The 144179-nt window shown below is 49.3% G+C and overlaps 1 protein-coding gene across 2 annotated transcripts; it reads left to right on the forward strand.

The window, feature by feature from the left end:
* Positions 1–39201: 39201 nt before the first annotated feature.
* Positions 39202–91083, forward strand: epsti1 (epithelial stromal interaction 1). 2 transcript variants are annotated; one of them, XM_041210802.1, is made up of 10 exons: positions 39202–39447; positions 55397–55455; positions 55921–56004; positions 59661–59734; positions 61646–61803; positions 63290–63383; positions 73187–73270; positions 84343–84416; positions 84557–84771; positions 85940–91083. In XM_041210802.1, exons 1-10 carry the CDS (start codon positions 39257–39259, stop codon positions 86065–86067), a joined length of 1161 nt encoding a protein of 386 aa, XP_041066736.1. In that variant the 5' UTR covers positions 39202–39256; the 3' UTR covers positions 86068–91083. The 2 variants fall into 2 exon arrangements, with proteins under 2 accessions (XP_041066736.1, XP_041066737.1); XM_041210803.1 differs by lacking the exon at positions 73187–73270.
* The last annotated feature ends 53096 nt before the right edge of the window (positions 91084–144179 follow it).

Below are 144179 nucleotides of genomic sequence, written 5' to 3' on the forward strand. Positions count from 1 at the left end.
AGGGTCAATGCGTGACAAGGGTCCGTGTCAGTGGGTGACGAGGGACAGTGTCAGTGGGTAACATGGAACAGGTTCAGAGCCATTGGGTGACAAGGTGCCAGGTCAGTGGGTGACAAGGTGCCAGGTCAGTGGGTGACACAGGGCAGGGTCAGTGGGTGAAAAGGGGCAGGGAAAGGGCGTGACATTGGGCAGGGTCAGTGTGTGACATTGGGCAGGGTCAGTGGGGGACAGGAGGCAGGGTCAGTGGGTGACACAGGGCAGGGTCAGTGGGTGACATTTGGTAGGGTCATTGGGTGCAATTGGGCATGGTCAGTGGGTGACAGGGGGCAGGGTCAGTGGGTGACAATGGGCAGGGTAAGTGGGTGACACTGGGCAGGGTCAGTGGGTGACAAGGGGCAGGGTCAGTGGGTTACACGGGGCAGGGTCAGTGGGTGACATGGGGCAGGGTAAGTGGGTAACACGCGGCAGTGTCAGTGGGTGACATGGGGCAGGGTCAGTGGGTGACACTGGGCAGGGACAGTGGGTGACAAGGTGCAGGGTCAGTGGGTGACAAGGGGCAGGGTCAGTGGGTTACACGGGGAAGGGTCAGTGGGTGACATGGGGCAGGGTCAGTGGGTGACACGTGGCAGCGCCAGTGGGTTACACGGGGCAGGGTCAATGGGTGACATGGGGCAGCGTCAGTGGGTGGCACGGGGCAGGGTCAATGGTTGACATGGGGCAACGTCAGTGGGCATCTCAGGGCAGGGTCAGTGGGTGACACGGGGCAGGATCCATAGGTTACACGGAACAGGTCAATGGTTTGCATGGGGCAGGGTCAGTGAGTGAAATGGGGCTGGGTCAGTGGGTGACATTGGGCAGAGAAAGTGGGTGACAAGCGGCAGGGACAGTGGGTGACATGCGACAGGCTCAGTGTCTGTGGGTGACAAGGTGCCAGGTCAGTGGGTGACAAAGTGCCAGGTCAGTGGGTGACACAGGGCAGGGTCAGTGTGTGACATAAGGCAGGGACAGCGGGTGACATGGGACAGGCTCAGTGTCTGTGGGTGACAAGGTGCCAGGTCAGTGGGTGACAAGGTGCAAGGTCGGTGGGTGACACAGTGCAGGGTCATTGGGTGACATGGGGCAAGGTCAGTGGGTGACACGGGGCAGGGTGAGTGAGCAACATGGGGCTGGATCATTTGGTGACACGGGGTAGGGTCAGTGGGTGACACCGGGCAGGGTCAGTGGGTGACAAGAGGACAGGGTTATTTGGTGACACGGGGCAGCATCTGAGGATGACACGGGGCAGGGTCAGTTTGTGACACGGTTCGGCGTCAGTGGGTGACATGGGGCAGGGTCAGTGGGTGACACGGGGCAGATGCAGTGGGAGACAGGGGGCAGGGTCAGTGGGTGACACGATGCAGATGCTGTGGGTGATACGGAGCAGGGTCAGTGGGTGACACAGGTCAGCATCAGTGGGTGACAATGGGCAGGGTAAGAAGGTGACATGGGGCAGCGTCAGTGGATGACATGAGGCAGCATCAGTGGATGACAATGGGCAGGGTCAGTGGGTGAAACGCGGAAGCGCCAGTGAGTGACATGGAGCAGGGTCAGTGGGTGACACTGACAGGGACAGTGGCTGACAAGGTGCAGGGTCAGTGGGTGACAAGGGGCAGGGTCAGTGGGTGACACGGGACAGGGTCAGTGGGTGACACGGGGCTGATGCTGTGGGTGATATGGAGCAAATGCAGTGGTTGACACGGGGCAGGGTCAGTTGGTGACATGGGCCAGGGTCAGTCGGTGAAACGGGGCAGCGTCGATGGGTGGCATGGGACAGGGTCAGAGTCAGTGGGAGACATGGGGCAGATTCAGTGGGTGCCACGGGGCAGGGTCAGTGGGTGGCACGCGTCAGGGTCTGTACGTGACAGTCAATGGGTTTCATGGGGCAGGGTCTTTGAATGAAATGGGACTGGGTCAGTTGGTGACATCGGGCAGGGTCAATGCGTGACAAGGGTCCGTGTCAGTGGGTGACGAGGGACAGTGTCAGTGGGTGACATGGAACAGGTTCAGAGCCATTGGGTGACAAGGTGCCAGGTCAGTGGGTGACACAGGGCAGGGTCAGTGGGTGACAAGGGGCAGGGAAAGGGCGTGACATTGGGCAGGGTCAGTGTGTGACATTGGGCAGGGTCAGTGGGGGACAAGAGGACAGGGTCAGTGGGTGACATGGGGAAGCATCAGTGGGTGACGCGGGGCAGGGTCAGTTTGTGACACGGGTCAGTGTCAGTGGGTGATACGGGGCAGGGTCAGTGGGTGACACGGGGCAGGGTCAGTTTGTGACACGGTTCAGCGTCAGTGGGTGATACGGGGCAGGGTCAGTGGGTGACACGGGTCAGATGCTGTGGGTGATACGGAGCAGGGTCAGTGGGTGACACATGTCAGAGTCAGTGGGTGACTAGCGGCAGGGTAAGAAGGTGACACGGGGCAGCGTCAGTGGATGACATGAGGCAGCATCAGTGGGTGACAATGGGCAGGGTCAGTGGGTGAAACGCGGCCAGTTCAGTGGGTGACACGGGGAAAGGTAAGTGGGTGACATGGGTCAGGATCAGTGGGTGACACGGGGCAGGATCAATGGGTGACATGGGGCAGGGTCAGTGAGTGACACGGGGCAGGGTCAGTGGGTGACACGGGGCAGATGCAGTGGGTGATACGAGGCAGGGTCAGTGGGTGACATGGGGCAGCATCAGTGGGTGACAAGGGACAGGGTCAGAGTCAGTGGGAGACATGGGGCATGATCACTGGGTGACAAGGGGCAGATTCAGTGGGTGCCACGGGGCAGGTTCAGTGGGTGCCATGGGGCAGTTTCAGTGGGTGCCACGGTGCAGGGCACAAGGTGGCACGGGGTAGGATCCATATGTGATATGCAGCAGGTCAATGGGTTGCATGGGGCAGGGTCAGTGAATGAAATGGGACTGGGTCAGTGGGTGACATCGGGCAGGGTCAGTTGGTGACAGGGGGCAGGGTCAGTGGGTAACAAGGGGCAGTGTCAGTGGGTTACACGGGGCAGGGTCAGTGGGTTACACAGGGCAGGGTCAGTGGGTTACACGGGGCAGGGTCAGTGGGTGACATGGGGCAGGGTCAGTGGGTAACACGTGGCAGTGCCAGTGGGTGACATGGGGCAGGGTCAGTGGGTGACACTGGGCAGGGAAAGTGGGTGACAAGGTGCAGGGTCAGTGGGTGACAAGGGGCAGGGTCAGTGGGTCACAAGGGGCAGGGTCAGTGGGTGACACTGGGCAGGGACAGTGGGTGACAAGGTGCAGGGTCAGTGGGTGACAAGGGGCAGGGTCAGTGGGTTACACGGGGAAGGGTCAGTGGGTGACATGGGGCAGGGTCAGTGGGTGACACGTGGCAGCGCCAGTGGGTTACACGGGGCAGGGTCAATGGGTGACATGGGGCAGCGTCAGTGGGTGACACGGCGCAGGGTCAGTGGTTGACATGGGGCAACGTCAGTGGGCATCACAGGGCAGGGTCAGTGTGTGACACGGGGCAGGATCCGTAGGTTACATGGAACAGGTCAATGGTTTGCATGGGGCAGGGTCAGTGAGTGAAATGTGGCTGGGTCAGTGGGTGACATTGGACAGAGAATGTGGGTGACAAGCGGCAGGGACAGTGGGTGACATGCGACAGGCTCAGTGTCTGTGGGTGACAAGGTGCCAGGTCAGTGGGTGACAAAGTGCCAGGTCAGTGGGTGACACAGGGCAGGGTCAGTGTGTGACATAAGGCAGGGACAGCGGGTGACATGGGACAGGCTCAGTGTCTGTGGGTGACAAGGTGCCAGGTCAGTGGGTGACAAGGTGCAAGGTCGGTGGGTGACACAGTGCAGGGTCATTGGGTGACATGGGGCAAGGTCAGTGGGTGACAGGGGGCAGGGTGAGTGAGCAACATGGGGCTGGATCATTTGGTGACACGGGGTAGGGTCAGTGGGTGACACCGGGCAGGGTCAGTGGGTGACAAGAGGACAGGGTTATTTGGTGACACGGGGCAGCATCAGAGGATGTCACGGGGCAGGGTCAGTTTGTGACACGGTTCGGCGTCAGTGGGTGACATGGGGCAGGGTCAGTGGGTGACACGGGGCAGATGCAGTGGGTGACAGGGGGCAGGGTCAGTGGGTGACACGGGGCAGATGCTGTGGGTGATACGGAGCAGGGTCAGTGGGTGACACAGGTCAGCATCAGTGGGTGACAATGGGCAGGGTAAGAAGGTGACATGGGGCAGCGTCAGTGGATGACATGAGGCAGAATCAGTGGGTGACAATGGGCAGGGTCAGTGGGTGAAACGCGGCAGCGCCAGTGGGTGACATGGAGCAGGGTCAGTGGGTGACACTGGTCAGGGACAGTGGGGGACAATGTGAAGGGTCAGTGGGTGACAAGAGGCAGGGTCAGTGGGTTACACGGGGAAGGGTCAGTGGGTGACATGGGGCAGGGTCAGTGGGTTACACGTGGCAGCGCCAGTGGGTTACACGTGGCAGGGTCAATGGGTGACATGGGGCAGTGTCAGTGGGTGACACGGGGCAGGGTCAGTGGGTGACATGGGGCAACGTCAGTGGGTGTCACAGGGCAGGGTCAGTGGGTGACAAGGGGCAGGGTCAGTTGGTGACAAGGGCAGGGTCAGTGGGTTACATGGAACAGGTCAATGGTTTGCATGGGGCAGGGTCAGTGAGTGAAATGTGGCTGGGTCAGTGGGTGTCACAGGGCAGGGACAGTGGGTGACATGGGACAGGCTCAGAGTCAGTGGCTGACAAGGTGCCAGGTCAGTGGGTGACAATGTGCAAGGTCAGCGGGTGACAAGGCGCAAGTTCGGTGGCTGACACAGTGCAGGGTCATTGGGTGACATGGGCAGGGTCAGTGGCTGACACGGGGCAGCGTGAGTGAGCAACACGGGGCTGGATCATTTGGTGACACGGGGTAGGGTCAGTGGGTGACACCGGGCAGGGTCAGTGTGTGACAAGAGGACAGGGTCAGTGGGTGACATGGGGCAGCATCAGTGGGTGACGCGGGGCAGGGTCAGTTTGTGACACGGGTCAGCGTCAGTGGGAGATACAGGGCAGGGTCAGTGGGTGACACGGGGCAGGGTCAGTTTGTGACACGGGTCAGTGTCAGTGGGTGATACTGGACAGGGTCAGTGGGTGACATGGGTCAGATGCTGTGGGTGATACGGAGCAGGGTCAGTGGGTGACTCAGGTCAGAGTCAGTGGGTGACTAGCGGCAGGGTAAGAAGGTGACACGGGGCAGCGTCAGTGGATGACATGAGGCAGCATCAGTGGGTGACAATGGGCAGGGTCAGTGGGTGAAACACGGCCAGTTCAGTGGGTGACACGGGGCAAGGTAAGTGGGTGACATGGGTCAGGATCAGTGGGTGACACGGGGCAGGATCAATGGGTGACACGGGGCAGGGTCAGTGGGTGACACGGGGCAGGGTCAGTGGGTGACATGGGGCAGATGCAGTGGGTGATACGAGGCAGGGTCAGTGGGTGATTTGGGGCAGCGTCAGTGGGTGACAAGGGACAGGGTCAGAGTCAGTGGGAGACATGGGGCATGATCACTGGGTGACAAGGGGCAAATTCGTTGGGCGCCACGGTGCAGGGCACACGGTGGCACGGGGCAGGATCCATATGTGATACGCAGCAGGTCAATGGGTTGCATGGGGCAGTGTCAGTGAATGAAATGGGACTGGGTCAGTGGGTGACATCGGGCAGGGTCAGTGGGTGCCAAGGGACAATGTCAGTGGGTGACAATGGGCAGGGTCAGTGGGTGACAATGGGCAGGGTCAGTGGGTGACACGGGGCAGCTTCAGTGTGTGACACAGGGCAGAGTAAGTGAGTGACATGGGATAGGCTCAGAGTCAGTGGGTGACAAGGTGCCAGGTCAGTGGTTGAAAAAGCACCAGGTCAGTGGGTGACACAGGGCAGGGTCAGTGTGTGACACAGGGCAGGGTCAGTGTGTGACACGGGGCAGGGTCAGTGGGTGACAGGGGGCAGGGTCAGTGGGTGACAAGGGGCAGGGTCATTGGCTGACATTAGGTAGGGTCAGTGGGTGACATTGGGAAGGATCAGTGGGTGACATGGTGCAGGGTCAGTGGGTGACAGGGGGCAGGGTCAGTGGGTGACACAGGGCAGGGTCAATGGGTGACAATGGGCATGGACAGTGGGTGACATTGGGCAGGTTCAGTGGGTGACATTTGGCAGGGTCAGTGGGTGACATGGGCAGGGTAAGTGGGTGACATGTGTCAGGGTCAGTGGGTGGCAATGGGCAGGGTCATTGTGTGACATGGGGCAGGGACAGTGGGTGAATAGCGGCAGGGTCAGTGGGTGACATGGGGCATGATCCGTAGGTGACATGGAGCAGGTCAATGGGTTGCACGAGGCAGGTGAGTGAAATGGGGCTGGGTCAGTGGGTGGCACCGGGCAGGGTCAGTTTGTGACAAGACGACAGGGTCAGTGGGTGACAAGGGGCAGGTACAGTGCTTGACATTGGGCAGGGTCAGTGGGGGACAGGAGGCAGGGTCTGTGGGTGACACAGGGCAGGGTTAGTGGGTGACAAGGGGCAGGGTCAGTGGGTGACAAGGGGCAAGGACAGTGGGTGATATTGGGCATGGTCTGTGGATGACAGGGGGCAGGGTCCGTGGGTGACAAGGGGCAGGGTAAGTGGGTGACATTGGGAAGGGTCAGAGGGTGACATTTGGCAGGGGAAGTGGGTGACAAGGGGCAGCATTAGTGGGTGACACTGGGCAAGGTCAGTGGGTGACAATGGGCAGAGTCAGAGAGTGACAATGGGCAGGGTCAGTCGTGAAAATGGGCAGGGTCAGTGGGTGACACGGGGCAGCTTCCGTGTGTGACACAAGGCAGGGTCAGTGAGTGACATGGGACTAGCTCAGAGTCAGTGGGTGACAAGGTGCCAGGACAGTGGTTGACAAAGTGCCAGGTCAGTGGGTGACACAGGGCAGGGTCAATGTGTGACACAAGGCAGGGTCAGTGGGTGACACGGGGCAGGGTCAGTGGGTGACATTGGGCAGGGTCAGTGGGTGACATGGTGCAGGGTCAGTGGCTGACAGGGACCGGGTCAGTGGGTGACACAGGGCAGGGTCACTGGGTGAGATTGGGCATGGACAGTGTGTGACATTGGGCAGGGTCAGTGGGTGACATTTGGCAGGGTCAATGGTTGACACTGAGCAGTGTCAGTGGGTGACATGGGTCAGGATACGTAGGTGACATGGAGCAGGTCAATGGGTTGCACGAGGCAGGGTCAGTGAGTGAAATGGGGCTGGGTCAGTGGGTCGCGCTGGGCAGGGTCAGTGTGTGACAAGAGGACAGGGTCAGTGGGTGACACGGGGCAGCATCAGAGGGTGACACGGGGCAAGGTAAGTGGGTGACACGGTTCAGCGTGAGTGGGTGACAATAGGCAGGTTCAGTGGGTGACACGGGGCAAGGTAAGTGGTCGACACGGGTTAGGATAATTTGGTGACACGGTTCAGGATCAACGGGTGACACGGGCCAGGGTCGGTGGGTGACACGGGGCAGAGCCAGTGGGTGAAATGGGGCAGATGCAGTGGGTGACACGGGGCAGCGTCAGTGGGAGACAAAGGGCAGGGACAGTCGATGACACCGGGCAGCGTCAGTGGGTGGCATGGGACAGGGTCAGATTCAGTGGAAGACATGGGGCAGATTCAGTGGGTGCCATGGGGCAGGTTCAGTGGGTGCCACGGGGCAGGGTCAGTGGGTGGCACGCATCAGGGTCCTTACGTGACATGGAGCAGGTCAATGGGTTGCATGGGGATGGGTCAGTGAATGAAATGGGACTGGGTCATTGGGTGACATCGGGCAGGGTCATTGGGTGACAAGGGACAGTGTCAGTGTGTGAAAAGGGGCAGGGTCAGTGGGTGACATTGGGCAGGGTAAGTGGGTGACACTGGGCAGGGTCAGTGGGTGACAAGGGGCAGGGTCAGTGGGTGACAAGGGGCAGGGTCAGTGGGTTACACGGGGCAGGGTCAGTGGGTGACATGCAGCAGGGTCAGTGGGTGACACGTGGCAGTGCCAGTGGGTGACATGGGGCAGGGTCAGTGGGTGACAGAGGGCAGGGTCAGTGGGTGACAATGGGCATGGACAGTGGGTGACATTGGGCAGGGTCAGTGGGTGACATTTGGCAGGGTCAATGGTTGACACTGGGCAGGGTCAGTGGGTGACATGGGTCAGGGTCAGTGGGTGACATAGGTCAGGGTCAGTGGGTGGCAATGGGCAGGGTCATTGTGTGACATGTGGCAGGGCCAGTGGGTGAATAGCGGCAGGGTCAGTGGGTGACACGGTGCAGTGTCAGTGGGTGACACGGGCATGATCCGTAGGTGACATGGAGCAGGTCAATGTGTTCCATGGGGCAGTGTCAGTGAGTCAAATGGGGCTGGGTCAGTGGGTGACATCGGGCAGGGTCAGTGGGTGACACTGGGCAGGGTCAGTGGGTTATACGGGGAAGGGTCAGTGGGTGACACCGTGCAGAGGCAGTGGGTGATATGGGGCAGATGCAGTGGGTGACACGGGGCAGTGTCAGTGGGAGACATAGGGCAGGGACAGTCGGTGACACCGGGCAGCGTCAGTGGGTGGCATGGGACAGGGTCAGAGTCAGTGGAAGACATGGGGCAGATTCAGTGGGTGCCAAGGGGCAGGTTCAGTCGGTGCCACTGGGCAGGGTCAGTGGGTGGCACGTGTCAGGGTCCTTACGTGACACGGAGCAGGTCAATGGGTTGCATGGGGATGGGTCAGTGAATGAAATGGGACTGGGTCATTGTGTGACATCGGGAAGGGTCAGTGGTTGACAAGGGACAGTGTCAGTGGGTGACAAGGGGCAAGGTTAGTGGGTGACAATGGGCAGGGTAAGTGGGTGACACTGGGCAGGGTCAGTGGGTGACAAGCGGCAGGGTAAGTGGGTGACACTGGGCAGGGTCAGTGGGTGACATGGGGCAGGGTCAGTGGGTGACAAGGGTCCGTGTCAGTGGGTGACGAGGGGCAGTGTCATTGGGTGACATGGAACAGGCTCAGAGTCATTGGGTGACAAGTTGCCAGGTCAGTGGGTGACAAGGTGCCATGTCATTGCGTAACACAGGGCAGGGTCAGTGGTTGACAAGGGGCAGGGACAGTGCGTGACATTGGGCAGGGTCAGTGCGTGACATTGGGCAGGGTCAGTGGGGGACAGGAGGCAGGGTCAGTGGGTGAAGCAGGGCAGGGTCAGTGGGTGACATTGGGTAGGGTCTTTGGGTGACATTGGGCATGGTCAGTGGGTGACAGGGGGCAGGGTCAGTGGGTGACAATGGGCAGGGTAAGTGGGTGACACTGGGCAGGGTCAGTGGGTGACAAGGGGCAAGGTCAGTGGGTTACACGGGGCAGGGTCAGTGGGTGACATGGGGCAGGGACAGTGGGTAACACGCAGCAGTGCCAGTGGGTAACATGGGGCAGGGTCAGTGGGTGACACTGGGCAGGGTCAGTTTGTGACATGGTTCAGCATCAGTGGCTGACACGGGGCAGTGTCAGTGGGTGACACGGGGCAGATGCAGTGGGTGACAGGGGGCAGGGTCTTTGGGTGACACGGGGCAGATGCTGTGGGTGAAACGGAGCAAATGCAATGGTTGACAAGGGGCAGGGTCAGATGGTGACATGGGGCAGGGTCAGTCGGTGAAACGGGGCAGCGTCGGTGGGTGGTATGGGACAGGGTCAGAGTCAGTGGGAGACATGGGGCAGATTCAGTGGGTGCCACGGGGCAGGTTCAGTGGGTGGCAAGCGTCAGGGTCCATACATGACAGTCAATGGGTTTCATGGGGCAGGGTCTTTGAATGAAATGGGACTGGGTCAGTTGGTGAAATCGGGCAGGATCAATGGGTGACAAGTGTCAGTGTCAGTGGGAGACAAGGGGCAGTGTCAGTGGGTGACATGGAAAAGTTTCAGCGTAAGTGGGTGACACGGGGCAGCGTCAGTGGGTGACACGGGGCAGATGCATTGGGTGACAAGGGGCAAGGTCTTTGGGTGACACGGGGCAGATGCTGTGGGTGATACGGAGCAAATGCAGTGGTTGACAAGGGGCAGGGTCAGTTGGTGACGTGGGGCAGGTCCAGTCGGTGAAACAAGGCAGGGTTAGTGCGTGACAAGGGGCAGGGTCAGTGGGTGACAAGGGGCAAGGACAGTGGGTGATATTGGGCATTGTCCCCGGGTGACAGGGGGCAAGGTCCATGGGTGACACGGGGCAGGGTAAGTTGGTGACATTGGGCGGCGTCAGTGGGTGACACGGGGCAGATGCAATGGGTGACAGGGGGCAGGGTCTTTGGGTGACACGGGGCACATGCTGTGGGTGATACGGAGCAAATGCAGTGTTTGACACGGGGCAGGGTCAGTTGGTGACATGGGGCAGGGTCAGTCGGTGAAACGGGGCAGGGTCGGTGGGTGACAGGGCGCAGAGTCAGTTGGTGTCACGGGGCAGGATCCGTAGGTTGCACGGAACAGGTCAATGGTTTGCATGGGGCAGGGTCAGTGAGTGAAATGGGGCAGGGTCAGTGGGTGACAATGGGCAGAGTCAGAGATTGACAATGGGCAGGGTCAGTCGGTGAAAATGGGCAGGGTCAGCGGGTGACACAGGGCAGCTTCCGTGTGTGACACAAGGCAGGGTCAGTGAGTGACATGGGACAGGCTCAGAGTCAGAGGGTGACAAGGTGCCAGGTCAGTGGTTGACAAAGTGCCAGGTCAGTGGGTGACACAGGGCAGGGTCAATGTGTGACACAAGGCAGGGTCAGTGGGTGACACGGGGCAGGGTCAGTGGGTGACATGGGGCAGGGTCAGTGGGTGACATTGGGCAGGGTCAGTGGGTGACATTGGGCAGGATCAGTGGGTGACAAGGTGCAGGGTCAGTGGGTGACAGGGGCAGCGTCAGTGGGTGACACGGGGCAGCGTCAGTGGGTGACACGGGGCATATGCAGTGGGTGACAGGGGGCAGGGTGTTTGGGTGACACGGGACAGATGCTGTGGGTGATACGGAGCAAATGCAGTGGTTGACATGGGGCAGTGTCAGTTGGTGACATGGGGCAGGGTCAGTTGGTGAAACGGGGAAGCGTCGGTGGGTGGCATGGGACAGGGTCAGAGTCAGTGGGAGACATGGGGCAACATCAGTGGGTGTCACAGGGCAGGGTCAGTGGGTGACAGGGCGCAGGGTCAATGGGTGACACGGGGCAGGATCCGGAGGTTACACGGAATAGGTCAATGGTTTGCATGGGGCAGGGTCAGTGAGTGAAATGGGACAGTATCAGTGGGTGACAAGGGGCAGTGTCAGTGGGTGACATGGAACAGGTACATTGGGTGACAGGTGCCAGGTCAGTGGGTGATACAGGGCAGAGTCAGTATGTGACAAGGGGCAGGGTCAGTGGGTGACAAGGGGCAGGTACAGTGCTTGACATTGGGCAGGGTCAGTTGGGGACAGGAGGCAGGGTCAGTGGGTGACACAGGGCAGGGTCAGTTGGTGACAATGGGCAGGGTCAGTGGGTGACATTGGGCATGGTCAGTGGGTGATATTGGAAAGGGTCAGTGGGTTACATGGGACAGGCTCAGAGTCATTGGGTGAAAAGGTGCCAGGTCAGTGGGTAACAAGGTGCCAGGTCAGTGGGTGACACAGGGCAGGGTTAGTGGGTGACAAGGGGCAGGGTCAGTGGGTGACAAGGGGCAAGGACAGTGGGTGATATTGGGCATGGTCCGTGGGTGACAGGGGGCAGGGTCCGTGGGTGACACGGGGCAGGGTAAGTGGGTGACATTGGGCAGAGTCGGAGAGTGACAATGGGCAGGGTCAGTCGGTGAAAATGGGCAGGGTCAGTGGGTGACACGGGGCAGCTTCCGTGTGTGACACAAGGCAGGGTCAGTGAGTGACATGGGACAGGCTCAGAGTCAGTGAGTGACAAGGTGCCAGGTCAGTGGTTGACAAAGTGCCAGGTCAGTGGGTGACACAGGGCAGGGTCAATGTGTGACACAAGGCAGGGTCAGTGGGTGACATGGGGAAGGGTCAGTGGGTGACTTTGGGCTGGGTCAGTGGGTGACAAGGTGCAGGGTCAGTGGGTGACACAGGGCAGGGTCAGTGGGTGACACAGGGCAGGGTCACTGGGTGAGATTGGGCATGGACAGTGTGTGACATTGGGCAGGGTCAGTGGGTGACATTTGGCAGGGTCAATGGTTGACACTGAGCAGTGTCAGTGGGTGACATGGCTCAGGGTCAGTGGGTGACAAGAGTCAGGGTCAGTGTGTGGCAATGGGCAGGGTCAGTGTGTGACATGGGGCCGGGCTGGTGGGTGAATAGCGGCAGGGTCAGTGTGTGACCTGGTGCATGATCCGTAGGTGACATGGAGCAGGTCAATGGGTTGCACGAGGCAGGGTCAGTGAGTGAAAGGGCTGGGTCAGTGGGTGGCGCTGGGCAGGGTCAGTGTGTGACAAGAGGACAGGGTCAGTGGGTGACAATAGGCAGGTTCAGTGGGAGACACGGGGCAAGGTAAGTGGTCGACACGGGTTAGGATAATTTGGTGACACGGTTCAGGATCAATGGGTGACACGGGCCAGGGTCGGTGGGTGACACAGGGCAGAGGCAGTGGGTGAAATGGGGCAGATGCAGTGGGTGACACGGGGCAGTTGGTGACATTGGGCATGATCCGTAGGTGACATGGAGCAGGTCAATGGGTTGCACGAGGCAGGGTCAGTGAGTGAAATGGGGCTGGGTCAGTGGGTGGCACCGGGCAGGGTCAGCTTGTGACAAGAGGACAGGGTCAGTTGGTGACACGGGGCAACATCAGTGGGTGACACGGGGCAAGGTAAGTGGATGACACGGTTCAACGTCAGTGAGTGACAAAAGGCAGGTTCAGTGGGCGACATGGGGCAAGGTAATTGGTTGACACGGGTTAGAATCAGTTGGTGACATGGTGCAGGATCAATGGCAGACACGGGGCAAGGTCAGTGGGTGACACGGGGCAGAGGCAGTGGGTGAAATGGGGCAAATGCAGTGGTTGACATGGGGCAGTGTCAGTTGGTGACATGGGGCAGGGTCAGTCGGTGAAACGGGGCAGCGTCGGTGGGTGGCATGGGACAGGGTCAGAGTCAGTGGGAGACATGGGGCAATGTCAGTGGGTGTCACAGGGCAGGGTCAGTGGGTGACAGGGCGCAGGGTCAATGGGTGACACGGGGCAGGATCCGGAGGTTACACGGAACAGGTCAATGGTTTGCATGGGGCAGGGTCAGTGAGTGAAATGGGGCTGGGTCAGTGGGTGACATTGGGCGGAGATAGTGGGTGAAAAGGGGCAGGGACAGTGGGTGACATGGGACAGTATCAGTGGGTGACAAGGGGCAGTGTCAGTGGGTGACATGGAACAGGCTCAGAGTCATTGGGTGACAGGGGCCAGGTCAGTAGGCGACAAGGTGCCAAGTCAGTGGGTGATACAGGGCAGAGTCAGTATGTGACAAGGGGCAGGGTCAGTGGGTGACAAGGGGCAGGTACAGTGCTTGACATTGGGCAGGGTCAGTTGGGGACAGGAGGCAGGGTCAGTGGGTGACACAGGGCAGGGTCAGTTGGTGACAATGGGCAGGGTCAGTGGGTGACATTGGGCATGGTCAGTGGGTGATATTGGAAAGGGTCAGTGGGTTACATGGGACAGGCTCAGAGTCATTGGGTGAAAAGGTGCCAGGTCAGTGGGTAACAAGGTGCCAGGTCAGTGGGTGACACAGGGCAGGGTTAGTGGGTGACAAGGGGCAGGGTCAGTGGGTGACAAGGGGCAAGGACAGTGGGTGATATTGGGCATGGTCCGTGGGTGACAGGGGGCAGGGTCCGTGGGTGACACGGGGCAGGGTAAGTGGGTGACATTGGGCAGAGTCGGAGAGTGACAATGGGCAGGGTCAGTCGGTGAAAATGGGCAGGGTCAGTGGGTGACACGGGGCAGCTTCCGTGTGTGACACAAGGCAGGGTCAGTGAGTGACATGGGACAGGCTCAGAGTCAGTGGGTGACAAGGTGCCAGGTCAGTGGTTGACAAAGTGCCAGGTCAGTGGGTGACACAGGGCAGGGTCAATGTGTGACACAAGGCAGGGTCAGTGGGTGACACGGGGCAGGGTCAGTGGGTGACTTTGGGCTGGGTCAGTGGGTGACAAGGTGCAGGGTCAGTGGGTGACAGGGGCAGGGTCAGTGGGTGACACAGGGCAGGGTCACTGGGTGAGATTGGGCATGGACAGTGTGTGACATTGGGCAGGGTCAGTGGGTGACATTTGGCAGGGTCAATGGTTGACACTGAGCAGTGTCAGTGGGTGACATGGCTCAGGGTCAGTGGGTGACAAGAGTCAGGGTCAGTGTGTGGCAATGGGCAGGGTCAGTGTGTGACATGGGGCCGGGCCGGTGGGTGAATAGCGGCAGGGTCAGTGTGTGACCTGGTGCATGATCTGTAGGTGACATGGAGCAGGTCAATGGGTTGCACGAGGCAGGGTCAGTGAGTGAAAGGGCTGGGTCAATGGGTGGCGCTGGGCAGGGTCAGTGTGTGACAAGAGGACAGGGTCAGTGGGTGACACGGGGCAGCATCAGAGGGTGACACGGGGCAAGGTAAGTGGGTGACACGGTTTAGCGTGAGTGGGTGACAATAGGCAGGTTCAGTGGGAGACACGGGGCAAGGTAAGTGGTCGACACGGGTTAGGATAATTTGGTGACACGGTTCAGGATCAATGGGTGACACGGGCCAGGGTCGGTGGGTGACACAGGGCAGAGGCAGTGGGTGAAATGGGGCAGATGCAGTGGGTGACACGGGGCAGTTGGTGACATTGGGCATGATCCGTAGGTGACATGGAGCAGGTCAATGGGTTGCACGAGGCAGGGTCAGTGAGTGAAATGGGGCTGGGTCAGTGGGTGGCACCGGGCAGGGTCAGTGTGTGACAAGAGGACAGGGTCAGTTGGTGACACGGGGCAGCATCAGTGGGTGACACGGGGCAAGGTAAGTGGATGACACGGTTCAACGTCAGTGGGTGACAAAAGGCAGGTTCAGTGGGTGACACGGGGCAAGGTAATTGGTTGACACGGGTTAGAATCAGTTGGTGACATGGTGCAGGATCAATGGCTGACACGGGGCAGGGTCAGTGGGTGACACGGGGCAGAGGCAGTGGGTGAAATGGGGCAGATGCAGTGGGTGACACGGGGCAGTGTCAGTGGGAGACATAGGGCAGGGACAGTCGGTGACACCGGGCAGCGTCAGTGGGTGGCATGGGACAGGGTCAGAGTCAGTGGAAGACATGGGGCAGATTCAGTGGGTGTCACGGGGCAGGTTCAGTGGGTGCCAAAGGCAGGGTCAGTAGGTGGCATGTGTCAGGGTCCTTACGTGACACGGAGCAGGTCAATGGGTTGCATGGGGATGGGTCAGTGAAGGAAATGAGACTGGGTCATGGGGTGACATCGGGCAGGGTCAGTGGGTGACAAGGGACAGTGTCAGTGGGTGACAAGGGGCAGGGTCAGTGGGTGACAATGGGCAGGGTCAGTGGGTGACAAGGGGCAGGGTCAGTGGGTGACAAGGGGCAGGGTCAGTGGGTGACAAGGTGCAGGGTCTTTGGGTGACAGTGGCAGGGTCAGTGGGTGACACAGGGCAGGGTCAGTGGGTGACATTTGGCAGGGTCAATGGTTGACACTGGGCAGGGTCAGTGGGTGAGATGTGTCAGGGTCAGTGGGTGACAAGGGTCAGGGTCAGTGGGTGGCAATGGGCAGGGTCAGTGTGTGACATGGGGCAGGGCCAGTGGGTGAATAGCGGCAGGGTAAGTTGGTGACATTGGGCATGATCCGTAGGTGACATGGAGCAGGTCAATGGGTTGCACGAGGCAGGGTCAGTGAGTGAAATGGGGCTGGGTCAGTGGGTGGCACCGGGCAGGGTCAGTGTGTGACAAGAGGACAGGGTCAGTGGGTGACACGGGGCAGCATCAGTGGGTGACACGGGGCAAGGTAAGTGGATGACACGGTTCAACGTCAGTGGGTGACAAAAGGCAGGTTCAGTGGGTGACACGGGGCAAGGTAATTGGTTGACACGGGTTAGAATCAGTTGGTGACATGGTGTAGGATCAATGGCTGACACGGGGCAGGGTCAGTGGGTGACACGGGGCAGAGGCAGTGGGTGAAATGGGGCAGATGCAGTGGGTGACACGGGGCAGTGTCAGTGGGAGACATAGGGCAGGGACAGTCGGTGACACCGGGCAGCATCAGTGGGTGGCATGGGACAGGGTCAGAGTCAGTGGAAGACATGGGGCAGATTCAGTGGGTGCCACAGGGCAGGTACAGTGGGTGCCACGGGGCAGGGTCAGTGGGTGGCATGTGTCAGGGTCCTTACGTGACACGGAGCAGGTCAATGGGTTGCATGGGGATGGGTCCGTGAAGGAAATGGGACAGGGTCATTGGGTGACATCGGGCAGGATCAGTGGGTGACAAGGGGCAGGGTCAGTGGGGTACACGGGGCAGGGTCAGTGGGTGACATGGGGCAGGGTCAGTGGGTGACACACGGCAGCGCCAGTGGGTGACATGGGGCAGGTTCAGTGGGTGACACTGGGCAGGGACAGTGGGTGACAAGCTGCAGGGTCAGTGGGTGACAAGTGGCATGGTCAGTGGGTTACACGGGGAACGGTCAGTGAGTGACATGGGGCAGGGTCAGTGGGCGATACGTGGCAGTGCCAGTGGGTTACACGGGGCAGGGTCAATGGGTGTCATGGGGCAGCGTCAGTGAATGACACGGGGCAGTGTCAGTGGGTGACATGTGGCAACGTCAGTGGGTGTCACAGGGCAGGGTCAGTGGGTGACAGGGGGCAGGGTCAGGGGTGACAGAGGGCAGGGTCAGTGGGTGACACGGGGCAGATGCTGTGGATGTTACGGAACAAATGCAGTGGTTGACACGGGGCAGGGTCAGTTGGTGACATGGGGCAGGGTCAGTCGGTGAAACGGGGCAGCGTCGATGGGTGGTATGGGACAGGGTCAGAGTCAGTGGGAGACATGGTTCAGATTCAGTGGGTGCCACGGGGCAGGGTCAGTGGGTGGCACGCGTCAGGGTCCGTACGTGACAGTCAATGGGTTTCATGGGGCAGGGTCTTTGAATGAAATGGGACTGGGTCAGTGGGTGACAAGGGGCAGTGTCAGTGGGTGACATGGAACAGGCTCAGAGTCATTGGGTGACAGGTGCCAGGTCAGTGGGTGACAAGGTGCCAGGTCAGTGGGTGACACAGGGCAGCATCAGTGGGTGACAAGTGGCAGGGTCAGTGGGTGACAAGGGGCAGGGACAGTGCGTGACATTGGGCAGGGTCAGTGGGGGACAGGAGGCATGGTCAGTGGGTGACACTGGGCAGGGTCAGTGGGTGACATTGGGTAGGGTCAGTGGGTGACATTGGGCATGGTCAGTGGTTGACAGGGGGCAGGGTCAGTGGGTGACAGGAGTCAGGGTCAGTGGGTGACACATGGCAGGGTCACTGGGTGACATTGGGCATTGAAAATGGGTGACATTGGGCAGGGTCAGTGGGTGACATTTGGCAGGGTCAATTGTTGACACTGGGCAGGGTCAGTGGGTGACATAGGTCAGGGTCAGTGGGTGACAAGGGTCAGGATCAGTGGGTGACATGGGGCAGGGTCAGTGTGTGACATGGGGTAGGGCCAGTGGGTGAATAGCGGCAGGCTCAGTGGGTGACACGGTTCAGGGTCAGTGGGTGACACGGGGAATGATCCGTAGGTGACATGGAGCAAGTTAATGGTTTGCATGGTCCAGTGTCAGTGAGTGAAATGGGGCAGGGTCAGTGGGTGACATCGGGCAGGGTCAGTGGGTGACATGGGACAGGCTCAGTGTCTGTGGTTGACAAGGTGCCAGGTCAGTGGGTGACAAGGAGCAAGGTCAACGGGTGACAAGGCGCAAGGTCGGTGGGTGACACAGTGCATGATCATTGGGTGACATAGGGCATGGTCAGTGGGTGACACGGGGCTGGGTGAGTGGGCGACACTGGGCTGGATCATTTGGTGACACGGGGTTGGGTCAGTGGGTGACATCGGGCAGGGTCAGTGGGTGACATGGGACAGGCTCAGTGTCTGTGGTTGACAAGGTGCCAGGTCAGTGGGTGACAAGGAGCAAGGTCAACGGGTGACAAGGCGCAAGGTTGGTGTGTGACACAGTGCATGATCATTGGGTGACATGGGGCAGGGTCAGTAGGTGACACTGGGCAGGGTGAGTGGGCGACACAGGGCTGGATCATTTGGTGACACGGGGTAGGGTCAGTGGGTGACACCAGACAGGGTCAGTGTGTGACAACAGGACAGGGTCAGTGGGTAACACGGGGCAGCATCAGTGGGTGACACAGGGGAGGGTCAGTTTGTGACACGGGTCAGCGTCAGTGGGTGACACGGGACAGGGTCAGTGGGTGACACGGGGCAGATGCAGTGGGTGACAGGGGGCAGGGTCAGTGGGTGACAGAGGCAGATGCTGTGGGTGATACAGAGCAGATGCAGTGGTTGACACGGGGCAGGGTCAGTTGGTGACATGGGGCAGGGTCAGTCGGTGAAACGGGGCAGCGTCGATGCGTGGCATAGGACAGGGTCAGAGTCAGTGGGAGACATGGGGCAGGTTCAGTGGGTGCCATGGGGCAGGGTCAGTGGGTGGCACACATCAGGGTCCGTACATGACAGTCAATGGGTTCATGGGGCAGGGACTTTTAATGAAATGGGACTGGGTCAGTCGGTGACATTGGGCAGGGTCAGTGGGTGACAAGTGTCAGTGTCAGTGGGTGACAAGGGGCAGTGTCAGTGGGTGACATGGAACAGGCTCAGAGTCATTGGGTTACAGGTGCCAGGTCAGTGGGTGACAAGGTGCCAGGTCAGTGGGTGACACAGGGCAGCGTCAGTGGGTGACAAGGGGCAGGGACAATGGGTGACAAGGGGCAGGGACAGTGCATGACATTGGGCAGGGTCAGTGGCGGACAGGAGGCAGGGTCAGTGGGTGACACAGGGCAGGGTCAGTGGGTGACATTGGGCAGGGTCAGTGGGTGACATTGGGTATGGTCAGTGGGTGATATTGGGCAGGGTGAATGGGTTACATAGGGCAGTGTCAGTGGGTGTAAATGGGCAGAGTCAGTGGGTGACAATGGGCAGGAACTGTGGGTGACAAAGGGCAGGGACAGTGTGTGACACGGGGCAGCGGCAGTGGGTGATAAGGCACTGGGTCAGTGGGTAACCGGGGCAGGTTCAGTGGGTACACGGGGCACGGTCAGTGGGTGACATGGTGCAGGGTCAGTGGGTGACAATGGGGAAGATCAGTGGGTGACACCGGTCAGCGTTAGTAGGTGACATGGGGCAGGGTCAGTGGGTGACAAGGGGCATGGTCAGTGGGTGACAAGGGGCAGGGTCAGTGGATTACACGGGGCAGGGGCAGTGGGTGACATGGGGCAGGGTCTGTGGGTGACGCTGTGCATGGTCAGTGGGTGACAATGTGCAGGGTCAGTGGGTGACAAGGGGCAGGGTCAGTGGGTTACACAGGGAAGGGTCAGTGGGTGACATGGGGCAGGTTCAGTGTGTGACACGTGGCAGCCCCAGTGGGTTACACGGGGCAGGGTCAATGGGTGACATGGGGCAGCGTCAGTGGGTGCTACGGGGCAGAGTCAGTGCGTGATATGGGCCAATGTCAGTGGGTGTCACAGGGCAGGATCCATAGGTTACACGGAACTGGTCAATGGTTTGCATGGGTCAGGGTCAGTGAGTGACATCAGGCAGAGAATTTGGGTGACAAGGGGTAGGGTCAGAGGGTGACATGGGACAGGCTCAGAGTCAGTGGGTGACAAGGTGCAAGGTCAGTGGGTGACAAGATGCCAGGTAAGTGGGTGACACAGGGCAGGGTCAGTGGGTGACAAGGGGCAGGGTCAGTGGGTGACACGGGGAAGGCTCAGTGGGTGACAGGGCAGCGTCAGTGGGTGACATTAGGTAGGGTCAGTGGGTGACATTGGGCATGGTCAGTGGGTGACAGGGGGCAGGGTCAGTTGATGACGGGGGCAGGGTCAGTGGCTGGCACATGGCAGGGTCACTGGGTGACATTGGGCATGGACAGTGGGTGACATTGGGCAGGGTCAGTGGGTGACATTTGGCAGGGTCAATGGTTGTCACTGGGCAGGGTCAGTGAGTGACATGGGTCAGGGTCAGTAGGTGACATGGGGCAGGGTCAGTGTGTGACATGGGGCAGGGCCAGTGGGTGAATAGCGGCAGGGTCAGTGGGTGACACGGTGCAGTGTCAGTGGGTGACACGGGCATGATCCGTAGGTTCCATGTACCAGGTCAATGGCTTGCATGGGCCAGGGTCAGTGAGTGAAATGGTGCTGGGTCAGTGGGTGTCATTGGGCAGGGAAATTGGGTGACACGTGGCATGGTCAGTGGGTGACATGGGACAGGCTCAGTGTCAGTGGGTGACAAGGTGCCAGGTCAGTGGGTGGCAAGCTGCAAGGTCATTGGGTGACAAGGCGCAAGGTCGGTGGGTGACACAGGGCAGGGTCATTGGGTGACATGGGGCAGGGGCAGTGGGTGACATGGGGCTGGGTCAGTCGGTGAAACGGGGCATCGTTAGTGGGTGACATGGGACTGGTCAGAGAATGTGGGAGAAATGGGGCAGGGTCACTGGTTACAAGGGGCAGATTCAGTGGGTGCCACGGGACAGGTTCAGTGGGTTACACGGGGCAGGGTCAGTGGGTGACATGGGGCAGGGTCAGTGGGTGACATGGGGCAGGGTCAGTGAGTGATACGTGGCAGGTTCAGTGGGTGACACGGGGCAGGGTCAATCGGTGACATGGGGCAGGTGCAGTGGGTGACATGGGGCAGATGCAGTGGGTGATACGGGGCAGGGTCAGTGGGTGACTTGGGGCAGGGTCAATCGGTGACACAGGGCAGGGTCAGTGGGTGACATGGGGCAGATGCAGTGGGTGATACGGGGCAGGGTCAGTGGGTGACTTGGGGCAGGGTCAATCGGTGACACGGGGCAGCGTCAGTGGGTGACATGGGGCAGATGCAGTGGGTGATATGGGGCAGGGTCAGTGGATGACACTGGGCAGGGTCAGTGGGTGACAGGGGGCAGGGTCAGTGGGTGACAGGGGGCAGGGTCAGTTGGTGACAGGGGGCAGGGTCAGTTGGTGACGGGGGCAGGGTCAATGGGTGACATTGGGCATGGACAGGGGTGACATTGGGCAGGGTCAGTGGGTGACATTTGGCAGGGTCAATGGTTGACACTGGGCAGGGTCAGTGGGTGACAGGGGGCAGAGTCACTAGTTGACATGGGGCAGGATCCGTAGGTTACACGGAACAGGTCAATGGGTTGCATGGGGCAGGGTCAGTGGGTGAAATCGAGCTGGGTCAGTGGGTGACATTGGGCAGGGAAAGTGCATGACAAGAGGCAGGGTCAGTGGTTGACATGGGACAGGCTCAGAGTCAGAAGGGTGACAAGGTGCCAGGTCAGTGGGTGACAAGGTGCCAGGGCAGTGGGCGACACAGGGCAGGGTCAGTGTGTGACACTAGGCAGGGTCATTGGGTGACAGGGGGCAGGGTCAGTGGGTGACATTGGGTAGGGTCAGTGGGTGACACTGTGCAGGGTCAGTGGGTGACAGGGGGCAGGGTCAGTGGGTGACAGGGGGCAGGGACAGTGGGTGACAGGGGGCAGGGTCAATGGGTGACATTGGGCATGGACAGTGGGTGACATTGGGCAGGGTCAGTGGGTGACACGGGGTAGGGTCAGTGGGTGACAGGGGGCAGGGTCAGTGGGTGACATTGGGTAGGGTCAGTGGGTGACACTGTGCAGGGACAGTGGGTGACAGGGGGCAGGGTCAATGGGTGACATTGGGCATGGACAGTGGGTGACATTGGGCAGGGTCAGTGGGTGACATTTGGCAGGGTCAATGGTTGACACTGGGCAGGGTCAGTGGGTGACATGGGTCAGGGTCAGTGGGTGACATGGGGCAGGGTCAGTGGGTGACATGGGGCAGGGTCAGTGGGTGACATGGGGCAGGGCAAGTGGGTGAACAGTGGCAGGGTCAGTGGGTGACACGGTGCAGGGTCAGTGGGTGACACAGGGCAGGATCAGTGGGTGACACGGGGCAGATGCATTGGGTGATACGGGGCAGGGTCAGTGGGTGACATGGGGCTGGGTCAGTCAGTGACACGGGGCATCGTCAGTGTGTGACATGGGACTGGTCAGAGTAGGTGGGAGAAATGGGGCAGAGTCACTGGGTGACAAGGGGCAGATTCAGTGGGTGCCACGGGACAGGTTCAGTGGGTTACACGGGGCAGGGTCAGTGGGTGACATGGGGCAGGGTCAGTGGGTGACATGGGGCAGGGTCAGTGGGTGACACGGGGCAGCGTCAGTGGGTGACATGGGGCAGATGCAGTGGGTGATACGGGGCAGGGTCATTCTGTGACAAGGGGCAGATTCAGTGGGTGCCATGGGGCAGGTTCAGTGGGTTACATGGGGCAGGGTCAGTGGCTGACATTTGGCAGCGTCACTGGGTGACATGGGGCAGCGTCAGTGAGTGTCACAGAGCAGGGTCAGTGGGTGACAGGGGGCAGCATCAGTGGGTGACATGGGGCAGGGTCAGTTGGTGACAATGGGACAGGGTCAGTCAGTGGGAGACACGGGGCAGGGTCACTGGGTGACAAGGGGCAGATTCAGTGGGTGGCACGGGGCAGGTTCAGTGGGTTACATGGGGCAGGGTCAGTGGCTGACATCTGGCAGCGTCACTGGGTGACATGGGGCAGCGTCAGTGGGTGTCACAGGGCGGGTCAGTGGGTGACAGGGGGCAGCGACAGTGGGTGACATGGGGCAGGGTCAGTGGGTGACAATGGGCAGGGTCAGTGGGTGAAACGCAGCAGGTTCAGTGGGTGACACGGGGCAAGGTAAGTGGGTGACACGGGTCAGGATCAGCGGGTGACACGGGGCAGGATCAATGGGCAACACGGGGCAGGGTCAGTGGGTGACACGGGGCATGGTCAGTGGGTGACACGGGGCAGATTCATTGGAAAACATGGGACTGGTCAAAGTACGTGGGAGAAATGGGGCAGGGTCACTGGGTGACAACGGGCAGATTCAGTGGGTGCCACGGGACAGGTTCAGTGGGTTACACGGAGCAAGGTCAATGGGTGACACAGTGCAGCGTCAGTGGGTGACATGGGGCAGCGTCACTGGGTGACATGGGGCAGCGTCAGTGGGTGTCACAGGGATGGGTCACTGGTTGACAGGGGCAGACTCAATGGTTGACATGGGGCAGGATCCGTAGGTTACACGGAACAGGTCAATGGGTTGCATGGGGCAGGGTCAGTGAGTGAAATGGAGCTTGGTCAGTGGCTGACATTGGGCAGGAAAGTGGGTGACAAGAGGCAGGGTCAGTGGGTGACATGGGGCAGGGTCAGTGGGTGACACGGGGCAGGGTCATTGGGCGAAATGGGGCAGGGTCAGTGGGTGACACAGGGCAGGGTCAGTGGGTGACACCGGGCAGGGTCAGTGTGTGACAAGAGGACAGGGTCTATGGGTGACATGGGGCAGCGTCAGTGGGTGACACGGGGCAGGGTCATTGGGCGAAATGGGGCAGGGTCAGTGGGTGACAATGGGCAGGGTCAGTGGGTGAAACGCAGCAGGTTCAGTGGGTGACACGGGGCAAGGTAAGTGAGTTACACGGGTCAGGATTAGTGGGTGACATGGGGCAGGATCAATGGGCGACACGGGGCTGGATTAGTGGGTGACATGGGGCAGGGTCAGTTGGTGAAACCGGTCAGCGTCAGTGGGTGATAAGGGACAGGGTCAGAGTCACTGGGAGACATGGGGAAGGGTCATTGGGTGACAAGGGGCAGATTCAGTGGGTGCCACAGGGCAGGTTCAGTGGGTTCCACGGGGCAGGTTCAGTGGGTTCCACGGGGCAGGGTCAGTGGGTGACACGCGGCAGGATCCGTATGTGATACGTAGCAGGTCAATGGTTTACATGGGGCAGGGTCAGTGAATGAAATGAGACTGGGTCAGTTGGTGCCATCGGGCAGGGTCCATGGGTGACAAGGGACTGTGTCAGTGGGTGACAAGGTGCATGGTCATTGGGTGACAAGGGACAGGCTCGGAGTCATTGGCTGACAAGTTGCCAGGTCAGTGGATGACATTGGGCTGGGTCAGTGGGAGACACAGGGCAGGTTTCAGTGGGTGATATTGGGCTGGGTCAGTGGGTGACATTCGGCGGGGTCAGAGGGTGACAATGGGCAGGGTAAGTGGGTGACATGGGGCAGCATTAGTGCGTGACACTGGGCAGGGTCAGTGGGTTACACGGGTCAGGGACAATGGGTGACACAGTGCATCGTCAGTGGGTGATATGGGGCAGCGTCAGTGGGTGACATGAGGCAGCGTCAGTGGGTGTCACAGGGCAGAGTCAGTGGGTCACAGGGGGCAGCGTCAGTGGGTGACAAGGGGCAGATTCAGTGGGTGCCACGGGGCAGGTTCAGTGGGTCCCACTGGGCAGGGTCAGTGGGTGGCATGCGGCAGGATCCGTATGTGATACGCAGCAGGTCAATAGGTTACATGGGCCAGGGTCAGGGAATGAAATGGGACTGGGTCAGTGGGTGACATCGGACAGGGTCAGTGGGTGACAAGGGACAGTGTCAGAGTCTGTGGGTGACAAGGTGCCAGGTCAGTGGTTGACACGGTGCAAGGTTAGTGGGTCACAAGGCGCAAGGTCGGTGGGTGACACAGGGCAGGGTGGGTCGGTGACACAGTGCAGGGTCAGTCGGCGACATGGGGCAGCGTCAGTGGTTGATAAGGGACAGGGTCAGAGTCAGTGGGAGACATGGGGCAGGGTCACTGGGTGACAAGGGGCAGATTCAGTGGGGGCCACGGGGCAGTGTCAGTGGGTGGCACGCGGCAGGATCCGTATGTGATACGCAGCAGGTCAATGGGTTACATGGGGCAGGGTCATTAAATGAAATGGGACTGTGTCAGTGGGTGACATCGGACAGGGTCAGTGGGTGACAAGGGACAGTGTCAGTGGGTGACAAGGGGCAGGGTCATTTGGTGACATCGGGCAGGGTTAGTGGGTGACATCGGGCAGGGTCAGTGGGTGACAAGGGGCAGGGTCAGTGGGTGACAAGGGGCACGGTCAGAGTCATTGGGTGACAAGGTGCCAGGTCAGTGGGTGACAAGGTGCCAGGTCAGTGGGAGACAAAGTGCAGGGTCAGTGGGTGACATGGGGCATGATCCGTAGGTGACACGGATCAGGTCAATGGGTTGCATGGGGCAGGGTCATTGAGTGAAATGGGGCTGGGTCAGTGGGTGACATCGGGCAGGACCAGTGGGTGACAAGGGGTGCTTTGGGTAACAAAGTGCAGGGTCAGTCGATGACATGGGACAGGCTCAGAGTCAGTGGGTGACAAGGTGCCAGGTCAGTGGGTGACAAGGTGCAAAGTCAGTGGGTGACAAGGTGCAAGGTCGGTGGGTGACACAGGGCAGGGTGGGTCGGTGACACAGTGCAGGGTCAGTGGGTGACATGGGGCAGGGTCAGTGAGTGACATGGGACAAGCTCAGAGTCAGTGGGTGACAAGGTGCCAGGTCAGTGGGTGACAAGGTGCAAAGTCAGTGGGTGACAAGGTGCAAGGTCAGTGGGTGACACAGGGCAGGGTGGGTCGGTGACACAGTGCAGGGTCAGTGGGTGACATGGGGCAGGGTCAGTGGGTGACACGGGTCAGGGTCATTGGGTGAAATGGCGCAGGGTCAGTGGGTGACACAGGGCAGGGTCAGTGGGTGACACCGCGCAGCGTCAGTGTGTGACAAGAGGACAGGGTCTCTGGTGACACGGGGCAGCATCAGTGGGTGACATGGGGCAGGGTCAGTGGCTGACACGGGTCAGCGTCAGTGGGTGACAATGGGTAGGGTAAGTAGGTGACACGGGGCAGCGTCAGTGGGTGACATGGGGCAGCGTCAGTGGGTGACAATGGGCAGGGTCAGTGGGTAACAATGGGCAGGGTCAGTGGGTGAAACACGGCAGGTTCAGTGGGTGACACGGGGCAAGGTAAGTGAGTGACACGTGTCAGGATAAGTGGGTGACATGGGGCAGGATCAATGGGCGACACAGAGCTGGATCAGTGGGTGACATGGGGCAGGGTCAGTTGGTGAAACCGGTCAGCGTCAGTGGGTGATAAGGGACAGGGTCAGAGTCACTGGGAGACATGGGGAAGGGTCATTGGGTGACAAGGGGCAGATTCAGTGGGTGCCACAGGGCAGGTTCAGTGGGTTCCACGGGGCAGGTTCAGTGGGTTCCACGGGGCAGGGTCAGTGGGTGGCATGCGGCAGGATCCGTATGTGATACATAGCAGGTCAATGGGTTACATGGGGCAGGGTCAGTGAATGAAATGGGACTGGGTCAGTTGGTGACATCGGGCAGGGTCCGTGGGTGACAAGGTGCATGGTCATTGGGTGACAAGGGACAGGCTCGGAGTCATTGGCTGACAAGTTGCCAGGTCAGTGGGTGACAAAGTGCCGGGTCAGTGGGAGACACAGGGCAGGTTTCAGTGGGTGACATTTGGCTGGGTCAGTGGGTGACATTCGGCGGGGTCAGAGGGTGACAATGGGCAGGGTAAGTGGGTGACATGGGGCAGCATTAGTGCGTGACACAGGGCAGGGTCAGTGGTTTACACGGGTCAGGGACAATGGGTGACAGGGTGCATCGTCAGTGAGTGATATGGGGCAGCGTCAGTGGGTGTCACAGGGCAGGGTCAGTGGGTCACAGGGGGCAGGGTCAGTGGGTGACATGGGGCAGGATCCGTAGGTTACATGGAACAGGTCAATGGGTTGCATGGGGCAGGGTCAGTGAGTGAATTTTGGCTGGGTCAGTGGGTGACATTGGGCAGGGAACGTGAGTGACAAGGGGCATGGTCAGTGGGTGACATGGGACAGGCTCAGAGTCAAAGGGTGACAAGGTGCCAGGTCAGTGGGTGACACAAGGCAGGGTCAGTGGGTGACATGCGGCAGGGTCAGTGGGTGATAGGGGGCAGGGTCAGTGCGTGACAGGGGGCAGGGTCAGTGGGTGACATTGTGTAGGGTCAGTGAGTGAAATTGGGCAGGGTCAGTGGTTTACATTGGGCAGGGTCAGTGGGTGACATTGGGCAGGGTCAGTGGGTGACAGGAGGTAGGGTCAATGGTTGACATGGGGCAGCGTCAGTGGGTGAGATGGGGCAGCGTCAGTGGGTGACATGGGGCAGCATCAGTGGGTTTCACAGGGCAGTGTCAGTGGGTCACAGGGGGCAGGGTCAGTGGGTGACACGGGGTAGGATCCGTAGGTTACATGGAACAGGTCAATGGGTTGCATGGGGCAGGGTCAGTGATTAAAATGGGGCTGGGTCAGTGGGTGACATTGGGCAGGGAAAGTGGGTGACAAGGTGCAGGTTCAGTGGGTGACATGGGACAGGCTCAGAGTCAGTGGGTGACACAGGGCGGGGTCAGTGTGTGACACAAGCCAGGGTCAGTGGGTGACACGGGGCAGGGTCAGTGGGTGACGGGGGCAGGGTCAGTGGGTGACATTGGGTAGGGTCAGTGGTTGACAGGGTCAGGGTCAGTGGGTGACAAAGGGCAGGGTCACTGGCTGACATTGGGCATGGACAGTGGGTTACACTGGGCAGCGTCAGTGGGTGACATGGGTTAAGATCAGTGGGTGAAATGGGGCAGGGTCAGTGTGTGACATGGGGCAGGACCAGTGGGTGACTAGCGGCAGGGTCAGTGGGTGACATGGAGAAGGTCAATGGGTTGCATGGGGCAGGGTCAGTGAGTGAAATGGGGCTGGGTCAGTGGGTAACATCGGGCAGGGTCAGCGGGTGACAAGGGGCAGGGGCAGTGGGTGACAAGGGGCAGGTTCAGTGGGTGACATGGGACAGGCTCAGTGTCTGTGGGTGACAAGGTGCCAGGCCAGTGGGTGACAAGGTGTAAGGTCAGTGGGTGACAAGGCGCAAGGTTGGTGGGTGACAAGGCGCAAGGTCGGTGGGTGACAAGGCGCAAGGTTGGTGGGTGACAAAAGGCAGGGTGGGTCAGTGACACAGTGCAGGGTCAGTGGATGACATGGGGCAGGTTCAGTGGTTGACACGGGGCAGGGTCAGTGGGCGACACGGGGCAGGGTTTTTGGGGACACGGGGCATGGTCAGTGGGTGACAAGAGGACATGGTCAGTGGGTGACATGGTGCAGCATCAGTGGGTGACACAGGGCAGGGTCAGTGGGTGACACGGGTCAGCGTCAGTGGTTGACAATAGGCATGTTCAGTGGGTGACACAGGGCAAGGGAAGTGGGTGGCATGGGTCAGGATCAGTGGGTGACACGGGGCAGGATCAATGGGTGACACGGGGCAGGGTCAGTGGGTGACACGGGTCAGCGTCAGTGGGTGACAATGGGCAGGGTAAGTAGGTGACATGGGGCAGCGTCAGTGGGTGAAATGGGGCAGCGTCAGTGGGTGACAATGGGCAGGGTCGGTGGGTGACACGGGGCAGGGTCGGTGGGAGCCACGGGGCAGAGTCCGTGGGTGACAAGCGGCAGGGTCCGTGGGTGACAAGCGGCATGGTCCGTGGGTGACACGGGGCAGGGTCAGTGGGTGACGCGGGGCAGGGTCAGTGGGTGACATGGGGCATGAGTCATTGGGTGACATGGGGCAGGGGTCAGTGGGTGACATGGAGCAGGGTTAATTGGTGACATGGGACATGGTCAGAGTCAGTGGGTGGCAAGGGGCAGTGTCTGTGGGTGACATGGTGCTGGGTCAGTGGGTGGCAAGGTGCAGGGTCAGTGGGTGACATGGTGCTGTGTCAGTGGGTGACATGGGCAGAGTCAGTTGGTGAAATGGGGCAGGGTCAGGGTCAATGGGTGACACAGGACAGGGTCAGTGGGTGACACGGGGCAGGGTCAGTGGGTGACACGGGGCAGGGTCAGTGGGTGACACGGGGCAGGGTCAGTGGGTGACACAGGGCAGGGTCAGTGGGTGACACGGGGCAGCGTCAGTGGGTGACACAGGGCCGCGTCAGTGGGTGACAATGGGCAGTGTCAGTGGGTGACAATGGGCAGCGTCAGTGGGTGACAATGGGCAGTGTCAGTGGGTGAAACGGGGCAGCGTCAGTGGGTGACATGGGGCAGCATCAGTGGGTGACAATGAGTAGGGTCAGTGGATGACATGGGGCAGGGTCAGTGGGTGACATGGAACAGGGTCAGAGTCAGTGGCTGAAATGGGGCAGAGTCAATGGGTGACGAGGGGCAGAGTCAGTGGGTGACAAGGACAGGGTTAGTGGGTGACAAGCGGCAGCATCAGTGGGTGACAAGGTGCCAGGTCTGTCGGTGACATAGGACAGGTTCAGCGAGTGACAAGGGTCAGGGTCAGGGTCAATGGGTGATACGGGTCAGGGTCAATGGGTGATACGGGGCAGGGTCAATGGGTGATACGGGGCAGGTTCAATGGGTGATACGGGGCAGGTTCAATGGGTGACATGGAGCAGATCAGTGGGTGACATGGGGCAGGGTCAGTGAGTGACACGGAGCAGGTTCAATGGATGACACGGGACAGGTTCAGAGACAGTGGGTTGCAAGGGGCAGGGTCAGTGGGTGAAATGGGGCAGAGTCAGAGTCAGTGGGTTGCAAGGGTCAGGGTCAGTGGGTGACATGGGGCAGGGTCAGAGTCAGTGGGTTGCAAGGGGCAGGGTCAGTGGGTGACATGGTTCTGGGTCAGTGGGTGTGCAAGGTGCAAAGTCAGTGGGTGACATGGTGCAGGATCAGTTGGTGAAATGGGGCAGGGTCAGGGTCAATGGGTGACATTGGGCTGGATCAGTGGGCGTCACAGAGCCGGGTCAATGGGTGACATGGGACAGGTTTAGAGTCAGTGGGTGACATGTTGCAGGGTCAGTGGGTGACATTGGGCAGGGTCAGTGGGTGACATGGGGCTGGGTCAGTGGGTGGCATGGGGCAGGATCAGTGGGTGACATGGGGCTGGGTCAGTGGGTGACATCGGGCAGGGTCAGTGGGTGACATCGGGCAGAGTCTTTGGGTGACATGGGGCAGGTTCAGCGAGTGATACCGGGCAGGGTCAGTGGGTGATACGGGGCAGGGTCAGCGAGTGACATTGGGCAGCTTCAGTGGGTGACCCAGTGTTGGGTCGGTGGGTGACATGGGGTGAGTTCAGTGGGTGACAACAGGATATAGATCAGCTGGAGACTTGGGCGGAGAAATGGCAGATGGAGTTTAATCCAGACAAATGCGAGGTAATGCATTTTGGAAGGTCTAATACAGGTAGGAATATATACAGTAAATGGCAGAACCCCTAAGTGTATCGACGGGCAGAGGGATCTGGGTGTACAGGTCCACAGATCACTGAAAGTGGCAATGCAGATGGATAAGGTAGTCAGGAAGGCATATGGCATGCTTGCCTTCATCGGCAGGGGTATTGAGTATAAAAGCTGGGAAGTCATGCTGCAGGTGTATAGAACCTTGGTTAGGTTACACTTGGAATATTGCGTGCAATTCTGGTCGCCACATTACCAGAAGGATATGGAGGTGTTGGAGAGGGTGCAGAGGAGGTTTACCAGGATGCTGCCTGGTTTGGAGGTTATTAGCTATGAGGAGAGGTTGGAGAAACTCGGATTGTTCTCACTAGAGCACCAGAGGTTGAGGGACGACTTGATAGAAGTTTACAAAATTATGAACGGCATGGACAGAGTAGATAGTCAGAAGCTTTTTCCCAGGGTGGAAGAGTCAGTTACTAGGGGGCATAGATTTAAGGTGAGAGGAGAAAACTTTAGAGGAGATGTGCAGGGCAAGTTTTTTATGCAGATGGTAGTGAGTGTCTGAAATTCGCTGCTAGAGGAGGTGGTGGATGCAGGTACGATAGTGGTGTTTAAGAGGCAGCTTGACAAATACATGAATAGGATGGGAATAGAGGGATACAGACCCTGGAAGTGCAAAATGTTTTAGTTGACGGGCAATATGATCGGCGCAGGCTTGGAGGGCCGAAGGGCCTGTTCCTGTGCTGTACTTTTCTTTGTTCTTTGTTCTTTTCAGCCCTTCTGACTCTTTGCTTTAGTTTCTTCCTACTTTCTTTAGATTTTCCACAGGCTTCATCTGTTTCCAGCCTTCTAGCCCTTACAAATGCTTCCCTTTTCTTTTTGACTAATCTCACAATATCCTTCGTTATCCAAGGTTCCTGAAACCTGCCATACTTATCCTTCATCCTAGCAGGAACATGCTGGTCCTGAATTCTTATCAACTGATGTTTGAAAGCCCCCCGACATGTCAGTTGTTGATTTGCCCTCAAACATCTGCCTCCAGTCTAGATTCCTCAGTTCCTGTCTAATATTGTTATAATTAGCAATCTTCCAATTAAGCACCTTAACCTGAGGACTGCTGTTATCCTCATCCACCAGTACCTTGAAACTTACTGAATTATGGTCACTTTTCCCGAAATGCTCCCCTACAGAAACTTTGACCACCTGGCCGGGTTCATTCCCTAATACCAGGTCCAGTATTGCCCCTTCCCTAGTTGGACTATCTACATATTGTCTCAGGAAGCACTCCTGGATGCACCTTACAAATTCTCCACCATCCAAACTAAGTGATTTCCAGTCAATATAGGGAAAGTTAAAATCCCCACCACAACAACCCTATTGCTTTTACATCTTTCCAAAATCTGACTACATAACTGTTCCTCAATCTCTCGCCGGCAATTGGGAGGCCTATAATAAACCCCCAACAATGTGACTGCACCCATCCTATTCAGGAGCTCTACCCATATTGCCTCGCTGCATGAGCCCACCGAGGTGTCCTCCTGTCGTACAGCTGTGATATTCCCCTTAACCAGCAGTGCAAATCCCCCACCTCTTCTACATCCCTTTCTATCCTGCCTGAAGCATCTAAATCCTGGAACGTTTATCTGCCAATCCTGTCCATCCTTCAACCAAGTCTCTGTAATAACAATAACATCATAGTCCCAAGTACTAATCCAAGCTCTAAGCTCATCTGCCTCGCATTGAAACAAATGCATTTCAGACCCCCAGAACCACTGTGTTCAGTAATTTCTCCCTGCCTGCTGTTCCTCTTGGTGATGGGCTTTGAAGTCCCCCACCCAGAGTAAATTCTGCAGCCTTTGCACCCTCAGTGCTCCCTCCAAGTGGTGTTCAACATGGAGGGGCACTGATTCAACAGCTGAGGGAGGGCGGTACATGGTAATCAGCAGGAGGTTTCCTTGCCCATGTTTGACCTGATGCCATGAGACTTCATGGGGGTCCAGAGTCGATGTTAAGGACTTCCAAGGAAACTCCCTCCCGACTGTATACCACTGTGCCACCAACGCTGCTGGGTCCATCCTGCCGGTGGGATAGGACATACCCAGGGATGGTGATGGTGGAGTCTGGGGTATGATTTCATGAGGATGACTATGGAGTCATATGTAAACCCAGTGAGGACAGCAGGTTTCTTTTCCTAAAGGGCATTCATGAACCAGGTGGGTTTTTCTGACAATAGGTTTCATGGCTCAAGATTTTTGTTGAATTGAAATTCCACCATCTGCTGTGGTGGGATTCAAACTCTGGTCCCCAGGGTATTACTCTGGCTCACTGGATTACAACTGCACCCTCGCCTCCCCATTGGGAGGTAGTGACAGATGTGATGAACCCAAACAAAACAGAAAGAAGAAACTTAAACTTATCTTTTAAAATGTAGACTGTGCCTCGGAATTTGGGAACTACGGTTCCCATTGGACCCAGCGGTCTCTGTGCATGTACCGGCTGGAGAACAGCCGCAAGTGTGCAGTTGGTGCATGTGTATGTCTTCAGACTAGTAAACAGCCCTGCGCACACGCACAGTTTGTTTCCTTTAGCTGAAAGATGTTCCTGTGTGCCTGTGCAGAAGGAAAACAGGGAAGAAAGTGAAACAGCAGGAAAAGAGAAACAGAATTACCTGGAAAAACTCAGCAGGTCTGGCAGCATCGGCGGAGAAGAAAAGAGTTGACGTTTCGAGTCCTCATGACCCTTCAACAGAACTGATTGAATATTAGAAGAGGGGTGAAATATAAGCTGGTTTAAGGTGGTGGTGGGGGGGTGGCGGGGGGGGGGGATGGGGGGGCGGTGGCTGGTGTGGTTGTAGGGACAAGCAAGCAGTGATAGGAGCAGATAATCAAAAGATGTCACAGACAAAGGAACAAAGAAGTAATTAAGGTGGTGATATTATCTAAAATAATGTGCTAATTAAGAATGGATGGCAGGACACTCAAGGTACAGCTCTAGTTGGGGTGGGGTGGAAAGACCAGCAGGGCATACAAGATTTAAAAATAATGGAAATAGGTGGGAAAAGAAAAATCTATATAAATTATTGGAAAAAACAAAAGGAAGGGGGAAGAAACAGAAAGGGGGTGGGGATGGAGGAGGGAGTTCAAGACCTAAAGTTGTTGAATTCAATATTCAGTCTGGAAGGCTGTAAAGTGCCTAGTTGGAAGATGAGGTGCTGTTCCTCCAGTTTGCGTTGGGCTTCACTGGAACAATGCAGCAAGTCAAGGACAGACATGTGGGCAAGAGAGCAGGATGTAGTGTTAAAATGGCAAGCAACAGGGAGGTTTGGGTCTTTCTTGTGGACAGACCGCAGGTGTTCTGCAAAGTGGTCGCCCAGTTTACGTTTGGTCTCTCCAATGTAGAGGAGACCACATTGGGAGCAACGAATGCAGTAGACTAAGTTGGGGGAAATGCAAGTGAAATGCTGCTTCACTTGAAAGGAATGTTTGAGCCCTTGGACGGTGAGGAGAGAGGAAGTGAAGGGGCAGGTGTTGCATCTTTTGTGTGGGCAAGGAGAGGTGCCATAGGTAGGGGGTTGAGGTGTAGGGGGTGATGGAGGAGTGGACCAGGGTGTCCCGGAGGGAATGATCCCTATGGAATGCCGCCAGGGGGGTGAAGGGAAGATGTGCTTGGTGGTGGCATCATGCTGGAGTTGGCGGAAATGGCGGAGGATGATCCTTTGAATGCAGAGGCGGGTGGGGTGATAAGTGAGGACAAGGGGGACCCTATCATGTTTCTGGGAGGGAGGAGAAGTCGTGAGGGCAGATGCGCGGGAGATGGGCCGGACACGGTTGAGGACCCTGTCAACGACCGTGGGTGGAAAACCTCGGTTAAGGAAGGAGGAGGACATGTCAGAGGAACTGTTTTTGAAGGTAGCAACATCAGAACAGATGTGACGGAGGCGAAGGAACTGAGAGAATGGGATGGAGTCCTTACAGGAAGCAGGGTGTGAGGAGCTGTAGACGAGGTAGCTGTGGGAGTCGGTAGGCTTGTAATGGATATTGGTGGACAGTCTATCACCAGAAATTGAGACAGAGAGATCAAGGAAGGGAAGGGAAGTGTCAGAGATGGGACCATGTGAAAATGGTGGAGGGGTGGAGATTGGAAGCAAAATTAATAAATTTTTCCAAGTCCCAATGAGAGCATGAAGCAGCACCAAAGTAATCATCGATGTACCGGAGAAAGAGTTGTGGGAGGGGGCTGGAGTAGGACTGGAACAAGGAATGTTCCACATGCCCCATAAGGAGACAGGCATAGCTGGGGCCCATGTGGGTACCCATAGCCACTCCTTTTATTTGGAGGAAGTGAGAGGAGTTAAAGGAGAAATTGTTCAGTGTGAGAACAAGTTCAGCCACATGGAGGAGAGTAGGGGTGGATGGGGATTGTTCAGGCTCTGTTCGAGGAAGAAACTAAGGGCCCTCAGACCATCCTGGTGGGGGATGGAGGTGTAGAGGGATTGAACGTCCATGGTGAAGAGGAAGTGGTTGGGGCCAGGGAACTGGAAATTGTTGATGTGACGTAAGGTGTCAGAGGAATCATGGATGTAGGTGGGAAGGGACTGGACAAGGGGAGAGAGAAGGGAATCAAGATCACGAGAAATGAGTTCTATGGGGCAGGAACAGGCTGACATGATCGGTCTACCGGGACAGTTCTGTTTGTGGATTTTGGGTTTTGAGATAGAAGCGGGCTGTCCGAGGTTGGGCGACTATCGGGTTGGAAGCTGTGGGAGGAAGATCTCCAGAGGAGATGAGGTCAGTGACAGTCCTGGAAATAATGGATTGATGTTCAGTGGTGGGGTCATGGTCCAGGGAGAGGTAGGAGGAAGTGTCAGCAAGTTGACGCTCAGCCTTCGCGAGGTAGAGGTCAGTGCGCCAGACAACAACAGCACCACCCTTGTCAGCGGGTTTGATGACAATGTTGGGGTTGGACCTGAGAGAACGGAGTGCTGTAAGTTCAGAGAGAGACAGATTAGAATGGGTGGGAGGAGCAGAGAAAAGAGGGTCAGGTGACCTGGAAGAAGAAAGCCCCAAAAACTAGGGGGTAGGACAGGAAGAGGTTGCAAGCAAGACAGTCAAATTAAGAGACAAGGACAGGAATCTGAAACAGATCCTATTAAGTGAAGGTAAGAGTGAGGAACAGAGGAAAAAGCAGTGAATTAAAGCGACAAGGCTGTGGGGAGCAGGCTTGGAATGAGGTGGGCTTGAGAGAAGCCCAAAGATCCAAGGAGATAGCCAAAGATTGGTGACTCCTTACTACGGGCTTTTGGAGCAGTGGTGCTCTGCTTGGCATGGCTGAATATCTGAGTGTTTGCATGGAAAGTGAAGCTTGAATTCACGAAGGGATCCAGGGGAAGGAACATTGGAAGGAGAGCTTGAAACCCTGGAGGTGGATCCTTTGAACACGTCCGAGAGAAACTGTTACTTGGGAGAGAATCCCAAAGCGAGTACTTTGAATGTGGAGCTTGGAAGCCCTCGAGGGAAGGACAGAGTTTCAGTGAGACCAGTTGGCTCACAGTGTGACAAACATCTGGGTGTTGATGAAAAATCCATAGAAATTTAGTTTTGGAGTGTGTCATGTCTGACTGCAGTTCACCTATTGGTTTACATGGACTGTGTACTTACTGTGAACATTAGAGTATAAGATAGATTTTGTAACTTGTTTTATCCTTAGGAATTTGCATATATCTGTAAAGTATAGTTGGGGTGAAGCAGTATTGTAATATAGTTCATCTTTTCTTGTTTAATAAATTTTTATTCTTTTATTAAAAATTCATCAGCTGACTCTGTGACTCTGTTCAGTAGCCACTCTCCACATTTTTAACCAAAAAATAAAAGTTATGTTCTATGAAGCCAGGTTCCACTGTGGGATTGGAATTGTCCAGTAGTAATATCAGCTGGGATATAACACAAAAAATAACAATACAGAACTCTTTTGAGGCCCTATAATTGGAATGAGTACACTTTAAATCCTTTAATGAGGATCTATTGGAGGGCAAGTCAGGAGCCAGCAGCTGCAGTAATTCTTGCTCCAAAAGTGTATATTAAAGCTGCTGCAGTTAGAAAGCTGGGAGCTGGATCTTGAGATCGAGCTGGTGGTCCACCACAAGGTGAGCCAGTGCCTCTCAGCGCTCCCTTGATGCAGTTACACCAGGAATGAAAGTGTGTGGAGAAAAACCATGCAAGTACTGAGCATCCTCAGGAACTCGACAACTGAAGTTTGCTCTGTCATATCCATTTAAATGGAGGGCCTTCAGTGTAAATAAACAGCTACGTGGTTAAAAATCCCGAGTGGAAAGTTCGAATGCAGCGTGCTTTTTGTGTGCATGTGCGTGTGTCGGGACTTCCGCGGGGTCTTCCAGGTCACAAGTTATGGGGAAATTAAGGCCCTATATGTTTTTGAAAAGCAGCAAAAATGAGTAAGTATTTTTTATTCAATTTAGCTCTCTTTGGACACTGTTCAGCTTCTTATGTGTTATGCAATGTAGTTCACTGGAAGGATAGACATGACCTCCTCTAAGGGTAGCTTCTCTTCTTTTTATATTCGTGCACAAGTTGTGAACATCGCTGGCTAGGCCAGCATTTATTGCCCATCCCTAATTGCCCTTCAGAAGGTAGTAGTGAGCCTCCTTCTTGAACCACTGCAGTCCCTGTGGTATCTGTAGAAACCTGAAGCTTGTTAGGCCATTTCAGAGGGCAGTTAAGAGGCAGCCACGTTGTCGTGGGTCTGTAGGCCAGACCGGGTAAGGACAGCAGATTTCCTTCCCTAAAAATCCCAAGATATTCTAGAAGTAAATCAATGGGAAGAGGATAACTAGGGAAAGAGTAGGGCCCATAAGGGACCAAGGGGGCAATCTATGGGTGGGGCCAGAGGACATCGCTAGAGTGTTGAATGAATACTTCACATCCGTCTTCACCCAAGAGAATGAGGATGAAGGTATCGAACACGGGGAGAGAGACTGTGAGGTTCTTAAGCAAATTGATGTAGGGAGTGACAAGGTATTGGAGGTGTTGGCAGGCTTAAAAGTGGACAAATCTCCAGGTCCGGTTGATTTGTGTCCTAAACTGCTGAGGGAGGCAAGGGAGGAGATCGCAGGGGCTCTGAACAAAATTTTTAATTCCTCTCTGGCCACGGGGTAGGTGCTGTGGGACTGGAGAACAGTTAATGTGGTTCCGCTATTCAAGAAGGGATATAGAGATAAGCCAGGGAACTACAGGCCAGTGAGTCTCATGTCAGTGGTAGGGAAACTATTGGAGAAAGTTCGGAAGAAGAGTATCTATCTCTACTTGGAGAGGCAAGGTCTGATCAGGGATAGTCAGCATGGCTTTGTCAGAGGGAGGTCATGACTAACAAATTTAATTGAATTTTTTGAGGAGGTGACCAGGTGTGTAGATGAGGCTAGTGCAGCTGATGTAGTTTATATGGATTTCAGCAAAGCCTTTGACAAGGTTCCACATGGGAGACTTATAAAGAAGGCAAATGCACATGGGATTGAGGGTAATTTGATAAGGTGGATTCAAAATTGGCTTAGTTGTAGGAGGCAGAGGGTGATGACAGAAGGATGCTTTAGTGACTGGAAGCCTTGTGGCATACCACAAGGATCTGTGCTCAGCCCCCTATTATTTGTCATTTATATAAATGACATAGATGACTATGTGGGGGTAGGATTAGTAAGCCTGTGGATGACACAAAGATTGGCTGGGTAATCAACAGTGAGGTTGAGCGTCTTGGGCTACAGGAGGATATAGACGGGATGGTCAAATGGGCAGATAAGTGACAGATGGAATTTAACACTGAAAAGTGTGAGGTGATACACTTTGGAAGGAGTAATTTGACAAGGAACTATTCAATGAATGGCATGGCACTAGGAAGTTCTGAGGAACAAAGGGACATTGGCATGTGTGTCCATAGATCTCTGAAGGCGGAGGGGCGTGTTAGTGGGGTGGTGAAAAAGGCAGATGGGACACTTGCCTTTATAAAATCGAGGCTTAGATTACAAAAATAGGGAGGTCATGTTGGAGTTGTATCGAACCTTGGTGAGGCCACAGCTGGAGTACTGTGTGCAGTTCTGGTCGCCACATTATGGGAAGGATATGATTGCACTGGAGGAGGTGCAGAGGAGATTCACCAGGATGTTGCCTGGGATGAAACATTTAAATTATGAAGAGAGGTTGGATAGACTTGGGTTGTTTTCATTGGAGCAGAGAAGACTGAGGGGCGACCTGATCGAGGTGTACAAGATTATGAGGGGCATGGACAGGGCGGATAGGGAGCAGCTGTTCCCCTTAGTTGAAGGGTCAGTCACAAGGGGCATTAGTTCAAGGTGAGGGGCAGGAGGTTTAGGGGGGATGTGAGGAAAAACTTTTTTATCCAGAGGGTGGTGATGGTCTGGAATGCGCTGCCTGGGAGGGTGGTGGAGGCGGGTTGCCTCACATCCTTTAAGAAGTACCTGGATGAGCACTTGGCATGTCATAACATTCAAGGCTATGGACCAAGTGCTGGTAAATGGGATTAGGTGGGTAGGTCAGGTATTTCTCACGTGTCTGTGCAGATTTGATGGGCCAAAGGGCCTCTTCTGCACTGTGATTCTGTGATTGGGCATTTGTGAACCAGATAGGTTTGCACAATTGTTGATAGTTTCATGGTCACCATTACTAAGACAAGACTTATATACCTGATTTATTAATTTGAATTTAAATTCCACCAGCTGCCATGGTGGGATTTGAACCCATGTTCCCATTAGCCTGGGCCCTCTGGGTTACTAGCCCAGTGACAATACAAACTCCCGCTGTTACATTCGCATCACGAGATTATGTTACAATAACTGGCAGCCGTCCAAACCATAATGTTACCGGGTGGCCGCCTCCCAAGGCTCCTCCTCCAGCAGGCAGGCACTGACTGAGGACACACACACCGAACATGTCCCACACCAGGAAAATTTATCAGGGTCAACTGGGACGGGCTACTGGGGTCAGCTCGTCCGCGGGACGGGACGATGTCACCAGCCCGATGAGTGAGGCGAGAGCCGGAGAGGAAACAAGGCTGGAAGAGCAAGTGCCTGGAGCACATCAGAGCCCAACAGAACCAGCAGCAACGGGAGAGCCTCAATAGTAAGAACATCAGCAACTTGGTATCTGGGAAAGTGAGACAGAGCCTATTTCACACTGTGAGACAGGCAAAGATCTCGGGATTATATGTGTGTTTTGTTTTTCCTTCTCATGTTGCAATTGCAGTGAATTTATAACATACTGTCAAAATCTGAAATATACAACCAGTAGATAGTAGTTGTGCAGAGAGAAAACTTTTCGATTAAGGATTGCCTTCACTTGTATCGTTGCTCCGACCTGGATTTATGCAATCTGAATACACAGCGTAAGATCGAAACATCCGACTAAAATAAGTACATAGCAGTGCTCAGTTTCAGTTTCGTTTCCTGGCGGCTCTGTTCCTCGGCCTCAAATTGAAAGGGCTGAGTCAATGCTGGCTGTAGTGTGTGTGCGTGCCGTGGTTACTGGTGCTGGGTCCGCTTTCGAAGCTGAAAGGCCAGGGTGGGCTGGGGGCAGGATAAACCCTTGTGAAAGAGAAAGCTGAGCAGAAAGAAACTCCCAGTCACCTGGAACAAGCCAAACAGCTCTCCAAATGAGAAATGCAGCAACATTGCTGTAGCACCACTAACATAGATAACACCCCTGTGAGGCTTTACTAACAAATGGTGGCATTCAGCCACAATAAGGTGTAAGGATCAAAGACCTAAAGCTTTGTCAATTTAGTCCGTTTTAAGGAGCGTCTTAGAGGAGGGGAGAGAGGCTGAGTGGGGTAGGGAGTGAGGGAATTTCAGAGGGTAGGGCCTTGCCACCAATGATGGAGTGATGGGAATTGGAAAAGAAAGAATTTGCATTTCTATAGCACCTTTCACGGCCTCAGGACATCCCAAAGTGCTTCACACCCAGTTTAAGTAGAATTTTGAAGTGAAATCATTATTATAATGTAGAGAATACTGCACAGCAAGCTCCCAGGCATAAAATGACCAGGCATTCTGTTTTGGTAATGTTAGTGTAGCGATGAATATTCAATAAGACAATATTGGGGAGAACTCTCCTGCTCTTCTTCAAAATAATGTCATCTAATCTTTAACCCCCACCTGAGGGGCCAGATGGAGCCTTCATCTGAAAACCCATCTGAAAGACAGCCCCATTGACAGTGCAGTGTCTCCTCAGAACTGCACTGGAGCACCAACCTGGATTATGTGCTCAAGGTGCACTGCAGAATTTCACCAAGGCTCCTTCAACAGCACCTTCTAAACCCATGACCACTACCATCTAGAAGGACAAGGGCAGCAGATAAATGGGAACACCACCACCTGGAAGTTCCCCTCCAAGTCACTCATCATCCTGACTTGGAAATATATCACCGTTCCTTCACTGTCACTGGGTCAAAATCCTGGGACTCCTTCCCTAACAGCACTGTGGGTGTCCCTACACCACATGGACTGCAGCGGTTCAAGAAGGCAGCTCACCACCACCTTCTCAAGGGCAATTAGAGATGGGCAATAAATGCTGGCCTAGCCAGTGATGCCCACATCCCGTGAATGAATTTAAAAAAAATGTCTAGAGTGGGACTTGAACCTGCTAACTCAAAGGTAAGAGGTAGCAGAAGTATAACTTGAAGAAGAATAATAAGTACAAATGGAAAGAGACCATGGGATTGGCACTGACATTAATTTGTGTGTATACTAGAAAATGTTCAGTCTGGTCACGGGATGCTTTGTGTTCCCTCCTGCTATCAGTTTCTGGGGAAGATTACGAGCAGTTGGAATTTCCTGCATATTTTCACCAAGAGACACGTGCAGTCAAGGCACAAATCAAATATATGGCCTAAAGGATCACAAAGGTCTGGGCATTAAGTGAGTTACACACCTAAGAGCAATCCATCCAAATCTCTGATTTATTTTATGGCTGTCTCCCAATCCTTCTACTCAAATGCATGTCTGTCCATAAATCTGGCCCTACCCCCAAATTATCATCTCATACATCAGCTTCCTGCTGACAATCTTCAAATTATCACCAGATTTTCAGGAATAGCAGGAGACATTTTTCTGGTGTTTGGCTACTCACATTTTGAACATTTTTTAAAAGAATATATATATCTTTGCTGTATTCTCTATTTGTTTAAATGCTTTTTATTGCCCAAATATTTTAGGTTTGAAAATTGAAAAGTTTGCAGGTCCCTGGACAAACTGTGCCTAATGTGCATGAGGGATGGTTAAGTGAAGACTTAAGTAATGTGTAATGTGAGATCAGGGGGCTGTTTACATTGAGTTATATCCATTTTATGTTGATCATATTTGAATGAAATTCACAGGAAATTTGAGCATAGTTTGGCATCAGCAGAATGGGCACAGAAATGGGCATATTTCTGGGTTTAAGTTCCCAGGTGTGATCATGGATGAAACTCCGGGCCAGCCAGTGAGTTTGAGGAATGCACTGTTTTGGTAACAGTAAGGAAGTTTGCAGTAACTGAATAAATAACACTATCACTCCAAGGTATTTTGGGGTTAGTCTCCATCAATCTTCCATCAGAAAGTGTCAATCTGAGTCATCACGTTCTTGTCAAGTATCACAGCTCTCCTTTTGTGGGATGTAGGTATCACTGGTAAGTCCAACAATTGTTGCCCATCCCTAATTGCCCTTAAATCTTAGGCCCTTTCAGACAGTAACTACATTGTTGTGAGTCTAGGGTCATGTCTAGGCCAGACAGGTGAGGATGGCAGTCTTCCTTCCCTAAAGGGAGATTCCGTGGTTTTTAACAACATTGATGACCTGTTTTATATTCCAGCTTCATTCATTAAATTTAAATTCCACGAGCTGCTGTGGTGGGATTTGAACCCATGGCCCCAAACCATTTGCCTGGGCTTCTGGATTACTAGACCAATGACAGTACCACTACACCAGCATCTGCCTCCTTGTGAATTGCTCCTGGGCCTGGATGAGTTGGCCATTAACAGGTCCAAGCAGCGGGTGATCAAGGGGTTGTCCAGCCCAACTGTCTGCCCCCCTTCCGTAGCTATGTTTACAGCCTGGTGTCCCTGGAGAGGGAGCACATGGTGTCTGCCAGCCCCGTCAAGGACTTCCATGCTCAGTGTGCACCATGGAGACTGGGGTGCTTTATCAACCCCTCCACTCTCTCAGTGTCTGAATAGTGTATGAACCATTCAGGCCAATGCCCCAATATCCTAAGAGCTGCCATGATATCTTCACTTTGTGGTGATCCACTGTGCCAACTGGATTTGAGACGGCTTTGATCACATTTCAGTTTAATGTTTGTAAGTTTCCATTAAATGTTGTCTTTTCTTTTTTCAGTTTCCCTTTAGGGGACTGCCTTTTACATTGTCCCTGGTTTTGTTAATTTAGTTTAATTGTTTTGTAACAAAAGAGCTACACCACCACCTTCCCTGTTCCTCCAGAGTAGTCTAGGCAATGGATGTGTTGTTTCAGACCATTGGTCAGCAATATCCCATTTCATTGTATGCTTGCTGCACAGAGTCATCATCCATGTGGTCACTGGTTACGGCTTGTTGCCCATTTGCTCTCCTTTAGTTTCCCAAGTTGTCTCAAATCCAGTCAGCACAGTGGATCGCCGCAGGGTGAAAATATCATGGCAGCTCTCAGGATATTGGGGCATTGGCCTGAATGGTTTGCACACTATTCGGACATTGAGTGAGTAGAGGCTCTTTCGCAGTATGGGGCAAAGTTGGCCCATAGTGTCCACAAACAAAAGTGCATGCAGTCAGTGACATTCTGCACCATGGGGAAGCCTGCAACCATAGTATCACTGCATGCTCGATCTACCTGTCACTCCCTGGCAAGGGAGAATGAAAAGCATTAAAAATTCACTAACATTTTCTGGTGTGTTTAGTGGGTTAAGCACAGCAACTTTACACCATTTTAGGTCTTTCAGCGTGGAATCTGTCGGCAAGTTTCTGCGATGGTGCATCTGGTGGAAAGGGGGCAGTGCTGTAGATCTCGAATCTGACAGCGCTGGGAAAGTGGGGAGAGAGGGTAGTGCTGGATCCTGCTAAACCATTAATTTCTGTGATTCAAAGAGTGAGGGAATTAAAAGACATTAGGGGGACATTGAGAATTTGGTGGAATGGGCAGATGAGTGTGAAATGCAATTTAATGTAGGTTTTGATCATTTTCTTTACACAGAGTGTTCTTGAACTATGAATGCTTTGTGATATTTTAAGGAAAGAAGCAGCTAAACATTTCAAGTGGAGGAATCAAGCTGTAGCTGGTGAATTGTGCACAGATTGTGACATTGTTTAATAAAAAAGGCATAAATGGAAAAGGAAGAGCATTCTGTTCGGCCACGTTAGTACAACCTGCACGTGAGCAAGATCTATTTGAATGGTGGAACAGATTCAAGTGGCTGAATGGTTCAAAGTACCTGTGATAAAGGAAAGGAGTGAGTCAAGAATTTAGGATTACTTGCTCGTGTTAGGGTTGTACCGACATGGCCGAGCTGAATGGCCTCGTTCTGTAATGTTACTTCTGTGTATCTCTGTAGGGATTGGTTCCACTGATTGATGAGATGGTAATGGAAAGAGGTACATTTAAAATAAAGGACTAGCCAGGAAAATAGTCTTTCCAGAGAGGGTGGTTACAATAGACAGTTCTCCACTACAAATACACAGCATCCAATCAAATTAGATAGTTCTTGAAAAAGAGGAGATGGGAAGCAAGTTGGAGACTGGGATTAGACTGGCTGATTCATGTGAGGAAAACATCCTTGAGAGTTCATGGGCATTTATGTTCCTGATCCATTTCTAATCCACTGAGTTTTTCACTGTCTTTATGTTTTCCAAGGTGTTCCAGAAACTCTAGGGGTGGGTGGGATGTGCAGTGAGCCTGGAACTCCCTCCCTAACACCACAGGGACTGCAGCGGTTCAAGAAGGCAGCTCATCACCCCCTTCTCAAGGACAATTAGGGATGGGCAACAAAAACTGGCCTAGCCAACGACACCTACATCCCATGAATGAATTGTAAAAGAGGAGCCAGACTGGCTCACACAAACGAAGAGCGGAGGCCTTGTCCAGCTCCCCCCACATCTTAAAGAATGATACATTGCAGAAGGAGGCCATTCAGTCCAAGGTACCTGTACTGGTTCCTTGAAAGAGCAATCAGTTTAATCTCACATCTTTGATCTTTCCTCCATAGCCCAAAGATTCCTTCTCTTCAGGTATATATCCAATGCCCTTTTGAAAGTTATTATTAAATATGCTTGCAACACCCATTCAGGCAGCACATTGTCGATCATCTTAACTCATCGTGTTAATAAAAATCTCCTTATCTCTGCCTGACTTTTCTGTCAATTAGTTTAAATCTGTCACCTCTGGCAAATGACCCTCATGCCAGTGGAAAGTCTTTTCTCCATTGTCTATCAAAGCCCTCATAATTTTGATCATCTCTGTAAAATTTCCTCTTAACCTTCTTTATTCTAAGGAGAATGATTTCAGCTACTCCAGTCTCTTCACAGTAACAACTCCTTCATCCCTGGTCCCATTTTGGTAAATCTCCTCCACACCCTCTCCAAGGCCTTGACATCCTTCATAAAGTGCAGTACCCAGAATTGGACACAATACTCTAGCTGAGATCTAACTAGTGATTTATAAAAGGTTAGCATAACTTCCTTGTTTTTACAGCCTTGAGTTGGTTTTTTTTTAAGCATATTTTTCAACTTGCCCTGCCACCTTCAAACTTGGTGTACGTCTGAGCCTAGGTGTCTCTGTTCCTGTATCCGTTTAAAATTGGAGCATTTAGTTTAAACCAGCTCTCCTCATTCTTCCTTCCAAAATGCACCAGTTTCTTTCTCATCAGAAGAAACCTGAAGAAATGGAGAAGAATCCCTCCAACCTAAAGCTGTACAACACTTCTCTCCCAGCACTACGTCCTGTTTCCATGCTGGTCTGCAATGGTGCTGTCCCTGAGCGTGTTGCCTGGAATTGATAACAATTTACAGTGCAGAAGAGGCCATTTGGTCCCATTATTCTGGTGTTTATGGTCGACAAAAGCTTCCTCCCACCTTACTTTATCTCACCCTATCAGTAAAATACTTCTATCCCTTTCAATCCTATACACTTATCTAGCTTCCCCTTAAATGCATCGGTGCTATTCGTCTTAACCACTCCTTGTGGTCATGAGTTCTCAAAGAAATTTCTCCTGAATTCCTGATTGGATTTCTTTGTGATCGCCTTATTTTTATGGCCCCTAAGTATAGCCTCCGCCACAAGCCATACCGTCTCTATCACCTCTTTCAAACCCCTTTATAATTTTAAAAGATTCTATTGGATCAGTCCTCAATCTTTCCTTTTCTCGAGAAAAGAGCCTTTGCATGTTCAGTCTTTCCCACTAATTATAATCTTGCAGTTCTGGTATCACCTTTGTAATTGTTTTGCACCTTCTTGAGTGTTCTATACCCTTTTTGTTATAGCTCAGTCTATGCACTGTACTCCAAGGATGATATAAGAACATAAGAAATAGGAGCAGGAGTGGCCCATTCAACCCTTCGAGCCCACTCCGCCATTCAATGAGATATGGTTTATCAGCTACTTCAACACCATTTTCCTGCACCATCCCCATATCCCTTGATGTTTTTAATAGATGGAAATCTATCAATCCCTGTTTTGAACATACTCAATGACTCAGCCTCCACAGCCCTCTGGGGTAGAGAATTCCAAAGATTTACCATCCTCTGAGTGAAGAAATTCCTCCTTATCTCAGTCCTAAATGGCCTGTTCCTTATTCTGAGACTGTCTCCTGGTTCTAGGCCCCTCCCCCCTCCCGCCGCCCCCAAGCCAGGGGAAACTTCCTTCCTGTATCTATTCTGTCAAGCCCTGTTAGAATTTTGTATGTTTGAGTGAGATCACCCTTCATTCTTCTAAACTCCAGAGAATACAGGCCCAGTTTATTTAAACTTTCCTCAAAGGACAATCCCTCCATCCCAGGAATTAGTCTGGTGAACCTTTGTTGCACTCCCACTATGGAAAGTGTATCATTCCTTAGGTAGGGAGACCAAAACTGCACACAATACTCGAGGTGTTGTCTCACCAAGGACTATATAATTGCAGTTAAGATATCTTTACTCATTTACTCAAATCCTCTTGTAATAAAGATCAACATACCATTTGCCATCTTAATTGCTTGCTGTACCTGCATGTTAGCTTTCACTGACTCATGAACAAGGATATCCAGTTCAATACTTCCCAGCCTCTCACCATTTAAGAAAGACCCTGTGATTCTGTTTCTCCCACCGAAGTGGATAACCTCACGTTTCTCCACATTGTTTTCCAAATGCCAAATTCTTGTCCCCTCACTTAGCCTCTCCAAATCCCCCTGAAGTGTGTTTGCATCTTCCTCACAACTCACACTTCCACCTAGTTTTGTGTTATCTGCAAATTTGGAAATATTACACTTAATCCCCACATCTAAATTATTGACATAGATTGTGAACATCTGGGGCCCCAAGCACGGATCCTTGTGGTATCCCACTGGTCACAGCCTGCCAGCCTGAGGTGATCCACTTATTGCTACTCTGCAACACAGCCTTCTGGACTCTTGCTCTCGGCTGCAGCGAACAGTGTCTACCCCATGACTATATTGCCCCCTACTAATGCTACATTCTTTTGAACTCACTTACTTGAATGGCTTCCTGTACCATGGTACCATGGTCACTCTGTTTATCCACACTACAGACCTCGCTCTTGTCCACACAAGCTTGAACCTTGAACTTGTTAAATATGAACATAGGAACATGGAGCAGGAGTGGGCCATTCAGCCCCTTGAACCTTCTCTGCCATTTAATAAGATCATGTCTGATCTGATAGTAACCTGAAATCTGCATCCCACCTACCCCTGATAACCTATCACCCCCTTGCTTACCAAGAATCTGCCCACCTCTACCTTAAAAATATTCAAAGACTCTACTTCCACCACCTTTTCAGGAAGAGAGTTCCAAAGACTCTCGACCCTCTGAGTGAAAACGTTTCACCTCATCTCTGTTTTAAATGGGCGCCCCCTTATTTTAAAACAATGAATCCTAGTTCTAGATTCTTCCACAAGAGGAAACATCCTCTCCACATCCACCCTGTCAAGACCCCTCAGGATCTTATATGTTTCAATCAAGTCGCCTCTTACTCTTCTGAACTCCAGTGGATACAAGCCTTGTCTGTCCAACCTTTCCTCATAAGACAACCCACCCTTTCCAGGTATTGGCTGGTAAACCTTCTCTGAACTGCCTGCAATACCCAATTGCAAGGGCTGAAGCTCCTCCACTCCCACCTTCTTGATCCCCTTACCTCACAGTCACACCCTGACCAAATGAGATGACACTAATATAATGAGCGTGACTGCCTTCTGGAACAAAGTGTCAAGGTAACTTACCCACTCCCTGATGCATCGTAATGTCTACAGCTCAGCTTCCAACTCATCAACTCTGAGCCAAAGCTCCTCAAGCTGCAGATGTGGCTGCCATGGATTACAGTGGCATCCAGGAACTTGCACATGCTGCAGACATGACACATCACCTGCCTGCCATCTTTATTGTGTTAATTACATTTCTTTGTCTTAACTAGTTTAAAATTCCCCTCTTCACCAAATTCCTTCACTCACCAAACTCCTGGCTTCACACTCTGTGCCTCAAACAGCACTCAGTGCAGACAAGTAGCACTCAGAAAGCCCTTTAACTATTTCGTGTCAAGCAAAATAAACTAAATTAACAACTCGGGACAAATTAGAAGGCAGCCTTTTAAAGGGAAACTGCAAAAACAGAAGACATATTAAAGGAAACTTACAAACATTAAACCAAATGTGATCAAAGTGGGCAATATTTATACTTTTTGAGAAACAACTAAGTCAAGTGCTGCTAAAGCTCAGAAATCAGTTTGTTAGCTAACTAATTAACTAGCTGCAGCTGCTCTTGGAGAGCTTCTATATCCCCATTTAAAACTTAACTTACCTCAACTTAAACAGCAATTTTTAATTAATTGCTAAATTAAAAAAAACTAGACTTTAGAGAGAAATTAACCCTTAAAAATCCACACTCACCAAACCCCTGGCTTCACATTCTGTGCATCTATAACGAAGGATCTATATAAGTTTAACATAACTCCTCTGTTTTTGCATTCTGTTCCTCTAGACATGAACTTCAGTGCTTTGTTTGCATTTTTTTATGGGTTGCTACTTCCTAGATCCTTTTCAACCTCTACTTTAATCAGACTTTTATTTTCCAATGTGTGGGTGAGATCTTTATTCCTCTCCTCAAAACATAAGGCTTCACATTTACCTATATTGAAATTCATTTGCCATTTACGTACCCATTCTGCAAACTAATTCACATCTTCGTGTACCTTCATCAATCTGAATAAATACCTGAATCCCTGCTCTTCATTGCTGTACAATCAGCTACTTGTCCCCTGACTCCACGTGTTCTGAACTTAGTCATGAGCCTATATGCAGCACCTTAACAAAAGTCTTGTATATTACACCTGCTGCACTGCCCTATCTTCCCTTTCTGTTACTTTGTCAAAAATTCAATAAGGTTGGTTAAATGTGACCGTCCCTTTTGAAATCCATGCCGAGCATTTTCTATTATAACTTCATTTCTAGATCCTTTTCTATTAAACCTTTGAGTAAATATTTCATTACCTTTGGCTGTTCCTCAATTCGAGAATGAGGACGATCCTACTCAGGATTGTGAGTTTCTGCTATGGTTCTTCCTCTGGCTGAGCAAGCTGATTCTCGACAAACGGATTTTTGGGCGGGGTAGGTTATCTTATGAGGTAGTGGGATCCAGAGTGCAGGATTTGCTTCCTCCTCCTTCCTCCTCTGATGCTGCTCTGCCTCATCATTAAGGTGTTGGGACTCAAATTGTGATGGGGGTTGATGGACAAGTTGTTGCCATTTTGAATGATTGGTAGCAATCCCAGTCATTAATATTAATGCTGTCGCGCTTCAAGGAGAGTTTCAGAGTGTCTTTGGAGCATTTTCTTTGTCCTGCCCTGGAACATTGGCCATCTGAGAGTTGAACTGTTGAAGAGTCATACGGACTCGAAACGTCAACTGTGTTCCTCTCCGCAGATGCTGCCAGACCTGCTGAGTTTTTCCAAGTATTTTTATTTTTGTTCCAGTCCATCATAGTTGGTTTTGCAGGAGGTTTGCCTGAAAATTTATGGAGCTGGCTTCAAAAAGGACACTAGTGTTTGTTTGATGCTCCTTCCATTAAATCTGAAGGATGTGGCGGAGGCATTGTTGATGGAGTTTCTCTAGCGCTCTTCTCTGTCACTGATACACAACCCAGCTGTTACTGCACAATAGGAGTGTAGTGACAGCAGCTGCTCTGTACACTGGGACTTTTGTTGACTTGCGGACATCAGTTTTTTTTAATATTCATTCACAGGATGTGGGTGTCACTGGCCAGGCCAGCATTTATTGCCCATCCCTAGTTGCCCTTGAGAAGGTGGTGGTGATCTGCCTTCTTGAACCGCTGCAGTCCATATGGTGTAGGTACTGATACTGATAGTACAGTGCTGATAGGGAGGGAGACCCAGGATTTTGACCCAGCGACAGTGAAGGAATGGTGATATATTTCCATGTCAGGATGGTGAGTGGCTTGGAGGAGAACTTCCAGGTGGTGGTGTTCCCATCTATCTGCTGCCCTTGTCCTTCTAGATTGTAGTGGTCATGGGTTTGGAAGGTGCTGTTGAAGGAGCCTTGGTGAATTCCTGCAGTGCTTCTTGTAGATGGTGCACACTGTTGTTACTGTGCATCGATGGTGGAGGGAGTGAATGTTTGTGGATGGGGTGCCAATCAAGCAGGGCTGCTTTGCCCTGGACGGTATCCAGCTTCTTTAGTGTTGTGGGAGCTGCACTCATCCAGGCAAGTGGGGAGTATTCCATCACACTCCTGACTTGTGCCTTGTAGAAGGTGGACAGGCTTTGGGGAGTCAGGAGGTGAGTTACTCATCACAGGATTCTTAGCCTCTGACCTGCTCTTGTAGCCACAGTATTTATATGGCTAGTCCAGTTCAGTTTCTGGTCAATGGTAACCCCCAGGATGTTGATAGTGGGGGATTCAGTGATGGTAATGCCATTGAACATCAAGAGGTGATGGTAATGCCATTGAAGATCAAGGGGTGATGGTTAGATTCTCTCTCATTGGAGGCGGTCATTGCCTGGCACTTGTGTGGTGCAAATGTTACTTGCCACTTGTCAGCCCCAAGCCTGGATATTGTCCAGGTCTTGTTGCATTTGACATGGACTGCTTCAGTATCGGAGGAATTGCGACTGGTGCTGAACATTGTGTAATCATCAGTGGACATCCCCACTTCTGACCTTATGATGGAAGGAAGGTCATTGATGAAGTAGCTGAAGATGGTTGGGTCGAGGACACTATCCTGAGGAACTCCTGCAGCAATGTCCTGGGACTGAGATGACTGACCTCTAACAGCCACAACCATCTTCCTTTGCGCTAGATATGACTCCAACCAGCAGAGAGCCATTGATTCCCATTGACTCCAGTTTTGCTAGGTCTCCTTGATACCACACTCGGTCAAATGCTGCCTTGACGTCAAGGGCAGTCACGCTCACCTCACCTCTGGAGTTCAGCTTTTTTGTCCATGTTTGAACCAAGGCTGTAATGAGGTCAGGAGCTGAGTGGTCCTGGCAGAACCCAAACTGGGCATCAGTGAGCAGGTTATTGCTAAGCAAGTGCTGCTTGATAGCACTGTTGATGATCCCTTCCATTACTTTACTGATTATCAAGAGTCGACTGATGGGGCGGTAATTGGCCGGGTTGGTTTGGTCCTGCTTTTTGTGTACAGGAATTACCTGGGCAATTTTCCACATAGCCGGGTAGATGCCAGTGTTGTAGCTGTACTGCAACAGCTTGGCTAGGGGCGTGGCAAGTTCTGGAGCACAAGTCTTCATTGCTATTGCCTCAATATTGTCAGGGCCCATAGACTTTTCACTATCCAGTGCCTTCAGCTGTTCCTTGATATCACATGGAGTGAATCAAATTGGCTGAAGACTGGCATCTGTGATGCTGGAGACCTCTGGAGGTGGCCGAGATGGATCATCCACTCGGCACTTCTGGCTGAAGATTGTTGCGAATCTGTTTCTGATTGTTGCGTTCTGTCGAACACTCTCTGCTGTAATTTGAGCTGATGCAGCTGATCCGGTGTTGGATCTCCTCATCAGTGGTGACCTTTAGAGAGAGATGGCTGCCAAGGTATGGGAAGCGCTCAACAAATTCATTCAACATAAATATGGGGAGAATATTTGGCTGTCCAGGTGAGGGTTGATCTATGAGTTCTGTTTTGGCAACATTCGAGGACAAGCTGAGTCTCTTGTATACAGAACTGAAGAGATGGAGAGTGGCTTGTAAACCTGGTGCAGCAGCAACACTGCAGTCACCCACAAACTGTCAAATCATGTATGTCTGTGGTGGTCAGTTTAGTTTTGATATGGAGGTGACTCAGGTTAGCATTTTCCATCCAGGCAGTATTTAATACTGGCACCAGAGGGCAGTTGATCTTTGATGAGGTGAATAGCCACTGTCAGGTTGAATGTAAACAGCGTGGGGCTACCCGGGTTGGGATTTGAAAGATGGCTGTTTCAGGTCTCCAGCTCAAGATATTTGCAGTCATATCAATATGAAGCAGTTGCAGGATTGTGATGAAGTTTCCAGGACATCAAAATCTTTGGAGCACAATCCACCAGGCCTTACAATTTAATGAGAGAAAGGCTGGAATTTTCCAGCCCTGTCATGATGGGAGCTGCAGTGAGGGATGCTGTGGTCCAGCGGGACCGAATGACCCTGGCAATGGGCGGAAAATCCCACCCAAAGGCCTTGGTCAATGAATACAATGAAGAGTTCCTGGTGTTGCTCTCCACATTTTTTCTTGGATTTGCCTGACAACAAAGACCAGGTCCGAGGTTCCTCTGGAAGAGCTAAAGCCACACTTTGTCTCTGGGAGGATTTCCTCAGCCACAGGGAATAGGCGATTCAGGATATTGCGTGTCAGGATTTTCCCAGCTATGGGGAAACCGTGCTAGTTTCCACAGCGTGATTTATCTCCTTTGAATATTGTTCCAATTGTCGCATTCCTGGAGTCTGGGGGAGTTTGAGGGGCAGAGCTTTTGTTCCTCCCAAATCCATAAGATGAGTGCATGGAGTTTTGATGTGAACAAAACTTGTGGGGAGGTGATGCCATATTGGTATTGTCAATGGATTAGTAATCCAGATGCCCAGGGAAATGCTCTGGGGACCCATGTTCAAACCCCCGCTGATGGTGGAATTTGAATTCAATAAAAATCTGGAATTAAAAGTCTGATGATAACTATTGTTGATTGCTGTAAAAGCCCATCTGACTCACTAACGTTCACCAATCTGCCATCCTTACCTGGCCTCCACGTGACTCCAGACCCACAGCAAGGTGAACTAGCCAGCATTGTCCACATCCAATGAATGAATTAAGAAGAAGTCCTCAAGCTTTGAAGACCTCAGCTGGAAAACCATTGGGGCTGCAGGCTTTGTTGTTTTTCATCTGTTTGATTGCTTGTTGCAGCTCTCCCATCGATGGTGGTTCATTCATGGTTTCTACCACAGGATAGCCTGGAGAGCATCAGCTGCCACTGTGGATTCACGGCTAAGGAGTTGTTGAAAACATTCTTTCCAGCGCTGACGAATGTCAGCATTGTCATCCTTGGGAAGAGAACCACCATCCTGTGAGCAAAGGGAATTTTGTCCATTTGACTTTGGTCTATAGATGACCTGGTGGCTTCAAAAAACTTTTTTCATGTTGTGATGATCAGCATATTGTTGGATCTCTTGGGCTTTCTCTTCTGCCATTGCTCTTTATCTTCCAGATTTGTCTTTGGGTGTCAGCCTTGAGCTTTTGGGATGCTGCCTTCTTGACTTGTGACCTTGGGTTGTTCTGCCAGGCAATGAAGGCTGCTCATTTTCTCCAGGACACATTGAAACGGTTTTCATTGAACCAGTTCTGGTAACCACGACACTTGAACCCAATGGTCTGGACACAGGATTCTCGTACAATTGACTTTATTTGATCCCACTGTTTTTGAAATGAGTTACATTTCCTACCATCAATGTTAAATTAATTGGTCTATAGATTCTTGGGCTTGATCTATTTGCCTTTTACATTTAAGAATCAGATTACCTGTCCAGCCCAGAAGCAATCCATCTCTTCTAGGAGTTTTATCCTCTCTAATTTTGTTGAGTTTATCAGTTATCTCTTCTCTTTCTTTCTTAAATGCCTTACCACTTCTAATGTCATATTCACCATGTTAGTTTTGCTGGTAAATATCAAGACAAAATAACTTTTCAATATGTCTGTCTTTTCACTGTCATTACCTATGGATTTATCTTGTGTATCTTTTAGAGACCCTTATCCCTATCTTAATTTTTCCTTAGTTATTTATACCTTTGTAAAATAACTTAATATTTATGTTTAGCTTGTTGATAATTTAATATTGTAATTCCTCTTTGCCTTCTTGATTGCTTTTTTAAAAACTTTTCTCCTAATTTCTTCATGTCCCTTTTTGTCCTCTCTATTGTGTCTCTACTTTATGCATACATTTTTCTCTTTAGATTCAATTTTGCCTTTGATCTTTTTAGTTGTCCTTGCTATTTCATTATAGGTTAGTTTATTTTTTTTGACCCAGAATATATTTCTCCTTAATCCCATTGACCTTTGGTTTAAATCTTTCCCACTGCTGTTTTATTGGGGCCTGTTGACGTCTGCCCCATGATTATTCTCAATGTCTTTTACTCATTTCATCGATTTACTTACATATTTCTCCCCACCCCCATGCCCTTCTATTATTAGATGATCTGTAGATAACTCCTCCTGGTGTGATTGATCACTTCTTAGCCCTCATCTAATTCTAATATTGATTCTGTTTCCATCTGAAGATTAGCTATGTTGGAACATGTTCTTGGAAGGATCGGTGCATAAATATGACATCATCAGGTCATCCTGACAACGAAAGCTCCTGTATAGTAGTCCTAATCTCAGCAAATAATTAAATACTATCATCTACCCACCCTTTCTGATAGAAAATCATAATTCTGACATACAAAATAAATATTTCAAATCATGTATGTTGGAAGTATATGTAAAGTGACTACGGATTGCTCTCTGGATGTGGGAGCTCTGTGCATGTTCTTTAGTGAAGACTGCAGCTGATAAAGAAAAACTTACATTTGTCTAGCATCTTTCAGGAAGTCGGGATGTCAGTGCTTTACAGCCAGCAATGTACCTTTCTGAAGTGCAATGTTAGAGCCTAGGAAGAGTGACAGCCGATTTCTGCACAACAAGGTCTCATGGACAGCAGTTGGGTTACAATGAATTCATTGGAAGCCATAACAAGACCCTTCAACAAAGGGGAGTTGCAGAATTGTCCATCCAGGGAGAAAAGGCTTAAGTTTATCCAGGTATCCTCTCAAGTGCCTGTTGCAATTGGGTGCTGACTAACTGAAGCAACTTGGCAGACAGGCCAGCCAACCTATAACATCTTTATTCACATAACACTTGTGCCCACAATATCTGGTGAAATACTCAGTAGGTTCTTCAATGCCCAATAATGCAGACTCTCAGTGCCTGGAGCGATTCACTTTATCGGCTGCTTATAATGAGCAAGACAACTTATCCAACATCGCTGACTTTCAGCAATACGAAACATTGACAATTCAAAGATATTGCAGGAAAGACTTCTTCATAAATACAAAGAAAGAGATAACTTTTATTTTTTTTTTAGATAAAGCATAGGAGTTCCACCACACAAAGTATTGTGATTAAATGTACTGTGGCTAATCATGTCAAAAGATTTGTTAAACAGTGTCCATTCCTACATTTCAAAAATACTTCATTGACTGTGAAGCCATTTGGGACATCCAGAGCTTGTGAATGATCTTCTATAAATGCAAGCCTTTCTTTCTATTCATACAATGTACAAGTAAAATTTGTTTCTTTTTAAATTACAGTCGGGGAGGATATTCAATGATTGCACCAAATGAAAACAGGAGATCTCGTCTGCAAATGAGTGAGTAATTAAGGAAAGGAAATGGTGCTTGTTAAGTCTGCTGCTGAATTTGAATACTATTCATGCTTTTGTTACCTCAGTGCTCTCTTGACTAGCTTTCGATTCTTCACCCTTCATATACTTAAACTCATCTAAAATTCTGCTGCCTCACAAGTCTCATTCACCCAACACCCCTGCGCTTGCTGCTCCCAGTCCAGTGACCACCACATTTAAAATTCTCATTCTCCTTTTCGATTCTGCACAGCTTCAGCCCTCTGAATATCTCTGTAATCTCCTCCAGACCTACAACCTGCCAAGATGTCAGTTATGGCTTCTTTTGAATTGTTTTGATTTTCACTCACCAAATGTTATCATGGATCACGTATAACTGGAAGTATAGCTGGAAGAGGCAATGAATCTTGTCACATGCCGTTTATTGAGTTCATGCAGACCACTGGCTAGTAACATTGATCTTCTTCATTCAAGTGGTAAACAAGGAGCTGGAGGAGCTGAAGAAATGGAAAGAGGCTAACAGACCTGGTCCAATCAACTTGACTCCCATGCAGTTAGGTAAGAATTAGGGACTATACAGTTTCACTGATTCTATTCAGCATCCCAGTTACAGAGAGGGAATGCTGGTTTCACTCACTTATAAGATTAAGATGGGATGTTTGCTTGATTTAATTAGCAATAGTGTTCCCTTGTCATAATCCAACTGGTTTGATAGATTCAATCATTTTCTTTGTAGCATACTTGATATGCATAATATCTATCTCTTTCAGATTCATGCTATTGGTTCACCTGCATAACTGCATAAATGGGGGATGGTAGTGTACTGTCACTGGACTACTAATCCAGAGGCTCAGACCAATGGTTTGGGGACATGGGTTCAAATCCCACCACAGCAGCTGGTGGAATTCAAATTCCATTCATAAATCTGGAATATAAAGCAGGTCTCAGTAATGATGTCAATGAAACTAACATCGATTGTTGTAAAAACCCATCTGGTTTACTAATCTCCTTTGGGGAGGGAAATCTGCTATCCTTACCTGGTCTGGCCTACGTGTGACTCCAGACCCACAGCAATGTGGTTGAATTTTAACTGCCCTCTGAAATAGCCAAGTAAGCCACACAGCTCAAGGGCAATTAGAGATGGGCAACAAATGCTGGCCTTGCCAATAACACCCACATCCCATGAAAGAATAAATAAAAAAAAACATGAAATTTATCTGAGAACCTTTGTCTCAAGAGAAAAGTCTGACATCTGATGCATTTAAAACAGCAGCTTCAACCAGGGCATTTCACTTTGTTCAAACACAAAGCTTCCAATTCTACCCTCTGTGTGCTGGAGAGGCTAGAACAATCTCATACATCTCCGGATGGAGGTGAGCAGTCGATTTGCAGAGTTAAAGGTCCAATTCTGGACCATTATGTGCGGTTACCAGCATTTTGCCAACAGCGGAGCAGGTTCCCCCACAACCACCCCCAACCGCCTGCGTGGGGAGGCCACCAGCTTTATGGATGCTGCCTCCCTGGGCAGCCCAAGAATGTTAATCATTAATTGGAGCTGCAGGATTCATTTTCTTTATTTTGGGATGTGGGTGTCGTTGGCAAGGCCAGCATTTATTGCCATCCATAATTGCCCTTGAACTGAGTGACTTGCTAGGCCAATTCAGAGGGCAGTTAAGAGTCAACCACATTGTTGGGGGTCTGGAGTCACGTGTAGATCAGACCAGGTAAGGACAACAGATTTCCTTCCTTAAAGGGCATTAGTGAACCAGGTGGGTTTTTACAACAACCAACTGCTATTTCATGGTAACCATTTTTAATTCCAGATTTTATTAATTAAATTCAAATTCCACTAGCTGCTGTGGTGGGATTTGAAACCCCATAACTAGGGAGGCTGATAGAATGTTATTGTTTATTGCGAGGGGAATTGAATACAAAAGTAGGGAGGTTATGCTTCAGTTGTACAGGGCATGAGACCACATCTGGAGTACTGTGTACAGTATTGGTCTCCTTATTTAAGGAAGGATGTAAATGCATTGGGAGCAGTTCGGAGAAGGTTTACTAGACTAATACCAGGAATGGGTAAGTTGTCTTATGAGGAAAGGTTGGACGGACTAGGCTTGTATCCACTGGAGTTTAGAAGAGTAAGAAGCAACTTGGTTGAAACATATAAGATCCTGAGGGATCTTGACAGGGTGAATGTGGAGAGGATGTTTCCTCTTGTGGGAGAATCTAGAACTAGGGGGTCACTGTTTGAAAATAAGGGGTCAGTCATTTAAAACAGAGATGAGGTAACATTTTTTCACTCAGATGGTCGGGAGTCTTTGAAACTCTCTTCCTGAAAGGATGGTAGAAGCAGAGTCTTCGAATATTTTTAAGGCAGAGATGGACAGATTCTTGGTAAGCAAGGACATATTCGGTTATCAGGGGTGGGTGGGATGCAGGTTTCAGGTTACTGTCAGATCAGACATGATCTTATTAAATGGCGGAGCAGGTTCGAGAGGCTAAAAGGCCTACCCCTGCTCCTTGTTCATAAGCCCCCAGAGCCTGGGCCTCTTCATTAGTAGCTTAGTAATTACCACTAGGCTACCATCTCCCTGGGGCGATGCTGCTGGAAGTTAACCCGTCACCCAGTAATCCACCTGCAGGGCTTTGCCCTGTGATCAGCATGACATACTGTCCTCAGCCAGCCTGAATTCTCACTTTTACGTACTTACTTTGAGATACCCTTGAAGTTTCCTGCCTGCCTCAGTAGCGGACACTGTTGAGGATTCAGAGCTGCCAGCCCTCTGATCACCCTGGCAGGATCAGGAGCCCATTTGCTGTCTTTAATTGAACAACAAGCCCAGAGGCAGCCAGTCAGGAGGCTGAGTTGGTCCCGCTGCCAGCAGGTCCTGGCTCAGGAGCTGCTTTTTTCTGCTGGGATCAAGACACCCATAGTCAAATTCAGAATAGAGAGTCAGGGATTAGGCTGCTTTTACATTTGAGTTGGAGTAGGTGACATGGCATTCACACTGGTGGTATTGGGCAGTGCCCAGGCAGCATAAAGGCATGTTTAGTAAGTGACCATTTTTTTTCACATCTTGGCTCATTTTCTTACAAATCTGAGTGAGGAGGTCATTTTGTCAGCTTGCATTTATGAAATGCCCTTGCTGAGAAAAATAAAGAAGTAACTCTCATTCCATCAATCAAAGAACAGTGAGAACAGAGTCAGTAATGTGATATAGTTCCAGGGAGGGGGCTTGCTTGATGGAGCTACCAGTTGTGCTAGGACTGATTGACTTGTAGCAATGAGGATCCATACTGGGACCCAGGATCACTCAATGGACTCTTGCGACTTAACTCAACAACACCTGTTCCTGTACCTGTACCTTCATTAACCCAAATTAGCTCTTCTAACAACCCCTTACAGATGACAAATGTCATTGTGTTTTTGTTTCACTCTTACAGTAAACAACTCCTACAATGTTTAAGTCCAGTAGTCCTGCTGATTATTAACCTGTATCATGAAATATAAGGTCAACAGACGTGGATGCAATTCCTTTGCTTGCTATTGTAGTGGGAGACAGAAGCATAGTGGTAATGTCGCTGGACTAGTCATCCAAATGCTGAATCTAATGCTCTGGGGACATGGGATCAAATCCCACCACGACAGCTTCCTATTGATTCTATTCAATCAATTGGTAATCTGGAATTGAAAATCAGTTTCAATCATGAGGAAATGATAAGCAATTGTCACAAAAAACCCATCTGGTTCACTAATGTCTATCAGGGAAGGAAATCTGCCGTCCTTAACCGGTCTGGCCTACATGTGACTCCAGACCCACAGCAAAGTGGTTGACCCTGAAATGCGTGAGCAAGCTGCTCATTTCAAAAAGACGGTTCACCACTACCTCGTCAAGGGTAGTTAGGATGGGCAGCAAATGCTGGCCATGCCAGTGACACCCCCATCCCATGAAAGTTTTTAAAAAAGCCTTTTGGAATTTGATCTGAAGGACACCAATATCCCTCATCCTAATAATATCCATTTGATGAGGCTGTGAAAGATCATTACCTGATAAAATGCTCAGTTTATCCCATACTTAACACAACGTAGCACTTGTGGATCTATGAAGCTTTCTTTATTCATTGAATTTACCCAATAACCCATTCTTCTTCAATGGCTAGCAGCCTCCCTGTTTTATTTCCATATCTTTACTTAATCTTTATTCTTTTAGGTGGAGTTACTTCTGAAGCTGAAGCACGACGACAGCAACAAATGAATCTTCGAGGGTCCAAGTTCCAACAACGAGTTAGTGTGCTCAAATACAATAGAAATCATTGACTCATACAGCAGAGAAGGCCATTCAGCCCATCATGCCTGTGCCAGCACTTTGAGAGTCATGCTCCCTGCTTTTTCCCCATCACGCTGGGCATTTTTCTCTTTCAAACATTTCTCCAACTCCCTTTTGAAGGATACTATTCAATCTGCTTTCAGCACCTCAGTCACCGCATCCCAGATCGTGATAATACACCTGTACCCCATACACAACCTGTCCCCAACACCCAGCCTGTACCCCACAACAAGCCTGTACCCCATGCCCAGCTTGCATTCTCCACCCAGCCTGTACCCCCAAACTCAGCCTGTACCCCATGCCCAGCTTGCATTCTCCACCCAGCCTGTACCCCCACACCCAGCCTGTACCCCCACACCCAGCCTGTACCCCACACCCAGCCTGTACCCCACACCCAGCCTGTACACCCACTCCCAGCCTGTACACCCACACCCAGCCTGTTCTCTACACCTATACTCTACACCTAGACTGTACTCCACACACAGCCTGTACCCCCACCAAGCCTGTACCCCAACACCCAGTCTGTACCCCACACCAAGCCTGTACCCCACACCCAGCCTGTACCCCCAAACCTAGCCTGTACCACCACACAAGCCTGTTCTCTACACCTGTACTCCACACCTAGACTGTACTCCACACACAGCCTGTCCCCCCACCAACCCTGTACGCCCACACCCAGCCTGTACCCCCACACCCACCCACAGCCTGTACCCTACACCCTAACCCATACCCACCACCACCTTATACCCAGCACCACCCTATACTCCCACACTCAGCCTGTACCCCGCACACACCCTGTACCCCACACCCTAACCTGTACTCCACACCCAGCTGGTACCCCCACACCCTGCCTGTAGCCGCACTCCATAACCTGTACCCCACACCCAGCCTGTCCCCTCTATGCAGCCTATCTCCAACATCCAGCCTGTACCCCCACATGCAGCCTCCACACTCAGGCTATAGCCCATACTCCATAACCTGTACCTCACACCCAGCCTGTGCCCTACACACAGCCTGTCCCCAACATCTAGACTGTGGCCCCTTACACAGTCCATATCCCCACTCCCTAACTTGTACCCCCCACCCAGCTTATACCCCACCCCCAGCCTATACCACACACCCTAACCTGTGCCCCACTTCCCAGCCTGTACCCTACACCCAGCCTGCACTACACATGGAGCCTGAACTCCACACCCAGACTGTACCCCCATATCTAGCCTTTACCCTAAACCAAGTCTGTACCTCAATACCCAGCCTATACCCCCATACCCTAACCTGTGCCCCACACTCAGCCTGTACCCCACACCCAACCTGTACCCCACACCCAGCCTGTACTCCGCACCCAGCCTGTACCCCGCACCCAGCCTGTACCCCGCACCCAGCCTGTACCCCGCACCCAGCCTGTACCCCCCACCCAGCCTGTACCCCCCACCCAGCCTGTACCCCGCACCCAGTCTGTACGACACATAGAGCCTGAACACCACATGCAGCCTGAACTCCACACCCACACTATACCCCCACATCCAGCCTTTACCCTAAACAAAGTCTGTGCCCCTATACCTAGCCTATATCCCTATACCCAGCCTGTACCACTATACCCATCGTATACTCTACACTCAGCCTGTACCCCACACCCAGCCTGTACTCCTATACCCAGCCTGTAGCACTATACCCATCATGTACTCCACACTCAGCCTGTACCCCACACCCAGCCTGTACCCCTATACCCAGCCTGTACCTCTATACCAGATATAGATTTCACACTCAGCTGGTACACCTAGCATGTTCCCTGGTTACCACCTTCATCACCAGGCTGTAAACTAATAACGATTGAATATTTCATATTAAATTATTCTTTTTTTCATCAGGCTAAGAAAGAAGAATATGATCGCAAAAGGAAAGAAGCTGAAGAGCTGGAATATCAGAAGAAGAAGGAGATTCAGAGGGAAAAAGCGAATAAACTCGTAGAGAAGCAAAGGCAGGAGGAAGAGCAGAGGAAAGCACAGCTCCAAGCAGATCACTACCAGTGAGTTTCAAATACAACTCGAGAACCTTCACACTATAGCAGACATTGACAATTCTGGGGCAAGTAACAAAACCTCAGGGATCAGGCAGTAATAGTGAGACCCATCCCCGGACTGTAGGTGGAAGTCGAGATGTTCAATGGATTTGTAGTTGAGTACATGCAGGGGTTTGGCTGGTGGGTCACTCTGGGATTAAGAGGCCCATCCACACTTACAGAACCTTTAATGGAGAGAGACAATGGTCAGACGCCTACTGTGATACTCTATTCTATTGCATAATCATTACTTTCCCATTTATCTCAGTTATATGTTCATGGAATTGTAGAATTCAGGAGAGGAGACCATTCAGCGCATTGTTACTGCCCACGTTGTCTATTCAAATTCCAAACTCTGTTATCAGTTCAACCCTCTGCCCAGGAAGCTTTGCGTATAGCTGGCTACAATTCTCCTTTTACCTGGCAGCTCCACTCAGCTGACTTAATCCAATGTATTCAGCAGTTTCTGTATTTGGCTCTTTTGTGTCATGCCTCGCACACTCACTGGATTAATTTTAAACTTTCCACCCGGGTTAGAGTGACTAAGCAAATTAATGGCCATGCTGTTGTTGTCTGGCACACTGAATCCTACCTTGCAGAGGCTGAGCGCCAACTCTCAGATGCTTCTTCCTGCCTACCCCTGGACCATGACCCCCACTCCTGAACATTAAGCTACTGGTGAAATAGTGTACTCCTCAGCGACATTCACTGATGGCCGAGGACCATCCTGAGGAGTGCCTTTAAATAAAGTCCGGGGATTTGAGTGAGGCCTACCTTGCTGGGAGTGAGTGCGGACCTGCGGGAGATGGTTGCAAGCTATAGAGTGCATATAAATAAAGAGACATGTCAAAGCTTTTCATCTTGCACTCATCAGGACACCTCACAAGAATACCAATATAACACAAACCTACCTTCACTGGTCAATATACATGGGATTTTTACAGTTCCACACACTATAAGATTGGTCTTTTCGGCAACCTTTTAAATAGGCCTCGAGCCATTTGCTCACCATGCAAACTTGATGCTGAAGTAGGGGCATCAAAGACATCCTGCAGGATAATGGCTACTCTGATCAGATCATTTCACGCTGTATATCGCGCAAACTCATGAACAGGCCTAAGGCAGTCACTTTCAAACCTGAAAAGTGCCCGGTCAACCTCAGATTGCCCTGGAAGGGCAAGATATCTCAAAAATTAGAGCAACAGGTGAAGCTAGCTGTTTCACGCTGCTACTATGTAGTAGTAACACCAGTGGTATTCACCACTAACCGGATGCTGCCACCAAGCCACAATGATGTTCTGCCTATCACACTTCACCAATCTTGACTATATTGGGAATAATGCAGCCAGGATTAGATTAGAAATTGGCTTTGGTTTTTTGTCTGTGTTGCTTGTGTTTTTTTTAAACTATCCCAGAGTTGGCTCATTCACACCATCATCTAATGTCTTAACAGAGCAAATCAGCAGTTCCTTCAGACGTTCGAGACCAACAGATCCTGCAGGAACTCACCCCTGCCCCCCCACTGCACAGTTCAAACCACATCCTGGGTAAGCACCTCAAGACAGAATCTGGATTGCTTACAAGCCGAGGTCTCTCTCACTCACTGTCTCTGTCCCTGTCTCCCTCTCTCACACTCTGGCTCTTTCCTTCTCTCTCTCTCTCTCTCTCTTTCTCTTGTTTTCTCTCACACTCTCTCTTAGCAAGAACAATTTGGCATTTAGGCTGTTGACATTTTTTCATTATTGCCTTGTGGAATGAACAATAATTTATGAGTTTGGATTCTTCACCCAGAGCCCAGTGTAACAGAAAATGTCTGAAGTTTAGTGATTATCTATCCACACATTTACACTAATGCACTTATTGTCTGAAACAAATTGATGTCCTTATAAAATTAGCACACACAAACTGTATTGATTGGAATTTCAACTTTTCTCAAGGGCAGTTAGGGATGGGCAACAAGTCTTAGAACCCCTGTAAAAAGAAACTTGAGCTTTCAGTTAAAAGCTGAATGAATGACAGAACAAGATTTCATGTGTCAAGATGGTTACTGTAACAAATAGACTAAAGGCACTTCTGATTAAACACTATTTTAGTAGGCAACTTATTCTTTAAACTACAGAACAAAGTGTTTTTTCAGTTGTGTTAAAATCTACCAGGTACACATTACATTGTCCTTTAAAGTAGACATTCAATTCTCCCAGAATTAGTCCAAAACGATTCTTAGCTCCAACCATTTTATTTCTCAGGCTGAGTTTTCCTGGAGACTTTTCCCCTTAGCTAATGCCAGGTAAATCTTCCAGCACCATTTTAACTCCCCACAAATCTGGATTGGCCAATCTAAGCGCAAGCTCCTAACCACATTTCGACACATTGCACCATAGAGACTTTCAGCCTGTACCCTCTCCCAGACCCTGGCAGACTAACATGTCTGTGATATTCATTCACATTTTATGAAAGCCTGTAACCTAATATCACAATGGCTTCCTCTGTACGCTTCCCATCTCAAAGTCCATCACCAAGGAACATGAATCACATGAGCCTTGTATCCAGGTAGAAATGCAGATTAGCCATCCGTGAGAGTTCAACTTTCTTTTATCTTGGAATTAAATGGACAGGTTAAAGCACAACTGCTTACAACCCAACATTCTCAACACTTTTCTGGGACTTTGGAAACTCAGCCTATCCACTGTTAGCACACCGGCTGCTGCTATTGTCTCCAAGCATAAATATCTTGCACCTTCTTCCCAGTAAAACAAACTGGGCACCCTATAAACTCTTAACAATCATTTGTTTAACTGTCTCAGTCGGATATCGATAGGCTGCTGACAGGTGAACTTCAGAACAGATCACATGACTTTCTTCATTTTACCTTAATTTGAAGACACAGTGCCAAAACATAACAATCTTATACACCTCATAATTATAACACCAATGACACCAACATCCCAGCAAACAATGAAAAATACACTCTTAAATGTTAGTGAATCAAGGATACTTTTCCACATTAGGGTGGCAAGTATGCCCAGCGTACCATGAGCAAGCATTGGGGATCACGAACATGTTCAAGGAATGTTTCCTGAATGTTCCATACGATGTTCCAACAGTATCAGAGAGATGCTTCAAGCACAATAGGTAGCCATTCAGTCCATTCAGCCTATGCTGGCAATTTCCCAGAGCAATTCAAATCTAATTCCAGTTTCTCAGCATCATTCTCAATTTCCTCTCCTTCAAATGTTTTTACATTCTTTTCTCGAAAGGTGCTGTGGACTTTACTTCAACCACACCCTGTGACAAAGCAATTGTTACTCCAACAACTCTCTGGTCTTGTCACGTGTCATAGAACCATAGAATGTTACAGCACAGACAGAGACCATGTGGTCCATCATGTTTGTATTATCTTTTTGAAAGAATGACTCCATTCAACCTACTCCTTTGGTCTTCTCCCATAACCCCACGATCTGGAGACCGACTATTGCTGTGTAATTAATTGTCCTCGATATCCGACTGAGATAGTTAACCAAACGCACGTGATCAAACTCGATATCCGACTGAGACAGTTAACCAAACGGACGTGATCAAACTCGATATCCGACTGAGACAGTTATCCAAACGCACGTGATCAAACTCGATATCCGACTGAGACAGTTATCCAAACGCACGTGATCAAACTCGATATCCGACTGAGACAGTTAACCAAACACGTGATCAAACTCGATATTCGACTGAGACAGTTAACCGAACACACGTGATCAAACTCGATATCCGACTGAGACAGTTAACCAAACACACGTGATCCAACTCGATATCCGACTGAGACAGTTAATGAAACGCACGTGATTCAACTCGATATCCGACTGAGATAGTTAACCAAACACACGTGATCAAACCCGATACCCGACTGAGACAGTTAACCAAACACACGTGATCCAACTCGATATCCGACTGAGACAGGAAACCAAACACACGTGATCAAACTCGATATCCGACTGAGACAGTTAACCAAACACACGAGATCAAACTCGATATCCGACTGAGACAGTTAACCAAACACACGTGATCAAACACGATATCCGACTGAGACAGTTAACCAAACACACGTGATCAAATTCGATATCCGACTGAGACAGTTAACCAAACACACGTGATCAAACTCGATATCCGACTGAGACAGTTATCCAAACGCACGTGATCAAACTCGATATCCGACTGAGACAGTTATCCAAACGCACGTGATCAAACACGATATCTGACTGAGACAGTTAACCGAACACACGTGATCAAACTCGATATCCGACTGAGACAGTTAATCAAATGCACGTGATCAAACTCGATATCCGACTGAGACAGTTAACCAAACACACATGATCAAACTCGATATCCGACTGAGACAGTTAACCAAACACACGTGATCCAACTCGATATCCGACTGAGACAGTTAACGAAACGCACGTGATTCAACTCGATATCCGACTGAGATAGTTAACCAAACACACGTGATCAAACTCGATACCCAACTGAGACAGCTAACCAAACACACGTGATCCAACTCGATATCCGACTGAGACAGTTAACGAAACGCACGTGATCCAACTCGATATCCGACTGAGATAGTTAACCAAACACACGTGATCAAACTCGATATCCAACTGAGACAGTTAACCAAACACACGTGATCAAACTCGATATCTGACTGAGACAGGAAACCAAACACACGTGATCAAACTCGATATCCGACTGAGACAGTTAACCAAACACACGAGATCAAACTCGATATCCGACTGAGACAGTTAACCAAACACACGTGATCAAACACGATATCCGACTGAGACAGTTAACCAAACACACGTGATCAAATTCGATATCCGACTGAGATAGTTAACCAAACACACGTGATCAAACTCGATATCCGACTGAGACAGTTAACCACACACTTGATCAAACTCGATATCCGACTGAGATAGTTAACCAAACGCACGTGATCAAACTCGATATCCGACTGAGACAGTAAACCAAACACATGATCAAACTCGATATCCAACTGAGATAGTTAACCAAACGCACGTGATCAAACTCGATATCCAACTGAGACAGTTAACCAAACGGACGTGATCAAACTCGATATCCGACTGAGACAGTTATCCAAACGCACGTGATCAAACTCGATATCCGACTGAGATAGTTAACCAAACACGTGATCAAACTCGATATTCGACTGAGACAGTTAACCAAACACACGTGATCAAACTCGATATCCGACTGAGATAGTTAACGAAACGCACGTGATTCAACTCGATATCCGACTGAGATAGTTAACCAAACACACGTGATCAAACTCGATACCCGACTGAGACAGTTAACCAAACACACGTGATCCAACTCGATATCCGACTGAGACAGTTAACGAAACGCACGTGATCCAACTCGATATCCGACTGAGATAGTTAACCAAACACACGTGATCAAACTCGATATCCAACTGAGACAGTTAACTAAACGCACCTGATCAAATTCGATATCCGACTGAGACAGTTAACCAAACACACGTGATCAAACTCGATATCCGACTGAGACAGGAAACCAAACACACGTGATCAAACTCGATATCCGACTGAGACAGTTAACCAAACACACGTGATCAAACACGATATCCGACTGAGACAGTTAACCAAACACACGTGATCAAATTCGATATCCGACTGAGACAGTTAACCAAACACACGTGATCAAACTCGATATCCGACTGAGACAGTTAACCACACACTTGATCAAACTCGATATCCGACTGAGATAGTTAACCAAACGCACGTGATCAAACTCGATATCTGACTGAGACAGTTAACCAAACACACGTGATCCAACTCGATATCCGACTGAGACAGTTAACCAAACACACGTGATCAAATTCGATATCCGACTGAGACAGTTAACCAAACACACGTGATCAAACTCGATATCCGACTGAGACAGTTAACCACACACTTGATCAAACTCGATATCCGACTGAGATAGTTAACCAAACGCACGTGATCAAACTCGATATCCGACTGAGACAGTTAACCAAACACACGTGATCCAACTCGATATCCGACTGAGATAGTTAACCAAACACGTAATCAAACTCGATATCCAACTGAGATAGTTAACCAAACACACGTGATCAAACTCGATATCCGACTGAGACAGTAAACCAAACACGTGATCAAACTCGATATCTGACTGAGATAGTTAACGAAACGCACAGGATCCAACTCGATATCCGACTGAGACAGTTAACCAAACACACGTGATCAAACTTGATATCAGACTGAGACAGTTAACCAAACACACGTGATCAAACTCGATATCCGACTGAGATAATTAATCAAACACGTCATCAAACTCGATAACCGACTGAGATAGTTAACCGAACGCACGTGATCAAATTCGATATCCGACTGAGATAGTTAACCAAACACGTGATCAAACTCGATATCCGACTGAGACAGTTAACCAAATGCACGTGATCAAACTCGATATCCGACTGAGACAGTTAACCAAACACACGTGATCCAACTCGATATCCGACTGAGGTAGTTAACCAAACACGTAATCAAACTCGATATCCAACTGAGATAGTTAACCAAACACACATGATCAAACTCGATATCCGACTGAGACAGTAAACCAAACACGTGATCAAACTCGATATCTGACTGAGATAGTTAACGAAACGCACAGGATCCAACTCGAAATCCGACTGAGACAGTTAACCAAACGCATGTGATCAAACTCGATATCCGACTGAGATAATTAATCAAACACGTGCTCAAAACTCGATATCCGACTGAGACAGTTAACCAAACGCGTGATCAAACTCGATATCCGACTGAGACAGTTAACCAAACAAAGTGATCAAACTCGGCAACAAATGTGAATGTCATCAGTTAGTTTATTTTCCGTCCAGGGCATGGTGTGGCACTTCTGTAAACATATAAACTTATGGTACAAATGTGCTTTCAAAACCTGCTTTCAAAATGTGTTGTAGTGTGTCCTAATGTTGTGGAAACCAGTCAAGGCTAAGAGCTTTTCCACATCTCCTCTATCCACATGGTGCAATAAACCATCCTTAAACCCTGAAATTCAGCTCTGTGTCTGAGCCTCACAGCCTGAGTGTGCCTGTGTCTGAGTCTCACAGCCTGAGTGTGCCTGTGTCTGAGCCTCACAGCCTGAGTGTGCCTGTGTCTGAGCCTCACAGACTGAGTGTGCCTGTGTCTGAGCCTCACAGCCTGAGTGTGCCTGTGTCTGAGCCTCACAGCCTGAGTGTGCCTGTGTCTGAGCCTCACAGCCTGAGTGTGCCTGTGTCCGAGCCTCACAGCCTGAGTGTGCCTGTGTCCGAGCCTCACAGCCTGAGTGTGCATGTGTCCGAGCCTCACAGCCTGAGTGTGCCTGTGTCTGAGCCTCACAGCCTGAGTGTGCCTGTGTCTGAGCCTCACAGCCTGAGTGTGCCTGTGTCTGAGCCTCACATCCTGAGGGTGCCTGTGTCTGAGCCTCACAGCCTGAGTGTGCCTGTCTCTGAGCCTCACAGCCTGAGGGTGCCTGTGGCTGAGCCTCACAGCCTGAGGGTGCCTGTCTCTGAGCCTCACAGCCTGAGGGTGCCTGTGTCTGAGCCTCACAGACTGAGTGTGCCTGTGTCTGAGCCTCACAGCCTGAGTGTGCCGTGTCTGAGCCTCACAGCCTGAGTGTGCCGTGTCTGAGCCTCACAGCCTGAGTGTGCCTGTGTCTGAGCCTCACAGACTGAGTGTGCCTGTGTCCGAGCCTCACAGCCTGAGTGTGTATGTGTCCGGGCCTCACAGACTGAGTGTGCCTGTGTCTGAGCCTCACAGCCTGAGTGTGCCTGTGTCTGAGCCTCACAGCTGAGTGTGCCTGTGTCTGAGCCTCACAGCCTGAGTGTGCCTGTGTCTGAGGCTCACAGCCTGAGTGTGCCTGTGTCCGAGCCTCACAGACTGAGTGTGCCTGTGTCTGAGCCTCACAGCCTGAGTGTGCCTGTGTCTGAGCCTCACAGCCTGAGTGTGCATGTGTCTGAGCCTCACAGCCTGAGTGTGCCTGTGTCTGAGCCTCACAGACTGAGTGTACCTGTGTCTGAGCCTCACAGCCTGAGTGTGCCTGTGTCTGAGCCTCACAGACTGAGTGTGCCTGTGTCTGAGCCTCACAGACAGAGTGTGCCTGTGTCTGAGCCTCACAGACTGAGTGTGCCTGTGTCTGAGCCTCACAGACAGAGTGTGCCTGTGTCTGAGCCTCACAGACTGAGTGTGCCTGTGTCTGAGCCTCACAGCCTGAGTGTGCCTGTGTCTGAGCCTCACAGCCTGAGTGTGCCTGTGTCTGAGCCTCACAGCCTGAGTGTGCCTGTGTCTGACCCTCAGCCTGAGTGTGCCTGTGTCTGAGCCTCACAGCCTGAGTGTGCCGTGTCTGAGCCTCACAGCCTGAGTGTGCCTGTGTCTGAGCCTCAGCCTGAGTGTGCATGTGTCTGAGCCTCACAGCCTGTGTCTGAGCCTCACAGACTGAGTGTGCCTGTGTCTGAGCCTCACAGACTGTGTGTGCCTGTGTCTGAGCCTCACAGACTGAGTGTGCCTGTGTCTGAGCCTCACAGACTGAGTGTGCCTGTGTCTGAGCCTCACAGCCTGAGTGTGCCTGTGTTTGAGCCTCACAGCCTGAGTGTGCCTGTGTCTGAGCCTCACAGCCTGAGTGTGCCTATGTCTGAGCCTCACAGCCTGAGTGTGCCTGTGTCTGAGCCTCACAGCCTGAGTGTGCCTATGTCTGAGCCTCACAGCCTGAGTGTGCCTGTGTCTGAGCCTCACAGCCTGAGTGTGCATGTTTCTGAGCTTCACAGACTGAGTGTGCCTGTGTCTGAGCCTCACAGCCTGAGTGTGCATGTGTCTGAGCCTCACAGCCTGAGTGTGCCTGTGTCTGAGCCTCACAGCCTGAGTGTGCCTGTCTCTGAGCCTCACAGACTGAGTGTGCCTGTGTCTGAGCCTCACAGCCTGAGTGTGCCTGTGTCTGAGCCTCACAGACTGAGTGTGCCTGTGTCTGAGCCTCACAGACTGTGTGTGCCTGTGTCTGAGACTCACAGACTGAGTGCGCCTGTGTCTGAGCCTCACAGCCTGAGTGTGCCTGTGTCTGAGCCTCACAGACTGAGTGTGCCTGTGTCTGAGCCTCACAGACTGTGTGTGCCTGTGTCTGAGCCTCACAGACTGAGTGCGCCTTTGTGTGAGCCTCACAGACTGAGTGTGCCTGTGTCTGAGCCTCACAGCCTGTGTCTGAGCCTCACAGCCTGAGTGTGCCGTGTCTGAGCCTCACAGCCTGAGTGTGCCTGTGTCTGAGCCTCACAGACTGAGTGTGCCTGTGTCTGAGCCTCATAGCCTGAGTGTTTATGTGTCCGCGCCTCACAGACTGAGTGTGCCTGTGTCTGAGCCTCACAGCCTGAGTGTGCCTGTGTCTGAGCCTCACAGCTGAGTGTGCCTGTGTCTGAGCCTCACAGCCTGAGTGTGCCTGTGTCTGAGCCTCACAGACTGAGTGTGCCTGTGTCTGAGCCTCACAGACTGAGTGTGCCTGTGTCCGAGCCTCACAGCCTGAGTGTGCCTGTGTCTGAGCCTCACAGCCTGAGTGTGCATGTGTCTGAGCCTCACAGCCTGAGTGTGCCTGTGTCTGAGCCTCACAGACTGAGTGTGCCTGTGTCTGAGCCTCACAGCCTGAGTGTGCCTGTGTCTGAGCCTCACAGACTGAGTGTGCCTGTGTCTGATCCTCACAGACAGAGTGTGCCTGTGTCTGAGCCTCACAGACAGAGTGTGCCTGTGTCTGAGCCTCACAGACTGAGTGTGCCTGTGTCTGAGCCTCACAGACTGAGTGTGCCTGTGTCTGAGCCTCACAGCCTGAGTGTGCCTGTGTCTGAGCCTCACAGCCTGAGTGTGCCTGTGTCTGAGCCTCACAGCCCGAGTGTGCCTGTGTCTGACCCTCAGCCTGAGTGTGCCGTGTCTGAGCCTCACAGCCTGAGTGTGCCTGTGTCTGAGCCTCAGCCTGAGTGTGCATGTGTCTGAGCCTCACAGCCTGTGTCTGAGCCTCACAGCCTGAGTGTGCCTGTGTCTGAGCCTCACAGACTGAGTGTGCCTGTGTCTGAGCCTCACAGACTGTGTGTGCCTGTGTCTGAGCCTCACAGACTGAGTGTGCCTGTGTCTGAGCCTCACAGACTGAGTGTGCCTGTGTCTGAGCCTCACAGACTGAGTGTGCCTGTGTCTGAGCCTCACAGACTGAGTGTGCCTGTGTCTGAGCCTCACAGCCTGAGTGTGCCTGTGTCTGAGCCTCACAGCCTGAGTGTGCCTATGTCTGATCCTCACAGCCTGAGTGTGCCTGTGTCTGAGCCTCACAGCCTGAGTGTGCCTATGTCTGAGCCTCACAGCCTGAGTGTGCCTGTGTCTGAGCCTCACAGCCTGAGTGTGCATGTTTCTGAGCCTCACAGACTGAGTGTGCCTGTGTCTGAGCCTCACAGACTGAGTGTGCCTGTGTCTGAGCCTCACAGCCTGAGTGTGCCTGTGTCTGAGCCTCACAGCCTGAGTGTGCCTATGTCTGATCCTCACAGCCTGAGTGTGCCTGTGTCTGAGCCTCACAGCCTGAGTGTGCCTATGTCTGAGCCTCACAGCCTGAGTGTGCCTGTGTCTGAGCCTCACAGCCTGAGTGTGCATGTTTCTGAGCTTCACAGACTGAGTGTGCCTGTGTCTGAGCCTCACAGACTGAGTGTGCCTGTGTCTGAGCCTCACAGACTGAGTGTGCCTGTGTCTGAGCCTCACAGCCTGAGTGTGCCTGTGTTTGAGCCTCACAGCCTGAGTGTGCCTGTGTCTGAGCCTCACAGCCTGAGTGTGCCTATGTCTGAGCCTCACAGCCTGAGTGTGCCTGTGTCTGAGCCTCACAGCCTGAGTGTGCCTATGTCTGAGCCTCACAGCCTGAGTGTGCCTGTGTCTGAGCCTCACAGCCTGAGTGTGCATGTTTCTGAGCTTCACAGACTGAGTGTGCCTGTGTCTGAGCCTCACAGCCTGAGTGTGCATGTGTCTGAGCCTCACAGCCTGAGTGTGCCTGTGTCTGAGCCTCACAGCCTGAGTGTGCCTGTCTCTGAGCCTCACAGACTGAGTGTGCCTGTGTCTGAGCCTCACAGCCTGAGTGTGCCTGTGTCTGAGCCTCACAGACTGAGTGTGCCTGTGTCTGAGCCTCACAAACTGTGTGTTCCTGTGTCTAAGCCTCACAGCCTGAGTGTGCCTGTGTCTGAGCCTCACAGCCTGAGTGTGCATGTGTCTGAGCCTCACAGCCTAAGTGTGCCTGTATTTAGGCCAAGAGCCACAGCTACAAAGAGACTCAGAGGGAGGCCGAAATGGCGAAGCTACAGGAGCATAAAGATGAACAGAGGAAGAAGGTATGTGTACACACAGAATCAAAATGCCTTCAGTGAGTGACAGTTTACATACACATGTTCCTGGAGTTTTCCAGCTGTCTTGTAAATAACGGAATTACCTTCTACATCGAGCGAGGGCCAAGGGCAGGGGCTACCCTAAGATGTTCCTAGTGGGGAGGGGGCATGGTGCCATTGCTAGAGGTGATGTACTGTCTGAGGAAGACATCCTTTCCACCAGAGGGTTCTGCATCTATCAGCCACAAAATTGTGTTTTAATGTGCCCAGGTCAGCCCCATTGCTCAGGGGGACCAGGATGTCCCTGAGGGAGGGAAAACCTCACCCTCACACTCAGGATTGCCTGGTGGGTGTGTTAGTCAGCATGTTTCAGAGACCAGGTGCCTCTCCCATGAGCAGGTCACTCACCCAGGAGAGCAAGTCGACCCACCAGGTCTTAGGTGGAGAACAAAGCACAGCAGTTGTGTGACACTTAGTTATGGTGAACATCCGGTGCCCTATCACCGGTGCGCTGTCGCACTGATGTGGTGTTGTTCCCGTGCACTGATGCTCCGGTGTGGTGTCGCTCCGGCGCACTGACGCTCCTGTGTGGTGTCGCTCCGGTGCACTGACGCTCCGGTGTGGTGTCGCTCCGGTGCACTGACGCTCCTGTGTGGTGTCGCTCCGGTGCACTGACGCTCCTGTGTGGTGTCGCTCCGGTGCACTGACGCTCCGATGTGGTGTCACTCCGGTGAGGTGTCGCTCCGGTGCGGTGTCGCTCCAGTGAGGTGTTGCTCTTCTGCGCTGTCGCTCCGGTGGACTGACGCTCCGGTGTGGCATCGCTGCGGTGCAGTGTTGCTCTGGTGAGGTGTCGCTCCGTTGCACTGACACTCCGGTGCGGTGTCGCTCCGGTGCGGTGTCGCTCCGGTGCGCTGTCTCTCCGGTGCAATGTCGCTCCGGTGAGGTGTCGCTCCGGTGTGGTGTCGCCCCGGTGAGGTGTCACTCCAGTGCGCTGTCGCTGCGCCGTGGTGTTGCTCCGCTGTGGTGTCGCTCCGGTGTGGTGTCACTCCACTGCACTGTCGCTCCGGTGAGGTGTCGCTCCACTGCGCTGTCGCTCCACTGAGGTGTCCCTCTGGTGCGGTGTCGCTCTGGTGCGGTGTCACTCCGGTGAGGTGTCGCTCCACTGTGCTGTTGCTCCGGTGCGCTGTCGCTGCGCCGTGGTGTTGCTCCGCTGTGGTGTCGCTCCGGTGCGCTGTCTCTGCGCCGTGGTGTTGCTCCGCTGTGGTGTCGCTCCGGTGCGGTGTCGCTCCGGTGAGCTGTCGCTCCGGTGTGGTGTCGCTCCAGTGCTCTGTCGCTCTGGTGCACTGTCGCTCTGGTGCACTGTCGCTCCGGTGCAATGTCGCTCCGGTGCGCTGTCGCTCCGGCGAGGTGTCGCTCTGGCGAGGTGTCGCTCCGGTGAGGTGTCGCTCCGGTGCGCTGTCGCTGCGCCGTGGTGATGCTCCGCTGTGGTGTCGCTCCGGTGTGGTGTCGCTCCACTGCGCTGTCGCTCCGGTGAGGTGTCGCTCCACTGAGGTGTCCCTCCGGTGCGCTGTCGCTCCGGTGCGGTGTCGCTCCGGTGAGGTGTCGCTCCACTGTGCTGTTGCTCCGGTGCGCTGTCGCTGCGCCGTGGTGTTGCTCCGCTGTGGTGTCGCTCCGGTGCGCTGTCTCTGCGCCGTGGTGTTGCTCCGCTGTGGTGTCGCTCCGGTGCGGTGTCGCTCCGGTGCGGTGTCGCTCCGGTGAGCTGTCACTCCGGTGAGCTGTCGCTCTGGTGCACTGTCGCTCTGGTGCGCTGTCGCTGTGATGTGGTGTCACTCCTGTGCAGTGTTGCTCTGATGCGCTGTCGCTCTGATGCGCTGTAGCTCCGGGGTTGTGTCGCTCTGCTGCGTTGTTGCTCCGGTGCGCTGTCGCTCTGCTGCGCTGTCGCTCCAGTGCACTGTCGCTCTGGTGAGGTGTCGCACTGCTGCGCTGTCGCTCCGGTGCGCTGTCACTCTGGTGCGCTGTCGCTCTGGTGAGGCTCTGCTGCGCTGTCGCTCCGGTGCGCTGTCGCTCTGCTGCGCTGTCGCTCTGGTGAGACTCCGGTGCGCTGTCGCTCCGGTGCGCTGTCGCTCTGCTACGCTGTCGCTCTGGTGAGGCTCCGGTGCGCTGTCACTCCGGTGAGGCTCCAGTGTGCTGTCGCTTTGGTGCGCTGTCGCTCCGGTGCGCTGTCGCTCTGCTGCGCTGTCGCTCTGGTGAGAATCCGGTGCGCTGTCGCTCTGGTGCGCTGTCGCTCTGCTACGCTGTCGCTCCGGTGCGCTGTCGCTCCGGTGAGGCTCCGATGCGCTGTCACTCCGGTGAGGCTCCAGTGTGCTGTCGCTTTGGTGCGCTGTCGCTCTGCTGCGCTGTCACTCTGGTGAGGCTCCAGTGTGCTGTCGCTCCGGTGCGCTGTTGCTCCAGTGAGTCTCCGGTGCGCTGTTGCTCTGCTGTGCTGTTGCTCTGCTGAGGCTCCGCTGTGCTGTCGCTCCGGTGAGGCTCCGCTGTGCTGTCGCTCCGGTGAGGCTCCAGTGCGCTTTCGCTCCGGTGCGCTGTCGCTCCGGGGAGGCTCCGGTGCGCTGTTGCCCTGCTGCACTGTCGCTCTAGTGAGGCTCCGCTGCACTGTTGCTCTGGTATGCTGTTGCTCCAGTGCAGTGATGCTCCAGTGCGGTGATGCTCCGCTGCACTGTCGCTCTGGTGATGCTCCGTTGCACTATCACTCTGGTGAGGATCCAATGCGCTGACGCTCCACTGCGCTGTTGCTCCGGTATGATGTTGCTCCAGTGCAGCAATGCTCCGGTGCGCTGACGCTCCAGTGAGGCTCCGGTGCGCTGTCGCTGCGCCGTGGTGTTGCTCCGCTGTGGTGTCGCTCCGGTGTGGTGTCGCTCCACTGCACTGTCGCTCCGGTGAGGTGTCGCTCCACTGCGCTGTCGCTCCACTGAGGTGTCCCTCCGGTGCGGTGTCGCACTGGTGCGGTGTCACTCCGGTGAGGTGTCGCTCCACTGTGCTGTTGCTCCGGTGCGCTGTCGCTGCGCCGTGGTGTTGCTCCGCTGTGGTGTCGCTCCGGTGCGCTGTCTCTGCACCGTGGTGTTGCTCCGCTGTGGTGTCGCTCCGGTGCGGTGTCGCTCCGGTGAACTGTCGCTCCGGTGTGGTGTCGCTCCGGTGCTCTGTCGCTCTGGTGCAATGTCGCTCCGGTGCGCTGTCACTCTGGTGAGGCGTCGCTCCGGTGTGGTGTCGCCCCGGTGAGGTGTCGCTCCGGTGCGCTGTCGCTGCGCCGTGGTGTTGCTCCGCTGTGGTGTCGCTCCGGTGTGGTGTCGCTCCACTACGCTGTCGCTGCGGTGAGGTGTCGCTCCACTGCGCTGTCGCTCCACTGAGGTGTCCCTCCGGTGCGCTGTCGCTCCGGTGCGGTGTCGCTCCGGTGAGGTGTCGCTCCACTGTGCTGTTGCTCCGGTGCGCTGTCGCTGTGCCGTGGTGTTGCTCCGCTGTGGTGTCGCTCCAGTGCGCTGTCTCTGCGCCGTGGTGTTGCTCCGCTGTGGTGTCGCTCAGGTGCAGTGTCGCTCCGGTGCTCTATCGCTCTGGTGCACTGTCGCTGTGATGTGGTGTCACTCCTGTGCAGTGTTGCTCTGATGCGCTGTCGCTCTGATGCGCTGTAGCTCTGCTGCGCTGTCGCTCTGGTGCGCTGTCGCTCTGCTGCGCTGTCGCTCCAGTGCACTATCGCTCTGGTGAGGTGTCGCACCGCTGCGCTGTCGCTCAGGTGCGCTGTCGCTCTGGTGAGGCTCTGCTGCGCTGTCGCTCCGGTGCGCTGTCGCTCTGGTGAGACTCCGGTGCGCTGTCGCTCCGGTGCGCTGTCGCTCTGCTACACTGTCGCTCTGGTGAGGCTCCGGTGTGCTGTCACTCCGGTGAGGCTCCAGTGTGCTGTCGCTTTGGTGTGCTGTCGCTTTGGTGTGCTGTCGCTCCGGTGCGCTGTCGCTCTGCTACGCTGTCGCTCTGGTGCGCTGTCGCTCCAGTGAGGCTCCGGTGCGCTGTCACTCCGGTGAGGCTCCAGTGTGCTGTCGCTTTGGTGCGCTGTCGCTCTGCTGCGCTGTCACTCTGGTGAGGCTCCAGTGTGCTGTCGCTCCGGTGCGCTGTTGCTCCGGTGCGCTGTTGATCCGGTGAGTCTCCGGTGCGCTGTCGCTCTGCTGTGCTGTCGCTCTGCTGAGGCTCCGGTGCGCTGTCGCTCCGGTGAGGCTCCGCTGTGCTGTCGCTCCGGTGAGGCTCCAGTGCGCTGTCGCTCTGGTGCACTGTTGCTCTGCTGCACTTTCGCTCCGGTGCGCTGTCGCTCCGGGGAGGCTCCGGTGCGCTGTTGCCCTGCTGCACTGTCGCTCTGGTGAGGCTCCGCTGCACTGTTGCTCTGGTATGGTGTTGCTCCAGTGCAGTGATGCTCCAGTGCGGTGATGCTCCGCTGCACTGTCGCTCTGGTGATGCTCCGGTGCGCTGTTGCTCCAGTGCGCTCTCGCCGTGGTGAGGCACTGGTGCGCTGTCACTCTGCTGCGTTGTCGCTCCAGTGAGGCTCCGTTGCACTGTCACTCTGGTGAGGATCCAATGCGCTGACGCTCCACTGCGCTGTTGCTCCGGTATGATGTTGCTCCAGTGCAGTGATGCTCCGGTGCGCTGATGCTCCAGTGAGGCTCCGGTGCGCTGTCACTCCGGTGCGCTGTCGCTCCGGTGAGGCTCCGGTGCGCTGTCACTCTGGTGAGGCTCCAGTGCGCTGTCGTTCTGCTGCACTGTCGCTCCGGTGAGGCTCCGGTGCGCTGTCGCTCCGGTGAGGCTCCGGTGCGCTGTCACTCCAGTGAGGCTCCGGTGCGCTGTCGCTCCGGTGAGGCTCCGGTGCGCTGTCGCTCCGGTGAGGCTCCAGTGCGCTGTCACTCCGGTGAGGCTCCAGTGCGCTGTCACTCCGGTGCGCTGTCGCTCCGGTGAGGTTCCGGTGCGCTGTCGCTCCGGTGAGGCTCCGGTGCGCTGTCGCTCCGGTGAGGCTCCGGTGCGCTGTCGCTCCGGTGAGGCTCCGGTGCGCTGTCGCTCCGGTGAGGCTCCGGTGCGCTGTCGCTCCGGTGAGGCTCCGGTGCGCTGTCGCTCCGGTGAGGCTCCAGTGCGCTGTCACTCCGGTGCGCTGTCGCTCCGGTGAGGTTCCGGTGCGCTGTCGCTCCGGTGAGGCTCCGGTGCGCTGTCGCTCCGGTGAGGCTCCGGTGCGTTGTCGCTCCGGTGAGGCTCCAGTGCGCTGTCCCTCCGGTGAGGCTCCAGTGTGCTGTCGCTTTGGTGCGCTGTCGCTCTGCTGCGCTGTCACTCCGGTGAGGCTCCAGTGTGCTGTCGCTCCGGTGCGTTGTTGCTCCGGTGCGCTGTTGCTCCGGTGAGTCTCCGGTGCACTGTCGCTCTGCTGTGCTATCGCTCTGCTGAGGCTCCGGTGCGCTGTCGCTCCGGTGAGGCTCCGCTGTGCTGTCGCTCCGGTGAGGCTCCAGTGCGCTGTCGCTCTGGTGCGCTGTTGCTCTGCTGCACTTTCGCTCCGGTGCGCTGTCGCTTCGGGGAGGCTCCGGTGCGCTGTTGCCCTGCTGCACTGTCGCTCTGGTGAGGCTCCGCTGCACTGTTGCTCTGGTATGGTGTTGCTCCAGTGCAGTGATGCTCCAGTGCGGTGATGCTCCGCTGCACTGTCGCTCTGGTGATGCTCCGGTGCGCTGTTGCTCCAGTGCGCTCTCGCCGTGGTGAGGCTCCGGTGCGCTGTCACTCTGCTGCGTTGTCGCTCTGGTGAGGCTCCGTTGCACTGTCAGTCTGGTGAGGATCCAATGCGCTGACGCTCCACTGCGCTGTTGCTCTGGTATGATGTTGCTCCAGTGCAGTGATGCTCCGGTGCGCTGACGCTCCAGTGAGGCTCCGGTGCGCTGTCGCTCCGGTGAGGCTCCGGTGCTCTGTCACTCTGGTGAGGCTCCAGTGCGCTGTCGCTCTGCTGCACTGTCGCTCCGGTGAGGCTCCGGTGCGCTGTCGCTCCGGTGAGGCTCCGGTGCGCTGTCGCTCCGGTGAGGCTCCGGTGCGCTGTCGCTCCGGTGAGGCACAGGTGCGCTGTCGCTCCGGTGAGGCTCCGGTGCGCTGTCGCTCCGGTGAGGCTCCGGTGCGCTGTCCGGTGAGGCTCTGGTGCGCTGTCGCTCCGGTGAAGCTCCGGTGCGCTGTCGCTCCGGTGCGCTGTCACTCTGCTACGCTGTCGCTCTGGTGAGGCTCCAGTGTGCTGTCGCTTTGGTGCGCTGTCGCTCCGGTGCGCTGTCGCTCTGCTGCGCTGTCGCTCTGGTGAGAATCCGGTGCGCTGTCGCTCTACTACGCTGTCGCTCCGGTGCGCTGTCGCTCCGGTGAGGCTCCAGTGTGCTGTTGCTTTGGTGCTCTGTCGCTCTGCTGCGCTGTCACTCCGGTGAGGCTCCAGTGTGCTGTCGCTCCGGTGCGCTGTTGCTCCGGTGCGCTGTTGCTCCGGTGAGTCTCCGGTGCGCTGTCGCTCTGCTGTGCTGTCGCTCTGCTGAGGCTCCGGTGCGCTGTCGCTCCGGTGAGGCTCCGCTGTGCTGTCGCTCTGGTGAGGCTCCAGTGCGCTGTCGCTCTGGTGCGCTGTTGCTCTGCTGCGCTTTCGCTCCGGTGCGCTGTCGCTCCGTGGAGGCTCCGGTGCGCTGTCTCTCCGGTGAGGCTCTGGTGCGCTGTCGCTCCGGTGAGGCTCCGGTGCAATGTCGCTCCGGTGCGCTGTCGCTCTGGTGAGGTGTCGCTCCGGTGTGGTGTCGCCCCGGTGAGGTGTCGCTCCGGTGCGCTGTCGCTGCGCCGTGGTGTTGCTCCGCTGTGGTGTCGCTCCGGTGTGGTGTCGCTCCACTGTGCTGTTGCTCCGGTGCGCTGTCACTGCGCCATGGTGTTGCTCCGCTGTGGTGTCGCTCCGGTGCGCTGTCTCTGCGCCGTGGTGTTGCTCCGCTGTGGTGTCGCTCCGGTGCGGTGTCGCTCCGGTGAGCTGTCGCTCCGGTGCTCTGTCGCTCTGGTGCACTGTCGCTCCGGTGCGCTGTCGCTGTGATGTGGTGTCACTCCTGTGCAGTGTTGCTCTGATGCGCTGTCGCTCTGATGCGCTGTAGCTCCGGGGTTGTGTCGCTCTGCTGCGTTGTTGCTCCGGTGCGCTGTCGCTCTGCTGCACTGTTGCTCTGCTGCGCTGTCGCTCTGCTGCGCTGTCGCTCGAGTGCACTGTCGCTCTGGTGAGGGGTCGCACTGCTGCGCTGTCGCTCCGGTGCGCTGTCACTCTGGTGCGCTGTCGCTCTGGTGAGACTCCGGTGCGCTGTCGCTCCGGTGCGCTGTCACTCTGCTACTCTGTCGCTCTGGTGAGGCTCCGGTGCGCTGTCACTCCGGTGAGGCTCCAGTGTGCTGTCGCTTTGGTGCGCTGTCGCTCCGGTGCGCTGTCGCTCTGCTGCGCTGTCGCTCTGGTGAGAATCCGGTGCACTGTCGCTCTGCTACGCTGTCGCTCCGGTGCGCTGTCACTCTGCTGCGTTGTCGCTCTGGTGAGGCTCTGTTGCACTGTCACTCTGGTGAGGATCCAATGCGCTGTTGCTCCGGTATGATGTTGCTCCAGTGCAGTGATGCTCCGGTGCGCTGACGCTCCAGTGAGGCTCCGGTGCGCTGTCGCTCCGGTGAGGCTCCGGTGCTCTGTCACTCTGGTGAGGCTCCAGTGCGCTGTCGCTCTGCTGCACTGTCGCTCCGGTGAGGCTCCAGTGCGCTGTCGCTCCGGTGAGGCTCCGGTGCGCTGTCGCTCCGGTGAGGCTCCGGTGCGCTGTCGCTCCGGTGAGGCTCCGGTGCGCTGTCGCTCCGGTGAGGCTCCGGTGCGCTGTCGCTCCGGTGAGGCTCCGGTGCGCTGTCGCTCCGGTGAGGCTCCGGTGCGCTGTCGCTCCGGTGAGGCTCCGGTGCGCTGTCGCTCCGGTGAGGCTCCGGTGCGCTGTCGCTCCGGTGAGGCTCCGGTGCGCTGTCGCTCCGGTGTGGCTCCGGTGCGCTGTCACTCCGGTGAGGCTCCAGTGCGCTGTCACTCCGGTGAGGCTCCAGTGCGCTGTCACTCCGGTGAGGCTCCAGTGCGCTGTCACTCCGGTGCGCTGTCGCTCCGGTGAGGCTCCGGTGCGCTGTCGCTCCGGTGAGGCTCCGGTGCGCTGTCGCTCCGGTGAGGCTCCGGTGCGCTGTCGCTCCGGTGCGCTGTCGCTCCAGTGAGGCACCGGTGCGCTATCGCTCCGGTGAGGCTCCAGTGCGCTGTCGCTCCGGTGTGCTGTCGCTCCGGTGAGGCTCCGGTGCGCTGTCGCTCCGGTGCGGCTCCGGTGCGCTGTTGCTCCGGTGCGCTGTCGCTCCGGTGAGGCTCCGGTGCGCTGTCGCTCCGGTGAGGCTCCGGTGCGCTGTCGCTCCGGTTAGGCTCCGGTGCGCTGTCGCTCCGGTGAGGCTCCAGTGCGCTGTCACTCTGGTGAGGCTCCAGTGTGCTGTCGCTTTGGTGCGCTGTCGCTCTGCAGCGCTGTCAGTCCGGTGAGGCTCCAGTGTGCTGTCGCTCTGGTGCGCTGTTGCTCTGCTGCGCTTTCGCTCCGGTGCGCTGTCGCTCCAGGGAGGCTCCGGTGCGCTGTTGCCCTGCTGCACTGTCGCTCTGGTGAGGCTCCGCTGCACTGTTGCTCTGGTATGGTGTTGCTCCAGTGCAGTGATGCTCCAGTGCGGTGATGCTCCGCTGCACTGTCGCTCTGGTGATGCTCTGGTGCGCTGTTGCTCCAGTGCGCTCTCGCCGTGGTGAGGCTCCGGTGCGCTGTCACTCTGCTGCGTTGTCGCTCTGGTGAGGCTCCGTTGCACTGTCAGTCTGGTGAGGATCCAATGCGCTGACGCTCCACTGCGCTGTTGCTCCGGTATGATGTTGCTCCAGTGCAGTGATGCTCCGGTGCGCTGACGCTCCAGTGAGGCTCCGGTGCGCTGTCGCTCTGGTGCGCTGTCGCTCCGGTGAGGCTCCGGTGCGCTGTCACTCTGGTGAGGCTCCAGTGCGCTGTCGCTCTGCTGCACTGTCGCTCCGGTGAGGCTCCGGTGCGCTGTCGCTCCGGTGAGGCTCCGGTGCGCTGTCGCTCCGGTGAGGCTCCGGTGCGCTGTCGCTCCGGTGAGGCTCCGGTGCGCTGTCGCTCCGGTGAGGCTCCGGTGCGCTGTCGCTCCGGTGAGGCTCCGGTGCGCTGTCGCTCCGGTGAGGCTCCGGTGCGCTGTCGCTCCGGTGAGGCTCCGGTGCGCTGTCGCTCCGGTGAGGCTCCGGTGCGCTGTCGCCCCGGTGAGGCTCCGGTGCGCTGTCGCTCCGGTGAGGCTCCAGTGCGCTGTCGCTCCGGTGAGGCTCCAGTGCGCTGTCACTCCGGTGAGGCTCCAGTGCGCTGTCGCTCTGCTGCACTGTCGCTCCGGTGAGGCTCCGGTGCGCTGTCGCTCCGGTGAGGCTCCGGTGCGCTGTCGCTCCGGTGAGGCTCCGGTGCGCTGTCGCTCCGGTGAGGCTCCGGTGCGCTGTCGCTCCGGTGAGGCTCCGGTGCGCTGTCGCTCCGGTGAGGCTCCGGTGCGCTGTCGCTCTGGTGCGTTGTTGCTCTGCTGCGCTTTCGCTCCGGTGCGCTGTCGCTCCGGGGAGGCTCCGGTGCGCTGTTGCCCTGCTGCACGGTCGCTCTGGTGAGGCTCCGCTGCACTGTTGCTCTGGTATGGTGTTGCTCCAGTGCAGTGATGCTCCAGTGCGGTGATGCTCCGCTGCACTGTCGCTCTGGTGATGCTCCGGTGCGCTGTTGCTCCGGTGCGCTCTCGCCGTGGTGAGGCTCCGGTGCGCAGTCACTCTGCTGCGTTGTCGCTCTGGTGAGGCTCCGTTGCACTGTCAGTCTGGTGAGGATCCAATGCGCTGACGCTCCACTGCGCTGTTGCTCCGGTATGATGTTGCTCCAGTGCAGTGATGCTCCGGTGCGCTGACGCTCCAGTGAGGCTCCGGTGCGCTGTCGCTCTGCTGCACTGTCGCTCTGGTGAGGCTCCGGTGCTCTGTCGCTCCGGTGAGGCTCCGGTGCGCTGTCGCTCCAGTGAGGCTCCAGTGCGCTGTCGCTCTGGTGAGGCTCCGGTGCGCTGTCGCTCCGGTGAGGCTCCGGTGCGGCTCCGGTGCGCTGTCGCTCCGGTGAGGCTCCGGTGCGCTGTCGCTCCGGTGAGGCTCCGGTGCGCTGTCGCTCCGGTGAGGCTCCGGTGCGCTGTCGCTCCGGTGAGGCTCCGGTGCGCTGTCGCTCCGGTGAGGCTCCGGTGCGCTGTCGCTCCGGTGAGGCTCCGGTGCGCTGTCGCTCCGGTGAGGCTCCGGTGCGCTGTCGCTCCGGTGAGGCTCCGGTGCGCTGTCGCTCCGGTGAGGCTCCGGTGCGCTGTCGCTCCGGTGAGGCTCCGGTGCGCTGTCGCTCCGGTGAGCCTCCGGTGCGCTGTCGCTCCGGCGAGCCTCCGGTGCGCTGTCGCTCCGGTGAGCCTCCGGTGCGCTGTCGCTCTGCTGCGCTGTCGCTCCGGTGAGGCTCCGGTGCACTGTCGCTCTGGTGAGGCTCCGGTGCACTGTCGCCCTGGTGTGCTATCGCTCTGCTGCACTGTGTCTCCGGTGAGGCTCATCTCCCTGAACTGAAGCTCCCAGGACTTACTGAAGTAATTTATGTGTTTGGAAACCTTACTGCCTCCTGGGACAGGGTGATAGTTTATACCGCTCCCTCCCTCCACTACATGGAACAAGGCGTTTGAGAACTGAGATGCTCGCCCACTGCCTCCATCAGCTATCTCAAGCACATGTTCCCTCTGCAGTCCAAAGGCTGCACCTCCACATTGAGAGGCAAAGGCTGCCACGGAATGGCTAATGGGTGTTCAGCCAGTGCAGTGTGCTCGTGATGGCTGAAGCTTAAACTAGCTGTAAAGAAAGAGCAGACAGTGTGAATCAAGTGAGCAGCCTCAAAGTAGCTTGTGACCTGTGAGTGCAGGCTCATTCAGATGACTAACCTGAGAGTTCAGGAAATGAACATCATAACTGTGCTTTCCTTTCTAAGAGTGAACTCGCAGCAGAAAAGGAATCTCGAGTGGAAACTGAGAGACAAAAATGGCTTCAGGAAGAACACAGAAGGTGTGTATTCTACATGTACCATGCTTACAAGTGTTAATATTCAGATACTCCATACTGAGTGAGCTTTGTCTGCAGAGTCTGTGTAATGAACTGGATCTTCAAGGAAGATGGCTTTCATTTGGTCTCTCTCTTTTCTAAAGGAAAAACAAAGCTTTCTTGGATAATCTCGAAAAGAGGCAACAGTCCTCTGAGAATTTGCTCCTCTTCTCCCCTCCTTTTTGTGATGATGAGAGCTGTGAACCTGACACCATACCCTATGCCCCTGTATGGACCTCATCTGAAGATCTGAGGGAGGATGAGCGAGACAATCCTGGCACTATGATCAAAGGTATCACCTGCAGCGACTCTCCTGCAGGTAATTAATCATTTTATATAAACTATCATTATCAATAACATTATAAACAGCATGATAACTGATCATCTCATGCAGCAAAATACCCTGGATTTTAAGGTGGAAGTATGGTAATTAACCCTAATCCACCAAGGACCGTCCATCGGAGAGAGAGACAGAGACAATTGGTTATATATGGCTCGAGAGGAACCACTCCACAAGCATGGGGCAAGGCAAGACAGGTCACCATGAACCACCAGAGCTAGTACGGGGATCAAAGCATGCTGTTGGTGCACATGATCTTTTTGATAGGCTTGGAAGCTCAGCTCAAGGTCAACAGGACTCCAAGCTGTCTGCTTCAGGGAGGGATGGAGATTAAATCACCACTGAGGATACAGCGTTTGATGTATAGCCAAGGACCGAAGGCTTTTATCTTCTTGGTGTATTATTGGATGAAACTGTGGCACAAGAGGTGGATTAAGGAAGCAGTGAACCGCTGGAGGGAGGTTGTGGTGAGGTCCAGCAATGTACCCGGCATCTGACCTCACCTCAGCAGCTAATATTGTCGAGGGGTAGCAAGTACTTGAGAAACAGGACGGGGTCTAGGGTTGATCCCGGGAGACTCCAGAGGTAACAGTGCAGGAGAAGGCAGAGAAGCTATTGCAACTGATACTCTGGCCATGGCTGGATAGAAAAGAATGGAAGAGGTTGAGAGCAGCCCCATTCAGCTGAATGATAGAGCAGCAACATTGAAGGGGATGATGTGGTCAATCTTATCGAAATCTCCAGAGATGAGGAGGAGGATACAGAAGGACAGTTCACTACTTTGAAAAGGGGTGTTTCAGTGCTATGGTAGGGGAGAAACCTGATTGGAAGGATTTAAACATGGATTTCCAGGAAAGGTGTGTGCAGTGTTGGGAGGTGACAACATATTTAGGGATTCAAGAGGAAGGAGGGGATGCAGTGGGACATTGTGGGTGAATTTTCTGAGGAGGGGGGAGATGACGGACGTTTTGAAAGGATCAGAAGAGGGAAATCTTTTCCGATGTTGGCACCATTTGCACAGCAATTTGTGTGGTGTTCAGGATTACAAAGAGGATTAGGGCTGTGCCTGGACACTGCTACAGAAACGTTCACACAATGGATTTTACCGAGTTACTGCCACCATTCCCTATTGGGTTTTGTTGAACAGGTACTAGTTACGACTGGAATTTGATGAGACTCCAGAGCTGTTTCCCTGGTTATGAAGTGTCAGTCCTTGAAGAGCTCCTGCTACAGTGTGATGGGGACTACACAAGGTTGATCCAGCTTCTGCAGTGAACAGATGAAAACTCAGCAAGTTGTCTTCAACCCAACCTCTGTACCAGATTCTGTTAGCTGTTGACTTAATTCATCCTTTAATTTAGCTATTGATTTAAAATGATGATTGACACTTCCTGTGTCATAGGAATAGCAGGAGATCATTCAGCCCCTTGACCCTGTTCCACCATTTAATTAGATAATGACACTTCTCTGCTTCAATCCCATTTTCCTGCTTTTGGCGCATGTCCCTTATCTAACCTAAAATCTATCAGTCTATGTGCAGTCACCTACTGCTATTGGCTGTTGGGAAGTCATGAACCAGAGAGACTTTGTCCACTTGGTGCTAAGCAAAGACTCTGACAATTATGGCTCCTTAATTCTTTAAACTGAAGAATTAAGCCCAGTCAGTTAAAATTGTTTCCATTGCCCAGGAAATGTCTTCAATCAAATGGGCTCTCAAGGAGAGAAGTTCAAGATTCAAGGGGTCTTTCTCAAGTGCACATTGGAATATGAAACCAATTTGTGTGGCTTTAAAAAGTGACAATTCCTCTGAACAAGAGTCCTGTGTGGACTTGGAACGTTAACTCTCTTTTTCTCTCCATAGATGCTGCCAGACCTGCTGAGTTTTTCTAGCACTTTGTTTTTATTTAACATTTCCTCCAATGACTTTTCCTGTTCAATGTTTTTTGACCTGCTCTCATTTAAGATGTGTTTCTGGATGGTTTTCACAATACGCTGGCTTGTGTGAATCTGGTTAACAGGCAGACACCCCTCAAGCAAGGTTCCATGTGCAAAAAATGAACAATGTGCGCCTGAATTTCTGCTAAGTGTACAGTTTATTTTGTAGCACCAATTCAACCATTCAACTGATAGGGTCAGAAACCAAATCCAGGAGACAGCTGAGAATTGGAAGCAATTCCGCTCCTTGCCCAATAACATCAGAACACATTGGGATTTTTATTTATTGGGGCCAGATGTGATTTTGGTTTAAATCATGTTCTGCATTTCCTATGGTTCTTGTTCATTGGTTCACAAAGGGTTAACTCCTAGAGAGAGAATTCTGCATTTAATGGCCAGATTGGTGTCTGTTCACCAGTCAGATTGACAACACCATCGCTGCCATGTCCTGCTGCCCCAATCAGACACTACCTGCCTGCCATCAGGGTTCCTGACGCCTCAAGGATAGAGGTCCCACTTCCATGAGCTGCCAGCCATTCAGAGGCCTGGCAGTTCTTCATTCCTTACAGTGCCAATAGGAGAGGTGGCCTCTGCTGGAACCAGGAGTAGTGCTGAACCCCCATTGTCCAGGTAATTGGGGTACGTTCAGAGTTCAGCCAGAAGCAAAAAGACAGAGGGCAGAGTCACATTTTAGTGAGTTTCACTTGCCTGTTCCACATAGCACTCTGTTGTTGGGCACCCTGAAGACTTGGAAACCGAGCTGGCCAGTGTTACAGCTATGATTTGAGGCATACAGCCTCTTTAAATGATGTAAATGAGCTACCATGCTTTGGGAGTGGGTTGGTTACCAACCTCCTGTTCCATCTCCATTAAAACCCCAGGTTAAGGCAGATTGGGTTTAGGGTTTTTTGGGGGGTTGGGAGAGGGGTTAAAATTACCCCTTGTATTTCCACATATTGGTATTACATTTATTTCCCTTCGGGTCAATCAGCTGGTTTGACTATCTAGCTGGCCATGGTCTACTGTAGCCAGGTCCTTCAGAATCCTAAATGCAGCCATTATATCACCTCTGGATCTTCCCTTTCCTCGTCCCATTGTTTCCAACCAACCCGTCTCGTACTTTGCCCATTCTTTAAGGAGGCTGGACTGAAACAGCAACAGGTTTTTTCAATATGAAAGAGATCACTGCTGAATATATCCTTGTCTTTATCCAATGCTTTTATGTAGCTGATGCTCCTTAGTCCCTTGGCAGTGATGGCTAATTAAATGATTAACTAATTAACTAACAAGTTGCAACCTACTTTAACCCTGGCTAACTTGGCAAAGGACAGGATTAAACACAGTCCCATGGTCTCAGTATCATACATTTACATTAAAGAGGAGAGAGCTGGCAAGTTCGTTTTGAGAATGCATACAGAGATAACCTTGATAGCTAAATAGTGCAGGATATGGCAAAAGAAAAACTCAAATGTTTAATTTACCAGTTAATTTCCCCCAGTCTTGTAACACTTCCTTCCATCATTTGAGATAGAGTATAGAGATGGCTAATAAGCCTAACAGCAGCCTGAAACTCTTAAAAATGAATCAAAATAAGAACTTTCATCCACAGTCCTTGAGGTTCTTCAGCCGCATGTTTTGTCACTATCCAATCATGTTACAGCTGTACAATTGGACAAGCCATTTTTTGTTCATCATGAAATAAAGAAACACTACAGGTGTAATCCTTTCTCGTTCACAGCTGATATCTTACATTACCCTGCCCTGCCCCATTTCATTCTCTTTGTCTTCACTTTCCAGGGAACAAAAAAATGTCCTACACAAATGTGTAGCCCTGGATCAAGAAATGCCTTTCAGCCTATCCCCTCAGCAGACAAAGTCCTATTATCAATCCAATTAGTTTAAAACCTGAGATAAAGTTATGCAAATTTTTTGCATAAAATGTTTACATAAAAGATAATCATGAAAGACTCTGGAATAAATGTCTAAAGTACATTATTCAACCTGTTGGAGGAGCTCTATGAAAAATTTTGACTAAATTAGCAGTTTCAAGTTGAGCTTGGCTCAGTGATGGCATTCTTGCATCAGGATCAGATAGTTGTAGGTTCATGACTGTCCCCAATCCCCAAAGGATTTCAACACAAAATTTAAGCTGATACTTCAGTGTAATACTGAAGGTGTAAGGCATTGTCAAAGAGGCCATATTTCAGATGAAGCATTCATCCAAGGCCTAAAATATCTGTTCATGCAAAACATGCAAACATGCATGCAAAACACTGCATGACACAAATCAAAGAGCAAGATAGTTTACACAATGTCTTGCATGACATTTATCTCTTAATCTACACCACCAAATTTGATTAATTGGTCATTCTTCTATGCAAATTGGCTGCTCCATCTGTCTATGCTTCAGTGTAGATCATTGACTCAAGTGCATTTGGAAATCTTGTCACCATGGAAGGTGTGATGTAACCTCCAGACAGTTAGAGTTGGCAGACTATTGATTTTGGGTCATTAAGACCAATTCTAGAACCCTTCTAATCTGTATAGCTCAGTACCATACCCACTGATTCACTGTGCAGTAATTGGTTTTAAACCAGACACGTGACAGAACACAAGCATTGCAGTAAAATAACTCTCAGCTTTTAACTAACTAAACAAAAGCTTTGGGGACAGTCATTCCCCATGGCAATGTCTTGACCAGAGTCAAGTTGCCTGGTTTGAATTTGAACAATAGCTTAGCAGTTAACTGTTCCCTGCTGCATTTTCCATGGCAACACCTCTACCAGTCAGAATCCGCTTGCAATCAATCAGCACTTTCTCTTCTCATTACTGTTGGTAATCCTGCTCTCTGTCCTGATGAGTGCAATACAAAAAGTTTAGACAGCATGTTTCTTTGTTCAGCAAAAGCTATAAGTTGATATTAATATTTTTAAAATTCTGCAGATGGAATTTAATATCAGTAAATGTGAGGTGATACATTTTCATAAACTGGGTGGTGTGGATGAGGGTTCAGGATTAGGGTTAGGGAGCTGAATAATTTAAAACCAATCAATAAAGATTTGAAACTGCAGAAAAAAATGTCCACACATCAGAATCACTCACATGAAAATATAGATGATGAAAATTCTGTCCATAGATTTTTATTATTTTTTTATTAATAGTGGAAACCTCATCTTGCCCTTGGATGAAGTTTCATCAAAAAGACATAGTCCGCCTGGCAGATTTGCCTGCCTGCCTGCCCACCAACTGTAACGTTGGACGAGCAGCGAAAAATTGCTTTCAATTGCTACTTTAATGGCCTCCTAAATGTTGGCGGGTGCTCTGCCAACTCTTGCGCGCTCCTGCCGACTGAAATATTACACGAGTGTACGAAGACATCAAGACACTCACCCAATGTCGATTGTGTGCTATTTCACACTCGAGCATGTCAGGCATGCGCCCACACACTGAGCAGAAAATTCTACCCATTGTTGGAGAGTTTAGAATAAGGAAACGCAAGATTAAATGTAAGAGATTTTAGATACAGAGTAGAAGGCTACGAGGCTGTGGAAAGCCGGCCTAGAATTAGTGACTGAAGCAAAGACCACAGCAGCATTTAAAAATGCCAGAAAGGTAGTTGAGTGTGATACAGGGATGAAGGCACATGGGAAATCCCAAGGATAAATATGAATACAGACTGGCTGGGATGAACGGCCTGGCTCCATGTTGTAATTTCTATACAACAAAATCCTTACCTGCAACATACTGAAGGGCAAGCTTTGGAATTTAGGTCCTTCCACCATGAAGAGAGACATTTTGTTGCACAACCTGGCAACTGTTGAAGCAAAACTGCTCTCTGTCACAGCCTTGTGATATTACACTATCTCACTTAGCATCTCCTCCAAATTCTGTGCCTCCACCATGAACGTGGTGAGGTTAGAGTCCACATCACTACTGTTAGTCTTCATATCATCGAGGATTTTGATCTATTTGTCCATTTTGGTTTTGAATGTTTGACGTGTCCAAGGAAATTTCATTCTAAATATAAACATTGAAAAATAATTCAACTCAATTTAACTCCGTTTTAGTTGTTTTGTCTTCCATGCTTTAAGATTCAGTTAATGTTTCTTCAAGTCAACTGGGTCCTAAATTGAATGGAAGTGTAGTATGTGGTGTAGTAAAAGGGTGTTTGGGCAGAGAAGAGTTCATGTGGGCCTTGGAAACAGTACCACCCACATGATGATTTTGAGAGTCACATGATGGGAGACTGTGTGTAGCAGAGTCCAGAAGGAGCCAGCATGGAGACAGCGCCCACACATGGCAGCACCTTGGATATGTATGTAGGTATAGGTTACTAATAAACACTTAATATTTAACCATGCAAGCCTCCTGACCTCTTAGTGAGACACCACATAACCTCACAACATGTCAGATACAACTAATATACAACAGGAATTAGTCTGGAACCATCACAGGAAGGTTTTACGTGATTAGTTTATTCTTACGCTATTGAAACAATACTGGGCCCAATTTTAACTCACTCTCAATCCACCTAATTTACCCAGAGTTAAAATTGGGTCCAGTGATTCCTGCAAGTGAGCCAGCTGAGTTAAGATTCATACTGTATACTTATTATTTAAGGAATTAAACTAGACTTTTATTAGAAACTGACCTAAATGACTTGAAAACTAATGGGTATATTTTCAGAGCCCATAACAACTGTTCATATGCAGTGACGTTAAAATTGACATTAATGTTTATTGAACATGCATTGAATCTACTGCAATTGTGCTCTGAAATATTTCAGCATTAAATTGAAAAATCAAACTTCATGGGCAGAATTTAATGCCCTCCCCCACTGCAGGTTTGCAAGTGAGAGGGTATTTAATCAGGTAGGAAAGTGGCAGGTGTGGGCCCTGCTGCCTTCCCACCTCTCCCCCAATTAAGTCAGTGGCAGGGTGCCTGTGAATGGCATTCTCGCCCTGCTACCAGTTGAGATCCTAAGGTGAGTAATTAATGCCCACAGAAGGCCTTCATTCTGCCGCTCCTGGCATTAACCCAGCAGCGGACGGGGCAGTTCATGCACGAGCATGACAAGTAAAAATCTTGCAGAGTTACAGGCTCCAGGATGGTTCCCCTGGTTCAAAGGCCTGATTGAGGAACCCAGCATTTGGGAGGGGGGACCCATCGAGAGCCACCCCACTTCCTTTAACCCTGCAAACCCCTTCCCATCATTACTCATTACTGAGGCCTGGGATCCAGCGAAGAATCAAGGCCTCAGTTACGTGTCGTACCAGCAGCAGTGACCACCTGTTCAATGGAGCTCTGATTTGCCAGCAGCTCTCTGCTTTCACCCTCGGGGTCTTCATCTCAGGGACCCACCACTGTCCACTTAAGTGTCTGAGTGGCACTTCCTATGGCAGGCGTTCCGTAAAAGATGCGGTGTGAGGCTCTTGCTGGCTCTCCAGCTGCCAAGTGAGACCCCTATGACCTCCATTAAATACCATCCCACGTTCATCATTCCTTTTCTGCCACACCACAGAATCTGGATGTCACTCCACTGTTCAAGAAAGTCAGAAACAACATTTGGAAAAAAGCAAGGTCTTTGGCAGATCACCAAACAGAAGCTGAGGATAGCCCATGCAATGAATTTAATTCTATGAATAGTGTCACAAAGCCACTGAAATCACGTTTGCTCATGTCTTCATCTGAAACAGACACTTGTATCTTTAATGCATTTATACTGTATACTATAACAACAGCTTTCAGTTAGATAATACCTTTAACATAGAGAATGACCCAAGGTGTTTTACTGAAGTCTCATGAGATAGAAACAAAATATGAGCCCTAGAACAAAATGTTGGAAGGGACAGTCAAAAGCTTGATCGAAAAGGTAGATTTTCTGAAGAGAAGAGGGAGGCAGAAAGACATAGAGATATAGAGCAGAGTTCTAGAGCATAGGACATGGACGATTATCATTGAATGGTTATAACGTGGAAGGACACCATTCCAGCAGTTGTGTACTTACTGACTCTCTGCAGCAGCAACTCAGTGAATCACATTCTCTTTTCAGCTTTCAATCCAATTCAATTCCCCTTGGAAAGCTGTGATTGAATTTGCCACCATCACACTCTCAGGCAATGCACTCCCGATCCTAACCACTCACCTATTGTTCTTTCGCCAATCACCTTAAATCTGCCCCCTGTTTCTCAACACTTCTGCCAATGGGAACAGCTTCTCTCTATCTAATCTGTGGTCACTTCATGATGTTGAACACTTCTATCAAATCTCTACTTCCTCTACTCTATGGAGAACAACCTCAGCTTCTCCAATCCATCCATGTAATGGAACTCCCTTATCCCTGGAACTGTTCTTGGAAGACTTTTCTGCACCCATCTCTACTGCCTTTGCATCCGTTGTGAAGACATTTAAAATTTAATGTACATTTCCACAGGGTAAACACAAACTCATTGACAGTGGCTTCCCTGGAGATATGAATAGCTCTTTCATATCACACCAAACTTTGAAGAATGGGATAAAAACAAAAAACTGCGGATGCTGGAAATCCAAAACAAAAACAAAATTACCTGGAAAAACTCAGCAGGTCTGGCAGCATCGGCGGAGAAGAAAAGAGTTGACGTTTCGAGTCCTCATGACCCTTGAACAGAACAGAAGAATGGGAGCCAGTCTAGTTACACTGTGTCTCAGCCAACACAAGATGGCAGTCAGCACATGTGCAATGTACTGCACATGTGCAGAAATCTAGTGGCATCACTCTACTGTGTCCAGCCTGCCTGTATCATTCCATGCATGTGCAGAAGCCTGACCCATCTGTGAAGGACTGCACTCCCAACCCCATCCTCCTCACCCCTCTCCCCCCCTCCAAGAGACACAGTGGAAAGGGAAAGGATTAAAAGTCCTTCTGCAAGTACTAAAACACTGAATCACCGGTCATGAGTTTCCCTTACTGAGACTATCTTACTGTGTTATTGGCAGTATTTGGCTGCATTCTGTGCAGTTTGTTGAACTAGAGCAATAATTTTCTTTTCCCCTCAGTGCTTTAGACACTTTAGCTTGTTACAATCTGAATGCCTTCTCGAGGCCCATCACGGGTGGACAAGGTTTGGTTGTGAAGCCAGCAGTGCCCTCGTCCCACGAGAGAAAGGGGCAAATTGGGGTAGGGTGCCTTGTGAAGACTGGAAGTCCAAAAATCTTAGAAAAACATTTGAAAATCCTGGTACGTAAAAAATTCAATCCTTGTAGCTGAACGGTGACCTGAAACTTTCAATTTGAAAATGTGAAGGTGTTAACGTTAGCTTGAGTCTAGCAAGTCAACAGGGAAGAAAATGTAATCAACCACTCACTGCGAGACTCAACTGCCCAACTGTGGTGACTTGAGCAGTGCCATCTTTAGTCCAGCCCGCTGCATACACTGTCCCTCTCTTTGGTGTAACTGAGTAAAACCGTCAAATTACACATGCATAGCATTGGCAGAAAGCACTGCCTTCTAGTTAATGGCTGAGACATTGAAAAGGTTAATTACCTTGACTAAAAGACAATGGATAGGACAATGCCCACAGACCTGGGCAAACCTCATAAAGAAGCAAGATTCAACAGCTTGGAATAGCAGCCATATTAAGATCTGAATTGTGTAATGTCTTGATGTACAGAGAACCTAGAAGACCTCAAGAAGACAGTTTGAGCCCATAGCTCTCAATTGAGCTAACTGTGAACAGCATGTGAGAGCTGGGTTTCTCTCTGCCTTCAGGAGTCACAAAGACGCTTGTCCCAAAATCCTCACTGTTTTGCTGGAAAGGTAATCTAGGCAGTCTTAAAGTGTCGTGCCGGCAGAACCAGTAAAGAGAAGATCTTCACTCACTCCCCAAAACTGCTCTACCTGCTGAGTCCATCTGAAAAAGCAAACACTGACTTATTGACTACAGAAGCCATCACAGCTACTGAACACAACCCTACAGACTAGACAAAACACTTCAACTGCAAACTACAGGCCTGCAATGATATATTAAAGGACTGAACTGAATCCCATTTGGGCAAGTATATTTTACCTTTATCTGCATTTAAACTTTGCGTCTGTATTTTAGTTAATAACTTTATACCACTTTTAATTAAATAATTTTCAGCTGTAGCTTTGTAATAAACTAACCTTTAGCCTGTTTCAGAATGAAGCTTAACTGCTGGGTTATTTTTAAAAAGAACCACTCACAAATTAAAAAGGAACCACATACACCCATACATACACAGTTCCAGTACGAATTTGGCACTGGCATCGACCCGGTAATGTGAAAAATTGCCCAGGTACGTCCTGTCCATAAAAAGCAGAACAAATCCAACCTGGTGAATTACTGCCCAACCACCACCTGCAAGTTCCCCATCAGGTCACTCACCATTCTGACTTGGAAATGTATCGCCGTTCCTTCACTGTCACCGGGTCAAAATCCTGGAACTCCCTTCCTAACAGCACTGTGGGTGTACCTACACCATATGGACTGCAGCAGTTCAAGAGGGCAGCTCACCAACACCTTCTCAAGAGCAACTAGGGATGGGCAAAAAATGCTGGCCCAGCCAGCGAAGACCACATCCAGTGAATGCATTAAAAAGTCTACTCTCGATTAGCAGTGATGAAAAGAGTCATTAACAGTGCTACCAAGCAGCATTTACACAGAAACAATATGTAACTGACCCTCAGTTTGGGTTCTGCCAGGGCCACTCAGCTCCTGACCTCATTACAGCCTTAGTTCAAACATGGACAAAAGAGCTGAACTCCCAAGGTGAGGTGAGAGTGACTGCCCTTGACATTAAGGCAGCATTTGACCAAGTGTGGCATCAAGGAGCCCTAGCAAAACTGGAGTCAATGGGAATCAGGGGGAAAACTGTCTGTTGGTTGGAGTCATACCTAGCACAAAGGAAGATGGTTGTGGTTGTTGGAGGTCAGTCATCTCAGCTCCAGGACTTCACTGCAGGAGTTCCTCAGGGTAGTGTCCTTGGCCCAACCATATTCAGCTGCTTCATCAATGACCTTCCTTCCATCATAAGGTCAGAAGTGTGGATGTTCGCTGATGATTGCACAATGTTCAGCACCATTCATGACTCCTCAGATACTGAAGCAGTCCATGTCCAAATGCAGCAAGACCTGGGCAATATCCAGGCTTTGGCTGACAAGTGACAAGTAACATTCACATCACACAAGTGCCAGACAATGCCCATCTCCAACAAGAGAGAACCCAACCTTCACCCCTTGATGTTCAATGGTACTACCATCACTGAATCCCCCACTATCAACATCCTGGGGTTTACCATTGACCAGAAACTGGACAACCATATAAATAGTGGCTACAAGAGCAGGTCAGAGGCTAGGAATCCTGCGATGAGTAACTCACCTTCTGACTCCCCAAAGCCTGTCCACCATCTACAAGGCATAAATCAGGTGTGATGGAATATTCTCCACTTGCCTGGATGAGTGCAGCTCCAACATTCAAGAAGCTTAATACCATCCAGGACAAAGCAGCCGCTTGATTGGCACCAAATCCACAAACATTCACTCCCCCCACCACTGACACACAGCAGCAACAGTGTGTACCAACTACAAGATGCACTGCAGGAATTCACGGCTCCTTCGAACTTCCAAATGCATGACCACTACCAGGGGCAGCAGACACATAGGAACACCACCACTTGGAAGTTCCCCTCCAAGCCACCCCCCATCCTGCATTGGAAATATATCACCGTACCTTCACTGTCACTGGGTCAAAATCCTTAACAGCGCTGTGGGTGTACCTACACCACATGGACTGCAGCGGTTCAAGAAGGCAGCTCACCACCACCTTCTCAAGGGCAATAAATGCTGGGGGCCAGCCAGAGAAGCCCACATCCCAAAATGAATTTTTTAAAAAATCAAATTCTGGTCTTGATCTCTGGCACACTGCACTCAGTACATCTCCCAGCACCGATCCCTGGGACACTGCACTCAGTACATCTCCCAGAATCGACACGTGGGACACTGCACTCAGTACATCTCCCAGCACCAATCCCTGGGACGCTGCACTCAGTACATCTCCCAGCACCAATCCCTGGGACACTGCACTCAGTACATCTCCCAGCACCAATCCCTGGGACACTGCACTCAGTACATCTCGCAGCACCAATCCCTGGGACACTGAACTCAATACATCTCCCAGAATCGACACCTGGGATACTGCACTCAATGCATCTCCCAGAATCGACACGTGGGACATTGCACTCAGTACATCTCCCAGCACCAATCCCTGGGACGCTGCACTCAGTACATCCCCCAGAATCAACACCTGGGATACTGCACTCAGTACATCTCCCAGAATCGACACGTGGGACACTGCACTCAGTACATCTCCCAGCACCAATCCCTGGGACGCTGCACTCAGTACATCTCCCAGCACCAATCCCTGGGACGCTGCACTCAGTACATCTCCCAGCACCGATCCCTGGGACGCTGCACTCAGTACATCTCCCAGCACCGATCCCTGGGACGCTGCATTCAGTACATCTCCCAGCACTGGTATCTGGGTTGCTGCACTCAGTACATCTCAGCAGTAGTAATTTCTGCAACTTGTACACACCGTGCTGGAATTCAACAACCCAGTGCCCACTTTTCTGGATTCAACGCCTCTGATCTGGTCCTTCTTGGCGGCGGAAATTCACCGTTTGACATCTTGAATTGTAAGCATCTATGGCACTCACTGAAACTGATGAAATTACCAGTAAAATACTGAAATTGTACATGTTTTATAGGATGCTTTTCTGTCACTGGACTGTCCCAGCCTCTCACCCACTGTGTGATTACCCCACCCAGCCTTTTTATAATTCTTTCATGGCTGAGTGTTGATGACAAGGCCAGCATTTGCTGTCCTTCATTAATGGCCTTTCGAAGGTGCTGGTGAGCTCCCTAAACTGAACCAGTGCAGTTCATCTGCAGATGTTAACAGCAGGAAGGACCCCTCAGCAGAGTGAAATAAAGAGTTCATCCACTATAGACAGGTCAGATGCTGGCTTCACATTTTCAGTTGTTGTTTCATCTCTGGACCTTTTGTGGTGGTTTCTGACTCTGAAAAGTTATTTCTAACTGACTGAAGATTTTTCTGGTGCTGCAATGTTTTGTGCTGTTTTCACAATGTGGGTGCCACAGGAGCACAGCCTTTGGGACTGGCTTAGGTAGGAGAGTGCAGGAACAGCTGGGAAAGAGAGAAGAGGAGGAAGGCAGTGTTCAGGAGGCCAGACACACAGCGGGTCTTCAGGGAGCATTTCTCATTCCTCAGCTTCTCCGAGGAGCAATGCGTGAGGTTTCAGTGTTTCACCAAGAATGTTATCAGTGAGCTAGGGCACCTGCTGCAGTAACAGCTCAAGCCTCGCACCAACAAATGGACAGCATTGCCTGTGGCTGTCTAGGTCACCAAGGTCCTTGACATTTATGTTACAGACTCCTTTCAGGCAGCAGTGGGTGATATATCACAGTTCACCTCCCGCTGTATCAGGGAGGTTACCGAGGCTCTCTACATCAGGAAGAACATCTATATCTCCTTCACTATGGACAGTGTACCAGGATGAAATTACATGGCAGTAATTAATGTTTGTCTACATTGTGCCAATTGGACATCTAACAATCAACTAATTAACATCCATGTCATTGGAGAGAAAGAACACAAGTATTAGAAGCAGGAGTAGACCACATGGCCCCTTGAGCCTGCTCCGTCATTCAATATCATTGTGGCTGATCTTGGGCTGCAACTCCAATTTCCCACTCGCCCCCCATAATCCCTTAATTCCCTGAAAGACCAAGAACCTGTCTATCCCAGGCTTAAGTATATTCAATGATGAACCATCCACAACCTGCTGAGGTAGACAATTCCAAAGATTCACAACCCTTTGAGTGAAGTAATTTCTCCTCATCTCAGTCCTAAATGATCGGCCCCTTAACCTGAGACTGAATCCCACGTTTTACATTCCCTGACTGTTGTAGGGTGTTGAGTACAGTTCGATAGATTTGAAGAAGTCTTCATAATCACACATTGAGTCAATAAACACTTACAGTTAACCTAAGAACTATTTACAAATATACAGCAAAGGGTACAAACTAGGAGCTATCTCCGAACTTGCTTCTACACACGGCTCTGTCCACCGCTACACTGACCCTGGGTGTGGGTCATGTGCTTACTACATCACTGTGTGGGCAGTACTTTACTCAGTCCCACATTAACCCTGTATGTGCCAGACCGCTATACTACATTGACCAGCAGAAACAATCTCTCAGCATCTGCCCTATCAAACCCCTTCAGAAGCATGTATCTCAATCTTATAAACTCCAGCGAAAATAGAACCAATTTGCTGAACAAAGAAAAGATTGTTTAGGGGTCAAAGAGTTCCCACCAGATATGTCATGCTAGCTAATGAAGGCTCAGAAGCAAGTCAACCCTCTTTGGCAGAGTTAGTAATCCAAAACTGAAAAATAATTTCAAAGGTTAATGGAGTGTTGAGCTTTATGTCAAAGAGACTAGAGTATTCTCTGAGACTGGAAAAACAGATCACCCCTTAATCTCCGAGAAAGAAGTAAACGGATCACCCCTTAATCTCCGAGACAGGAGTAAACAGATCACCCCTTAATCTTCGAGACTAAAGCAAACAGATCACCCTTAATCTCCGAGACAGGAGAAAACAGATCACCCCTTAATCTTTTAGACTGAAGCAAACAAATCACCCCTTAATCTTCGAGACTGAAGTAAACTGATCCGCCCTAATCTCTGAGACTGAAGTAAACAGATCACACACTAAAATCTGAGACTGAAGTAAACAGATCACCCGTTAATCTCTGAGACTTTAGCAAACAGATCGCACCTTAATCTCCAAGACTGAAGTAAACAGATCGCTCCTTAATCTCCGAGACTGAAGCAAATAGATCACCTGTTAATCTCCGAGACTGAAGTAAACAGATCACCCATTAATCATCGAGACTGGAGTAAACAGATCACCCCTTAATCTCCGAGAGTGAAGTAAACAGATCGCCCCTTAATCTCCGAGACTGTAGCAAACAGATCGCCCATTAATCTCCAAGACTGAAGTAAACAGATCGCCCCTTAATCTCCGAGACTGAAGGAAACAGATCACCCCTTAATCTCCGAGACTGGAGTAAACAGATCGCTCCTTAATCTTCAAGACTGAAGCAAACAGATCACCCCTTAATCTCCAAGACAATAGCAAACAGATCCCCCCTTAATCTCCGAGACTGTAGCAAACAGATCGGCCCCTTAATCTTCGAGACTGAAGAAATCAGATCGCCCCTTAATCTCCAAGAATGTAGCAAACAGATCACCCTTTAATCGTCGAGACTGAAACAAACAGATTGTCCCTTAATCTTCAAGACTGAAGTAAACAAAACGCCCCTTAATCTCCAAGACTGTAGCAAACAGATTGACCTTTTATCTCCAAGACTGAAGTAAACAGGTCGCCCCTTAATCTCCAAGACTGAAGAAAACAGATCACCCCTTAATCTCTGAGACTGGAGTAAGCAGATCGCCCCTTAATCTTCAAGACTGAAGCAAACAGATCGCCCCTTAATCTCCAAGACAATAGCAAACAGATCCCCCCTTAATCTCCGAGACTGTAGCAAACAGATCACCCCTAATCTCCGAGAGTGCAGTAAACACCCTTAATCTCCGAGACTGTAGCAAACAGATCGGCCCCTTAATCTTCGAGACTGAAGTAAACAGATCGCCCCTTAATCTTCAAGACTGAAGTAAACAGATCGCCCCTTAATCTTCAAGACTGAAGTAAACAGATCGCCCCTTAATCTCCAAGAATGTAGCAAACAGATCACCCCTTAATTTTAGAGACTGAAACAGATTGTCCCTTAATCTTCGAGACTGAAGTGAAGAGATCACCCGTTAATTTTCATGACTGAAGTAAACAGATTGCGCCTTAATCTCCGACACTGGAGTAAACGGTTCGCTCCTTAATCTCCTAGACTGTAGCAAACAGATTGACCTTTAATCTCCAAGACTGAAGTAAACAGATCGCCCCTTAATCTCCGAGACTGAAGAAAACAGATCACCCCTTAATCTCCGAGACTGGAGTAAACAGATCGCTCCTTAATCTTCAAGACTGAAGCAAACAGATCACCCCTTAATCTCCAAGACAATAGCAAACAGATCCCCCCTTAATCTCCGAGACTGTAGCAAACAGATCGGCCCCTTAATCTTCGAGACTGAAGAAATCAGATCACCCCTTAATCTCCAAGAATGTAGCAAACAGATCACCCTTTAATCGTCGAGACTGAAACAAACAGATTGTCCCTTAATCTTCAAGACTGAAGTAAACAAAACGCCCCTTAATCTCCAAGACTGTAGCAAACAGATTGACCTTTTATCTCCAAGACTGAAGTAAACAGGTCGCCCCTTAATCTCCAAGACTGAAGAAAACAGATCACCCCTTAATCTCTGAGACTGGAGTAAGCAGATCGCCCCTTAATCTTCAAGACTGAAGCAAACAGATCGCCCCTTAATCTCCAAGACAATAGCAAACAGATCCCCCCTTAATCTCCGAGACTGTAGCAAACAGATCACCCCTAATCTCCGAGAGTGCAGTAAACACCCTTAATCTCCGAGACTGTAGCAAACAGATCGGCCCCTTAATCTTCGAGACTGAAGTAAACAGATCGCCCCTTAATCTTCAAGACTGAAGTAAACAGATCGCCCCTTAATCTTCAAGACTGAAGTAAACAGATCGCCCCTTAATCTCCAAGAATGTAGCAAACAGATCACCCCTTAATTTTAGAGACTGAAACAGATTGTCCCTTAATCTTCGAGACTGAAGTGAAGAGATCACCCGTTAATTTTCATGACTGAAGTAAACAGATTGCGCCTTAATCTCCGACACTGGAGTAAACGGTTCGCTCCTTAATCTCCTAGACTGTAGCAAACAGATTGACCTTTAATCTCCAAGACTGAAGTAAACAGGTCACCCCTTAATCTCCAAGACTGAAGAAAACAGATCACCCGTTAATCTCCGAGACTGAAGCAAACAGATCACCCTGTAATCTTTGAGACTGAAGTTAACAGATCACCCCTGAATCTTCGAGACTGAAGTAAACAGATCCGCCCTAATCTCCGAGACTGAAGTAAACAGATCACCCGTTAATCTCCAAGACTGTAGCAAACAGATCACCCCTTAATCTTTGAGACTGAAGTAAACAGATCACCCCTGAAGCTTCGAGACTGAAGTAAACAGATCCGCCCTAATCTCCGAGACTGAAGTAAACAGTTCACACCCTAAACTCCGAGACTGAAGTAAACAGATCACCCGTTAATCTCTGAGACTGTAGCAAACATATCACCCCTTTATCACCAAGACTGAAGTAAACAGATCGCTCCTTAATCTCCGAGACCGAAGCAAATAGATCACCTGTTAATCTCCGAGACTGAAGTAAACAGATCACCCATTAATCTCCGAGACTGGAGTAAACAGATCGCCCAATAATCTCCGAGACTGGAGTAAACAGATCACCCCTTAATCTCTGAGAGTGAAGTAAACAGATTGCCCCTTAATCTCCGAGACTGTAGCAAACAGATCGCCCGTTAATCTCCAAGACTGAAGTAAACAGATCACCCCTTAATCTCTGAGACTGAAGAAAACAGATCACCCCTTAATCTCCGAGACTGGAGTAAACAGATCGCCCCTTAATCTTCAAGACTGAAGCAAACAGATCGCCCCTTAATCTCCAAGAAAATAGCAGACAGATCCCCCCTTAATCTGCGAGACTGTACCAAACAGATCACCCCTAATCTCCGAGAGTGTAGTAAACACCCTTAATCTCCGAGACTGTAGCAAACAGGTCGGTCCCTTAATCGTCGTGACTGAAGTAAACAGATCACCCGTTAATCTCTGAGACTGTAGCAAATATATCATCCCTTTATCACCAAGACTGAAGTAAACAGATCATTCCTTAATCTCCGAGACTGAAGCAAATAGATCACCTGTTAATCTCCGAAACTGAAGTAAACAGATCACCCATTAATCTCCGAGACTGGAGTAAACAGATCACCCAATAATCTCCGAGAGTGTAGTAAACAGATCGCCCCTTAATCTCCGAGAGTGTAGTAAACAGATCACCCCCTAATCTCTGAGACGGTAGCAAACAGATCGCCCCGTAATCTTCGAGACTGAAGTAAACAGATCGCCCCTTAATCTCCAACAATGTAGCAAACAGATCGCCCCGTAATCTTCGAGACTGAAACAAACAGATTGTCCGTTAATCTTCGAGACTGAAGTAAAGAAATCACCCCTTAATCTTCAAGACTGAAGTAAACAGATCCCCCCTCAATCTCCAAGACTGAAGTAAACAGATCACCCATTAATCTTCGAGACTGAAGTAATCAGATCGCCCCTTAATCTCTGAGACTGAAGCAAACAGATCACCTGTTAATCTGCGAGATTGAAGTAAACAGATCACCCATTAATCTCCGAGACTGGAGTAAACAGATCACCCAATAATCTCCGAGACTGGAGTAAACAGATCACCCCTCAATCTCTGAGACTGAAGTAAACAGATCACCCATTAATCTCCGAGACTGTAGCAAACAGATCGCCCCTTAATCTTCGAGACTGACACAAACACATTGTCCCTTAATCTTCGAGATGGAAGTAAAGAGATCACCCCTTAATCTTCGAGACGGAAGTAAAGAGATCACCCCTTAATCTTCGTGACTGAAGTAAACAGATTGCCCCTTAATCTCCGAGACTGGAGTAAACGGGTCACCCCTTAATCTTTGAGACTGAAGTGAACAGATCACCCCTGAATCTTCGAGACTGAAGTAAACAGATCCGCCCTAATCTCCGAGACTGACGTAAACAGATCACACCCTAAAGTCCGAGACTGAAGTAAACAGATCACCTGTTAATCTCTGAGACTGCAGCAAACAGATCATCCCTTAATCACCAAGACTGAAGTAAACAGATCGCTCCTTAATCTCCGAGACTGAAGCAAATAGATCACCTGTTAATCTCCGAGACTGAAGTAAACAGATCACCCATTAATGTCAGAGTCTGGAGTAACAGATCACCCAATAATCTCCGAAACTGGAGTAAACAGATCACCCCTTAATCGCCGAGAGTGTAGCAAACAGTTCGCCCATTAATCTCGAAGACTGAAGCAAACAGATTGCCCCTTAATCTCCGAGACTGTAGCAAAAAGATTGCCCATTAATCTCCAAGACTGAAGAAAACAGGTCGCCCCTTAATCTCCGAGACTGAAGAAAACAGATCACCCATTAATCTCCGAGACTGGAGTAAAAAGATCGCTCCATAATCTTCAAGACTGAAGCAAACAGATCACCCTTAACCTCCAAGACAATAGCAAACAGATCCCCCCTTAATCTCCGAGACTGTAGCAAACAGATCACCCCTAATCTCTGAGAGTGTAGTACACACCCTTAATATCCGAGACTGTAGCAAACAGATCGGCACCTTAATCTTCGAGACTGAAGTAAACAGATCATCCCTTAATCTTCGAGACTGAAGTAAACAGATCGCCCCTTAATCTTCGAGACTGAAGTAATCAGATCGCCCCTTAATCTCTGAGACTGAAGCAAACAGATCACCTGTTAATCTGCGAGATTGAAGTAAACAGATCACCCATTAATCTCCGAGACTGGAGTAAACAGATCACCCAATAATCTCCGAGACTGGAGTAAACAGATCACCCCTCAATCTCTGAGACTGAAGTAAACAGATCACCCATTAATCTCCGAGACTGTAGCAAACAGATCGCCCCTTAATCTTCGAGACTGACACAAACACATCGTCCCTTAATCTTCGAGATGGAAGTAAAGAGATCACCCCTTAATCTTCGAGACGGAAGTAAAGAGATCACCCCTTAATCTTCGTGACTGAAGTAAACAGATTGCCCCTTAATCTCCGAGACTGGAGTAAACGGGTCACCCCTTAATCTTTGAGACTGAAGTGAACAGATCACCCCTGAATCTTCGAGACTGAAGTAAACAGATCCGCCCTAATCTCCGAGACTGACGTAAACAGATCACACCCTAAAGTCCGAGACTGAAGTAAACAGATCACCTGTTAATCTCTGAGACTGCAGCAAACAGATCATCCCTTAATCACCAAGACTGAAGTAAACAGATCGCTCCTTAATCTCCGAGACTGAAGCAAATAGATCACCTGTTAATCTCCGAGACTGAAGTAAACAGATCACCCATTAATGTCCGAGTCTGGAATAACAGATCACCCAATAATCTCCGAGACTGGAGTAAACAGATCACCCCTTAATTGCCGAGAGTGTAGCAAACAGTTTGCCCATTAATCTCGAAGACTGAAGCAAACAGATTGCCCCTTAATCTCCGAGACTGTAGCAAAAAGATTGCCCATTAATCTCCAAGACTGAAGTAAACAGGTCGCCCCTTAATCTCCGAGACTGAAGAAAACAGATCACCCATTAATCTCCGAGACTGGAGTAAAAAGATCGCTCCATAATCTTCAAGACTGAAGCAAACAGATCGCCCTTAACCTCCAAGACAATAGCAAACAGATCCCCCCTTAATCTCCGAGACTGTAGCAAACAGATCACCCCTAATCTCTGAGAGTGTAGTACACACCCTTAATATCCGAGACTGTAGCAAACAGATCGGCACCTTAATCTTCGAGACTGAAGTAAACAGATCATCCCTTAATCTTCGAGACTGAAATAAACAGATCGCCCCTTAATCTTCGAGACTGAAGTAATCAGATCGCCCCTTAATCTCTGAGACTGAAGCAAACAGATCACCTGTTAATCTGCGAGATTGAAGTAAACAGATCACCCATTAATCTCCGAGACTGGAGTAAACAGATCACCCAATAATCTCCGAGACTGGAGTAAACAGATCACCCCTTAATCTCTGAGAGTGAAGTAAACAGATCGCCCCTTAATCTCCGAGACTGTAGCAAACAGATCGCCCGTTAATCTCCAAGACTGACGTAAACAGATCGCCCCTTAATCTCTGAGACTGAAGAAAACAGATCACCCCTTAAACTCCGAGACTGGAGTAAACAGATCGCCCCTTAATCTTCAAGACTGAAGCAAACAGATCGCCTCTTAATCTCCAAGAAAATAGCAAACAGATCCCCCCTTAATCTCCGAGACTGTAGCAAACAGATCGGCCCCTTAATCTTCGAGACTGAAGTAAACAGTTCGTCCCTTAATCTTCGAGACTGAAGTAAACGGATCGCCCCTTAATCTTCGAGACTGAAGTAATCAGATCGCCCCTTAATCTCTGAGACTGAAGCAAACAGATCACCTGTTAATCTGCGAGATTGAAGTAAACAGATCACCCATTAATCTCCGAGACTGGAGTAAACAGATCACCCAATAATCTCCGAGACTGGAGTAAACAGATCACCCAATAATCTCCGAGACTGGAGTAAACAGATCACCCCTTAATCTCTGAGAGTGAAGTAAACAGATCGCCCCTTAATCTCCGAGACTGTAGCAAACACATCACCCCTAATCTCCGAGAGTGTAGTAAACACCCTTAATCTCTGAGACTGTAGCAAACAGATCGGCCCCTTAATCTTCGAGACTGAAGTAAACAGATCGTCCCTTAATCTTCGAGACTGAAGTAAACAGATTGCCCCTTAATCTTCGAGACTGAAGTAATCAGATCGCCCCTTAATCTCCAAGAATGTAGCAAACAGATCACCCTTTAATCTTTGAGACTGAAACAAACAGATTGTCCCTTAATCTTCGAGACTGAAGTAAACAAAACACCCCTTAATCTCCAAGACTGTAGCAAACAGATTGACCTTTAATCTCCAAGACTGAAGTAAACAGGTCACCCCTTAATCTCCAAGACTGAAGAAAACAGATCACCCATTAATCTCCGAGACTGGAGTAAACAGATCGCCCCTTAATCTCCGAGACTGTAGCAAACAGATCGGCCCCTTAATCTTCGAGACTGAAGTAAACAGTTCGTCCCTTAATCTTCGAGACTGAAGTAAACGGATCGCCCCTTAATCTTCGAGACTCAAGTAATCAGATCGCCCCTTAATCTCCAAGAAGGTAGCAAACAGATCACCCTTGAATCTTCGAGACTGAAACAAACAGATTGTCCCAAAATCTTTGAGACTGAAGTAAACAAAACGCCTCTTAATCTCCAAGACTGTAGCAAACAGATTGACCATTAATCTCCAAGACTGAAGTAAACATGTCGTCCCTTAATCTCCAAACCTGAAGAAAACAGATCACCCATTAATCTCCGAGACTGGAGTAAAAAGATCGCCCCTTAATCTTCAAGTCTGAAGCAAACAGATCGCCCCTTAATCTCCAAGACAGTAGCAAACAGGTCCCCACTTAATCTCCGAGACTGTAGAAACAGATCGCCCCTTAATCTCCGAGAGTGTAGTAAACAGATCACCCCCTAATCTCTGAGACGGTAGCAAACAGATCGCCCCGTAATCTTCGAGACTGAAGTAAACAGATCGTCCCTCAATCTTCGAGACTGAAGTAAACAGATCGCCCCTTAATCTCCAACAATGTAGCAAACAGATCGCCCCGTAATCTTCGAGACTGAAACAAACAGATTGTCCCTTAATCTTCGAGACTGAAGTAAAGAAATCACCCCTTAATCTTCAAGACTGAAGTAAACAGATCCCCCCTCAATCTCTGAGACTGAAGTAAACAGATCACCCATTAATCTCCGAGACTGGAGTAAACAGATCACCCAATAATCTCCGAGACTGGAGTAAACAGATCACCCCTTAATCTCTGAGAGTGAAGTAAACAGATCGCCCCTTAATCTCCGAGACTGTAGCAAACAGATCGCCCGTTAATCTCCAAGACTGACGTAAACAGATCGCCCCTTAATCTCCGAGACTGAAGAAAACAGATCACCCCTTAAACTCCGAGACTGGAGTAAACAGATTGCCCCTTAATCTTCAAGACTGAAGCAAACAGATCGCCCCTTAATCTCCAAGAAAATAGCAAACAGATCCCCCCTTAATCTCCGAGACTGTAGCAAACACATCACCCCTAATCTCCGAGAGTGTAGTAAACACCCTTAATCTCTGAGACTGTAGCAAACAGATCGGCCCCTTAATCTTCGAGACTGAAGTAAACAGATCATCCCTTAATCTTCGAGACTGAAGTAAACAGATTGCCCCTTAATCTTCGAGACTGAAGTAATCAGATCACCCCTTAATCTCCAAGAATGTAGCAAACAGATCACCCTTTAATCTTTGAGACTGAAACAAACAGATTGTCCCTTAATCTTCGAGACTGAAGTAAACAAAACACCCCTTAATCTCCAAGACTGTAGCAAACAGATTGACCTTTAATCTCCAAGACTGAAGTAAACAGGTCACCCCTTAATCTCCAAGACTGAAGAAAACAGATCACCCATTAATCTCCGAGACTGGAGTAAACAGATCGCCCCTTAATCTTCAAGACAATAGCAAACAGATCCCCCCTTAATCTCCGAGACTGTAGCAAACAGATCGGCACCTTAATCTTCGAGACTGAAGTAAACAGATCGTCCCTTAATCTTCGAGACTGAAGTAAACAGATCGTCCCTTAATGTTCGAGACTGAAGTAATCAGATCGCCCCTTAATCTCTGAGACTGAAGCAAACAGATCACCTGTTAATCTCCGAGATTGAAGTAAACAGATCACCCATTAATCTCAGAGACTGGAGTAAACAGATCACCCAATAATCTTCGAGACTGGAGTAAATAGAACACCCCTTAATCACTGAGAGTGAAGTAAACAGATCACCCCTTAATCTCCGAGACTGTAGCAAACAGATCGTTATTAACCTCCAAGACTGAAGTAAACAGATTGCCCTTTAATCTCCGAGACTGAGGAAAACAGATCACCCCTTAATCTTCAAGACTGAAGCAAACAGATCACCCATTAATCGCCAAGAAAATAGCAAACAGATCCCCCCTTAATCTCCGAGACTGTAGCAAACAGATCACCTCTAATCTCCGAGAGAGTATTAAACACCCTTAATCTCCGAGACTGTAGCCAACAGATCGGCCACTTAATCTTCGAGACTGAATGAAACAGATCGTCCCTTAATCTTCGAGACTGAAGTAAACAGATCACCCCTTAATCTTCGAGACTGAAGTAATCAGATCGCCCCTTAACCTCCAAGAATGTAGCAAACAGATCACCCTTTAATCTTCGAGACTGAAACGGATTGTCCCTTAATCTTTGAGACTGAAGTAAACAAAACGCCGCTTAATCTCCAAGACTGTAGCACACAGATTGACCTTTAATCTCCAAGACTGAAGTAAACTGGTCGCCCCTTAATCTCCAAGACTGAAGAAAACAGATCACCATTAATCTCCGAAACTGGAGTAAACAGATCACCCCTTAATCTACAAGACTGAAGCAAACAGATCGCCCCGTAATCTCCGAGACTGAAGAAAACAGATCACCCCTTAATCTCCGAGAGTGGGTAAACAGATCGCTCCTTAATCTTCAAGAATGAAGCAAACAGATCACCCCTTAATCTCCAAGACAATAGCAAACAGATCCCCCTTAATCTCCGAGACTGTACCAAACAGATCACCCCTAATCTCTGAGAGTGTAGTAAACACCAATAATCTCCGAGACTGAAGCAAAGAGATCGGCCCCTTAATCTTCGAGACTGAAGTAAACAGATCATCCCTTAATCTTCGAGACTGAAGTAAACAGATCGCCCCTTAATCTTTGAGACTGAAGTAATCAGATCGCCCCTTAATCTCCAAGAATGTAGCAAACAGATTGAGCTTAAATCTCCAAGACTGGAGTAAACAGGTCGCCCCTTAATCTCCAAGACTGAAGAAAACAAATCACCCGTTAATCTCCGAGACTGTAGCAAAAAGATCACCCCTTAATCTTTGAGACTGAAGTAAACAGATCACCCCTGAATCTTCGAGACTGAAGTAAACAGATCCGCCCTAATCTCCGAGACTGAAGTAAACAGATCACACCCGAAACTCCGAGAGTGAAGTAAACAGATCACCCATTAATCTCTGAGACTGTAGCAAACAGATCACCCTTAATCACCAAGACTGAAGTAAACAGATCACTCCTTGATCTCCGAGGCTGAAACAAATAGATCACCTGTTAATCTCTGAGATTGAAGTAAACAGATCACTCATTAATCTCCGAGACTGGAGTAAACAGATCACCCAATAATCTTCGGGACTGGAGTAAATAGATCAGCCGTTAATCACTGAAAGTGAAGTAAACAGATCGCCCCTTAATCTCTGAGACTGTAGCACACAGATCGCCCATTAATCTCCAAGACTGAAGTAAACAGATCGCCCCTTAATCTCCGAGACTGAAGAAAACAGATCACCCCTTAATCTCCAAGACTGGAGTAAACAGATCTCTCCTTAATCTTCAAGACTGAAGCAAACAGATCACCCCTTAATCTCCAAGACAATAGCAAACAGATCCCCCCTTAATCTCCGAGACTGTAGCAAACAGATCACCCCTAATCTCCGAGAGTGTATTAAACACCCTTAATCTCCGAGACTGTAGCCAACAGATCGGCCCCTTAATCTTTGAGACTGAAGTAAACAGATCACCCCTTAATCTTCGAGACTGAAGTAATCAGATCGCCCCATAATCTCCAAGAATGTAGCAAACAGATCACCCTTTAATCTTCGAGACTGAAACAAACAGATCACCCCTAAATCTTTGAGACTGAAGTAAACAGATCGCCCCTTAATCTCCGAGACTGTAGCAAACAGATCACCCATTAATCTCCGAGACTGAAGTAAACATATCGCTCCTTAATCTTCAAGACTGAAGCAAACAGATCACCCCTTAATCTCCAAGACAATAGCAAACAGATCCCCCCCTTAATCTCCGAGACTGTAGCAAACAGATCACCCCAATCTACGAGAGTGTAGTAAACACCCTTAATCTCCGAGACTGTAGCAAACAGATCGGCCCCTTAATCTTCGAGACTGAAGTAAACAGATCGTCCCTTAATCTTCGAGACTGAAGTAAACAGATTGCCCCTTAATCTTCGAGACTGAAGTAATCAGATCGCACCTTAATCTCCAAGAACGTAGCAAACAGATCACCCCTTAATGTTCGAGATTGAAACAAACAGATCGTCCCTTAATCTTCGAGACTGGAGTAAAGAGATGACCCCTTAAACTCCGAGACTGAAGTAAACAGATCACCCCTTAATCTCCAAGAATGTAGCAAACAGAACACCCCTTAATTTTCGAGATTGAAACAAACAGATCGTCCCTTAATCTTCGAGACTGAAGTGAAGAGATCACCCCTTAATCTTTGTGAATGAAGTAAACAGATTGCCCCTTAATCACCGAGACTGGAGTATACGGATCGCCTCTTTATCTCCGAGACGGTAGCAAACAAATCACCCGTTAATCTCTGAGACTTTAGCAAACAGATCACCCCTTAATCTTTGAGACTGAAGTAAACAGATCACCGCTTAATTTTCGAGCCATTAGTCAACAGATCGCCCCTTAATCTCCGAGAGTAAAGCAAACACATCACCCGTTAATCTCCAAGACTGAAGGAAACAGATCACCCCTTAATCTCCAAGACTGGAGTAAACAGATCACCCAATAATTTCCGAGACTGGAGTAAACAGATCACCCCTTAATCTCCGAGAGTGAAGTAAACAGATCGCTCCTTAATCTCTGAGACTGTACCAAACCGATCGCCCATTAATCTCCAAGACTGAAGTAAACAGATCGCCCCTTAATCTCCGAGACTGAAGAAAACAGATCACCCCTTAATCTCCGAGACTGAAGAAAACAAATCACCCCTTAATCTCCGAGACTGGAGTAAGCAGATCGCTCCTTAATCTTCAGGACTGAAGCAAACAGATCACCCCTTAATCTCCAAAACATTAGCAAACAGATCCCCCTTAATCTCCGAGACTGCAGCAAACAGATTGCCACTTAGTCTTCGAGATTGAAACAAACAGATCGTCCATTAATCATCGAGACTGAAGTGAAGAGATCATCCCTTAATCTTCGAGTCTGAAGTAAGCATATTGCCCCTTAATCTCCAACACTGGAGTAATCGGATCGCCCCTTTTTCTCTGAGACGGTAGCAAACAGATCACCCGTTAATCTCCGAGACTGTAGAAAACAGATCACCCCTTAATCTTTGAGACTGAAGTAAACAGATCACCGCTTAATTTTCGAGCCATTAGTCAACAGATCGCCCCTTAATCTCCGAGAGTAAAGCAAACACATCACCCGTTAATCTCCAAGAATGTAGCAAACAGATCACCCCTTAATCTTCGAGACTGAAACAAACAGATTGTCCCTTAAACTTTGAGACTGAAGTAAGGAGATCACCCTTAATCTTCGTGACTGAAGTAAACAGATTGCCCCTTAATCTCTGAGACTGGAGTAAACAGATCACCCAATAATCTCTGAGACTGGAGTAAACAGATCGTCCCTTAATCTTCGAGACAGAAATAAACAGATCGCACCTTAATCTTCGAGACTGAAGTAAGCAGATCACCTGTTAATCTGCGAGACTGTAGTAAAAACGTCACCCTTTAATCTACAAGACTGAAGTAAACAGATCACGCCTTAATCTCCGAACCTGAAGTAAACAGATCACCCCTTAATCTCCAAGAATGTAGCAAACAGTTTACCCTTAAGCTTCGAGATTGAAACAAACAGATCCTCCCTTAACCTTCGAAACTTAAGTAAAGAGATCACCCCTTAATCATCGTGACTGAAGTAAACAGATCGCCCCTTAATCTCCGAGACTGAAGAAAACAGATCACCCCTTAATCTCCGAGAATGGAGTAAACAGACTGCCCCTTAATCTTCAAGACTGAAGCAAACAGATCACCCCTTAAAAGCCAAGACAGTAGCAAACAGATCCCACCTTAATCTCTGAGACTGTAGCCAACAGATGTCCCATTAATCTCTGAGAGTGTAGATCACCCCTTAATCTTCATGACTGAAGTAAGCAGGTTGCCTCTTAATCTCCGACACAGGAGTAAATGGTTCGCTCCTTAATCTCCGAGACTGTAGCAAACAGATCACCCGTTAATCTCTGAGACTGTAGCAAACAAATCACCCCATAATCTCCGAGACTGAAGTAAACAGATCACCCATTAATCTCTGAGACTGTAGCAAACAGATCACCCCTTAATCCCCAAGACTGAAGTAAACAGATCGCTACTTAATCTCTGAGACTGAAGTAAATAGATTACCCCTTAATCTCCAAGAATGTACCAAACAGATCACCCCTTAATCTTCGAGATTGGAACAGACAGATCGTCCCTTAATCTTCGAGATGGAAGTAATGAGAATACCCCTTAATCTTCGTGACTGAGGTGAACAGGTTGCCCCTTAATCTCCGGGACTGGAGTAAACAGGTTGCCCTTTAATCCCGAGACTGTAGCAAACAGATCACCCGTTATTCTCCGCGTCTGCAGCAAACAGATCAACACTAAATCTTTGAGACTGAAGTAAACAGATCACCCCTTAATCTTCGAGACTGAAGTAAAAAGATCCCCCCTAATCACCGAGACGGAAGTAAACTGATCACCCCCTAATCTCCGAGACTGAAGTAAACAGATCACCCGTTAATCTCCGAGACTGTAGCAAAAAGAACACCCCTTAATCTCCGAGACTGAAGTAAACAGATCACCCCTTAATCTCCGAGACTGAAGTAAACAGATCACCCGTTAATCTCCGAGACTGAACCAAACAGATCACCCATTAATCTCCGAGACTGAAGTAAACAGATCGCCCATTGATCTTTGAGACTGAAGTAAACAGATCACCCCTTAATCTCCAAGAATGTAGCAAACAGATCACCCCTGATTCTTCGAGACTGAAACAAACAGATTGTCCCTTAATCTTCGAGACTGAAGTAAAGAGATCACCACTTAATCCTCGTGACTGAAGTAAACAGATAGCCCCTTAATCTCCGAGACTGGAGTAAACGGATCACCCCTTAATCGCCAAGACTGTAGCAAACAGATCACCACTTAATCTTCGAGACTGAAGCAAGCAGATCACCCCTTAATCTCCGAGACTGGAGTAAACAGATCACCCAGTAATCTCCGAGACTGGAGTAAACAGATCACCCCTTAATCTCCAAGAGTGAAGTAAACAGATCGCTTCTTAATCACCGAGACTGTAGCAAACAGATTGCCAATTAATCTCCGAGACTGAAGTAAACAGATCGCCCCTTAATCTCCGAGAATGAAGAAAACAGATCACCACTTAATCTCCAAGACATTAGCAAACATATCCCCCCTTAATCTCCGAGACTGTAGCAAACAGATCGCCACTTAATATCCGAGAGTGTAGTAAACAGCCTTAATCTCCGAGACTGCAGCAAACAGATCGCCCCTTAATCTTCGAGACTGAAACATACAGATTGTCCCTTAATCTTCGAGACTGAAATAAAGAGATCACCACTTAATCTTCGTGACAGAAGTAAACAGATAGCCCCTTAATCTCCGAGACTGAAGTAAACGGATCACCCCTTAATCGCCGAGACTGTAGCAAACAGATCACCCCTTAATCTTCGAGACTGAAGTAAGCAGATCACCCCTTAATCTTCGAGAATGAAGTAAACAGATCGCACCTTAATCTCCACATATGTAGCAAAAAGATCACGCCTTAATCTTCGAGACTGAAACAAACAGATTGTCCCTTAAACTCCGAGATTGCAGCAAACAGATCGCCCCCTTAATCTTCGAGACTGAAGTAAAGAGATCACCCCTTAATCTTCGTGACTGAAGTAAACAGATTGCCCCCTAATCTCCGAGACTGGAGTAAAAGGATCGGCCATTAATCTCTGAGAATGTACCAAACAGATCACCCCTTAATCTTCGAGACTGAAGTAAACAGATCGCCCCTTAATCTCTGAGCTGTAGCAAACAGATCGCCCCTTAATCTCTGAGACTGGAGTAAACAGATCGCTACTTAATCTTCAAGACTGAAGCAAACAGATCGCCACTTAATCTCCAAGATATTAGCAAACAGATCCCCACTTTATCTCCGAGACTGTAGCAAACAGATCGCCCATAAATCTCCGAGAGTGTAGTAAACAGCCTTAAACTCCGAAACTGTAGCAAGCACATCGCCCCCTTTATCTTCGAGATTGAAGTAAAGAGATCACCCCTTATTCTTCGTGACTGAAGTAAACAGATTGCCCCTTAATCTCCAAGAATGTAGCAAACAGATCACCCCTTAATCTTCGAGACTGAAACAAACAGATTGTCCCTTAAACTTTGAGACTGAAGTAAAGAGATCACCCTTAATCTTCGTGATTGAAGTAAACAGATTGCCCCTTAATCTCTGAGACTGGAGTAAACAGATCACCCAATAATCTCTGAGACTGGAGTAAACAGATCGTCCCTTAATCTTCGAGACAGAAGTAAACAGATCGCACCTTAATCTTCGAGACTGAAGTAAGCAGATCACCTGTTAATCTGCGAGACTGTAGTAAAAACTTCACCCTTTAATCTACAAGACTGAAGTAAACAGATCACGCCTTAATCTCCGAACCTGAGGTAAACAGATCACCCCTTAATCTCCAAGAATTTAGTAAACATATCACCCCTTAATGTTCGAGATTGAAACTAACAGATCGTCCCTTAATCTTCGAGACTGAAGTAAAGAGAAGACCCCTTAAACTCCGAGACTGAAGTAAACAGATCACCCCTTAATCTCCAAGAATGTAGCAAACAGTTTACCCTTAAGCTTCGAGATTGAAACAAACAGATCCTCCCTTAACCTTCGAAACTTAAGTAAAGAGATCACCCCTTAATCATCGTGACTGAAGTAAACAGATCGCCCCTTAATCTCCGAGACTGAAGAAAACAGATCACCCCTTAATCTCCGAGAATGGAGTAAACAGACTGCCCCTTAATCTTCAAGACTGAAGCAAACAGATCACCCCTTAAAAGCCAAGACAGTAGCAAACAGATCCCACCTTAATCTCTGAGACTGTAGCCAACAGATGTCCCATTAATCTCTGAGAGTGTAGATCACCCCTTAATCTTCATGACTGAAGTAAGCAGGTTGCCTCTTAATCTCCGACACAGGAGTAAATGGTTCGCTCCTTAATCTCCGAGACTGTAAAAAACAGATCACCCGTTAATCTCTGAGACTGTAGCAAACAAATCACCACATAATCTCCGAGACTGAAGTAAACAGATCACCCGTTAATCTCCGAGAATGAAGTGAACAGATCACAGGTTAATCTCCGAGACTGTAGCAAACAGATCACCCCTTAATCCCCAAGACTGAAGTAAACAGATCGCTACTTAATCTCTGAGACTGAAGTAAACAGATTACCCCTTAATCTCCAAGAATGTACCAAACAGATCACCCCTTAATCTTCGAGATTGGAACAGACAGATCGTCCCTTAATCTTCGAGATGGAAGTAATGAGAATACCCCTTAATCTTCGTGACTGAGGTGAACAGGTTGCCCCTTAATCTCCGGGACTGGAGTAAACGGGTTGCCCTTTAATCCCGAGACTGTAGCAAACAGATCACCCGTTATTCTCCGCGTCTGCAGCAAACAGATCAACACTAAATCTTTGAGACTGAAGTAAAAAGATCCCCCCTAATCACCGAGACTGAAGTAAACTGATCACCCCCTAATCTCCGAGACTGAAGTAAACAGATCACCCGTTAATCTCCGAGACTGTAGCAAAAAGAACACCCCTTAATCTCCAAGACAGAAGTAAACAGATCGCTCCTTAATCTCCGAGATTGAAGCAAACAGATCACCCAATAATCTCCGAGACTGAAGTAAACAGATTGCCCCCTAATCTCCGAGACTGGAGTAAAAGGATTGGCCATTAATCTCCGAGACTGTACCAAACAGATCACCCGTTAATCTCCGAGACTGTAGCAAACAGATCACCCCTTAATCTCCGAGACTGAAGTAAACAGATCACCCGTTAATCTCCGAGACTGAACCAAACAGATCACCCATTAATCTCCGAGACTGAAGTAAACAGATCGCCCATTGATCTTTGAGACTGAAGTAAACAGATCACCCCTTAATCTCCAAGAATGTAGCAAACAGATCACCCCTGATTCTTCGAGACTGAAGCAAACAGATTGTCCCTTAATCTTCGAGACTGAAGTAAAGAGATCACCACTTAATCCTCGTGACTGAAGTAAACAGATAGCCCCTTAATCTCCGAGACTGTAGCAAACAGATCACCCCTTAATCTTCGAGACTGAAGCAAGCAGATCACCCCTTAATCTCCGAGACTGGAGTAAACAGATCACCCAGTAATCTCCGAGACTGGAGTAAACAGATCACCCCTTAATCTCCAAGAGTGAAGTAAACAGATCGCTTCTTAATCTCCGAGACTGCAGCAAACAGATTGCCAATTAATCTCCGAGACTGAAGTAAACAGATCGCCCCTTAATCTCCGAGAATGAAGAAAACAGATCACCACTTAATCTCCAAGACATTAGCAAACATATCCCCCCTTAATCTCCGAGACTGTAGCAAACAGATCGCCACTTAATCTTCGAGACTGAAACATACAGATTGTCCCTTAATCTTCGAGACTGAAATAAAGAGATCACCACTTAATCTTCGTGACAGAAGTAAACAGATAGCCCCTTAATCTCCGAGACTGGAGTAAACGGATCACCCCTTAATCGCCGAGACTGTAGCAAACAGATCACCCCTTAATCTTCGAGACTGAAGTAAGCAGATCACCCCTTAATCTTCGAGAATGAAGTAAACAGATCGCACCTTAATCTCCACCTATGTAGCAAAAAGATCACGCCTTAATCTTCGAGACTGAAACAAACAGATTGTCCCTTAAACTCCGAGATTGCAGCAAACAGATCGCCCCCTTAATCTTCGAGACTGAAGTAAAGAGATCACCCCTTAATCTTCGTGACTGAAGTAAACAGATTGCCCCCTAATCTCCGAGACTGGAGTAAAAGGATCGGCCATTAATCTCTGAGACTGTACCAAACAGATCACCCCTTAATCTTCGAGACTGAAGTAAACAGATCGCCCCTTAATCTCTGAGACTGTAGCAAACAGATCGCCCCTTAATCTCTGAGACTGGAGTAAACAGATCGCTACTTAATCTTCAAGACTGAAGCAAACAGATCGCCACTTAATCTCCAAGATATTAGCAAACAGATCCCCACTTTATCTCCGAGACTGTAGCAAACAGATCGCCCATAAATCTCCGAGAGTGTAGTAAACAGCCTTAAACTCCGAAACTGTAGCAAGCACATCGCCCCCTTTATCTTCGAGATTGAAGTAAAGAGATCACCCCTTATTCTTCGTGACTGAAGTAAACAGATTGCCCCTTAATCTCCAAGAATGTAGCAAACAGATCACCCCTTAATCTTCGAGACTGAAACAAACAGATTGTCCCTTAAACTTTGAGACTGAAGTAAAGAGATCACCCTTAATCTTCGTGACTGAAGTAAACAGATTGCCCCTTAATCTCTGAGACTGGAGTAAACAGATCACCCAATAATCTCTGAGACTGGAGTAAACAGATCGTCCCTTAATCTTCGAGACAGAAGTAAACAGATCGCACCTTAATCTTCGAGACTGAAGTAAGCAGATCACCTGTTAATCTGCGAGACTGTAGTAAAAACTTCACCCTTTAATCTACAAGACTGAAGTAAACAGATCACGCCTTAATCTCCGAACCTGAGGTAAACAGATCACCCCTTAATCTCCAAGAATATAGCAAACAGTTTACCCTTAAGCTTCGAGATTGAAACAAACAGATCCTCCCTTAACCTTCGAAACTTAAGTAAAGAGATCACCCCTTAATCATTGTGACTGAAGTAAACAGATCGCCCCTTAATCTCCGAGACTGAAGAAAACAGATCACCCCTTAATCTCCGAGAATGGAGTAAACAGACTGCCCCTTAATCTTCAAGACTGAAGCAAACAGATCACCCCTTAAAAGCCAAGACAGTAGCAAACAGATCCCACCTTAATCTCTGAGACTGTAGCCAACAGATGTCCCATTAAGCTCTGAGAGTGTAGATCACCCCTTAATCTTCATGACTGAAATAAGCAGGTTGCCTCTTAATCTCCAACACAGCAGTAAATGGTTCACTCCTTAATCTCCGAGACTGTAGCAAACAGATCACCCGTTAATCTCTGAGACTGTAGCAAACAAATCACCACATAATCACGGAGACTGAAGTAAACAGATCACCCGTTAATCTCCGAGAATGAAGTAAACAGATCACCCGTTAATCTCCGAGACTGTAGCAAACAGAACACCCCTTAATCCCCAAGACTGAAGTAAACAGATCGCTACTTAATCTCTGAGACTGAAGTAAACAGATTACCCCTTAATCTCCAAGAATGTACCAAACAGATCACCCCTTAATCTTCGAGATTGGAACAGACAGATCGTCCCTTAATCTTCGAGATGGAAGTATTGAGAATACCCCTTAATCTTCGTGACTGAGATGAACAGGTTGCCCCTTAATCTCCGGGACTGGAGTAAACGGGTTGCCCTTTAATCCCGAGACTGTAGCAAACAGATCACCCGTTATTCTCCGCGTCTGCAGCAAACAGATCAACACTAAATCTTTGAGACTGAAGTAAACAGATCACCCCTTAATCTTTGAGACTCAAGTAAAAAGATCCCCCCTAATCACCGAGACTGAAGTAAACTGATCACCCCCTAATCTCCGAGACTGAAGTAAACAGATCACCCGTTAATCTCCGAGACTGTAGCAAAAAGAACACCCCTTAATCTCCAAGACAGAAGTAAACAGATCGCTCCTTAATCTCCGAGATTGAAGCAAACAGATCACCCGATAATCTCCGAGACTGAAGTAAACAGATTGCCCCCTAATCTCCGAGACTGGAGTAAAAGGATTGGCCATTAATCTCCGAGACTGTACCAAACAGATCACCCGTTAATCTCCGAGACTGTAGCAAACAGATCACCCCTTAATCTCCGAGACTGAAGTAAACAGATCACCCGTTAATCTCCGAGACTGAACCAAACAGATCACCCATTAATCTCCGAGACTGAAGTAAAGAGATCACCACTTAATCCTCGTGACTGAAGTAAACAGATCGCCCCTTAATCTCCGAGACTGGAGTAAACGGATCACCCCTTAATCGCCAAGACTGTAGCAAACAGATCACCCCTTAATCTTCGAGACTGATGCAAGCAGATCACCCCTTAATCTCCGAGACTGGAGTAAACAGATCACCCAGTAATCTCCGAGACTGGAGTAAACAGATCACCCCTTAATCTCCAAGAGTGAAGTAAACAGATCGCTTCTTAATCTCAGAGACTGCAGCAAACAGATTGCCAATTAATCTCCGAGACTGAAGTAAACAGATCGCCCCTTAATCTCCGAGAATGAAGAAAACAGATCACCACTTAATCTCCAAGACATTAGCAAACATATCCCCCCTTAATCTCCGAGACTGTAGCAAACAGATCGCCACTTAATATCCGAGAGTGTAGTAAACAGCCTTAATCTCCGAGACTGCAGCAAACAGATCGCCCCTTAATCTTCGAGACTGAAACATACAGATTGTCCCTTAATCTTCGAGACTGAAATAAAGAGATCACCACTTAATCTTCGTGACAGAAGTAAACAGATAGCCCCTTAATCTCTGAGACTGAAGTAAACGGATCACCCCTTAATCGCCGAGACTGTAGCAAACAGATCACCCCTTAATCTTCGAGACTGAAGTAAGCAGATCACCCCTTAATCTTCGAGAATGAAGTAAACAGATCGCACCTTAATCTCCACCTATGTAGCAAAAAGATCACGCCTTAATCTTCGAGACTGAAACAAACAGATTGTCCCTTAAACTCCGAGATTGCAGCAAACAGATCGCCCCCTTAATCTTCGAGACTGAAGTAAACAGATTGCCCCCTAATCTCCGAGACTGGAGTAAAAGGATCGGCCATTAATCTCTGAGACTGTACCAAACAGATCACCCCTTAATCTTCGAGACTGAAGTAAACAGATCGCCCCTTAATCTCTGAGACTGTAGCAAACAGATCGCCCCTTAATCTCTGAGACTGGAGTAAACAGATCGCTACTTAATCTTCAAGACTGAAGCAAACAGATCGCCACTTAATCTCCAAGATATTAGCAAACAGATCCCCACTTTATCTCCGAGACTGTAGCAAACAGATCGCCCATAAATCTCCGAGAGTGTAGTAAACAGCCTTAAACTCCGAAACTGTAGCAAGCACATCGCCCCCTTTATCTTCGAGATTGAAGTAAAGAGATCACCCCTTATTCTTCGTGACTGAAGTAAACAGATTGCCCCTTAATCTCCAAGAATGTAGCAAACAGATCACCCCTTAATCTTCGAGACTGAAACAAACAGATTGTCCCTTAAACTTTGAGACTGAAGTAAAGAGATCACCCTTAATCTTCGTGACTGAAGTAAACAGATTGCCCCTTAATCTCTGAGACTGGAGTAAACAGATCACCCAATAATCTCTGAGACTGGAGTAAACAGATCGTCCCTTAATCTTCGAGACAGAAGTAAACAGATCGCACCTTAATCTTCGAGACTGAAGTAAGCAGATCACCTGTTAATCTGCGAGACTGTAGTAAAAACTTCACCCTTTAATCTACAAGACTGAAGTAAACAGATCACGCCTTAATCTCCGAACCTGAGGTAAACAGATCACCCCTTAATCTCCAAGAATTTAGTAAACATATCACCCCTTAATGTTCGAGATTGAAACTAACAGATCGTCCCTTAATCTTCGAGACTGAAGTAAAGAGAAGACCCCTTAAACTCCAAGACTGAAGTAAACAGATCACCCCTTAATCTCCAAGAATGTAGCAAACAGTTTACCCTTAAGCTTCGAGATTGAAACAAACAGATCCTCCCTTAACCTTCGAAACTTAAGTAAAGAGATCACCCCTTAATCATCGTGACTGAAGTAAACAGATCACCCCTTAATCTCTGAGACCGGAGTAAACAGACTGCCCCTTAATCTTCAAGACTGAAGCAGACAGATCGCCCCTTAATCTCCAAGACAGTAGCAAACAGATCCCACCTTAATCTCCGAGACTGTAGCAAAAAGATGGCCCCTTAATCTCTGAGAGTGTAGTAAACAGATCACCCCTTAATCTCCGAGACTGTAGCAAACAGATCACCCCTTAATCTCCGAGAATGGAGTAAACAGACTGCCCCTTAATCTTCAAGACTGAAGCAAACAGATCACCCCTTAAAAGCCAAGACAGTAGCAAACAGATCCCACCTTAATCTCTGAGACTGTAGCCAACAGATGTCCCATTAATCTCTGAGAGTGTAGATCACCCCTTAATCTTCATGACTGAAGTAAGCAGGTTGCCTCTTAATCTCCGACACAGGAGTAAATGGTTCGCTCCTTAATCTCCGAGACTGTAGCAAACAGATCACCCGTTAATCTCTGAGACTGTAGCAAACAAATCACCACATAATCTCCGAGACTGAAGTAAACAGATCACCCGTTAATCTCTGAGACTGTAGCAAACAGATCACCCCTTAATCCCCAAGACTGAAGTAAACAGATCGCTACTTAATCTCTGAGACTGAAGTAAACAGATTACCCCTTAATCTCCAAGAATGTACCAAACAGATCACCCCTTAATCTTCGAGATTGGAACAGACAGATCGTCCCTTAATCTTCGAGATGGAAGTAATGGGAATACCACTTAATCTTCGTGACTGAGGTGAACAGGTTGCCCCTTATTCTCCGGGACTGGAGTAAACGGGTTGCCCTTTAATCCCGAGACTGTAGCAAACAGATCACCCGTTATTCTCCGCGTCTGCAGCAAACAGATCAACACTAAATCTTTGAGACTGAAGTAAACAGATCACCCCTTAATCTTCGAGACTGAAGTAAAAAGATCCCCCCTAATCACCGAGACTGAAGTAAACTGATCACCCCCTAATCTCCGAGACTGAAGTAAACAGATCACCCGTTAATCTCCGAGACTGTAGCAAAAAGAACACCCCTTAATCTCCAAGACAGAAGTAAACAGATCGCTCCTTAATCTCCGAGATTGAAGCAAACAGATCACCCGATAATCTCCGAGACTGAAGTAAACAGATTGCCCCCTAATCTCCGAGACTGGAGTAAAAGGATTGGCCATTAATCTCCGAGACTGTACCAAACAGATCACCCGCTAATCTCTGAGACGGTAGCAAACAGATCACCCGTTAATCTCCGAGACTGAAGTAAACAGATCACCCGTTAATCTCCGAGACTGTACCAAACAGATCACCCATTAATCTCCGAGACTGAAGTAAACAGATCGCCCATTGATCTTTGGGACTGAAGTAAACAGATCACCCCTGAATCTCCAAGAATGTAACAAACAGATCACCCCTGATTCTTCGAGACTGAAACAAACAGATTGTCCCTTAATCTTCGAGACTGAAGTAAACAGATAGCCCCTTAATCTCCGAGACTGGAGTAAACGGATCACCCCTTAATCGCCAAGACTGTAGCAAACAGATCACCCCTTAATCTTCGAGACTGAAGCAAGCAGATCACCCCTTAATCTCCGAGACTGGAGTAAACAGATCACCCAATAATCTCCGAGACTGGAGTAAACAGATCACCCCTTAATCTCCAAGAGTGAAGTAAACAGATCGCTTCTTAATCTCCGAGACTGCAGCAAACAGATTGCCAATTAATCTCCGAGACTGAAGTAAACAGATCGCCCCTTAATCTCCGAGAATGAAGAAAACAGATCACCACTTAATCTCCAAGACATTAGCAAACATATCCCCCCTTAATCTCCGAGACTGTAGCAAACAGATCGCCACTTTATATCCGAGAGTGTAGTAAACAGCCTTAATCTCCGAGACTGCAGCAAACAGATCGCCCCTTAATCTTCGAGACTGAAACATACAGATTGTCCCTTAATCTTCGAGACTGAAATAAAGAGATCACCACTTAATCTTCGTGACAGAAGTAAACAGATAGCCCCTTAATCTCCGAGACTGGAGTAAACGGATCACCCCTTAATCGCCGAGACTGTAGCAAACAGATCACCCCTTAATCTTCGAGACTGAAGTAAGCAGATCACCCCTTAATCTTCGAGAATGAAGTAAACAGATCGCACCTTAATCTCCACCTATGTAGCAAAAAGATCACGCCTTAATCTTCGAGACTGAAACAAACAGATTGTCCCTTAAACTCCGAGATTGCAGCAAACAGATCGCCCCCTTAATCCTCGAGACTGAAGTAAAGAGATCACCCCTTAATCTTCGTGACTGAAGTAAACAGATTGCCCCCTAATCTCCGAGACTGGAGTAAAAGGATCGGCCATTAATCTCTGAGACTGTACCAAACAAATCACCCCTTAATCTTCAAGACTGAAGTAAACAGATCACCCGTTAATCTCCGAGACAGAAGTAAACAGATCGCCCATTAATCTTTGAGACTGAAGTAAACAGATCACCCCTTAATCTCCACGAATGTAGCAAACAGATCACCCCTTATTCTTCGAGACTGAAAGAAACAGATTGTCCCTTAATCTTCGCGACTGAAGTAAAGAGATCACAACTTAATCTTCATGACTGAAGCAAACAGATTGCCCCTTAATCTCCAAGACTGGAGAAAACGGATCACCCCTTAATCTTCGAGGCTGAAGTAAACAGATCACCCCTTAATCTTTGTGACTTAATAAACAGATCACCCCTCAATCTCCAAGATTTAAGAAACCAGATCACCCCTTAATCTCCGAGACTGAAGTAAACAGATCACCCATTAATCTCTGAGACGTTAGCAAAGAGATCACCCCTTAATCTCCAAGGCTGAAGTAAACAGATTGCTTCTTAATCACCGAGACTGAAGAACACAGATCACCGCTTAAACTCCGAGACTGAAGTAAACACATCACCCCTTAATCTCCAAGAATGTAGCAAACAGTTCACCCCTAAAGCTTCGAGATTGAAACAAACATATCGTCCATTAACCTTCGAAACTTAAGTAAAGAGATCACCCCTTAATCATCGTGACTGAAGTAAACAGTCTGCCCCTTAATCTTCGAGACTGAAGCAAACAGATCGCCCCTTAATCACCAAGACAGTAGCAAACAGATCCCACCTTAATCTCCGAGACTGTAGCGAAAAGATGGCCCCTTAATCTCTGAGACTGTAGCAAACAGATCACCCCTTAATCTTCGAGACTGAAGTAAACAGATCACCCGTTAATCTCCGAGACTGAAGTAAACAGATCACCCATTAATCTCTGAGACTTTAGCAAAGAGATCACCTCTTAATCGCCAAGGCTGAAGTAAACAGATTGCTCCTTATTCACCGAGACTGAAGAACACAGATCACCGCTTAAACTCCGAGACTGAAGTAAACACATCACCCCTTAATCTCCAAGAATGTAGCAAACAGTTCACCCCTTAAGCTTCGAGATTGAAACAAACAGATCGTCCCTTAACCTTCAAAACTTAAGTAAAGAGATCACCCCTTAATCATCGTGACTGAAGTAAACAGATCACCCCTTAATCTCTGAGACTGGAGTAAACAGACTGCCCCTTAATCTTCAAGACTGAAGCAGACAGATCGCCCCTTAATCTCCAAGACAGTAGCAAACAGATCCCACCTTAATCTCCGAGACTGTAGCAAAAAGATGGCCCCTTAATCTCTGAGAGTGTAGTAAACAGATCACCCCTTAATCTCTGAGACTGTAGCAAACAGATCACCCCTTAATCTTCGAGACTGTAGGTAACAGATCATCCCTCAATCTTCGAGAATGAAGTAAACATATCACCCCTTAATCTTCATGACTGAAGTAAACAGATTGCCTCTTAATCTCCGACACAGGAGTAAATGGTTCGCTCCTTAATCTCCAAGACTGTAGCAAACAGATCACCCGTTAATCTCTGAGACTGTAGCAAACAGATCACCCCTTAATCTTCGAGACTGAAGTAAACAGATCACGCCTTAATCTTCGAGCTTGATGTAGACAGATCCCCCCACAATCTCCGAGACTGAAGAGAACAGATCACCCCTTAATCTCCGAGACTGAAGTAAACAGATCACCTGTTAATCTCCGAAAATGAAGTAAACAGATCACTCGTTAATCTCCGAGACTGTAGCAAACAGATCACCTCTTAATCATTGTGACTGAAGTAAACAGTTGGCCCCTTAATCTCCGAGACTGAAGAAAACAGATCACCCCTTAATCTCTGAGACTGGAATAAAAAGACTGCCCCTTAATCTTCAAGAATGAAGCAAACAGATCACCCCTTAATCGCCAAGACAGTAGCAAACAGATCCCGCCTTAATCTCTGAGACTGTAGCAAAAAGATGGCCCCTTAATCTCTGAGAGTGTAGTAAACAGATCACCCCTTAATCTCTGAGACTGTAGCAAACAGATCACCCCTTAATCTTCGAGACTGTAGGTAACAGATCATCCCTCAATCTTCGAGAATGAAGTAAACACATCACCCTTTATATTCATGACTGAAGTAAACAGATTGCCTCTTAATCTCCGACATAGGAGTAAATGGTTTGCTGCTTAATCTCCTTGACTGTAGCAAACAGATCACCCGTTAATCTCTGAGACTGTAGCAAGCAGATCACCCCTTAATCTTCGAGACTGAAGTAAACAGATCAGCCCTTAATCTTCGAGATTGATGTAAACAGATCCCCCCACAATCTCCGAGACTGAAGAGAACAGATCACCCCATAATCTCCAAGACTGAAGTAAACAGATCACCCGTTAATCTCCAAGAATGAAGTAAACATATCACCCGTTAATCTGCGAGACTGTAGCAAACAGATCACCCCTTAATCCCCAAGACTGAAGTAAACAGATCGCTCCTTAATCTCCAAGACTGAAGTAAACAGATCACCCCTTAATCTCCAAGAATGTAGCAAACATATCACGCAGTAATCTTCGAGATTGGAACAGACAGATCGTCCCTTAATCTTCGAGACGGAAGTAATGAGATCACGCCTTAATCTTCGTGACTGAGGTGAACAGATTGCCCCTTAATCTCCGAGACTGGAGTAAACGGAATGCCCCTTAATCTCTGAGACTGTAGCAAACAGAACACCCGTTAATCTCCGAGACTGTAGCAAACAGATCACCCTAAATCCCCAAGACTGAAGTAAACAGATCGCTCCTTAATCTCCGAGACTGAAGTAAACAGATCATCCCTTAATATTTGAGACTGAAGTAAACAGATGACCCCTCAATCTCTGAGACTGAAGTAAACAGATCGTCCATTAATCGTCGAGACTGAAGTAAAGAGAACACTCCTTAATCTTCGAGACTGAAGTAAACATATGACCCCTTAATCTTTGTGACCGAAGTAAACAGATCACCCCTCAATCTCCAAAACTGAAGTAAACTTATCACCCCTTAATCTCCGAGACTGAAGCAAACAGATCACCCGTTTATCTCCGAGAATGAAGTAAACAGATCACCCGTTAATCTCCGAGACTGTAGCAAACAGATCACCCTTTAATCCCCAAGACTGAAGTAAACAGATCGCTCCTTAATCAAAGAGACTGAAGAAACCAGATCACCCCTTAATCTCCAAGAATGTAGCAAACAGATCACCCCTTAATCTTCGAGATTGGAACAGACAGATCGTCCCTTAATCTTCGAGACAGAAGTAATGAGATCACCCCTTAATCTTCGTGACTGAGGTGAACAGATTGCCCCTTAATCTCTAAGACTGGAGTAAACGGATTGCCCCTTAATCTCCGAGACTGTAGCAAACAGATCACCCGTTACTCTCCGAGACTGTAGCAAACAGATCACCACTTAATCTTTGAGACTGGAGTAAACAGATCACCCCTTAATCTTCAAGACTGAAGTAAAAAGATCCCCCCCCTAATCAACGAGACTGAAGTAAACAGATCACCCCCTAATCTCCGAGACTGAAGTAAACAGATCACCCGTTAATCTCCGAGACTGTAGCAAACAGAACACCCCTTAATCTCCAAGACAGAAGTAAACAGATCGCTCCTTAATCTCCGAGACTGTAGCAATCAGATCACCCAATAATCTCCGAGACTGGAGTAAACAGAACACCCCTTAATCTCCGAGATTGAAGCAAACAGATCGCTCCTTAATCTCCGAGACTGTAGCAAACAGATCGCCCATTAATCTGCGAGACTGAAGTAAACAGATCGCCCCTTAATCTCCAAGACTGAAGAAAACAGATCACCCCTTAATCTCCAAGACAATAGCAAACAGATCCCCCCTTAATCTCCGAGACTGTAGCAAACAGATCACCCCTTAATATCCGAGAGTGTAGTAAACAGCCTTAATCTCCGAGACTGTAGCAAACAGATCGGCCCCTTAATATTCGAGACTCAAGTAACAGATCGCCCCGTCATCTGCGAGACTGAAGTAAACAGATCGCCCATTAATCTTTGAGACTGAAGTAAACAGATCACCCCTTAATCTCCAAGAATGTAGCAAACAGATCACCCCTTAATCTTGAGACTGAAGTAAACAGATCACCCCTTAACCTTTTAGACTGAAGTAAACAGATCACCCCTCAATCTCCGAGACTGAAGAAAACAGATCACCCCTTAATCTCCAAGACTGAAGTAAACCGATCACCCGTTAATCTCCGAGACTGAAGTAAACAGATCACCCATTAATCTCTGAAACTGTAGCAAACAGATCACCCCTTAATCTCCAAGACTGAAGTAAACAGATTGCTCCTTAATCACCGAGACTGAAGAACACAGATCACCCCTTAATCTCCGAGACTGAAGTAAACAGGTCACCCCTTAATCTCCAGGAATGTAGCAAACAGTTCACCCCTTAAGCTTCGAGATTGAAACAAACAGATCGTCCCTTAACCTTCGAAACTTAAGTAAAGAGATCACCCCTTGATCATCATGACTGAAGTAAACAGATCGCCCCTTAATCTCCGAGGCTGTAGCAAATAGATCGCCCCGTAATCTCTGAGACTGAAGAAAACAGATCAACCCTTAATCTCCGAAAATGGAGTAAACAGATTGCCCCTTAATCTTCAGGGCTGAAGCAAACAGATCACCCCTTAATCCCAAAGACAGTAGCAAACAGATCCCACCTTAATCTCTGAGACTGTAGCAAACAGATCACCCCTTAATCTCTGAGAGTGTAGTAAACAGATCACCCCTTAATCTCTGAGACTGTAGCAAACAGATCGCCCCTTAATCTTTGAGACTGTAGAAAACAGAGCACCCCACAATCTTCGAGACTGAAGTAAAGAGATCACCCCTTAATCTTCATGACTGAAGTAAACAGATTGCCCCTTAATCTCCGACACTGGAGTAAACGGTTCGCTCCTTAATCTCCGAGATTTAGCAAACAGATCACCCGTTAATCTCTGAGACTGTTGCAAACAGATCACCCCTTAATCTTCGAGACTGAAGTAAACAGATCACCCCTTAATCTTCGAGATTGAGGTAAACAGATCATCCCACAATCTCCAAGACTGAAGTAAACAGATCACCCATTAATCTCAGAGAATCAAGTAAACAGATCACCCGTTAATCTCCGAGACTGTAGCAAACAGATCACCCACTAATCTCCAAGACTGAAGTAAACAGATCACTCCTTAATCTCCGAGACTGAAGTAAACAGATCGCGCATTAATCTCCAAGAATGTAGCAAACAGATCACCCCTTAATCTTCGAGATTGAAACAGACAGATCGTCCCTTAATCTTCAAGACGTAAGTAATGAGATCACCCCTTAATCTTTGTGACTGAAGTGAACAGATTGCCCCTCAATCACCTAGACTGGAGTAAACAGATCACCACTTAATCTTTGAGACTGAAGTAAACAGATCACCCGTTAATCTCCGAGACTGTAGCAAAGAGAACGCCCCTTAATCTCCAAGAGAGAAGTAAACAGATCGCTCCTTAATCACTGAGATTGAAGCAAACAGATCACCCGATAATCTCCGAGACTGAAGTAAACAGATGACCCCTTAATCTCCGAGACAGGAGTAAACAGATCACCCCTTAATCTCCGAGAGTGAAGTAAACAGATCGCCCCTTAATCTCTGAGACTGTAGCAAACAGATCGCCCCTTAATCTCCGAGACTGGAGTAAACAGATCGCTACTTAATCTTCAAGACTGAAGAAAACAGAACACCCCTTAATCTCCAAGACATTAGCAAACAGATCGCCCCTTAATATCCGAGAGTGTAGTAAACAGCCTTAATCTCCAAGACTGCACCAAACAGATTGCCCCCTTAATCTTCGAGACTGAAGTAAACAGATCGTCCCTTAATCTTCGAGACTGAAGTAAACAGATAGCCCCTTAATCTCCAAGTATGTAACAAACAGATCACCCTTTAATCTTCGAGACTGAAACAAACAGATTGTCCCTTAATCTTAAAGAGATCACCTGTTAATCTTCGTGACTGAATTAAACAGATTGCCCCTTAATCTCAGAGACTGGAGTAAAAGGATCGCCCCTTAATCTCCGAGACTGTAGCAAACAGATCACCCGTTAAACTCTGAGACTGAAACAAACAGATTGTCCCTTAATCTTCGAGACTGAAGTAAAGAGATCACCCCTTAATCTTCGTGACAGAAGTAAACAGAACGCCCCTTAATCTCTGAGACTGTGGCAAACAGATCGCCGATTAATCTCCAAGACTGAAGTAAACAGATCACCCCTTTACCTCCGAGCCTGAAGAAAACAGATCACCCCTTAATCTCCGAGACTGGAGTAAACAGATCGCCCCTTAATCTTCAAGACTGAAGCAAACAGATCACCCCTTAATCTCCAAGACATTAGCAAACAGATCCCCCTTAATCACCGAGACTGTAGTAAACAGATCGCCCCTTAATCTCCGAGAGTGTAGTAAACACCCTGAATCTCCAAGACTGTGGCAAACAGATCGCCCCCTTAATCTTCGAGTCTGAAGTAAACAGATCGTCCCTTAATCTTCAAGACTGAAGAAAACAGATTGCCCCTTAATCTTCGAGACTGAAGTAAACAGTTCACCCCTTATTCTCCAAGAATGTAGCAAACAGATCACCCCTTAATCTCCGAGACTGAAACAAACAGATTGTCCCTTAAACTTCGAGACTGAAGTAAAGAGATCACCCGTTAATCTTTGTGACTGAAGTAAACAGATTGCCCCATAATCTCAGAGACTGGAGCAAAAGGATCGCCCCTTAATCTCCGAGACTGTAGCAAACAGATCACCCGTTAATCTCTGAGACTGTAGCAAACAGATCACCCCTTATTCTTCGAGACTGAAGTAAATAGATCACCCGTTAATCTCTGAGATTGAAGTAAACAGATCTCCCGTTAATCTCCGAGACTGTACCAAAAAGATCACCCCTTAATCTCACAGACTGAAGTAAAGATATCACCCGTTAATATCAGAGACTGAAGTAACCAGATCACCCGTTAATCTCCGTGACTGGAGTAAACAGATCTCCCCTTAATCTCTGAGACTGTAGCAAACAGATCGCCCATTAATCTCCAAGACTGAAGCAAACAGATCCCCCTTTATCTCCGAGACTGTAGCAAATAGATCGCCCCTTAATCTCCGAGTGTGTAGTTAACAGCCTTAATCTCCGAGACTGTAGCCAACAGATCGCCCCCTTAATCTTCGAGACTGACGTAAACAGATCGTCCCTTAATCTTCGAGACTGAAGTAAACAGATCGCCCCTTAATCTTGGAGACTGAAGTAAACAGATTGCCCCTTAATCTTCGAGACTGAAGGAAACAGATGGCCCCTTAATCTTCGAGACTGAAGTAAACAGATCGCCCCTTAATTGCCAAGTATGTAGCAAGCAGATCATGCCTTAATCTTCGAGACTGAAACAAACAGATTGTCCCTTAATCTTCCAACTGAAGTAAAGAGATCACCCCTTAATCATCCTGACTGAAGTAAGCAGATCACCCCTTAATCTCTGAGACTGTAGCAAAAAGATCACACGTTAATCTCCGAGACTGTAGCAAACAGATCACCCCTTAATCTTCGAGACTGAAGTAAACAGATCGCCCCTCAATCTCCAAGACTGAAGGTGAGAGATCACCCATTTTCTCCAAGACTGGAGTAAACGGATCGCCCCTTAATCTCTGAGACTGTAGCAAACAGATCACCCGTGAATCACTGAGACTGTTGCAAAGAGATCACCCCTCAATCTTCGAGACTGAAGTAAACAGGTCACCCCTCAATCTCCAAGACTGAAGTAAACAGATCACCCATTAATCTCTGAAACTGTAGCAAACAGATCACCCCTCAATCTTCGAGATTGAAACAGACAGATCGTCCCTTAATCTTCGAGACGGAAGTAATGAGATCACTGCTTAATCTTCATGACTGAAGTGAACAGATTGCCCCTTAATCTCCGAGACTCGAGGAAACAGATCACCACTTAATCTTTGAGACTGAAGTAAACAGATCACCCGTTAATCTCCCAGACTGTAGGAAACAGAACGCCCCTTAATCTCCAAGACAGAAGTAAACAGATCGCTCATTAATCTCTGAGATTGAAGCAAACAGATCACCCGATAATCACCGAGACTGAATTAAACAGATGACCCCTTAATCTCAGAGACTGGAGTAAACAGATCACCCAATAATCTCCGAGACTGGAGTAAACACATCACCCCTTAATCTTCGAGAGTGAAGTAAACAGATCGCTCCTTAATCTCCGAGACTGTAGCAAACAAATCGCCAATTAATCTCCGAGACTGAAGTAAACAGATCGCCCCTAAATCTCTGAGACTGAAGAAAACAGATCACCCCTTAATCTCCAAGACATTAGCAAAAAGATCCCCCCTTAATCTCCGAGACTGGAGCAAACAGATCGCCCCTTAATATCCGAGAGTTTAGTAAACAGCCTTAATCTCCAAGACTGCAGCAAACAGATCACCCCCTAAAATCTTCGAGACTGAAGTAAACAGATCGTCCCTTAATCTTTGAGACTGAAGTAAACAGATCACCCCTTAATCTCCGAGACTGTAGCAAACAGATCGCCCATTCATCTCCAAGACTGAAGTAAACAGAGCATCCTTTAATCTCCGAGCCTGAAGAACACAGATCACCCAATAATCTCCGAGACTGGAGTAAACAGATCACCCTTAGTCTTCAAGACTGAAGCAAACAGATCACCCCTTAATTATCGAGACTGAAACAAACAGATTGTTCCTTAATCTTCGAGACTGAAGTAAAGAGATTGCCCCTTAATCTCCAAGACAGGAGTAAACAGATCGCCCCTAAATCTCTGAGACGGTAGCAAACAGATCACCCGTTAATCACTGAGACTGTAGCAAACAGATCACCCCTTTATCTTCGAGACTGAAATAAACAGATCATCCTGAAATCCTTGTGACTGAAGAAAACAGATCACCACTCAATCTCTAAGACTGAAGTAAACAGATCACCCCTTAATCTCTGAGAATGAAGGAAAAAGATCACCCGTTAATCTCAGAGACTGAAGTAAACAGATCACCCCTTAATCTCCGAGACTGGAGTAAACAGATCACCCAATAATCTCCGAGACTGGAGTAAACAGATCACCCCTTAATCTTCGAGAGCGAAGTAAACAGTCTGCCCCCGAATCTCTGAGACTGTAGCAAACAGATCGCCCATTAATCTCCAAGACTGAAGTAAACAGATCGCCCCTTAATCTCTGAGACCGGAGTAAACAGATCGCTCCTTAATCTTCAAGACTGAAGCCAACAGATCGCCACTTAATCTCCAAGACATTAGCAAACAGATCCCCCCTTTATCTCCGAGACTGTAGCAAACAGATCGCTCCTTAATCTCCGAGAGTGTAGTAAACAGCCTTAATCTCCGAGACTGTAGCAAAAAGATCGCCCCCTTAATCTTCGAGACTGAAGTAAACAGATCGTCCCTTAATCTTCGAGACTGATGTAAAAAGATCGCCGCTTAATCATCGAGACTGAAGTAAACAGATCGCCCCTAAATCTTCGAGACTGAAGTTAACAGATCACCCCTTAATCTCCCAGTATGTAGCTAGCAGATCAACTCTTAATCTTCGAGACCGAAACAAACAGATTGTCCGTTAATCTTCGAGACTGAAGTAAAGAGATCACCCCTTAATCTTCGTGACTGAAGTAAGCAGATTGCCCCTTAATCTCCGAGACTGGAGAAAACTGATCGCCCCTTAATCTCCGAGACTGAAGCAAACAGATTACCCGTTAATCTCCGAGACTGTAGCAAACAGATCACCCCTTAATCTTCGAGACTGAAGTAAACAGATCACCCCTCTATCTCTGAGACTGAAGTAAACAGATCACCCCTTAATCTCCAAGAAAAAAGTAAAGAGATCACCCGTTAATCTCCGAGACTGAAGTAAACAGATCACCATTTAATCTCCGAGACTGTAGCAAAAAGATCACCCTTTAATCTCCAAGACTGAAGTAAACAGATCGCTCCTTAATCTCCGAGACTGAAGCACACAGATCGCCCCTTAATCTCCAAAATGGAAGTAAACAGATCGCTCCTTAATCTCCGAGACTGAAACAAACAGATCAGCAGTTAATCTCCTAGCCTGAAGTTAACAGATCACCCCTCAATCTCCAAGACTGGAGTAAACAGATCATACATTAATCTCTAAGAATGTAGCAAACAGATCACCCCTTAATCTTCGAGACTGAAACAAACAGATTGTCCCTTTATCTTCGAGACTGAAGTAAAGAGATCACCCCTTAATCTTCATGACAGAAGTAAACAGATCGGCCCGTAATCTCCGAGACTTTAGCAAACAGATCGCCGATTAATCTCCAAGACTGAAGTAAACAGATCACCCCTTTACCTCCGAACCTGAAGAAAACAGATCACCCCTTAATCTCCGAGACTGGAGTAAACAGATCACCCCTTAATCTTCAAGACTGAAGCAAACAGATCGCCCCTTAATCTCCAAGACATTAGCAAACAGATGCCGCTTAATCTCCGAGACTGTAGCAAACAGATCGCCTCTTAATCTCTGAGAGTGTAGTAAACACCCTGAATCTGCAAGACTGTAGCAAACAGATCGCCCCCTTAATCTGCGAGTCTGAAGTAAACAGATCGTCCCTTAATCTTCGAGACTGAAGTAAACAGATTGCACCATAATCTTCGAGACTGAAGTAAACAGTTCAACCCTTATTCTCCAAGAATGTAGCAAACAGATCACCCCTTAATCATCGAGACTGAAACAAACAGATTGTCCCTTAATCTTCGAGACTGAAGTAAAAAGATCGCCGCTTAATCTTCGTGACTGAAGTAAACAGATCGCCCCTTCATCTTCGAGACTGAAGTTAACAGATCGCCCCTTAATCTCCCAGTATGTAGCTAGCAGATCAACTCTTAATCTTCGAGACCGAAACAAACAGATTGTCCGTTAATCTTCGAGACTGAAGTAAAGAGATCACCCCTTAATCTTCATGACTGAAGTAAGCAGATTGCTCCTTAATCTCCGAGACTGGAGAAAACGGATCACCCCTTAATCTCCAAGACTGAAGCAAACAGATAACTCGTTAATCTCCGAGACTGTAGCAAACAGATCACCCATTAATCTTCGAGACTGAAGTAAACAGATCACCCCTCTATCTCTGAGACTGAAGTAAACAGATCACCCCTTATTCTCCAAGACTGAAGTAAACAGATCAACCGTTAACCTCCGAGACTGAAGTATACAGATCAACACTTAATCTCCGAGACTGTAGCAAAAAGATCACCCTTTAATCTCCAAGACTGAAGTAAACAGATCGCTTCTTAATCTCCGAGACTGAAGCACACAGATCACCCCTTAATCTCCGAGACTGAAGTAAACAGATCACCCCTTAATCTCCGAAATGGAAGTAAACAGATCGCTCATTAATCTCCGAGACGGAAGCAAACAGATCACCCCTTAATCTCCAAGACTGGAGTAAACAGATCATACATTAATCTCCAAGAATGTAGCAAACAGATCGCCCCTTAATACCCGAGATTGTATTAAACACACTGAATCTCCAACTTGTAGCAAACAGACAGCCCCCTTAATCTTCGAGTCTGAAGTAAGCAGATCGTCTCTTAATCATCAAGACTGAAGCAAACAGTTCACCAATTATGCTCCAAGAATGTAGCAAACAGATCCCCCTTAATCTCCGAGACTGTAGCAAACAGATCGCCCCTTAATACCCGAGAGTGTAGTAAACACACTGAATCTCCAAGACTGTAGCAAACAGACTGCCCCCTTAATCTTCGAGTCTGAAGTAAACAGATCGTCCCTTAATCTTCGAGACTGAAGTAAACAGATCGCCCCATAATCTTCGAGACTGAAGTAAACAGTTCACCCCTTATTCTCCAAGAATGTAGCAAACAGATCACCCCTTAATCATCGAGACTGAAACAAACAGATTGTCACTTAATCTTTGAGACTGAAGTAAAGAGATCACCCCTTAATCTTCGTGACTGAAGTAAACAGATCGCCCCCTTCATCTTCGAGACTGAAATAAACAGATCGTCTTTTAACCTTCAAGACTGAAGTGAACAGATCGCCCCTTAATCTTCGAGACTGAAGAAACCAGTTCACCCCGTAATCTCCAAGAATGTAGCAAACAGATCACCCCTTAAACATCGAGACTGAAACAAACAGATTGTCCCTTAATCTTCGAGACTGAAGTAAACAGATCACCCCTTAATATTCGTGACTGAAGTAAACAGATTGCCCCTAAATCTCCGAGATTGGAGTAAACGGATCGCCCCTTAATCACCGAGACTGGAGTAAACGGATCGCCCCTTAATCTCTGAGACTGTAGCAAACAGTTCACCCGTCAATCACTGAGACTGTAGCAAACAGATCACCCCTTAACCTTCGAGACTGAAGTAAACAGATCACCCCTTAATCCTTGTGACTGAAGTAAACAGATCACCCCTCAATCTCCAAGACACAAGTAAACAGATCACCCCTTAATCTCCGAGACTGAAGCAAACAGATCACCCGTAAATCTCCAAGACTGAAGTAAACAGATCACCCCTTAATCTCCGAGACTGGAGTAAACACATCACCCAATAATCTCCAAGACTGAAGTAAACAGATCGCTCCTTGATCTTCAATACATTAGCAAACAGATCGCCCCTTAATCTCCGAGAGAGTAGTAAACAGCCTTAATCTCCGAGACTGTAGCAAACACATCGCCCCCTTAATCTACGAGACTGAAGTAAAGAGATCACCCCTTAATCTTCGTGACTGAAGTAAGCAGATTGCCCCTTAATCTCCGAGACTGGAGAAAACGGATCGCCCATTAATCTCCGAGACTGGAGCAAACAGATCACCCATTAATCTCCGAGACTGTAGCAAACAGATCACTCCTTAATCTTTGAGACTGAAGTAAACAGATCACCCCTTAAACTCCAAGACTGAAGTAAACAGATCACCACTTAATCTCCGAGACTGTAGCAAACAGATCGCCCCTTAATCTCCTCGAGTGTAGTAAACACCCTGAATCTCCAAGACTGCAGCAAACAGATCGCCCTCTTAATCTTCGAGACTGAAGTAAACAGATCATCCCTTAACCTTCGAGACTGAAGTAAACAGATCGCCCCTTAATCTTTGAGACTGAAGTAAACAGATCACCCCTTATTCTCCAAGACTGAAGTAAACAGATCAACCGTTAATCTCCGAGACTGAAGTATACAGATCAACACTTAATCTCCGAGATTGTAGCAAAAAGATCACCCTTTAATCACCAAGACTGAAGTAAACAGATCGCTCCTTAATCTCCAAGACTGAAGCACACAGATCACCCCTTAATCTCCGAGACTGAAGTAAACAGATCACCCCTTAATCTCCGAAATGGAAGTAAAGAGATCGCTCATTAATCTCCGAGACTGGAGTAAACAGATCATACATTAATCTCCAAGAATGTAGCAAACAGATCACCCCTTAATCTTCGAGACTGAAACAAACAGATTGTCCCTTATTCTCCGAGACTGAAGTAAACAGATCGCCCCTTAATCTCCGAAACTGTAGCAAACAGATCGCCCATTAATCTCCAAGACTGAAACAAACAGATCGCCCCTTAATCTCCAAGACATTAGCAAACAGATCCCCCCTTAATCTCTGAGACTGTAGCAAACAGATCACCCGTTAATCTCCGAGAGTGTAGTAAACACCCTGAATCTCCAAGACTGTAGCAAACAGATCAGACCCTTAATCTCCGAGACTGAAGCAAACAGATCAGCCGTTAATCTCCGAGACTGAAGTAAACAGATCACCCCTTAATCTCCAAGACTGGAATTAAACAGATCATACATTAATCTCCAAGAATGTAGCAAACAGATCACCCCTTAATCTTCGAGACTGAAACAAACAGATTGTCCCTTAATCTATAGACTGAAGTAAAGAGATCACCCCATAATCTTCGTGACAGAAGTTAACGGATCGCCCCTTAATCTCCGAGACTGTAGCAAACAGATCGCCCCTTAATACACGAGAGTGTAGTAAGCACCCTGAATCTCCAAGACTGTAGCAAACAGATCGCCCCCTTAATCTCCAAGACATTAGCAAACAGATCCCCCTTAATCTCCGAGACTGTAGCAAACAGATCGCCCCTTAATACCCGAGAGTGTAGTAAACACACTAAATCTCCAAGACTGTAGCAAACAGACTGCCCCCTTAATCTTCGAGACTGTAGCAAACAAATCACCCGTCAATCGCTGAGACTGTAGCAAGCAGATCAACCCATATTCTTCGAGACTGAAGTAAACAGATCACCCCTTAATCTCCGAGACTGAAGTAAACAGATCACCCCTTAATCTCCGAGACTGAAGCAAACAGATCACCCGTTAATCGCCGAGACTGCAGTAAACAGATCACCCCTTTATCTCCAAAACTGGAGTAAACAGGTCACCCAATAATCTCCGAGACTGGAGTAAATAGATCACCCATTAATCTCCGAGACTGAAGTAAACAGATCGCCCCTTAATCTCCGAGACTGTAGCAAACAGATCGCCCATTAATCTCCAAGACTGAAGCAAACAGATCGCCCCTTAATCTCCAAGACATTAGCAAACAGATCCCCCCTTAATCTCTGAGACTGTAGCAAACAGATCACCCCTTAATCTCCGAGAGTGTAGTAAACACCCTGAATCTCCAAGACTGTAGCAAACAGATCACACCCTTAATCTTCGAGACTAAAGTAATCAGATCGCCCCTTAATCTCCGAGACTGAAGCAAACAGATCAGCCGTTAATTTCCGAGACTGAAGTAAACAGATCACCCCTTAATCTCCAAGACTGGAATTAAACAGATCATACATTAATCTCCAAGAATGCAGCAAACAGATCACCCCTTAATCTTCGAGACTGAAACAAACAGATTGTCCCTTAATCTATAGACTGAAGTAAAGTGATCACCCCATAATCTTCGTGACAGAAGTAAACAGATCGCCCCATAATCTCCGAGACTGTAGCAAACTGATCGCCCCTTAATACCCGAGAGTGTAGTAAGCACCCTGAATCTCCAAGACTGTAGCAAACAGATCGCCCCCTTAATCTTCGAGTCTGAAGTAAACAGATCATCCCTTAATCTTCGAGACTGAAGTAAACAGATCACCCCATAATCTTCAAGACTGAAGTAAACAGTACACCCCTTATTCTCCAAGAATGTAACAAACAGACCACCCCTTAATCATCGAGACTGAAACAAACAGATTGTCCCTTAATCTTCGAGACTGAAGTAAACAGTTCACCCCATAATCTTCGAGACTGAAGTAAACAGTTCACCCCTTATTCTCCAAGAATGTAGCAAACAGATCACCCCTTAATCATTGAGACTGAAACAAACAGATTGTCCCTTAATCTTCGTGACTGAAGTAAACAGATCGCCCCCTTCATCTTTGAGACTGAAGTAAACAGATCACCCCTTAATCTCCAAGACTGAAGTAAACAGATCACCTGTTAATCTCCGAAACTGAAGTAAACAGATCACCACTTAATCTCCGAGACTGTAGCAAACAGATCGCCCCTTAATCTCCTAGAGTGTAGTAAACACCCTGAATCTCCAAGACTGTAGCAAACAGATCGCCCCCTTAATCTTAGAGACTGAAGTAAACAGATCGTCCCTTAACCTTCGAGACTGAAGTAAACAGATCGCCCCTTAATCTTCGAGACTGAAGTAAACAGATCAGCCTTTAATCTCCGAGATTGAAGTAAACAGATCACCCCTTAATCTCCAAGACTGGAATTAAACAGATCATACATTAATCTCCAAGAATGCAGCAAACAGATCACCCCTTAATCTTCGAGACTGAAACAAACAGATTGTCCCTTAATCTATAGACTGAAGTAAAGAGATCACCCCATAATCTACGTGACAGAAGTAAACAGATCGCCCCTTAATCTCCGAGACTGTAGCAAACTGATCGCCCCTTAATACCCGAGAGTGTAGTAAGCACCCTGAATCTCCAAGACTGTAGCAAACAGATCACCCGTCAATCACTGAGACTGTAGCAAGCAGATCAACCCATATTCTTCGAGACAGAGTAAACAGATCATCCCTTAATCTTCGAGACTGAAGTAAACAGATCACCCCTTAATCTTCGAGACTGAAGTAAACAGATCACCCTTTAATCTCCGAGACTGCAGTAAACAGATCACCCCTTTATCTCCAAAACTGGAGTAAACAGATCACCCAATAATCTCCGAGACTGGAGTAAACAGATCACCCATTAATCTCTGAGACTGAAGTAAACAGATCGCCCCTTAATCTCTGAGACTGTAGCAAACAGATCGCCCATTAATCTCCAAGACTGAAGCAAACAGATCGCCCCTTAATCTCCAAGACATTAGCAAACAGATCCCCCCTTAATTTCTGAGACTGTAGCAAACAGATCATCCCTTAATCTCCGAGAGTGGAGTAAACACCCTGAATCTCCAAGACTGTAGCAAACAGATCACACCCATAATCTTCGAGATTGAAGTAAACAGATCGCCCCTTAAGCTCCGAGACTGAAGCAAACAGATCAGCCGTTAATCTCCGAGACTGAAGTAAACAGATCACCCCTTAATTGCCAAGACTGGAATTAAACAGATCATAAATTAATCTCCAAGAATGTAGCAAACAGATCACCCCTTAATCTTCGAGAATGAAACAGATTGTCCCTTAATCTATAGAGTGAAGTAAAGAGATTACCCCATAATCTTCGTGACAGAAGTCAACAGATCGCCCCATAATCTCCGAGACTGTAGCAAACAAATCGCCCCTTAATACCCGAGAGTGTATTAAGCAACCTGATCAGATTACCCCCTTAATCTTCGAGTCTGAAGTAAACAGATTATCCCTTAATCATCAAGACTGAAGTAAACAGATCACCCAATAATCTTCGAGACTGAAGTAAACAGTTCACCCCTTATTCTCCAAGAATGTAGCAAACAGATCATCCCTTAATCATCGAGACTGAAACAAACAGATTGTCCCTTAATCTTCGAGACTGAAGTAAAGAGATCACCCCTTAATCTTCGTGACTGAAGAAACCAGTTCACCCCGTAATCTCCAAGAATGTAGCAAATAGATCACCCCTTAATCTTCGAGACTGAAACAGATTGTCCCTTAATCTTTGACACTGAAGTAAACAGATCACCCCTTAATATGCGTGACTGAAGTAAACAGATTGCCCCTAAATCTCTGAGACTGGAGTAAACGGATCACCCCTTAATCTCTGAGACTGTAGCCGACAGTTCCCCCGTCAATCACTGAGACTGTAGCAAACAGAGCACCCCTTAAACTTCGAGACTGAAGTAAACAGATCACCCCTTAATCCTTGTGACTGAAGTAAACAGATCACCCCCTCAATCTCCAAGACGGAAGTAAACAGATCACCCCTTAATCTCTGAGACTGAAGCAAACAGATCACAAATTAATCTCCAAGACTGAAGTAAACAGATCACCCCTTAATCTCCGAGACTGGAGTAAACACATCACCCAATAATCTCCGAGACTGGAGTAAACAGATCACCCCTTAATCTCCGAGAGTGAAGTAAACAGATCGCCCCTTATTCTCTGAGACTGTAGCAAAAAGATCACCCATTAATCTCCAAGACTGAAGTAAACAGATCGCACCTTAATCTCTGTGATTTAAGAAAACAGATCGCCCTTAATCTCCGAGACTGGAGTAAACAGATCGCCACTTAATCTTCAAGACTGAAGCAAACAGAACGCCCCTTAATCTCCAAGACATTAGCAAACAGATCCCCCCTTAATCTCGAGACTGTAGCAAACAGATCACCTCTTAATCTCCGAGAGTGTAGTAAACAGCCTTAATCTCCGAGACTGTAGCAAACACATCGCCCCCTTAATCTTCGAGACTGAAGTAAACAGATCGTCCCTTAATCTTCGAGACTGAAGTAAACAGATTGCCCCTTAATCTTCGAGACTGAAGTAAACAGATCACCCCTTAATATGCGTGACTGAAGTAAACAGATTGCCCCTTAATCTCCGAGACTGGTGTAAACGGATCGCCCCTCAATCTCTGAGACTGTAGCAAACAATTCAACCATCAAGCACTGAGACTGTAGCAAACAGATCACCCCTTAATCTTCGAGATTGAAGTAAACAGATCACCCCTTAATCCTTGTGACAGAAGTAAACAGATCACCCCTCAATCTCCAAGACTGAAGTAAACAAATCACCCCTTAATCTACGAGACTGAAGCAAACAGATCACCCCTTAATCTCCGAGACTGAAGTAAACAGATCACCCCTTAATCTCCGAGACTGCAGTAAACAGTTCACCCCTTTATCTCCAAAACTGGAGTAAACAGATCACCCAATAATCTCCAAGACTGGAGTAAACAGAACACCCATTAATCTCCGAGAGTAAAGTAAACAGATCACCCCTTAATCTCCGAGACTGTAGCAAACAGATCGCCCATTAATCTCCAAGACAGAAGTAAACAGATCACCCCTTAATCTCCAAGACATTCGCAAACAGATCTCCCCTTAATCTCTGAGACTGTAGCAAACCGATCGCCCCTTAATCTCCGAGAGTGTAGTAAACAGCCTTAATCTCCAAGACTGTAGCAAACAGATCGCCCCTTAATCTTCGAGACTGAAGTAAACAGATCACACCTTAATCTTTGAGACTCTAGTAAACAGATCATCCCTTAATCTTTGAGACTGAAGGAAACAGATCACCCATCAATCTCCGAGACTGAAGCAAACAGATCAACCGTTAATCTCCAAGACTGGAGTAAACAGATCACCCGTTAATCTCTGAGACTGTAGCACACAGATTACACCTTAATCTCCAAGACTGAAGTCAACAGATCGCTCCTTAATCACCGAGACTGAAGCACACAGATTACCCCTTATCTCTGAGACTGAAGTAAACAAATCACCCCTTAATCTCCGAGACTGAAGTCAACAGATCGCCCCTTAATCTCCAAGAATGTAGCAAACAGATCACACCTTAATCTATGAGACTGAAACAAACAGATTGTCCCTTAATCTTCGAGACTGAAGTAAAGAGATCGCCCCATTATCTCTGAGACTGTAGCAAACAGATCACCCGTTAAAGTCAGAGACTGTAGCAAACAGATCACCCCTTAATCTTCGAAACAGAAGTAAACAGATCACCCCTTAATCACCAAGAATGTAGCAAACAGATCACCCCTTAATCTCCGAGACTGTAGCAAACAGATCACCCCTTAATCTTCGAGACTGAAGTAAACAGCTCCCCCTCATTCTCCAAGACTGAAGTAAAGAGATCACCCCTTAATCTCCAAGACTGAAGTAAACAGATCGCTCCTTAAACGCTGAGACAGAAGCACACAGATCACACCTGAATCTCCGAGACTGAAGTAAACAGATCACCACTTAATCACCAAGACTGAAGTAAACTGATCACCCCTTAATATCCAAGAATGTAGCAAACAGTTCACCCCTTCATCTTCGAGATTGAAAGAAACAGATCGTCCCTTAATCTTCGAGACTGAAGTAAAGAGAACACCCCTTAATCTGCATGACTAAAGTAAACAGATTGCCCCTTAATCTCCGAGACTGTGGCAAACAGATCACCCCTTAATCCTTGAGATGGAAGTAAACAGATCACCCCTTAATCTCCGAGACTGAAGTAAACAGATCACCCGTTAATTACTGAGACTGTAGCAAACAGATCTCCCCTTAATCTCCAAGATTGAAGTAAACAGATCGCTCCTTAATCTCCGAGACTGAAGCAAAAAGATCACCCATTAATCTCTGAGACTGAAGTAAACAGATCACCCCTTAATCTTCAAGATTGAAGAAAACAGATCGCCCCTTAATCTCCGAGACTGAAGAAAACAGATCACCCCTTAATCTCCGAGACTGGCGTAAAAGATTATCCCTTAATCTTCGAGACTGAAGTAAAGGGATCACCCCTTAATCTCCGAGTCTGAAGTAAACAGATCAACCATTAATCTCCGAGACTGTGGCAAACAGATCACCCTTTAATCCTTGAGATGGAAGTAAACGGATCACCTGTTAATC

The sequence above is a fragment of the Carcharodon carcharias genome, chromosome 18 (assembly GCF_017639515.1).
Source record: "Carcharodon carcharias isolate sCarCar2 chromosome 18, sCarCar2.pri, whole genome shotgun sequence".
NCBI classification, from domain to species: Eukaryota; Metazoa; Chordata; class Chondrichthyes; order Lamniformes; family Lamnidae; genus Carcharodon; species Carcharodon carcharias.

Excerpts from the sequence above, each read along its gene's own strand:
- epsti1 (XM_041210802.1), top strand. The coding sequence starts at position 39,257 with ATGTCCCACACCAGGAAAATTTATCAGGGTCAACTGGGACGGGCTACT. Across the intron at positions 56,005-59,660 it reads CTTGACTCCCATGCAGTTAG|GTGGAGTTACTTCTGAAGCT; the intron begins GTAAGAATTAGG and ends TTATTCTTTTAG. Across the intron at positions 59,735-61,645 it reads GGTCCAAGTTCCAACAACGA|GCTAAGAAAGAAGAATATGA; the intron begins GTTAGTGTGCTC and ends TTTTTTCATCAG.